Consider the following 109,835-nt stretch of genomic DNA (forward strand, 5'->3'; position numbering starts at 1 on the left):
CAAAACAAAATATCCCAATAGGCTGATAGTTTCCAAACATATTATCTCTAGTTCAGACCTTGTTGCTGAGCTCAAGATCAATGTACCCAATATGATATGTGGGGACTGGGAAAGCTTGGAAATTAGATTACCTTCTGAGAGCTAAACTATAAATCAGTACATAATGGACCAGAGCAGATATATGAAAAGTTAGCTTATATACACAGAATGGCTCTAAGACCACAGACTAAGTTGCAATATAAATGTTTTAACATATTTAAAGAAACAATATTTTCATCAGACAGAAGAGTTGTCAGGAATGAAAAAAGAGAAAATTCAGAAGGCAAAAACTGGAGGCAAGTAAAGCTCTACTGTGGAGGTTCTCATAGCTTATGTAGATCGAGGGGAAAGGATAAATTTGAAGGCTATTTGGGAGACAAGATAGATAGAACATAGTAATAATTTTTTAAAATGGATTTTTAGAGAGAGAGATAGAAACATCAATTGGCTGCCCCCTGTAAGCCCCCTACTAGGGATGGAGCCCACAACCTGGGCATGTGCCCTGACCAGGAATAAAACCAGAGACCACTTGGTGCATGGGTCATTGCTCAACCACTGACTCACACCAGCAAGGCAGAACACAGTAATAATTTGACTATAGAAATAATTTGGCTATAGAAGTATGAAGGACAGGAAGAATCAATACTACTTAGGTTTCAAATGTTCACAAATGGATGGTAGAGTTCTTAATTAAAAAAGAATCAGATTCACAAGAGATACATGCATTTGGTTTTAGGTATGTTGAGTTTGTGGTCCTTTTGCAATGACCAAGAAGAAATATCAAGGAGACAGATACATGAAAGCTTTAAGTGAAGCTGGATGGAGCTATATATTCAATAGTCATGGTTGGTGGTGAAAGCATGGGTATGGATGAAATCAGATTCAACTATGCAGTAAAAAAGCGACTAAGACTTAAACTACCCTACCCTTTGTCGGTTGGACATTACATGACGAGACCAAAAAAAGACAAGAAAGGAATAGCTTTTTGCTTGTTTTGTGAAATCATACTCATAAGTTCTCATTTTTAAAATTTTCATTTAAATCTGTAGCATAAGAATGTAGCAAGGCTTTCCAAATTAGACCAATTCTTTAAAATTATAAATCTGTTCAAGAATAGCTCACTTTCCACATCTATCTGGAAAATTCATAGTACCTGTCTCTTTGCAGCTTCAAGGTACAGCAATACACAAAAAAAGTATCCCTTCCAAAATATATGATTTGGCTTATTGCATTTTCTTGAAAACACCATCTCTCTTTCACTTCTGGGCCTCACCATATGCTGTTCTCTTTCCCTGGGATGAGGATTTCCCTGACTTTCCAAGACTAGGCTAAGTGATCTTTGTACCCATCACAATGATACCATATAGCACTGTAACTGTATGTTTAACCACCTGTGTCTCTTAGGTAGGGGCTGTGTCTTTTTCACTCTTTATTATTCAGGACCCAAAAAGACTTAATTTTTAAAAACACATCTATTCTGCAATGTGAAGAATTAAAATCTCATTTGGTTATTAGCCCATCAACACCTTTCTCACCACAACTTTTCCTAAAAGGAATTATTTTAACCCCCAGCGTATTAGTTCAGTTGATGAGAGCATTCTCCCGCCAAGGTTGTGGGTTGCATCCTGGGTCAGGGCACATACAAGAATCAGCCAGTGAATGCATAAATAAGTGGAACAACAAATCCACGTTTCTCTCTCTCTAAAATCAATCAATAAATAAAAATTTTAAATTTGAAGACTTTTATGGGTCTTTTTTCACACAGTATCTTTAAAGTCTGCAAAAATTCGTAACAAGGAATGCTGGGTATTCTTTGCCTTTTAGTCTCATACAAAATGGATCTGACAACTCGCTTTCAAAACTCTGCTTGGGAGGTCATTTGGCTGAGCAAATATAGCACAGAACACCCCTTTGCAATGTCAAAGGTGCAACTGCACAGGGATTCCCTAATCCACCCGCACAAGTCCACCCGAAAGCGGAAGCAGAGGCAGCAGCGCAGCGCACCCCTTCCTACAATATCCCTCTCGCCTCCGACCTCAGGTTCGCCGCCTTTCTTACATCCGCGCTTCCACGCGCCCTGGGGCTTGGGCACCCGGACTAGTCTTTTTCACGCAGGACAGCCCCAGTTAGCTTCGTCTCCAAAACCTCAGAGGAAATGGAGGGAGGAAAAATCCTGTCTAAAGGAAAGTGACAGCCAGCCTACAGATCTCTCACCGAACCCACGCGCTCAGTCAATTTCGGTGTGCGCTAACCGTTGACTCGCAGGCCGACACAGACAACGCTGCGGTGGCTCCTGGGCGTTGTAGTTTCTGTCGCAAACAGAACGCGCCAGCAGCATCAAAACTACATTTCCCAGAAGTCAATGTGATGACGCCCTACCTTAAATAAGGGTTTGGCGTAATAAAGAGACCGTCACTATTTTAGGCTAATTTTACAATTAGATTAAATTTGCTCCAGGAATGCACCTTTGCCCTCTTTGCTGTGCTTATCTTGTCTGTGAAAGTTACAGCCTTTCAACTCCTTACTTTACTTTCTCCTTCAGTCCACAGAATCCAAACATTGAAGTACGGAAAACGCCCCCTGGCGCAGACTAAGTGCCTTTTAAGGCGCATGCGCCCTGCTCGCTATCACGCATGCGTAGCATCGGACAGCCGTTGGCGGCACCGCGCGGGTTAGGGGTCTGGAGGTAGCCTGCGGAGGGCGGGGCTTTTTCCAATGGCTTTGCCTCCGCGGGTCGCGTCTGCCTGGGCGGGGAAGAGGGCGCTAGGGCAGGGACGGCTCCTGGGCTCCTGGTTTGTGCCGGGCGGAGAAAGGGGAGGGACTGGGGGTGAGGACCCCATCTCCCCTCCCTGCTCCCGCCCTCTGGGACGAGCCCCACTGATGGGGCTGGGCGTAGGGGCGGGCTCTGCGCCTCGGGCCCAGCAGCTCTGCCAGCTCCGTGGCCCAACTCCACACTCGGGGATTGCGGGGCGGCCGGGTGTTCGTCTGGTTTAGCGGGCGGTGGGCGAGGACGCAGACATCGGAGAAGAAACGGCATCTGCCCAAGGGTCTGGAACCGACGGAGTCGGAGACGCTTTCCTTCAACGTTGCTGCCGAGTCAGCGACTGCTGGAGGCTGCCACCCCACGGGAGTGCCTGGATCTTCGGCCGCGGCGGCGAGTGAACCAGGGCTCGGCGAGCCTTCCCAGCCCGCGTCCAGCCGGCCGCCGAGGCGCAGGGAGGAGCTGCGGAGGGCGGGGACTGGTGCCGGAGGAGGGGCGGGGTGGGAACGCTCTGGAGGACCCGGTGGCTGCCAGACAAAAACCCCGAATGGCTGGAGGGCGTTCAGCTGTTACCAGCCTTTTGGGGCAGAGCACGGATTTGACAGCTCCACAGCGTGAGGATATCCGCTGATCCTGCAAGACGGAGGCGAACTCTTCCCTGTCCAGCAAAGCCAGCACAGTAAGGTTTCAACTTTCCAACTTTGTGTTTTCAGTCTCTCATTAGAAGACGGTCCCTTCGTGTAGAAGAAGAGGGTGAGCTCTACCTTGTAGATCGCTTGGAAGTCATCAGTATAAAAGACAGTCTGGTTCCAGATGTCACCCAGACGTGTGTTTTCATGAAGATTCGATTTATCTGATTCTTAACATTTCTCGTTTTAAAAATACTAAGTGCTTTTGGGGACATGCTGAAAGGTAACTGAAGACTGCTAAGAAAAACCTCCATTTGTCATGGCTGAAGGAGAGAATGAAGTGAGGTGGGATGGACTGTGCAGTAGAGATTCAACTACTAGGGAGACAGCACTGGAAAACATTAGGCAAATCATTTTGAGAAAAACTGAGTATCTTCGTGCGGTGAAAGAGACACCTTATCGTCCATCGGATGGACTTTCAAATGCTGTTTCTTTGGATGGGTTGAATAAGCTTCTTGCTCATCTACTTATGCTTTCTAAGAGGTGTCCCTTTAAAGATGTAAGAGAGAAAAGTGAGTTTATTTTGAAGAGCGTCCAGGTAAGGAAGAGCATTGTAATTACAACTGTCTATAAAAGTATAGAGAAATTTTAGTTGCACTTAAATTCACTTTGTATTTAGTTCTAATAGGTTGTTGTATGAACTCTATGAATTTGCTCTACATCTTAAGTATAGAGTGTTCTGTAAAACATTGAATTTGGGGCCAAAATTGTACAAGAGGAACTAAAGTAAAAGTAATTTTCAAATATGAGTAAACACACGTTGTCTTTCTAGAGAGTTTTAGCAGATACTACATTCCTCCTGGAAAAATATGTGAAAGTCACAGTTAGTTGCTAGTAAAGACTTGCTTTAACTTACATTTATTTTTACATGTTGTTGGGAAGTGTAGCCAGTATGCTTTTCACATTGTTACAAACTGTTTTGTGTGGCAGGTTTCACATTTAAAAATGATAATGCCCATTAAATGTTTCCTTGTCAGCTTGTTCAAGATAAGTGGTGAAACAATTTTCTCTTGTTCTTAAAAACAAAGCAAAAAATCCAGGGTCTGTTCTCTAAATGCAACCTTTCTTTTTTTCAAAAAAAGAATTACATAAAATAATAAAAGCTTATGTCATAAAAGCTGAAAGCTTCAGATTTAAAATTTGGACTCAGGTGGAGTGTATGGTAGAAATACTTTTATGGTAAATTACTCAACTAGCTTTCTCTGTGTTTGCTTAAGTAGTTTCTTTTCATTTTCACATACTTATCTATTTAAATTGTGAGTGCAACAGGTTAAACATACAGTTTTCCTCCTGTTTTGTATATAATAAATGTATCCCATTTTATTAGAAGATTTATTGAAAAGGTTTTTTTTTTTTAAAAGAGAGGTTGTTTTTAGATATTAAGAATTCTCAGTAGCCCTCTATGCTTGTCAGTCTAAATCTATATGTGTTGTTCAAAGTCATAGTGTGAGAAGTTCTTAAAATTTATAATTTATTTGGGTATTGACTACAACAACCTTTTTTTTTTTGTAATGGGGTCATCATTTTGCACATCAAGTACTGTTGCATAGTTAAGGGTGGAGTGTGTAGGACTACATGATCCATGTTTTTTGAATTTTTGTGTTCAATTCTGTTTCTTGCTGTCGGTATACTTCACTTTGGTTTCTTCTTTAACCTTTCATTTTGCTGCTTATTTGTGTTAAAATGGTAAACCAGATAACCACTTTTGTTAAGAGTTATGGTGAAAACAAAAGTAATTAGGCTCTGGGGAGTACAGGGTCGAAGGACTGTAATATAGTGGTAAGTAAATGGATACTGAATCAGACAACAGACTGGGCTCACAGCATCTCTGTTATTAATATACTACATAACCTTGGACATGTAAGTCACTTGACTTGTTTTAGCTTGGATTTCCACATCTGTAAAATGGGAATAATAACATAGAGCTGTTGTGAGAATTAAATGTGGTGTAAAGTGCCCCAATACGTTGTGAATGATTCTCTCCTCTTTCATAACTGACATACATGGACTATGTGATATAGTACCTTTCGGGATTCATTCATTCATCCTGTAAAATGATTCAACGCCCTCCTTGACTGTAAAGATTTCCCATATATTTATACTCTCTTTTTTGTCTCTGCATCTATTGCACTTTATTCCTGTCACAATTTTAACAGGCACTTTACTTATATTGTGCTACAATCATGTTTATGTGTCTGTCTCCCCCAGGAGGGCTATAAGTTCTCAAGAGAATTGGCTGGGACCTGGAGGCTACTAAATAAATATCCAGTGGATGAACACATTTATATTTGGCTTCTTTTTGTTTCTTATCAGTCTGAATAGATGAAGTTACCAAATTAGGGAGTTTCCATCCCCACATCATTCAGTCATACCTTCATTCAACTAGTGTTATGGAACCCCAGCTGAATGCCATTCTGAGAACTGAGAACCAGTGGTGAACAATTTTGACATTCTGCTGAAGGGAAACAGACCATAAAGAAGTAAACAAATAATGTAATTTTAGATAGTAAGAGAAGACTTCCCTGAAGAGATGACATTTACGTAGAGATTTGATGAGTGAATAAATATTATCATGGCAAAAATGATATTTTTGAGTGGGACATTCCAGACATAGGGAACAATATGTGTGGAGAACTCATGGCAAGAAAGAGCACATGAGTTTTAGGAACTGACAGTAATGAAGTGTGATTGGCATACAGCTTGATGGGAGTGTGAAAGCTTAAGCACAAAATTACATAATCTCTCCTCGACTCAGTTTTCTCATCTGCAAAATGAGGGTAATGCTAATAGATCCTGCTTCACAACAAGAATAAAATGAATTAATACTTGCAAAGCATAGCACAGTGCTTAGCACATAAGTGCTCAGAAATGTTAGGAATTCTTACTGTTTTTAGGCAGCCAGATAACAGAGGATCTTGTAAGCTGTGTTAATATCTGTGTAATTTATCCTAAGAAGAAAGGGAAGCCCCTGAGGGGTTATGAACAAGATGGTGACAAGATCCATTGTGTATTAGAAGGATTGCTTTGGAAGCAATGAGGAGAATGGATTTCAGAGGTCAAGAGTGGATGTGCAACATTATTTTGGAAGTTGTCCACTAGTCCAAAGCAAAAATGATGGTGGAGTAGGATAGTGGAAAAAGTCAGAAAAAGTGAATGGGTTTGAGAGATAGCTAGGAGTTAGAAACCATAGGATATAATGTTTAATTGTATATAGGAGGTAAGGAAAATAACAAAAATCAAGGATGGCTTGAAAGTTTCTGGTTTTGACTACTTGGTGAATAGTTCAATAATTTCCTGAGACAAAAGAGTGGCAGAGGAATTTAGGGAGAAACTGAGTTTTGTTTCAGACGTGTTGAGATTTCATTGCCTATATTACATCTTATTCGAAATAGCTCACAAAGGGATTTCTGCCCCTGCTACCACTGTTCTAATTCTGCTATTATCTCTTACTTTTCCAGGCTTAATCCATCCTCCACCTTTATATCCTTCCTTCAGGTAACTACAGGTCTAAAAGAAAATCTGAGCCCTGTCCAGTTTGGCTCAGCGGTTAGAGTATCAGCCTTCAGATCGAAGGGTCTAGGGTTGATTCCTGTCAAGGGCACGTACTTGGGTTGCAGGTTTGATCCCTGACCCCAGTTGGGGTTGTTTGGGAGGCAACCGATTGATGTGTCTCTCTCACATCTCTCTCTCTCTCTCTCTCTCTCTCTCTCTTTCTCTCTCTCTTTCTCTTTCTTTCTCTACCCCTCTTTCCCTCCCTCCCTCCCTCTCTCCTCTTCTCCCTCCCTCTCTCCCTCCCTCCCTCCCTCCCTTCTCCCTCTTTCCCTCCCACTGGCTCTAAAAATCAATGGAAAAATATCCTTGGATGAGGATTAACAACAACAACAAGAGGAAATCTGACCATGTTACTCTCCTGCCAAAAATGCTTTAAATTAGGATAGAATCTAAACTTCTTAAGAATTCTTGCATCATCTGGCTCCCACTTACCACCCTAGCCTCGCTGCCCACCACTCCCAGGCTCACTGTTCACACTAGAATCAGCCTCACATGGAAAACCAAATAATTCAAATGTAGTGTGCCATAATGCTTTTTGTTATTCATTAGTAAAGCAACAGCAGATGAACGGCCTCTGCAATTCCTGCAGGTGTTCCCGAAGATCCTTAATTGCTGTAGGTCAGCTCAGAGGACTATATAGTTAGGAAGAGAGAGATGGGAGGGCATCTCTGTTTGCATTCCTGTTGTTAAATTTATTGATTTCATGTCAACATATTTAAATTTGTTCAACACAGTTTTGAGAACTATTCTGTGCCAGGCACTGTACTGGGGACTGGGAAATCAGTAATATTTGTTCCCTGCTTTTGAGGAAGGCCATCTATTCTCATAGGAGGCTTTATTTTATTTTTTACCAATTTAACCCCATTACCTTTTTTAAAAAATATGTTTTTATTGATGTTTTTTAGAGAGAGAGATAGAAACATCAATTGGCTGTCTCCTGCTTGCCCCCTACTGGGGATTGAGCCTGGAACCCGGGCATGTGCCCTGACTGGGAATAGAACTGGGACCTCTCAGTCCATGGGAGGCCGCTCAATAATTATGGGCCGGGCTTATAATACCTTTTTGATATGCCGAATTCCCGAAACCAGTGGTTCTCAACTGTCCTAATGCAGCGACCCTTTAATACAGCTCTTCATGTTGTGGTGACCCCCAACCATAAAATTATTTTCGTTGCTACTTCATAACTGTAATTTTGCTACTGTTATGTCTTAGGCAACCCCCGTGAAAGGGTCGTTCGACCCCCAAAGGGGTCGCAACCCACAGGTTGAGAACCGCTGCCCTAAACAAAGGAACAGTAGTAATACACTGGCTTAATATACTAATCAAGTCCACTGGTAAACTGTGGCTAATGATGCACGTAATTAGGGGGGAAATGTGAGTGTATGTATATACATAAAAAGATTATGAGTAATAGTCAAAATAGCCAAGTACATTTTCAAGAATGGACATTTGATCATTTTCAGTTCTGTCTGAAAATGTCTGAAGTAATTAGGCTTAAGATAGAAAATTTAGGCCAAGTAACAAGTATTTATCTTTAAGTGGGATGGACGAGGTATTCCTTTAGTGAAGTGATTGTTACACCCCAGCAAGAAATGAAACAAGCTGTTGGGTATGGTGCACATTTACAGTTGTTAGAATTCCAGTTGGAGTATTCAGTTGGTACCAATTGGGGAATATATGGTTTGTAAGCTTAACAATAAGAGGATGATTATTTTGCATAATAAGTCTGGAGGTTGGGCAGTTTCAAGCTTGATTGATTTATTAACTGAATTATATTGCCTTTCTGTTTCCATTTTTTTGTTCTCCTTTCTTCAACATAGCAAATGCTATCTACTCATGGTTGCAGGATTGCTACATCAGTTAAAGACATCTGCAGCTTAGAAGAATTTCTTCCCTTGTGTCTACCAGGGAAGAAAAGCTTTTCCCAGAACCCCTCCAGCATACTTCCTCTTATTTTCTATTGACTGGTATTGGGTCACATGCCCTTTTCTAAGCCAGTCATTGGCAAGGAAATTGGGCATTTCTACTTTTGGTTCAGACAAATCTGAATTCAGTCCCTAAGAGCCAGGAGAGCCCTATCACTTGAACAAAGAATTTCTGTTAGTGAGGAAGAAGGGGGACAGAAGGCAGTTAGGGTTAGTCACAGGCTGCTATTAAAACTGTTCTTACATCTAATTAGGTAATATATTGTTTTGGTCTAGTTATAATTTAGATTCTATTTGATTAGAAACAATTTATAATGATGCTATAAAATATAACAGATTAGGGACATTCTAGAAGCAGATTTGACCTTTTTAAATGCTTGTTTTGATTTCTTTTTTTTTTTTAAATCCTCACCCGAGGATATTTTTCCAAACATCTTCAGATAGAGTGGGAGAGGGAGAGAGAGAGAAAAAGAGAGAGAGAAACATCAGTGTGAGAGAGCTGCATCGATTGGCTGCCCCCAAACAGGGACGAACTGCAACTGAGGTACATGCCCTTGGCCCAAATTGAACCTGCGACTCTTTGCTCCATGGGGTGACACTGTAACCCCTGAGCCAAACTGGCCAGGGCTGTTTTGATTTCTTTTTTACTACCATGTCTCATCAAAGCCCAAACTTTAAGGTAGTGCATCTCAAATACTCACTGCTGACTCTTAGATCACAACAAATATGAGATTCCTCTTTCAGTATTTATACTAAGCTTCTTTCTTCCATATCCACTAACTTTTCTGGCCTTTTTTACACTGAGAACTCAGTCCCTTTCCCTCAGAAAGCCTCCAGGCTTACTTTTCTACTCAGTGCTACCTCTCGTTTCTCTTTGACCACTTTCTTTCCTTGCTTTTGAGCTCAGAGGAGAATACTATTTACTTTCAGGTTGTTTGGGCATCTTTGAATGGAAGATGTGAAGAAATTGAAGGTAAATCTTTTTTCCCAAATGGTTTGAAGACAAGTAAAGAGCCTGTTCTCCCCCCACCTCCCATATAAATACATCCCATCCTCTTCCTTTGCTCTGACTTCAGAAAGATTGAAACTAACAAGGATACTCTTTTTTAAAGTTTTCAGCTTTCTAAGTATTTTATTCATGTTACAGTGTCCCAGTGGTCTCTAGCATGAGGGAATAAAAGAAAAGAAAAAATAAACCAGAATGATTAATTTTAAAAATATTTTTCTAACATAGTTATTGTTTGGTTTATAAATGGGAAGTAGTGTTTTGCAGGGAAATGGGATGTTAAATACTTGCTTATTAGATTTTTATTTAAGGTCATGGGTTATTCATGCTATCATGGAGAACCCTCTGAACAGTTTAGCTTAATTACAATTTTCTCATCTTTAACAGCTGTGCCCTTAAAGTGCTTGCTATACAGATCATTCATGGAATAAAATATATATATTTTTTATTTTATTGGAATAAAATAAGTAGGTTCTCTTTGTTTCAGAGTTATATTTTTCTTTTGGCAAGCCATTAGAAATTTGTCAGATATCTTTTAAACTACTTGAATAGATAAATAATAACTCAAACAGGCAACTTAAGGATTTGCTGAAACTTTGACCTGAAAGATGAATGTAGCTGTGGAATCTTGGGTATAATAAAGGATTATTAATCACTTAAACTTTGACACAATGGGTCCCTAAATGGTGTTATGTCTTAATCATAAAGAATTTTCATATTTAAAAACAGAAAATGTTGCCCAGCCAGTATGGCTCACTGGTCAACTCATGCACCAAGAGGTTGCCGGTTCGATTCCTGTTCAGGGCACATGCCCTGGTTGTGGGCCAAATCCCCCCGGGGGACATGCCAATCAGTGTTCTCTCTCATAGATGTTTCTGTCTCCCTCTCCCTTCCTCTCTCTCTCTCTAAAAAGCAATAAAGAAATAAAACAACAACATAAAATGTTTGTTTGCTAGCAAATTAGCATGGACTGGAGGAACTGTAGACATCAGAAAACTTAGAATTTGTGGAAGGACAAGGGGAGATGCTGGGGGGCGGGGGCAATGCTTACAATACATAGAAGGATAAAAGTACTGCTGGAAGTACATCAGCACCCAGCAAGCCTGGCCACCAATTTCAATCTCTTCTTTATCACAATTTCTCAATCAATCGGTTTTTTCATACCATGGTAAAATATTTACTTTTTTAATGGAAGTCAATGGAAAATAGGATTTACTTTGACCCAGCTTTTCTAGATCACTTATTACATTGAGTAAGAAAGACCTCAGTTGACTTTGATGAAATTAGCTGCCACAGTATACTTAGGGGTATGTGAGGGTACTTCAGACTATTTGATGATGGTATTGCTATGGGCACTTGGCAGACAGGAAATTTAAGTATGAAAACCTCAGCTAGATAAGTCATAGTATGGGCACATTATTTCATGCTTTGTTTTTTTTCCTGTTGGTTACGACACCAAGTTAAACTAGTGTTGGTAAAGATAGATTTACGATGGCGTTTGTGCATAGAAAAAAGTGTTTAAAAGTATTCTTGTTTTTTTTTTTTTAATGTCTTTTTCACTGGAAATATTTAGGGAGTTTTTGTAGGGTAACAATTAGGACCATTAATTAGATTTTCCCGGTTGACATTTTTATTGTTAAAAGTCTGTGTATTACTAGTAGACTGTCACAACTTGTGACGTTTCAATTTATAAGAAAAAAACTTGTGAAATTTAGTAACCTAAGAATTATCTGTCTTCTTATGCTCTACTCTCTTTTATATAACTAATAGAAAATATCTGATTAGATTGCAGTGAAATATGGAATTACCTTAGAAAAATGAGATACTTTTAGTTTTATTTTATTTAAATCTTACCGTATTTCTTTAATTTAAAAAGGAAAAGGTCTTTCTAGATTTATAAATTATTTCTTATATTATGTAATTGTCTTAAAACAACTTCCTAAGCTTTTAAATCATACTAAAGGGAAATAAAATTTATGATGTGAGTTTTGTGAGTTATATTACCCAAATCAACTTTTATATATAAATATTCATTAAATGAATACTATTCACTTAGTCTTTTAACTTTATATATATACACATATATATACACACACACATATATATAGGATAACTTGTCATTTCTATGTGTAATAGTCAGTAAAGTCTAATTAGAATTTTAGTTTACTCCACTAACAGTGAGCATTTACTGTTTTGATACTTCAGTGTTTGACAAGCATTGCATACTCGTCTTTAAATTTTACATGATTTCATTTTCTAGCAAGTTGGCAGGTGTTAGCTGTCTATAATTATAACAGTAATTTTTCAAATGCTATTCATAGCCTAAACACAGCAAGAAATTCTTCTGATCATGTGATAAAGACCAAGCCTTGCAAAATAGTGGCAGAGTGGTGGTACTAAAGGACATATTTAGGAGAAGCCTTTCAAAAGTAAAAAGTGATAGCGAGACAGGTTTTCTCACAAAATAAGGTCTCTCAAAGTCGTTAATAGTGACTACACCTCACCAAATTAAGGTGTGCCTACTCGCTCAACTAACAAGTAATGTATACATTGGCAGACTTATTAAAACTAACTTAAATTTACTCAGTTTTGTTGATGACAGAGGTTATAAGTATAAGAAATAATTGAAATTTTATTGAACCAATGTAGATTTTACCATTGAACCTAGTGATTTATTTCTTCTTACTTCATTCATTAGGTGTGTGTTGTTGTGCCTACTGTATACCAAACATTATGCTTATCTATCTTTTGACATGTCAAAGGAAAGGCTGTAAGTTTCACTTAATTTTAATAATGATTCTACTTAAAAACAAAAACAAAAGAGGAATTTTGTATTTTCTTTTTTATCTACTTTGTGATATGATTATACAAATTCAAGGAGATTATATTGATAAAGCACTCTGTAAAGTTCAATATATTTTACAAATTTAATTATGAATTAACTCTTGGAACTTTTACTTATCTGTAAATGAGGATAATAATAACAATATCACAGGGTAGTTTTGAGAATAACATGAAAAGCATCTAGAAGTGGGTCTGATACATAGTAAATGCTCAACAAATATTGGTGATGATGATGAAAATGGTGAACTTGATCTAGGTCATTTAGCTAAAGAATTGAATTCCAAACCAGCATTACTTTTGGGTTTGATTTTTATACAGTGCACACTTTGTATCTATGTGTATTAACACCTCTAATTTCCTTTTGTACACTAAATTTTTATCTATTGGCTGATTAATAAAGATGTACAACTTTATCATAGGGTTTTTCTAACCAGCCACTACCTCATACTTGCTCTGAATTTTGCTCCAGGGCTGATAGCACATCTATGGCATCTCTCCTCTCCTTGGAGTCCAACACCACTCTGGTATGTCGGCATGGCACCAGCAGGGAGGGGTTGCAAGCAGGCAGCTGCATGCGTCATCCAAGTGGTCCTGTGCACTTGGAGAGGTCCATGGCCAAGGCTTGTGCTGCAGTATCTGGACACCATTGGAGGATAATAGGACCAAGGCTTTGTAGTCAGACCTGGCTTTAAATCCTGCTCTGCCAAACTCTGTGACATTGGGCAAGTTACATAGCCTTAAGTCTCAGTTCCCCCACAGAATTTGTGAAGATTAAATGAGGTAACGTCCAATGCTTACTGGGACCCAGTGAGCACTGAACAAACGTTAATTATTAGTATTATGTTCTGTCCACACAACGCATTGGCATAAAATGCTCTTTAGGGTACCCTAAGTCTCTGGGCAACTAGGAAAGTTATCACCTACTTTCCAGGTTCCCTGGCTCTAGGGAATAGCACTCTAGAGGATCTAGCACTTCTAGGAACCAAATTAAGGATTTTATAAATATTTGTTTTCCACAGCAACACCAAAAGAGTAGGTATTCCCATTTTATGTATCAGAAAAAAATCAAGGCCCAGACAGGCTCATAAGTTGCCCAAGGTATCATTGCTAGGAAGAGCAGGAGCCAGATTCAAACCCAGGCTGCGAGACGCCATAGTTTCAGTGTTATACTGCACTATCTGCTAAAACTTTAATATAAGTTATATATATATATTACTTTCTCTTCTAAATTATTTTTCATTCAGGATGAAATGTAAAACTTTGATGTTTCTAGGGGAAACCACATTCTCAGATGTTATTAAATTGCACGCCAAATTCTTATTTAAACCCTCACCCATCTTGAAATTGCGTTTAAACCCTGCCGAATCTTCACCTTTCACTGTGGCATGTTAATTTTCAGGGTGGTTCTGCACTGTGATCTTGTAAGTATGGTATACAAAAGGCTTATCTTTACATTAAGAGTTACCAAGCAAGATGATTTCTTTAGTGAACTGCCTAAAAGAAAATTTGGTGTATTTCCATGAGTAATAGAGTCAAGATTAGCTTTGAATGTTAAAAGAGCATTCTCCTTAGCTAGTTCATTGTTGCCATGACAGTGCTGGCAGGGTGAGTGTTGTAGTAACTCCTTGCAGTGATCTTATTTTAGACCCTAACGTTTGCAATGCTGAACATCCCCTTCCCTGCCCCACAAGTAACTCTAGTGGAAAAGTACTGGTTTTATAACTGGCTTCTGGCTTTGTAGCTGAAAGACTGCACTATTGTGGGCTTAAAAAAATAGTGTAGGAGTGTTGACTATTTTTCCTGTGGATTATGAATGTTTGAAATTTCCCAAAATATGGTATTGCATTACATGTCATACAGCAAGTTGTTTACAGCTAAAAAGGGGCCTCAATTGTCTTTTTACAAATCAACCCCAAATTGTATCATACATTGAGCTCATATAGAAATAATTTTTCCATTTATGGTGTTGGATTCTTTATTCAGTTATTATGGAATATTAACATTAGAACCATAAATGATGTGTTTATAAACAGTGTAGAAAAGTACTTTTTTCTTATTCTTTTCATAATTTGACATTTTTCTGATCAAATTTGAATATTTTAATCTTGATATCCTTAAATTGTGAATACCTTATATAATGATTTAAAGAAATCATCCAATATCATCCAATTTGAGCTATGTAGTTAAAATAACATAATTGTTGAGGTGTTTTAAAGTACTTTACTGCTTTTTACTCATTGGAAGTCCTGTTCTAACTATACTGTTAAGTACAAAATATTTTCAAACTCATACTAGTAAGTGCCATTTTATATACTTTTGTGTACCATTTGTTAGTTCAGAGTTTTGATATCTATGGCATGTACCTTAAAAATCTAGTATAGTATGATAAAACAAAATGATCTTGACAACAAACCTTGTCAAAGAAGATGGAAAATTTAATTTTATACTTCCTTCATTAGTGACAATTACTACAAATGATTACATTTACTTTTTTCCTAAATGCTGCATTGAAAGTTTTGTTCATCTTCCTTAATGCTTATGTAAGCAAATCTTGCACAGTTGGGTTTGTACTAAGTAATTGAGTAGGAATTTTAGGCAAGCCATTTTCTTTTTTTTTTCAGTTTAATGTATAAAAATAATTTTCTAAACAAACAATTGACCCCAAGCTAGAGTTGTATTTGACTTTTTCACCAAGTAATGGGTATTTTAATCTTTATTATTATTTTTTTATTCCTTTGAATGCATTTTATTATCTCAGTGGTAATTATTCAGACTAAGTGGTATCTAATTCCAATCTACACTTATCTTTGATGGCTCTTTCTTTGAATTTGGGAATAGGTGTGTGGTAAAATGCTAAGAGTCAAACCTTGAGATAAATATTTTGTCTTTTTTTTTTTTTTTTATACTCACCCGAGGATATTTTTCCATTTTTTGTACAGATAGAGTGGGAGGGAGAGAGAGGAAAGGAGAGAGAGAGAAACATCGACGTGAAGGGACACATCGAGTGGCTGCCACCCGCACGACCAACCAGGGCCAGGGACAAACTGCAACCGAAGTACGTGCCCTTAGCAGGAACCGAACCCGGTCTCTCCGGACCGCAGGCCGACGCTCTAACCGCTGAGCCAAACTGGCCAGGGCGATATTTTGTCATTTTGATACTTCATATTTATATTAAATGCTTTTTATTGGCTGTAATGAAACTTAGTTATGGTTAGTTCTTTTTCCTTTGTTAAAATATTTAATGACAGGGTTATTGTTTTTTTTTCTTTTCCTAACCCCAACAGCATCTTCAGCTGACCTCCCTCTACATTTAAGGCTGAAATGAGTATAGTTGTTTAAAGTAAGAATTCATTTTAAATCTTTCTTTGTACCTGACATTGTTCTGGCACTGAGAAGGATATAAAAAGAAGTAGAAGACAACCACTACCCTTAAGACTTTTTCAGTGACGTAGAGGAAAAAATTTAAGAACAAATAAACATTGACTAAAAATGTTAAGTTTTATGGTACTAAGTTGACAATAGTGTAACTGTTGGTGGGGGGAGTGTATACATAGTAATTCTACATTTAGGATATCATCTGAAAAAAGATTTATGTAAGATGATAATTACTATACTGCTATTTCTGATACAAATGTATAATCTATATGTATTTTTATATATAAGTGGGTAATAATCTAAATATCTAATTAAATATTGATTAAATTATGGCATATCTGTAGAAAGGACTATTATATAGTTATTTAAAATTGTTTTAGAATATATTTATAGGAAAAGAAAAAATTATATATGTAATGGAAAAGCAACTTTTAAAGCAGTATGCCAACTATATATATTTTTATAGAGAGGACAAAAAGTTGGGAAACCCATATGTACCAAAATATTAACCATAGCTCTCTTTCAGAGGTGGGATTATTGGAGATTTAAAATTTTCTTTTTATAACAATCATTACAAAATACTTAATTTTATTGAGTTCTTACTATATGCCAGGCATTATTATAAACATTTTACATATAACATTTGCAAAATTTGAGGTGGGTTACAGGTTTTGAAGAAGCTGTCTTCCCAAAACAAAACAAATATACAAGTATGAACGCACCCACTCACTGTAAGATTAGATTAAGTTTTTGGTTTATTTAGCCTAGGAAACTTCTCAAAAGCTAGGCTTTCTCATTGAGAAGAACTATTTGCAGCCAGCCTGGGTGCTACTTTTCCTTGGCCCTCAGGTCTCCTAAAGGGGGTGCAACTGCTGGTGACACTGTCTGGGTCACACCAGATCTGCATAACTCAATTCTTGGTATACTGTTAACCTTTTTGTATTTGGGGTTTATATCCACATTCTGGAAGAATTTATAAAAACTATGCATTTTCTTTGAAGGCTCATTTGCATTATATATATATAATTTTTTTTTTTTTTTTACCTACAACAATTCTGTGAGGTGAGTTTTATATTTCATAGATGTGAAAACAGATAAAGAAACAAGTAGTGAATGCTGGGAGTCAGGAGGCATGTCTGTCTCCTAATTAATTCTATGTTCTTAACCATTAACCTGTTTTGCTATAGTATCTCTTTTTTTTTGTAATGAACTTGTTTTTTCATTTTTGGAAATGACTTAAAATCAATGTGGAAAAATATAATATATGGAGTGTTATAGTAATTCAAAGCAAGGGAAGATCAGATGGATTAGGACATTGATGGCAGCTTAATGGAGCAAATAAATTTTAATAATTAATTTTCCTTTTTAGTTCATCTGTTTGTTTATACAAGTATACACTGTTTCTATCCCCAACATGCCCAAACCAAACCTCTGATGACTAGCTGGAAGTAATTAAATCTGTTGTACTTTCCTGCAGACTGAGTTTTGGCCTCATCTTTGTTTCCTTTTTGTGGCTCCCTTTTATTTTCCTTTCACCACCTCAGTGCATGTATGAACATGCAACTGTGACTTTTATCACAGCTCCTTCTCACTACAGTACTGGGCATTGTAAATGAAACAGTTCCAGCTTGGCATTTTCCATGTGACAATACCATCGTAATTGAAAGACTGAGATGGCTAAAGGAAGTAAAATTTATATTCCATTTTAAAGCTCATTGAAAGAAGTAGAACTTGGTAGGATCTTGAGTCTCTCTGATGAATTAACCTTAAAACATAAACTAGGGCTGATGTTCAGCCAGTATTCATTGGCACAGCAATATGTGTTAAATACTGAAATATTTTCTACCAGCTGGCAAATAGTAAATAGAAACTGCAAAAGCAATAAAATTGGTGATACATAGTCAAGATGGGTGGTTTATCTTAGAAACCACATAGGCACTTGGGTTCCAAGCTGGTCTGATCACTGAAGCATGGAGCTGGGAAGTTTGAACAAGTGCCCTGTTACTTATTTCAAATATTGAGGTACAGAAGCCCTTGGATGGGAAAGAGAGACCAGGCAGGTGAACCTAATCTGTAAACCCACAAAAGAAGTGCCCAGTTGTGCCAAGGGTCCAGGCCTTGGTGGTAACTGAGGAATCTGCCACAAGCCAGGGATAGTCTCTCAGGGTACAGTCTCTCAGGTAAGCTTGAACAACTTTTCTTCAAGAATTGAATTAGCGCCCTGGCTGGTTTGGCTCAGCGGTTAGAGAGTCGGCCTGCGGTCCAGAGAGACCCGGGTTCTGTGTCCGCTAAGGGCACGTACCTTGGTTGCAGTTTGTCCCCGGCCCTGGTTGGTCGTGTGGGTGGCAACCACTCGATGTGTCCCTTTCACGTCGATGTTTCTCTCTCTCTCTTCCTCTCTCTCCCTCCTACTCTGTCTGAACAAAAAAAATGGAAAAATGTCCTCAAGTGAGGATAAAAAATAAAAATAAATAAAAAAAGAATTGAATTATCTGTTGCTTCTTAACAAATTTAATGATTTAAAACAATACACATTTATTATCTCACAATTTCTGTGCATCAGGAATATGGCTAAAGCTTAGCTAGGGCCTCTGCTTCAGAGTCTCTCAAGGGCTGCAATTAAGGTAGCGGCCAGGATTGTGGTCTCATCTGACAGCTCAAATGGGGAAGGATTTGCTTCCAAACTCACATGGTTGTTGTTAGGGTGTCAAACTCACATGGTAGTTTCTTGAGGATTGCTGGATTGAGAGCCTTAATTCCCTGCTAGTAGTTGGCTGGAGGCTGCTCTTAATTTCTTGCCATGTGGGCCTCTATACTTGCTTATTCCGAGAAAGCACCCGAGAAGAGCCAAAGACTAAGTACCAGCAAAAGGGTGCCAGCATGACAAAAATCACAGTCTTATAATCTTGGGAGAGACATACCATCACTTTTGCCTTAGTCTGTAGAAGCAAATCACTGTGTCCAGCCCATACTCAAGAGAAGCAGAATACACATGGAATGAATACCATAAGGTAGGGATCATTGAGGACCATTTTAAAAGCAGCCTACCACAACAACATATCTCCTAAAGCTAGAGGTTGGGCAGAGTGGACCTCCTTCCTTACTGTGAAGAGAGATGTGATTTAGGTTATGTGTCCAGGAACCTAATTAATGTCTAGAAGAGAATGTGATCCAGCAAGTGATTATGACCTGGGGCTCTGTTCCTTCTCCACCCTTGCAACCAGTCTCCAGGTAAAGAAATCTCATTTAGCCTGGCCAATGGATGGCCTTCCCTAGGCCCTGCTCCCTCACTGATGGCCCACCACAGTTCAGTTGGAGAGGCCAGCCCGTCAGCCTCTAGCAGCTAGCTTCTTGATCCTTTCTCTTTCTTTTTTTCTACCTTCCCCCAGACTCTTCTGTTCCCCCATTATTCCTGTGAGATCTAAGGAAATGTCCTGCTTTCCTTTCTTTGTACTAAAAGTAAAATAGCTTTTGTCCAAAAGGTAGGAAGTGACCATTCATTATGTAATGATTATCTAATGAGCTGTGAATCAAATCTTAGCCATGTCTATAATTTGAGGGAAAATCATATTAAAAAGAAAGCCCAAAACTTTTAAGAGCATTCTCAAATGTGTAATGAATGAGGTTAAACATTATTGCAAATCCAAATTTTTATTTAAATCTCCCAAATTCAAGTTGGTATACTTTACTATCAATTTAGTGGTATCTGAAAGGGAACAGATGAGGTAATTTATATATTTTTATTTTATAAACCCCAGTCTTTATGGGTTTTGCCTATTATAGAATAAGACCAAAGTGATTACGTATCTGATAGAAATTTTTAAAAAAATTTACCCCACTGAATACAATGTTAAATTGAGGCTAGGAAAGTTCTTGATTTTAGTGTGTGTACACACATGCACACACACACACACTTTCTCATTTTTGTATTTTTTAAAAAAAATAATTTGACCAAGTATTTGATTAAAATTAAGTTATGTTTTCTATATATATTTTAAATCTGGGAACTCTCTCTCTCTCTATATATATAATCTTCAAATGCTAACTGTTTCTTTCTCTCTGGACCATGGTTAATGCATTTCTACATTTCTCTAAAATTTTCATAATGGCTACTTTTGTCTTTTCTAGTAAGACCAAAACATGTTATTAAAAAGAAAATAAACTCAGTATACCCCTTTCTATTCATGGCAGAATGACCTATGATAAGTAGAACTTCAGTATACTCTTTGAAATAAGTTGCTTTTAATACAGTATATACCAATTTTAATTTTTAATTTTATAATTTTTATTTTTAGAAAGAGAAACATTGATGTGAGAGAGAAACGTAATCAGTTGCCTCCCACATGCACCCCAACCAGGGATTGAACCCACAACCTAGGTGTGTGTCTTGATTGAGAATCGAACCTGTCACCCTTACCAACTGAGCCACATTGGCCAGGGCAATATATACAAATTAAAATATAATTTTTTTTTTTTTGGTTAATCCTCACCCGAGGATATTTTTCCATTGATTGTTTTAGATAGACTGGAAAGGAGGGGGTGGGGGGTAGGGGAGAGGCAGGGAGAGAAACAGAAACATCCAGAGAGACACATTGATTGGCTCCCTCCCATATGACCCCGGCCAGGGCCAGGGAATCCAACCTGCAACCCAGGTACCTTTCAGGGCAAGAAGAATAGCAGCTTTTAAAATTAGTATATATTATTACCCTAGCGGGTTTGGCTCAGTGGTCAGAGTGTTTGCCTGTGGACTGAAGGGTCATGGGTTTGATTCCCAGTCAAAGGTATACACCTGGGTTGCAGGTTTGATCCCTGGCCCTGGTCAGGGTTGTATAGGAGGCAACCAATAAATAAATACATAAATAAATGTGGCTATTTAATTTTTTTTAGAAATACATTTCTTTCAAGACTTTGGCTGTTGATAGAGTAGATTTTTTTTTCTAATGAACTTTTTATTTCTGGTTGGTTTTTTGATTTTTGTTTTTTTGTCTTCACAAAGGATGAAAATTTCCTCTGAATTCTCAGCTTGTTGCAGCTTTTATGAGCACTAGATGGCACTCTTGCTCAACTGAAATCTAGTTTTATCAATCATATTTTGGTGCCGTGGTCCTTAGAAGAATTGAGTGTGCAACTTAAAAATGCTTATGTTTCCATTTTGTTTTAAAGGAGGAAGTTTGGGGAGAAAGGGGAAGTTTCCAGGTTTAAATAGCAGAGCTTAACTGGTTCAATTTTTCCATCTATCTAGAAATCACCATATAATAATAATAATATCAGTCATTCATTCCACAAATATTTATTATGCACCTACTATCTTTAGACACTGTTCTTGGCACTATATACATCAGTAAGCAAAGAGATAAAAATCCCTACCCTCATAGAGCTTACCTTCCAGTGCTTGGATTTTTTTTTTTTTCCTGGTGCCATTCTACACTTGATCTTAGCCAAAAGGCCGAGAAGCGATTCCTGGTGCCATTCTAAGCTCATACTTGCATTTACCCATTAACTTACCCGTTTAATAAGAATAAGCTGAAGCACAGAGAGGTTCTCTAACTTGCCTCCATTCACCTGGCTAAAGTAGCTGGAAGAGCTGGGATTCAAATTCAGGCTTTTGGTCTCTGGAGTTCTAGTTATCTCAACACTCTACTGCCTCTCTAAAACTAAAGAGTATTTTATTATTTATTCTATTGAATGCAAATAATATAAATTCACTTGTTTCTTTATAATTGTTCCTAGGCCTGGTCAATTCAAATATTCCCATTTAAAAAATAAATAAATAAATAAAATGCTTATTATTATTATTTAATCCTCACCCGAGGACATTTTCCATTTTTTGTTCAGGTAGAGTGGGAGGGAGAGAGAGGAAGAGAGAGAGAGAGAGAAACAGCGACATGAAAGGGACACATCTAGTGGCTGCCACCCGCACAACCAACCAGGGCCGGGGACAAACTGCAACCAAGGTACGCGCCCCTAGCGGGAACCGAACCCGGGTCTCTCTGGACTGCAGGCTGACCCTTAACCACTGAGCCAAACTGGCCAGGGCAAAATGCTTATTTTTTAGTGATTCTGTTGTCAACTTTCATATTGCCTTAGCTCTTTTAAGATAATGTAGATCAAGTACAAACATAGCTGGCCTTGTTTATATATTTAAGCATCTTTATAGCACTGTATTAGCCATGTAGTAATTTGGATATGTTGTATTAATGAGAACGCTTCCAGATTGTGATTCAGTTGTTGTATAATGAAACATGGGACATCAAGTATCAAAAGTTACTCTTTTACTTGCCTGCTTGCTACACTGTGTCATTTTGTTTTAGTAGTACTGTACTCTTTATAAAAAATAGAGTTAGGTCAACAATACACTATGTAACTGAAAAATGACACAGATCCTTAAATAATTTCTTAGTAATCTAGGGATATGATTTAGGATCATTTACAATTATACTTGTATTTCTCAAGGATCAGAATTATATTCAACAACATACTTGTTCTAAGCCACTGAGTATAGAGGGAGAATCAGCCACTTTAGAATTAAAATATTGATGACATTCACACATTGGTAATCAATAAGTAAAACTTGCCTTCAGGGTAACTGAAATAAGTGGTTCTTCACAGCCGGCTAGGCTAGGTCCTTATTCTATTTTGCTACAGAACTGTTTTAGATAACAAAACTATGTTTTTACTATGTTAATAATTAGAGTTAACTGTCTTTTAATTAAAAGAAATAATTAGTAAAAGAGGATAACTCTGTTCACCAGGGAATAGAAGGAAATTTTCAGAGCAGAAATTTATTTTGGAAGATGCCACAATTTAAGATTTCTCAAATTGAGTATGGCTTTTCTAGGGGCTTGTGTGCCCCTAAATTGAATGCAAAATTGTGTAGACTTATGAGTGTTTTTCTTGGGAGAGAACCCAAATTTTATCAGATTTTAAAAGAGATTATAACCCCAAAAGATTAAGAACCACTGCTAAAACTAGAGTGACTAGCTGCATGGTAAACTTATTTTTCTTAAATTTTCAAAAGAAGTTTAAGTGATTGAAATTTAGGAGTTTTAAACCAACAGAGGGAAGATTTTGTTGATTTAACGTTAGCTTATCCTTCGTGGTCTGCTGATCCTCTTGTGGTGTGTCTGGTGATATTGGCCCTTGAATTACTTATGATGTTTATCATAAACTGTCAGTTTAGAGGTTAAAAGTTCAAGTCTTACTTCAAGAATGTAAGACACAGGGAGCTAAGCTGAGCACAGCAGAGCTCCAACCCTCATGTTAACATGAGCAATACATACCTGTGCGCCACGGAAATATAAGGGTTGTGTTTTTCCTCATCAAAAGCTAATTAATACAGAAATTGGTAATAGCCAGACTACCAGGGTCCATATCCTTCTTCTGTCTAGAAGTCTAACCTTGGGCAAGTTACTTAACTTCTCTAAGCTTCAGTTTTATCATCTGAAAAATAAGTCTATAGCACCACATATCAATGAGATAATAGTGAGTTGCTGTCTTTTAAGATTCTCACTACTGTGCCTGCCTTAGTACTTATGGCAAAAATCAGTCAGTCAATCAGTCAACCACCCACCCACCCACCTTAAATCTATCCTTGTGTATGCCTCAGTTGCCTAAAATAACATCTCTTCTTACCTTCTAGTTCCTTATCTTGATTTTTCTTCTTAGTTCCAAACACTGCCTGATACTGTTATTTACACATTTACTTTTGATTTTGTCTTCCCCATAAAGATGGAGATTTTTTTTCTTGTTCATTGCTGGGCTCTCTAGGCCAATGCTAGCACATACAAACAGATGTCCAATAAATATTTGTTAAATGAGTGAGTACATGTTAGCTATTATTATTACTTGGCAAATTCTGTTCACCAACACCCCTCCCCATCTGCCTAGACCAGCTGCTTCAGCTTTTTATTTAATTAAAAAAAATTTTTTTTCATTACTGATTTTTAGAGAGATAGGAAGGGAGAGGGAGAGAGAGATGGAAACATCGATGAGAGAGAACATTGATTAGCCGCCTCCTGCGTACCCCCCACTGGGGATCCGACCCACAACCTGGGCATGTGCCCTGAACAGGAATCGAACCAGCGACCTCTTGATGCATCATGGGTCAATGCTCAACTGCTGACCACACTGGCCAGGCTGCTTCACCTTTTTAAATGAGATGGGTAGGCCAAGAGGAAAGTCTCTTTCCCTAGCTGGAGTAGCTGAAATTATAGTTTCAAGTGGAATATTAATCTCTTATAGGCACTCTCTACTTAATCCAGCAGCATCTGTATCACAGACCAGCAGCATCTGTATCACATAGGAGGTTAGAAATGCAGAATCTCAGGCATCACCCTACTCCTGCGGAATCAAACTTAAATCCCCAGGTGACCAATGTACATTATAGTTTGAGAAGCACCACATTGACCATTTTAAGGATTTTGGATTTTATCCTAACAGTAATAGAGAGCAACTAAAATATTTTAGGTTAAGAGATTACATTATCAGATTTGTGATTTTTAAATAATCGTTCTTGTGTTAGACAGTGGTTGTCTCTGGGAAGGAAAGGCTTTTGGCTGGGGACAGAGATGGGACTGAGGCTTTTCACTATGTATGTTTTTCCAGGTCCACTCTGATATGGTGGGGGCCCTGTCCACCCTCTCCTCCCACCTCAGCCCTACTCTCAGATCTGTTCATGAAGGATGGACACCCTGCTGTCACTTCATGACTCAGTGCACACCACACATAGCTACTACCACTTGCCCATTTCCTGGGCCTAGGGATGTGTTGGTGGGCCCTGTATTTGGCCAAAGGGAGGACTACCCAAGTGCTGGCCCTAGACATGAGCTTAGTCCATTTGGGCAAGAGACTCCCAGGGTTCAAGTTCATGGTCTGGATGGGTACATGCCCTAGGCTTTGTGGACTCTTCACCTGTTGAAGAGATGCAGCTGGAAGAGGCCTACAGGAGGCCTGCAGGACCCCCACTGTCTGAGTCTCAGGGTTGTAATACCTTTTTGCACCTTCTATTTTCAAATCATTGAATGTATTTTGTTACTGTGAATATATTACCTATATAAAATAAATAAAACGGGACATTAAAGTAATTTAATCACATTGGCTCCTGTGGAAATGGATAGGAGGGTACAATAATGGAAACCCAGCCCTGGCTGGTTTGGCTCAGCAGTTAGAGCGTCAGCCCACGGACCTATGAGTCGTGGGTTCAATTCCTGTGAGGGGCATATACCTCAGTTGTGGTTCATCCACGGCCCTGGTTGAGTTGTGTGGGAGGCAACCAGTCGATGTATCTCTCTCACATTGATGCTTCTCTCTCTCCCTCTCCCTTTCCTTCCCTCCCTCCCACTCTATCTGATGATAAATGGAAAAATATCTTTGGGTAAGAATTAAAAAACAAAACAAAACAATGCAAACCCAGTTAAAAGGCTATTGCAGTATTTCAGCAGTAATTGATATAATACTTGGATTTGCATGATAATAACAAAGGTGTAGTTTCAACTCCTTTTTCATTTAAGTGTTTCACTGCTGTGTTGTTTAGATTGCATAAACTTGGTATTTTTTTTTTTTTCTCTAAAGAGGGTATGGAAATTAAGCCTTCTGGTTCTTGAATATTTTAAAGTATTTTTCTTTGCCCTCAGATTTCATTATAGTTCACTAGAATTCTAGGTTAAAATCATTTTCTCTTGGAACTGTGAAGACATTGTTACAATATTGTTAAATATTTGTTACAGTATTTTTAGCATCTAGTGTTTATAGTGAGAAGTCTTATGACAGACTGAATCTTATTCTTTTTTTATAAAATTTGTTTTTGTTTATTGATTTTATTTTACCTCTGGGAGCCTTGTGGGGTTGTTGTTCTTCAATTTTTTAAACCATTTGAACAGTTAAAAGAATAATACAGTATGTACCACATATTCTTCACCTAGATTCACATACTAACATTTTGCAATAATAGTTTTCTCTAATTTTTTTCTTTCTTTTTTATGAACCTCTTGAAAGTTACAAACACTTCACCCCTAAATACTTTATTATGTATTTCTTAAGAACAAGAACATTCTGGGAGTTTAAGATGTTTTTATATATCCTCAGAGTTTTGAATTTCATTAGCATATGTCAGTGTGTGTATCTCTCCCCATCTACCTTTTAATATTAATCCTTTTTATTTTTATTTTATTTTTATTTTTATTTTTTTTTATCCTCACTCGAGGACATTTTTCCATTTTTTGTTCAGGTAGAGTGGGAGGGAGAGAGAAAGAGAGAGAAATATCGACGTGAAAGGGACACATTGAGCGGCTGCCACCCGCACAACCGACCAGGGCCGGGGACAAACTGCAACCGAGGCACGCGCCCTTAGCGGGAACCGAACCCGGGTCTCTCCGGACCGCAGGCCGACGCTCTAACCGCTGAGCCAAACCGGCCAGGGCTTAATATTAATCCTTTACACCTGGGCTCTTTCATTGTAAAGATTTATCTCAACATGTTTTTCTATTACTTCTTTTCCTCCGTTATCACTGTCATATCTATCCTTTTTACCTATTGTTAGATAAGTGTTTAGACCTGCATCAACCTTTTCCCATGTCCTTTCATTTTTGTCTTTTTACTCTATGCCTTGAAGAATTTCCTGAATTGATCTTTCAAATTAAAAATTTGCTCTTCAGCCTGGTTCCATTATATAGTGTTTCTATTTACATGTTTATTCAGTAGTCGTGTTTTTAATTTTCAAGAATTGTTTTTTATTCTCTGATTGTTCCTTTCTCAGAACAACCAATTCTTTTATTATGAGTATTTTGTTCTCTGTAATACAAGGATGTCAATATAATTTCTAATTAGTTTTTTTCCTCGTCACTGCTGAATCAGCCATGATTTTGGCAGGAAATGGATGGTGCACTCAAGTGGGGTGCCTGAAGAGACTTAATAAAGGTGTGGGTGGAGGTAAGGGAAACCAACCAAGGATGAAAAGCATTTTAGACTAGTAACAGCTGTAAATCTCAAGGGGCAAGGTTTGGGCGTAGTTACTGGAACCACTGAAATTTATAGCTGTAGAAAAAGGCTGCCTGCCTAATAGGGACTGTGGCCTTCAGTAGAAGAATATACTCACCTCTAGCCTTCAGCCCGGCTGTGAAGGAAGCAGAGGAATAAGTTCCCTGACCTTCTTCCTCCTGTCCTTCAATCTGTTAGTGCCCGTTAGAAGAACCTAATTATCAGCCAGATGGTAGTGTTTATAGCGGTGAACATTTTGAAGCACAAAACAAGAGTAGGTCAGAGAGACCATTTGGAGAGGCAAGCAGAGAATATTTGGCATACCTACACTGTCTAGTTCATGCTGTTCGGGGGGACATCTTGATGGGGGGACTGGGGCTGTGCAAAGGGCACTTTGGGCTGATCTGGTAGAAGGCAGCAGCAAAAATCAATTGCTCTGGTGAAGGCGAGATGAGAGCAGTTGAAGGGGGAGAGTTTTTCAAGATTTGAGGACTTAGAAACAAGGGGAGAGAGGTGGAAGAGTCTAGAGAGAGGGAGAATAATAAGGTAGGGATAGAGTGATTGGAATGAGGATCTGCCAATGAAATGCATCACTTTGAAGTGTTTACATGTGTTCTTATTTTCTTTGAATTTGGAGGACAATCATTTCGTATTCAGTTTTAGGGTTTTTTCCCCTCCCCATATTGTAAACTCTATCTTTTACCTCCAAAATGTCCATAAAATACTTTTATGCTTGGCTGTATATTCGTGACGCTTTGGGAAATTGTGGTGGAGTAGGCACTGTGCAGGGAGACTGCCGTGGGGGCTCCGGGAATGTGTCAGGTGTGGAGGGACCAGCAGTGCCCAGCTGGACTGGGTCTGGGTGTGTGCCGGGGGTGCGGGGAGTCGTAACGAGTGGGGAGACTGGGGTTCAGGGTTTTTTGTTGAATAATATGGGCTTTAGGACAGGGGAACATCCAAAGTGTAGGCAGAAAAGCAACTAAGTTAAATGGTATTAGAATGAAGGATCAAAAGAATATATTTCAAATAAACCTACCTTAGGAAATGTAAATTATGTTGTTAATAATGCACCAGAATAACGATGTCTAAGGAGATTATGAGATGATAGCTGTTACATTTTTTTCCAGATCTGCATGTGTCTTGTGTTCTGGCATCTTTTTGCTACTTCAAACGTGATGTATATTTGCTGTACTGCAAGTCTTCATTGACACTTGACTCAGGCAAATCAGTTTTTCTCTGCATGGACTCTCTAAAACTTGTACATTTAACTGTCTTTCACTATTATAATATATTCCTTTTTGGGGCAGTGATTATTTTATATTTTAAAATAGTGTTCATTTACATCGCTTTGTTATTCAAGTGGTTTAGGAGTTTTCACCATTTTACACGTCTTCATGGACCCCTTGCAGCCTCTCTTCCGCTTTGGTGGTTTTAACACTTGTTTCTTAGACTTAAGTTAACCAATTTAGAGTTGTATGATGTTCTTAATTTTAATTTTTTATTTAATTTTATTTTTTGTTACTCCTCACCAAGGACATATTTTCCATTGATTCTTAGAGAGAGTGGAGAGGGGGGAGGGAGAGAGAGAGACAAAGAGACAGAGAGAGAGATGTGAGAGAGACACATCAGTTGGTTGCCTCCCACATACACCCCAACCAGGGCCAGGGATTGAAACCTGCAACCAGGTATGTGTTCTTGACAGGGTATCCAACCTGAGACCCTTCAGTGCGCAGGCCGACACTCTAACCATTGCGCACACCAGCCAAGGTGATGTTCTTAATTTTATCTTGTTAGGTTTTTGGTCTTTTTGGTGTTGTTGTAGATTCTGATGGTTTGGTTGTTCTGTGATAGATTTTCTAAGAATAATCATTTAACATATTCCATCATATTTCTAAAAATCCCTTTAGCTTTTCCCCCCTAAAATTAAAGAACTATTTGGTAAATTTGGGGGGTTTTCACTCTGCCATTAAGTTACTTAAGCATTTTGTCATTGTCTTTCATCAGTGGTTCCTTCATAGTCTCCTCCAGGATGAGCCTCTTTACTTCCTATCATGCATTCCTCAAAATAGGTTATCTAGTTGACTGCTTTGGTTTCATCTTTTATTACATTTAAACAACATCAGATAATATCAGTGCTATGACACATGTCCAGATCTTAGTCAAAATTTCCCAAGGGAAATAGACTAGATTCCTAAATCAGTCCTACCTACTTTCTTTTTATCGTATCCCAGAGGGGTTCACATGCCTCTCTTACCCTCACTATAGGAGAAAAAAGGGATAGTACCCCTCCCCCAACCCCCCCAAAAAACATCTTTGTGACTTTGATCTGTGCTTCCTAAACAGGCTTGTGCTTGCTTCTCCCTCTATTAGAAAACTACAGCAAAGGCTCTAGGGAGAGATACTGATAGAAATTACAGGTTTGTGTCTTTTTATTATTAGCCTATAAATATATTATGAAGCAAAAAATCAAGATACAGGATATAAGAAAGGATTGCCTGTCAATATGAATATTCATCTGAGAGAACTAATTTGAAGGCAAAACCAGTATTTCTAGAGTTTTATATTAGTTTAATAACTTTATTTTCCACGTTGTGTATAGTAGTAATTTTTTATCCATCCTAACTGTGCCCCTTTCAAAATTTAAGGGACAATTCTCATTCTTTGCTATTTCAGGCTCTTACCTTACATTAGACAAAAAGAAGTTCTAATCTCTGTAAAAAACCTTCAGTGTGTAAATTTTAGAGTTAATTATTGATAGAATTTTGTGTTATAATAGGTAAAAGATATTACTATATTTTAAAATTAAAATATATTTTATTTTTAAGTTTTATACTTTTCTGTCTTTAATAAATGGGCAGTATTTTGTGACACTGAGAATATTACTATCACTCTGTCCACAAATGTCTGAGAGACAAATGTGTGATCCAGAGCTTTTTCTGCACCTGAGTACACACGTATTTTATTTTTTGGCTTGCAGCCTTGTCCCTATGAGGCACAGTAATCTTGTTTTGTTTTGTTTTTTTGCTTTATTTTTTAATTCTCTAGTCATTTTGTTCCATCTTTGAAGCCACTTTAGAAAGAACTACAACTCTGCTTCAGAGTTTTCTCCCCATGTCTTCAAACAGATGGGAATAGTAATCAAACAGATGAGAATATGTGAGAGGCACAATTAAATGATTTTTAAAACTAAATTTGTATATTTTAGTTTTTTAAAAAGCACAGTGGATTATTATTTCTTTTCAAATTGAATATTAACAGGAAACAGATCCCCAAAGATTGAATGAGTAAACTTGGAAATAGGAAAAGGAGGAACTAAATAACAACATTTATTCTTATAAAGCTGAGAAGCATCATAATGATAACAACATTAGGGGAAAATAATATTTTCTACAAACTGGTAAGAATACCAATAATGATAATTCTCAGATATGCCTGTAGTTTGGGAAAATTTAACCTTATGAAAATTTAGGTAATAGATATGAAAATAAGAGTAGAATGATAAAGAGTTCATGGGGTATTAACTTTGGAGACTAAAGGAGAAAGATATTGAAAACAAGTGGTGTGAAATTTTAAGTTTGGCTGGTCAGGAGTTTGGTCCAGTACAGGAGAAAGGGTTGGAGTAAGTGTCAGGGTAAATAACTACCCCAGTTATTTCATGTGTCTTATTCAAATAACACAGTTTCTTTTTTTTTTTTTTTTTTATCCTCACCGAGGATATTTTTCCATTTTTTGTACAGATAGAGTGGGAGGGAGAGAGAGGAAGTGAGAGAGAGAGAGAGAAACATCGACGTGAAGGAACACATCGAGTGGCTGCCACCCGCACGACCAACCAGGGCCGGGGACAAACTGCAACCGAGGTACGCGCCCTCAGCGGGAACCGAACCCGGGTCTCTCCGGACCGCAGGCCGACGCTCTAACCGCTGAGCCAAACTGGCCAGGGCCAAATAACACAGTTTCTTATGTGAAATTAACCCATATGTTGCACTTGATGAAAGAACTAAGAGCACACAGTACATTGTTGGTAACTCTTTTTAAATTGTCACAATATATTCAGCAGTCTGAAGGTTTGTAAAACTGATAGATTTAGAAAGTGGAAAAGCAAGGGTTCTTTCCTCCTTACACATGTGGGGATCGCTGAAGTGTTACTTATTACCAGAGATGTGCCAACATTAAAGTGCATTATCAATAATGTAGACTTTACACTTGATATATTCTCTGTGGTTTTCTTTTTTCTTCGCTTTTCTTTCTAATATTTTATGTTCTCTGAGCTGGTTAAAAAAACTGATTATGACTCATGTTTTGATTTGGTGATTGATGATGACTGTGGCTTTCAGATCTTGGCTTTTGTTCTCAAGTACATACTGTCCTTAAATCATTTTCAGTGTTGTGGTCAATTAGTACATTGTGGTGTTGTCTAGTTAGCTGAATCCGTGATACTTTAGGGTCAAGTATCCAGTTATAGCCTGTTATGTGACCTGAATCACCTCTAGGTTTACTAACTCTGAACTAACTCTGTAGTCATCCATGAGCTCTTATATATTGTCATGACATATAATTCAAGAGTATAAGGGTATAGCTGTTATAGGATTTGGAATAGTCATCGCCTGTAGAAAAAAAGGTGGGGTGGCAGAACCCTAGAAATTATTAGCTAGTTTAATGACAAGGCTAAATATTAGTTCACTAAGATTCTAAGACTATTTCATGATGATTTTTACCATTTATTGTTGATTTCAATGTCAAATTTGAATTCTTTGGATTCAGAATTATACACATGGCTCAATTTTATTTCTATCTAATTTAGCATTGATAAGAGTAAAGTAAAAGGCTGAAAGTTGGGGTGAAATAGAAGACAACCTAAATTTTTTAGGTTATCAAGGGTTTTGTTTCTTTAAAAGTATAACTATTTTCAGATATTATTAGATACCAGATGACTTGTGAAGCCCCCCTCCTTTAAAATGCTTTATTAAATTCACAATATGTAATGAATATCTTTCTATGCAAATGGTAAAACTCCCCTGCTGAGGAATTTAAAAACTGGGTGGCAAAATAATCAGATTATAAGATGTAACACAAGACACATGTGATACAAAGTATCGTTAAAAGGTTAAATCAGCGAAGGTACATCAGAAAAATGCCAAGGGAAAACAGCAGTGGTCACAGTATTAATCTCAGAGGAGACCTCAGGATTCAAGGATTTAGAAAAATATCATGATAGTGAGTCCCTCGGCAGAAGTACCCTAAACTTCCTTTTGATTGCTCTCATCTCCTTCATGAACATTTTCACATCATCTTCATCTCTTCACTTCCATCATTGTCACTGAACTGGCCATTTGGTAAGGCCTATGGGGAATTTGGGGTAAACAGACTCTTTAAGCAGTTACTCCTGGGCCTGTCCTGGCAGCTTCCTTTTCCTCTTCTCAAACCAGAAGCCCTCCCAACCCCTGTAGGACTGGGAACTGGGACTCAAGCAGGGCAGTGACCAAGCACACAAGGGCTGCTTCATTCTGCAGAAAGGTTTTATTGCTCATTCATTTGATACAATTTCAGGCGTTCTCTGAGGCCAATATGAAGTGCATTTCAGACATTTCAGGTGAAGGGATCTCTATCAATTGTATATATATCTTCATGTTTAAATTTATGTTCTTATAGTGCTATTTTTTGGTCTCTGTCTCTCTCACATACACACACACAACTTTAAAATTTATATGTATAATTTCCCTTGGTGTTTTGGTCAAGGACAAAATTCTATACATGGCCTCACAAAATTTATCATTCACACTGGGACAGTATGAAAGGATGGATTATGCTCCATCAACAGGAGTAAACCAGGATGAATAGTCACCTTCCCTTAAGATCCTACATGTTCTGGCTCCTTCTTACCTTTGTAGGCTCGCCTTGCATTGTATTCTTTCCTGGTCTGTTTGGCCCAGATTCATGCCATCTGCAGTTCCTTTTTCAAGTGCGCTATGCCTGAGTGCTTAATCTTACTAGAAAACCTTTATACTTGCCTTCCCCTCTCCTGGGTCAGAGCTTTTCCTTTCTCTTTTCACCTAATAAACGCCTTCGCTTTCAGATCTCAGGTGTAACTTCTTCAGGTAAGCCTTCCCAGACTTTCTGGACTAGATTCATTCTTCTTATTCCTCAGAGCTCCATACTTGACCACATTTAGATCATTCTTGGATTAATGTCTCTCCTCCACTAGAGTGAGGTTTCATGTAGGTAGAGGCCATGCCAGATTTTCTCATCATTTATTTCCCCATCATCACTCAGTAGGGACATAGTAAAAACTAAATAAATATTTGCTAGATTAATTAATTTAAAAGATGAAGATAAAGATCAAGTTTACTGCATAATCCAAATATTTATGTGAAGTCAATTCGATATGTCCTATTTAATTTTTGTTTAGAATAAATGATACATTTATATTTATAATTGAAAGTGTTTAAAATCTTAGAAATTTTATTTTTACATTATATAATAAAAGGTTCTGAGGCAGTAAATTTATTGAAAAATTTTTTTTGTTGGTTGAGGTTGTTTTTTTCTTATGTAACATGTCTTTCAATTATTTAGGTTTAATCTGTGACTCACAAGTCTCTATATTAGCTAGTTCATAATCTTTCTTCCTAAGGAAACTTTAAATTAGAAAAAACTTGTTGTTTGTTTAATTTTAGATTATGCACATTTTAAACTCAGATACATCTGAGTTGTGAGTAATATGTGTAAGATATTTCCAAGAGTTGAATGCATTTTTTTTTTTTTTTTTTTTTATCCTCACCCGAGGATATTTTTCCATTTTTTGTACAGATAGAGTGGGAGGGAGAGAGAGGAAGGGAGAGAGAGAGAAACATCGACGTGAAAGGGACACATCGAGTGGCTGCCACCCGCACGACCAACCAGGGCCGGGGACAAACTGCAACCGAAGTACGTGCCCTTAGCGGGAACCGAACCCGGGTCTCTCCGGACCGCAGGCCGACGCTCTAACCGCTGAGCCAAACTGGCCAGGGCTTGAATGCATTTTTTAAAGAAAATGTTAACTTTCTGTTATTATAGCAATTTTAATCACAAATTAAATCAAGGCTTATATGCATTTATTGAATTAATCATTTAAATTCATTTGAGTTGAAGTCAGCCTATCCTAATAGAAAGATTGAGAGGGAAAGTTCGAAAAAGTCTCATCTACTTTCCCTCTTGAGATATTCAAAGGCATAAATTTAACAAAGACGAACACGTGATTATTTCTGATTTTCTTGGTCACTTGTCTTGGTGAGAAAATTACTACCTTCCAGTAATGAATTTTCTGAGGCTTACTAGTGGCTCTGTGACACAATAAGTTCTGATCGCATTTAGTCATCATTTAAATAAGGTTAAGTTATTCTATGTAGTTAAGAGTGGAGCATCCTACAGATGCTGTGCTAATTATAGTCATTAATGGCCTACTTTTTCTGACCTAAAAAGGTAAATGAAGAAGGGAATTGTCTTTGCCTTTGAGGGATTTTCCCTCTAAAACAGATTAGTTCACTATCACTGCTATTTATTTTCACATGATACTTTTCTAGAATCTTTATAAAACTCCATAATACTGAAGTAATCCATAGACTAGGCAGATTTGTCTTCTCCCATAGGAAAAGTCTTGGCAGGTCAAATCTCTCCCACTCCAAATAGAAATTGTCAAGTTTTATGAACAGGCTCTTTCAATAAAAGAGCTTAGACATAGATGGGATCTGTGGATCAAGAATGCACACCTGGCCCTGGCTGGTTTGGCTCAGTAGTAGGAGCATTAGCCTGCAGACCAAAGATTTTCAGGTTTGAGTCTCAATCAAGGGCATGTACCTGGGTTGCAGGTTTGATCCCTGCCCGGTAGGGGTCGTCCAGGAGGCAACCAGGCGATGTATCTCTCTCACATGGCTGTTTTTCTCTCTCTCTCTCTCACTCTCGCTCTCTCTTCCCTCCCACTCTCTCTAGAAATCAATGGAAAAATATCCTCGGGTGAGGACTAACAACAACAAAAAGAATACATACATGAAACATTAGTTTAAAAATGCTATTACAATGTTTCTTATAATAGTGTCTTAAAAGTATCCTTTTAAATGTTTTAGAATATATTTCAAGAAAAAAATTCTCAATAAATTATCCCTTGTTAATGTTTTACTTAGTGCTATGCCTTCTCTTTTATGGGGGTGGGAGCGGGGGGACATGCCCCTAGTGGGAACCGAACCCGGGACTCTCGTCCGCAGGCCGATACTCCAGCTGCTGAGCCAAACCGGCCAGGGCAGTGCTATGCTTTTTCTACAGGTTAGGTGATGTTTACTCTTTAATATAAATGTATATGCATGTTGTTATTATAGTTTATTAATGCACAGTGCTTAACCAAGGCCTAGCTTTAGTGCTTTCAGGCTGAGAACTAAAGGGATGATTTGACCAAAGTAGGTCAAAGAGTACCATGGTAGCAAAGGGGAAGTCCCTGAGCTTACTCACATTGTCTTGCCTCTGGTGGAGTTCACTTTCATTGTTATGGTCTAGGCCTGTCTTCCTGTGAATGGAAGAAATACTCAAATTGCAGAAAAAATCTCAGGAATATTATCATAAGTAACTTTTAAGAACAATAAGTCATTGTCTGTTATTGGGAGGGTTGGTAGGGCAGCAAAGGGGAAATTAAAAATCAGAACTGAATTTAATCCTAAATTCCACAGGATCCAAAGAAAAATATACATAAATATGATAGCTTCTCTAAATATAATGTAAGAAATGCTGTGTAGGTCTCTGTGAGATGGGAACTAGTGTTTCAAATTTTGCCTGCGTGTTCTGCTTTTTTATATGCAGAGCTGTTGTGGAAATGACCATGTTTTAGAATTAAGGTTTATCCATGTCATATTAGTTCTGAATATATGCAATTGATTAAACATTATAAGCAAATCTACCCATTGATATTGGCATAGCACCTGTGATATTTCTATGAAACACCATTTTGTGCCTGTTTGTGTGTGATTATGCTACTATTAGAATCTAGGCATATACTTCAGCTGGCTTCAAAGATCTTAGAATGCTTTATACAGCTCAAAGTTAAAATGAAATTTTCTTAAAATTAAATTTTAAGAAGTGGCTTCCTTGGGTTGGTTAAATGTGAAGGAGTTATTATCTGTCTATCTATCTATTGTTGCATACATTTTTTTTAAACTCTGTATTCTATTCAATTTGGTGTTTCCTCCAACATATTATTCTTGATATATATATATATATTTTTTTTTATCCTCACCTGAGGACATTTTTCTATTTTTTGTTCAGATAGAGTGGGAGGGAAAGAGAGGAAGAAAGAGAGAGAGAGAAACATCGACGTGAAAGGGACACACCGAGTGGCCGCTACCCACATGACCCAACCAGGGCTGGGGACAAACTGCAACCGAGGTACGTGCCCTTAGCGGGAACTGAACCCGGGTCTCTCTGGACCGCAGGCCGACGCTCTAACCACTGAGCAAAAGTGGCCAGTACTGGCTCCTGATATCTTTGATCATGCTATCTCTTAGAGCAGAAGGTTTATTTTTCTGGCTAAATGTCCTTTCACTTAGGTTCTCCCTACTCCTATCTCTCTTTTCTAAGGGCAAGAGACCCGTGAGAACACTAAGCCTTTAAAAGCTCAGAGTTGAAGTTATTTTCTGTTCTTATATTTGCCAGGAATTGCTGACAACTTAAAAGCTATCATATGAGTGAATACCAGTTGCCTAGATTGTTTGATGATTTTGGACAAGCGTGGATCAGGATTTCCTGTAATTTTTCTTCCTCATCTGGGGTGGTATTGCCTCTATCTCTGAGCAATTGTACTTGGAATGAAAAAACAAAGCAAGGTCACTGGGTCTAATTACTTCTGTGCCAAATGAAACTTTCCTTCTGTTATGTGTTACAGTTTTGGCATCTTTGGGCATCTGGAGAGAGATTTGAAGTTAGGAGGGGGAATGTGGGGTTTTCAGGAGAGGAGATTTTTCTGAGCCGAAGCCCTCCCTTTTCTGTACTTCAGTCAGGGTAGAGACAGCCAGCTCCTGCTCTTTGGCTGAATGTGGTCCTAGAATCCGTGTGATAAAGCAGAGTATCGTAAGAGAAACCTGTTTTCCTACGGATTATATAATCCAGCAGTTTAGAATCCATTCTTGAATTCTCTGTGTTTTTGGGTATAGCTGAGTGGATTTTTTAAAAGGATATGTCAGCCCTGGCCAGTTTGGCTTAGTGGTTAGAGTGTCACGGGTTCGATTCCAGTTAAGGGCATGTACCTTGGTTGCGGTTTGTCCCTGGGCCCGGTCGGGGTCATGTGGGAGGCAACTAGTCGATGTGTCCCTCTCATATTGATGTTTCTCTCTCTCTCTCTCTCCCTCTCCCTTTTCCCACTCTATCTGAAGATAAATGGAAAAATATCTTCAGGTGAGGATTAAAAATAGTAATAAAAGGGATATGTCAGAGGGAGACATATTTTGAGAAGCAGGGATTCCACTGAAGGAATTGTAATTGCTGGCTGAGTGAAGGGGATAATCCTAGCCATTGCCTTTAAACACCAGGACTGCCTGCAGGACTGCCTGGGTATTTTTTTCTGTTTCAGGAAATGAACAGCTAGGTTCCAGAAGATAAGAGAAGTATGAACTTCTGAGCAGAGGCAGATCTTTGAATAAAAGGAACCACTCTTTAGAAACTGTAATTGGGTTTGGGGAATTGTTATGTGTGTCAGTTAGAAGTGTCTTTGGTTGCAAATAACAAAACTTTACTATGTGGCTTGACTAGATGGAGGGCTCCCTCTGTAAGAAACCTTAATTTAGATAGTCCGGAACTGATACTGATGCTCAAGTATATTAATAATGACCCTTTACCGTCCTTAGAATGTGGTTCTCATCCTCATGGCTCATACCTTCAGGCATCACTGTATTTGCTATCTATTGCTGTAAACAAATTACCCCTAAAACATAGCTAAAAACATTCATTATCTCACATAGTTTCTGAGGGTTGAGAATTGAGAGTGGTGTAGCTGGAAGGTTCTGACTCAGAGTCTCTTGTGAGGTTCAGTCATGATTTCACTCGTATGTGGAATCTAATGAACAAAATGAACTAACAAGCAAAATAACAACAAACTCATAAAGAGCAAGCTGATACATATTAGGGGTGGGGACATAGGTGATGGGGTACAAAAATTGAGCCAAGAAGAAGAAAAAGCCCTAGTCAGTTTGGCTCAGCGGTTAGAGCGTTGGCCCGCAGACTGCAGGGCTACAGATTCTATTCCCAGTCAAAGGCACGTACCTGAGTTGCATGTTTGATTCCCGGTCCCAGTCAGGGTCGTGCAGAAGGCAATCAATTAATGTGTCTCACATCGATGTTTCTCTCTTACTCTCTCCCCCTCTTTTCCACTCTGTCTAAAAATTAACGGAAAAATATCTTTAGATGAGGATTAACCAAAAAAAAGAGAGAGAGAAACTCATGGACATAGACAATAATGTGGTGATTGCCAGGGGTATTTGACGGGGAGGTTTGTGAAGGAAGAGGGTATAGGGATAAATGGTGATGGATGGGACTTGACTTGGGGTGGTGAACACACAATAAAGTGTACAGATGATGTGTAGTAAAATTGTATAAATTTACTGAAACCTGTATAAATTTGTTAACCAGTGTCACCCCAATAAAGTCAATTAAAAAAATGATAATAGCTGGAGCTGTAGTCCAATAAAGGCTTGGCCGAGCTGGAGATCTGCTTCTAAACTAACTCACATGACTATTAGCAGGAGGCTTCAATTCCTTACCCCATGGGGATGCTCATGTCATGGCAGTGGGCTTTCCCTAGGCCAAATGGTCCAAGATGGGAAGCAGGGGTATAGGGTTTTTTAAAAATATGTTTCTATTGATTTTTATAGAAAGAGAGGAAGGGGGAGAGAGAGATAGAAACATCAATGTGAGAAAGAAACATCCATCAGCTGCCTCCTGCATGCCCCCTACTGGGGATTGAGCCCACAACCCAGCATGGGCCCTGACCGGGAATCAAACCAGGACCTCTCAGTCCATGGGATGATGCTCAATCCACTGAGCCACACCATCTGGGTGGTATAATCTTTTATAACCTAATCTTGGAAGTAGGATATCATCACTTCTGCCATATTATACCAGTCACACACCCTGATACAACATGGGAGGGACTACACAAAGGTGTGAATAACAGGAGGCAGGGATCACTGGCACCACCTTGGAGGCTGCCGACTGTGTGTCACATGTAAGTGACATACAATAAGAAGGAAATAAAGAGACAGTGCTAACAGACTTCTGTTTGTGTCTCATGGCCAGAACTGTGTAATGTGGTCTTTCAAAGGAGACTCAGAAATCAAGTATTTAACTTTTACAGCCTCTGTAATAGAGACAGGCATGGGAGAAGGGTATGGGAAATGGAGTTGTCTGTCGCATTGCCCATTGTCTTCTGCTACCAAGGTATTGGATGACTATAATTTTAATTTGCCTATATTGCCGATTCTTAGAGTAACAATTAGCTTTCTAAGAGGAGATTTAATCAATAAAAGTGTGAATAAGAGAGCCCTAAAATTAAAAAAAAATTGAAATAAATTGACATTCAACATTATATTAGTTTCTGGAATACAACACAGTGATTCAAAATTTGTATATATTGAAAAGTGATCACTACAATAAATCTACTTAACATCTATCACCATTTAGAGTTATAGAATTAAAAAATTTTTTAATGTAGTGATTGCCCTATTTGTTACAGAAATAAAGCTCTTACTAGTGGCTAGCTACCAGAAAATATCTGGTTTACTTAATTATGAATCACATTCAAAAAGTTCAAGAAAGCCAGTTTCATGTAAAACTAAGCAATATACAGTTATAATAAGAAAATAAAAGAGAATAAGAAGTTAAATAATATCTCTAGACAATTAAAGCATGCTTAAAAGATTACCCAAATACTGTAACCTACTATTTTGAAACAAGTTAAAAGACATTAAGACAATGATTTTAATAAATGAAAGAACAACAAAAATCAGAATTAGAAAAACTCAGAAGTGAGGTAACATAACTGCAAACCAGCTCTGAGAGGGCTGTAGGGCCTGTGATGATGTAGCACTGGGCGGGGCGGACAGGCTCCTCTGCAGAAGCAGGCCAGTGGCTGGCTGGGATGCAGTGTGTGCACTCTCGAAGCAGGCCAGTGGCTGGCTCTCGATTTGAGGTGCTGTGAGTGAGAGGGGATCGCTTGCCAAGCCCCAGGTATATTGCTCCCATCAGAGGAAGATTTCCATTTCTTATAGGAAATTAAGCTCCATTATAATCTTATGGGATCAGTATCATATATGTGGCCCATCATTGACTAAAACGTTGTTATGCAGCACATGACTGTATATGTTTTGCAAATATTTCCTCCCATTCTGCGACTTCTCTCATCATTCTCTTAAGTGTATCTTTTGCAAAACAGAAGATTTTAATCTTAAAGTACATCAGTTTTTTTCTTTATTAGGACTTAGGTTATATTCCTGTATACATAGAGCTGGTGATTACTACTTGGTGATTAGCTTCAGCAATCAGCTTGTGTGGCGGTGGTAGTGGTACTCAGCCCCTTCTGACTTAAGAAGTTATGCTAATTGAACAATTCTTACCATCATAACCTCCCACTTAAAATATTATTTCTATGGAAATGTATATTTTGAGGACCACACTTCCCCTATCAGACCAGTAGAAGTTGATTTTTTTCCTCCTTGCCTTCATTCTAGCCTGGGATCCAGAGAATGGAAAGTGGGTATGGAAAAGAAGGGAGGCTACTGGTGACTGCTGGCACCGGTATTTTATTAATTCTTCATGCTTACTAGAAGAAGATAGCTCTCTTGGAAAATTCCTCTTTCTCTGGTCAAAATTAGAAAACAGAGCATTTGCCCTTAGGCTTAGAAACCTTAGTTAAGGATCGTGTAAGACAGGTGTGATTTGAGAGATGAGAGGAAACTCCTGCTCGCCTGTTTGTGTAGACAGATTATTGGAACATGGGAGACTGCTTTGGCATTTGTTTGCCTCTCTTAGGAAGCTAATTTTATCAACCTTTTACACTATTCCAACAAACTTTATTCCTCTTGCAATAATTTTTGTCTATTTTTAATATTTAAAGACTTGCCATACTGTCTGTATCCTTAGCAAAATGGTAAATCTATGACTTACTATACACTGAAATGACTTTTTTAATGATAAAAAAATTCTGTGTCTTTCTAGGTTGGGAATGTGTTTACTGCTGCCTAATAGGTGCTGTTACAAACAGATGCCACCTCAGTTTATCACACAGTTGGTCAGTCCTTGAGCAGCTCCTAGAGAAAGAAAAGCAGTATAAACTGAGAAGCAAGCAGAGGGAGAGGAATAAAGATAAAAGCAAAATTCAATGAAATGGAAAACAGAATAACAATAGAGAAAAGTCATTGAAACTAAATGCTGGTTCTTTGAAAAGAAAAAAAAATATTAAAAAACCTCTGGCAAGACCGACAAAGAAAGAAATAAGGAAGACACAAATTACCAATATCAGGAATGAAAAAGACAAGGATTATTGTTAAATAATCTGCAGAGACCAGAAGATAATAAGGGAATACTATAAACACTCTATATTCATAGATTTAACAATTTAGATTAAATGAATGAATTCCGACCACAACTACTATTGTGAAGTAGACCACATGAATAGTCCTAAAACTATTAAGAAAATGTATTGTGATATTTTTTTAATTCCCAAAAAGACATTTCTAAGTCCAGATGCCTTCACTGGATAATTTCTACTAAACATTTAAAGAAAGCTAACAAGTCTGCCAGTGTCTTGACCTTAGACTTCCAGCCTCTAGTACTGTGAGAAATGAATGTCTGTTGTTTGTAAGCCACCCAGTCTGTAGTGTTCTCTTATAACAGCCTGAGCTGAGTAAGATAACATACATCCAACTGGCATTCAAAATATTCTCCATGTGTGATGACCATGAGGACTGGTCCTAGTGAGACCTACACTGTCTAAGTTTAATGCTCACCTCTTTGATCAACTCAGATCCTTATTTAACACTGACCTAAGCATGTGGCTGAAGGCACAAAGAAGCCTGAGACAAATTACTGTCCTCAAGAAATTTGTACTCAGAACGGGAGTCAAAATAGAGATGCACAAAACAGAAAACAATGCAGAACACTACACTCTCAATTATACAAGTGTGTGGTTACAACTCAAATGTATTGGAGTTTAGAGAGAAGAGAAAACCTCAGAAAAGAAAAAGGAGAGTGGATATTTATTATTTATGTCAATATATTACATATTAATATATATTGATATATAGCATATATTGAAGTCAGTAATACATTAACATATACATTTTAATAACATAGAACCTAAAGGAAGTTAACTTATCTAAAACTTAAAAAAAATTTTAACAAGAAAATTGTAGTATAGGAATTATATGTTAAAACAAAGATCAATACCCAGAGAAGAGAAAGTAAATAAAACTATATGTCTGACTTTGGTTTGAAACCTAGGTTACGGATTTAAAGGAAATTTTAAAATGAAGATTCATAAATGAAAGTGTTATAAAATATAACAAACAAAAACAAGTATAAAGAAAAGGTGGTAAGTATAGGAACAATCTCTGTATCTGAAATAAAATATCAGCCACTGTAGTGAAAAAGCCAAACTGGTTATCAAGCATCTGACTTAACTACTTTTTCAGTCTTCAGCAGGTTGCGTGGCATGTCACAACCTTGCTCTCAGCACTCGACAGAGACAGCCGTGAAGGGTGGAACTCCAACTCTAGACGTGTGCAAAGAGCAAGAGCCGCTCCTGGGAGCTGCTCGGGGCCTGCTTTCTGGTTCAGAGACCACATCTCACTGTGTCTTCACAGGTCGGAGGGCCCCACTCTCCTTTTGTGATACCAACGTTTCCAACCCTGATGGGCCAAGGTGTTTGCAAAATATTGAAGAGATTGTGATGATCTTGGAAGACAAAAGATTAAAGGATGTTCCCCACCCCCACCCCACCCCCTTCTTTTATTTTTACAATTTAAATATTTATTTATTTATTTATTTTAAAAAAGCTCATTTGCTGTCCTAGGAGCTTGCATTGTGAAATTACAAGCGGCACAGGTTTTTTTCCTTTTAAACATGACTGAACGGACAATGAAGAACATTAATTTTGTTTTGTTTTGAAATGGAACTATGGGTTTTATTTTTCCATCTTTTGCTTAAAGCTAGCTCACCCTGGCCGGTTTGCTCAGTGGTTAGAGTGTTGGCCTGTGGCCTAATGAGTCTCAGATTTGATTCTGATAAAGGGCAGGTACCTCGGTTGCGGCCTTGGTTGGGTCGTGGGAGAGGCAACCTGTCTGTGTGTCTCTGTCACATTGGTGTTTCTCTCTCCCTCCCACTCTACCTGATGGTAAATGGAAAAATATCCTCGGGTGAGGAGTAAAAAAAAAAACCACTATCTCAGGTTGCCCTGACCATTATGGCTCAGTTGGAGCGTCATCCCATGCAATGAAGGGTCTCAGGTTCAAATCCCACTAAGTCATGGTGTATAATGCTTTTAAAATATTGCTGGATTCTGTTTACTTATATTTTGTTAAGGATTTTTGCATCCCTATTCATGAGGATTGTAGTTTTATTATTTTGTATTGTCTTTGTCTGGTTTTGGTATTTAATACCTGCTGTATAAAATGAATTGGGAAGTGTTCCCTCCTCTTTTATTTTCTGGAAGAGACTGTGCAAAAGTGGGATTATTCCAGGAATGTAGTAAGGCTGAATGAATATCTGAAAATCAGTCAGTATGTCCACCATATTTACAGGCTAGAAAAGAAAAATCACATGATCATATCAATTGATGTAAAAAAGTATATGAGTAAATTCAAAGAACCAGTACTCAGCTTCAGTGACTTCTCTGTTATTCTGTTTTCACTTTCATTGAATTTTGCTTTTATCTTTATTCCTTTCCTTCTGATTGCTTCTCGGTTTATATTGCTTTTCTTTCTCTAGGTTCTTGAGGATAGGAACTTAAATTTTTTTTTTAATTTCCTCTTTCTTAATGTATGGGCTATGTTGAAAGTTCTGACCCTCTGTTGGCCTCCTCCAATGCCATCCAAGCAGGGAAGGAGAGATGCTTAATGCTTCTGGTGTGAGTGGATGTCCAGGTCATCGCCTCCACTTTATTGCCAGAGGTGGAGGGTGAGGAGCATTACTGCCGAAGGAAATGAAAATCCCAGCTCTCTACTCGACCTTCTCTGACACTCCCTTGGCTGGGAGTTTAGGGTACCTTGTTATAGCCTGGCAAGGGTGAAAGTCGTCTCCCCATTTGGCCTTTTCTAGTGTGAGTGGGAATAGGGCCACAGTTTGGTGGTGGTGGTGGGGGGCGTGTGATTGCAGTAGAGTGGCTATTGTTTAAAAATGTTCTGTCGTACTAGGCTGTCCCTTTCCTGGTCCTTTGACTAGGCACAGGCTTTTATGTTTCTCATCTGTAATAATTGATTTAAAACATTGTTAGGAAAAATATCCTTTCCAAATAGGTCTTAATTTAAGTACTTGCAAATATATAACCTGTGGGAGATTTTTAAAAATCTAATATGTATGTATGTTTAATAAATATATCTTATGCACCAGAATCTTCCCATTTTTTCAGTGATGCTTAAGCTGAAACTAGAAATAAAATTTGAGTACTGACCTATCTAAGCATTCATATATTCATCATTAATTTTCTGTATGGTTTGCATAAGCTCTTGAGCATAAGGACATTAACTGTTTGGAAAATCATTTATTAGATTGTCCTAATTTGATTAATTTATACCCTAGGTCTATTGCCTTTTGCTTACTGCTACTATTTAAAAGATAATTTCTCAATGCTATTTTGGAATTTTTTAAAATGAAATTTTAAAATATTTCAGGAATTATGACATGGTTTAAGAGAGGAGAGATCCCAGAATTTTTAGTTAAGCAATCAATTATAAATGGACCGCTACATTATTAAAATATTTTATATTATTCACATATTGATTATGGGCCCTATTATTTGTTGTCGCATGACATGAAGAATTTTTGTGATTGAACTTTGAACTACTACCACTTCTTTATTGCCCGCAGAATTTCCCCTTTGGCTCAATGGTCACTTGTTAGTGGCTCAAGTGTTTGTACAGGTGAATGCTGAACTCTTCTTGAAGAGAAGAAATGGTAAAATGTTGTCTATTTTTATATTTCAATTTAAAATGATGCACACTCTGCAAACTGAGGACATGTTATTAAAAATGTATACTGGTTTGTCATATACTTGGTTAACATTTCATTTGTTTTTAAGAAGTTAAAATAAACTCAAGGAAGTGATACTAAGAACTCCTGTTTTAATTTAATTATTGTAACAAAACACCTGATGTAGTTTGCTAGCTTTAACCCCGAGAGTCCTTGGACAAATATTTACAGAAAGAATGGAGTGGCATAACTGAAGTGATAAATTTACAACTTTCCCACATTTGACAACTAAGTTGACAGAGAAATTAAAAGCCTAAACATTAAATACAGCCCTTTCATTCGTAACTCCCACTGCTACCCTCTGAAAACTTCGATCTGATAATCGAAGAAGTATATTTAAATAGAATAAAAAGGGATATCACATAAAGGAGAGGAAACCTGACAAGCTAATTATTTTTTTCCTGAAAGAAGGAAGAGTTGCTCTGTTGTTGCTAAAATAAGTTTCGTTAGTGCTATAGCTGAGACCAGCGATTCAAATAATAATATCTAAACCCATTAGTGGGGTTTTCATGCTCAAGATAATATTTGGTTGGTATCAACTGTCCATGTGTTTCTAGTTCGTTGTTTTCCCAGTCATGATTATTAAGTGAGCTCAGCCGTTCTTATTCTCTCACAGTCCTTCTTGGTCTGAGGTACTTACACATTTGTGAAATCCCAGCCACAGCTGTGGTATACTTTGTGGCCATGAAATAATCCCCTCAACTGTGCTTTCTCCTCTCTCCCATCCCTGCTTCCTTTTTAGACTTGAAACCACAGTAATTCTCTTTACTAACCTATTTTCTGCATGAACAAGACTCTACTTAGGAAAAAAGAAATATCAACAAGAACTTGGAAAACTGAATTCATAGCCAAAAGAACTTAATAGATACTTAGTTTGTAAATTCATGAAAATATTTTTTCCCATTTCCTGCAACCTCGTTTTGCCATTTGGGTCATACCAGTTTAGAATCTGTAAATGTGAGTTGTCTTTATATAATTGGGCAATTTAGGAATTTTAATGCTAGTGATGGGACTGTGACCCCTCCACTTGAGATATTTTAGTGGTGCTTTTCAAGATTAAAGCAAAAAATAACCAGCACTTGTTGGCTATACGCAATAAGAAAAGGCACAGGACAGCTCTCTGATTTGCAAATGTGATGTTCTTGTGTCCAACTTACTTTATATTGGATCTCATCTTGAACTGAAAATAGAACAATATAAAGATGACACATGAACACTGATAGTTACTGTTTGCAAAAGTGAAGGGAAATTATAGTAAATTGTCAGTAATCTGTCAGGTTGAGAATGTAGGAGGTTATGGTTAATAAGCCATTATGACTTAAAGTTTTATGCAGCATATGCATATCTATATTCTAAACAAATTTGTGAAGTAGGCAAAACATATCTCTTTGGCCATGGTCTTTCCCCACCCCACCCCCATGGAATCCTTTCTTGCTCTCAGGCACAGAGCCTGTTCTTTTTGCTTCTGCTCTAAGATGCCATCACAACCTGCTGTTAAGGAAGGAACTCCCTATAATGGAATTGCATCATTTATACATTCAACGTATGCAAATGTAACTATTCTTGCTCATCAAACATTTCTAAATGTGAGGCAGAAACTATTTTTAATGTAAATAGCATAGGCAGTTCTGCCAGACATCTCAATCAAAGAACATATGCCCCTGAGTGCGCATGAAATGAAACAGGAATCTGCTCTGTTCTCCACTGGTCTGAATTCCTGTTTGGTTCTCAGAGTGAGCATCTCACCGTTCTGAGGGTATTTCGGGTGTTAAAGACGTGCTTTTTTAATTCAAGGCTCACAAACACAAGCCAATAGCCTCAACTAGTGCTGAACCAAATAAATAGTCATCTTTTCTGACTGGAAGATAAATGTCTGCTTTGCACTTACTAAAAAGTGCCTTCTCAGTCTCCAGTCTGGTACTTCCAAAGAGATTTTCAAGGACAATTTTATCAACATGATTTGTACTTTACCTGCCTATGTAAGGTTTGAATTCATTATGTAGTTCAATGAGTTTTCTCTTTTATAGGGTATTTGCATTTTAACATAAAATGATGGGATTAACTTGCTTATAGAATTATAGGCATAATTGAACTTCAGCTAAATATATAAAAGAAAGACAACTAGGTATTATTTTACCATCTTCATCTCTGAGGAAGAATTTGGGTGACAAGTTTTTATGTATGTGTTTTTTGAAATAATAGCATTTCTAAAATTATACGAAATAAACAACTACTTACTCTATCAAATCCTAAGGCCAGGTCTGATTTTACAAACAGATGTCTAAGTTTCTCAAAACTATAATATGATAAACGCATCAACATTAAAACTATGTATTTTCCACCCTGGCTGGTTTGGTTCTGTGGTTAGAGCGTCAGCCTGTGGTCTGGAAAGACCCAGGTTCGGTTCCCACTAAGGGCACGTACCTCGGTTGCAGTTTGTCCCCAGCCCTGGTTGGGTCATGTGGGTGGCAACCACTCGATGTGTCCCTTTCACATTGATGTTTCTCTCTCACCCTCCCACTCTATCTGAACAAAATATCGAAAAGTGTCCTCAGGTGAGGATTAAAAAAAACAAAACAAAACTATGTATTTTTCTTCTAGTTCTCAATTGCTTCTTTTTCTTCTATTTTTTGCATTAGAGAAGTTTAATTTATTTTTCTTTTTTATTGAGGTGACATTGGTTAATAAAATTATACAAGTTTCAGGTGTACAATTCTGTAATATATCATCTGTATATTGTATTGTGTTTTCACTGCCCCAGTTTCTAAATACCAGTGCTCTTAGACACTCTCCAAGTTCCTATTCAATTCCTATTCCAGTTCTACTTCGTTTATTTCCATAATATTTTAGCTCTGAATTTCCGTGGTTATTATATCAGATATGGACTAGATGCTGAATATAATTACATTATTTAATTAGAGGGGATTTAAACATCTTGCAACACTTCAAAGTTATCCCTATGCATTAAGGTTTTCATAGTTATTGCTATGCAAAGATACCAAATTAGTAGAGATTTATAGTTTCTAAGGACTAGTGATATTTACTATGTGAAATGAAAATTCTATTTTCTTTGTCCTAAATTCAGTTTGAAAGAATAAGAGGGGGAGGTGACCTAGATTTTCAGGACCTTGCTGAACAATATTTGGGCTATGATATTGATTGAAAGAATACATTTTTATAGAAAATGGAAACAGGCATGGCTACATGGAACAGACTGACCGCTGTGGGGGGAGGGGGACTGGATGAAAGAAGGTGAAGGGATTAGCCAAAGGACATCTATGCATAACCAGTACTCACAACAACAGTGAAACAATGTGGTGATGGGGCGGGACAACGGGGAGGTAGCAAATGGGGACATCTGTAATAGTGTCAACAATAAAAATAAAGTTTAAAAAAATAGAATGGCCTGGCCAGTGTAGCTCAGTGGATTGACCATTATCCCATGGACTGAGAAGTCCTGGTTCAATTCCTGGTTAGGGCACATGCCCGGGGTTGCAGGCTTGATCAAGGTAGCCAGTTGATGTTTCTCTCTCACACACTGTTTCAATCTCTCTCTCCATCTCCCTTCCTCTCTCTAAAATCAATAAAAACATTTAAACAATAAAAAAATGGAATGGTGGGCTGCTTGCATCATTTCAAAAAAAAAAGTAATATGTTTTATAAACTTTATTAAAATATAATTTACACATTAAAAAAAGAATAGTAATGCAATATTGTTGCATCATAGAATCTTAAATAGCATGGTTCATAAATGAGGTAACTTGTTTTTCTGGACTTATGGCCCATTGGTGAGGGTAAGATTATCTTTACCATTTAGATAGAATGTGTTTGTGCTCTTTTATGCTGTATCAGGAATATAACAAAAGTTACATTTTGGCTGCATGTTCTGGGCAGGGACCTTGTAGAAAAAGACAAGGGACCTTGATCAGTAAGAGTTTCCTGACTTCAGATGCTGAACAAAAGCCAAAGTTTTTCAGTATCCTTGTAAGCCTTGTTGCTAGTACTGATGGAGCAGTGTTCCTCTTTTCTCTGTCTCAGATTTATAATTGTCTTATTATTGTATAATTATTTTAAGAGCATTTTCTTAGTTACAAAGAGAACTGTAAGCGAACATATGATACTTTCCTGATATAGAGAAAAGCTGCAAGTAGTATTGCTCCACTGGAAATAAGAGCTAAAGTTGTGGTAGCACTTCCTCCAGGTATTTAGCTCAAACTTAAGCAGCGCTGTCTGAAAGTTAACAGGAAAAGAACTACTTGTGAAGTGTCAAAACCACAGTCTAAGAAAAAAAGCTTTTCATAATGTCATATTGTAAAGTTTTAAGGACTAAATGTCACAGTCAAACTGGTTTAGTAGTATTTAATAAATATACTTTCCCTCACCTAAGATAACAACAACAAAAAGCACCTGATCTCAACATCAGTAGCTGAGTTGTTGGGGTGGGTTTTTTCTGTATGTTTGTTTGTTTTCATTCTTTTGGGGCCATATGTTCAGCAATAGTAGTACCATCTTTATATTTTAGATAAAGCATGATCTTCAGGTTTTCTATGTCTCACAAAGGGTCTACAGTCCAGTTAAAATTTATATTAATTATTTGAAACTAGGAACTTATTTTCTCATTCTGGCAAATCCTGTAGACATCCCAGTTAATTTTAACTGCGTGAGATTGCTGAACTATTAAGTTAGTAGCACAAATAATGTTTACATTCTATTTTATCAGTATTTCTCTAAGAAAACTAAACCTAAATTTTTACTGGGGATTTCTACAACACTCCCTCCTTGTTGCTGAGTCATTCTTCTCCAGGAGACACTGGGAGAAGAAGGTTCCAATGAGAGGTGGGAAAGGATGGAGCTGTGAATTAGGGCTAAAATTGGGAAAGAATATTGGGGAGCCTTTTGAGGGTTTCTAAAGGTCTTTGCTTTTGTATTTAGCATTGCAAAGACAGATAAAATAATTAGGGCAGTGCTATGCTCTAGAAGTTTCAGAATTTTAACAATAAGCTTGTTTGTATTAATTATTAATACATGAAAGAGGTTATGAGGATATATGAAGCCCAGTAAAATTCAATGAATATGTGTTCCATTTCTTTCTCCCTCCTTCTTATGCTGTATAGTTTTATCTTTGCCTTTGTCCCTGAAAGCCCTCCACACTCCTTCCTTCCTCCTCCCTCTCCGTATGTCTGCCTTCTCCCCATCTTTCACATTCACGTATCTTTCAGTTGATCCAATAGGAAGATTTGAGACCACAGAGATATAGTGCACAAATAATAAAACACAGTTCAATCTACATTTTTTAATATTGCCTGACTTAGCTCTCTGAAGTCAGGGTCTGTTTTATTTGTTATCTAACCTTCCTAGCCACATGGTAGTCACCCAATAAAAATTTGTTGAGTGCGTAATGAACAAATGAATGCTGTTTTTGAGGACAATTCTTTTATGGAGTTGAAATTCTAGGGTGAAGGAAAAAATGGACCCTAGAGTGAGTAGAGGTAGACTAAAGGATAGGTTAGGAGTGTGATGTGAACTATATCAATGGTGGAACAGCTGAATGAACTTATCCCTTTTCTCTCCTTCACTTAATACCATAGAAATGAATCAAAGGTAATATCTGCAGGGCCCAGAAGTCTACAATGGGAATAAGAAGAAAGGAGGCATGAAAAGACCAGGCATGTATCAGTTCAAAACAAACTTATTAATGCCCTGGCTGATGTAGCTGAGTGGTTAGAGCATTGACCAGTGCACCAAAGTGTCTTGGGTTTGATCTCCAGTCAAGGGCACATAACTGGGTTGCAGGTTGGATCCCCGGCCCGCATCAGGAGTTTGGGAAGCAACCAATCAATGTCTCTCTCTCACATCGATGTCTCCCACCCCCCTTCCTTCCCTTCTACTCTAAATATCAATGGGAAAAATATTCTCAGGTGAAAACTAAACAAAAAACTTATTAACAGGTAAACTTAAAATTTGGCTTTTGCCTGTATTTTTAGGATTGGGTTAGATTAGATTAGATTAGATTAGATTAGGCTGCCAGTGACAGAAAACCCATTATGAGTTCTTAAACAGGAACTTTCCTCTGTCATATAAATGAAGGCAATGCAGGACTGGGGCTCCATGGTACCTGAATCCCTTGTTGTTTTTCCAGTAACCTCAAGTTGTGGCTTGCATCTCTAAGATAGATGTCCAGGAAGCTGAACGCATCCACATTCCAGACAGAGGAAGAATTTACTAGAATAATGAGCATACACATACTCACTCTAGTGAGATTTACTATGCACACGCCATTTCCTTTTATAATCACATTGGCAAAGCTTACTAACTTGGTCACACCCAGGTGCAAGGAAAACTGGATAATAGATCTTTATTCTGAGTGGCAATATGCCCAGCTAAAGATTTGGGGGTTTATTATCCACGGAAGAAGCAGAGAACAGATGCTAGGGACAACTAGCTATCTCAAACACATTGAACAATGGATTTTCTTGGGAAAATATCAATGATAAAAGGTAGTCGAATAATTTTTAAATTAGAAAAAATATTCAAATTGTATTTTTAAAATATAGATTCTATTGTAATATGTAACATTGAGGCTAGGTTATATTTAAATTATTTGCAGATACTTAGTAAATGTTGTAATTAGAAGAATTATAGCAGTATAAATACTAAATTTTAAAAAGTGCATCAATACCTAATAATTTTTATCCTACATACACACTGTTCAAGGCCAAAACACCAAAAAGAGAAATAAAATTTGAGTATTGCACAAATGCTATGCTAAAGAGTTGTTAAATTGATATGCCACGTGAAACAGGGTTGCAAGTTGAATGTATTATAGCTCTAATGTATCTCCCACTGCTAATATTTACTGACAACTTACTGTTTACTGACCAGTTACTCTTACAGTCACTGTGCATGATTTCATATAATTCCGTGATCCTCTAAGGTCACTCACTGTATTTTCATTCCCATTGTACAGGCGAGGACATCAAGGCCAAGAGAGACTAATTCATCCTTGGAACCCCGGGTTATTGGACCTAATGCCAATGCTTTTAGCCATTATACTTTACTGTTTCTTCTTTATAACTGTTTAATAGTATAGTCTATCTGATTGTCATCTTGTACCTACATAGAAATACAGCTAGAATCATTTGAGAGACAGTGCTAACTGAATGCTTTTTCTTATTTACCATGACTGTTTTCCCGTCCACATGGCAACCTGATAGGGTGAAAGTGCCAAAATGTTGGCACTGTCAACATAGTAATTTACTCGTTTCTAACAGTTTTCATATTATCACTTTTTGTTCTTACAACAATCCCATGAAGTAAGTAACTCTCATTTTACAAATGAAAAAAACTAAGGCATGAGGAGATAAAATAATGTGCTTGGGTTAGAATCCAGATCTTATTTTAAAAGTCATATTCTTTTCACATAATTATGCTGCTTTAAGCTCTAAAGATAATTGCAGAGGAACATTATGGAATAAAAACAGCTGGAGGCATCTGTCCACAAGTGAACAGTTACAAATGAAAGTAACCTCAGTATCCTATCTGTAAGCATCTCCATCAAAACTAATCTTTGATAACACCACTTTTGCCTTATATTTGTGTAGGTATGAAGTGGAAAGAAACAAAACGCTTTGGGAGGGCAGTAAAATTTCTTCTTATAATAATCAATTTTTAAGAGTTTTCCTTCTTAAATTATGGAATATGTCCCCTGCATTTCATTTATACCATCACCACTCTGGTTTATACTCCAGTTACCTCTTAACTAAACCATTACACTACCTTGAAGCTAAAGTCTAACTGCCTTTAGCTTCTCCCCACAAGTCACACCATCCTAGAGCTTTTTCCTAATCTAAAATCAAAGCTCAATCACCTCATTTTCCTGCTTAAAATGTTTTTAATGATCCCTTGACTATTTCCCCTCATCTGAATCCATAGTACTGTTTGTACTTTTAAAATAATTCCACCGTGTGTGGTTATTTATTGGATTATATGGCTCCTTAGGGTTTCACTTGTGTTTCTTTGATCTACGTATACTCTGAAATACCTTGTGTGGCTTTTTGCAAAGCACTGTGCTTTCTCTGGTTAGGTGTTAAATGAAAGTTGTTAAATTCTTTGCTCCCTTTAACGCCATAATGTGTGTTTAAAAACTAATAATAATAATCCTCAAGCAGTGGTTGTAAAAGTATCTTTTTTCTGCCTTTGCCATGGCCCTGATCCAACCCACCTCTTCGCTAAGGGTCTTGGGTAGATAGAAGAAAAGAAGGCTTGGAATAGCTCTTTCACTGAGATTACATTATTCCCTATTACATCCAAATAACATTATTCCCTATTTTAGCATGTCTGTGTATGTATCTATCCTTTTCCTGTTCATATAATCTTAGGGAAAGTAACCCCTACATCTATTTCCTGATCTTATACCCCTCTTTACTTTCTCTGATTCACCATTATTTGCCAAGCCATTTACTACTGGATAGGATGAGCCATTTCTTACCCTTGGAGCTTCTAGTTTAATTAAGGGAGCCTGGCGAGCCCACTAGGAATTACAGTGTAGAGACCTAAACAAAGGGGATATCTAGCCCAGGTGGGAAGGGGTCGGGAAGGTTTCTCCAAGGCAGTGACTTCTAACTTGAGGCTGAAGGTGAGCAGAGGGCCAGGATTAGAGGTACCGACTTACAGTCAGAGGGGAGAGCATGTGCGCCAGCTCAGGAGGGTGGACTGTGAGGTTCGGTAACGTTGTGAGGCTCAGAAAAGGAAGGGGAGCGGTGAGTCTCACTACCTCTTCCTTAATGTACACAGATTTCCTTTGTCTGCACTCATCTTGCACACTTGTGAAAGTCCCTTTCACCACTTTATGCTACTATTCAGAAATATTTTAGGGCTCCATTATTGCTTCCTGCTTGGTCCAGTCTCCTCTTTTACTGACGTTCTAGGCTCCCTAAACCTGATCCTAACCTAGTTCCCCCTGCTTACTAACTCACATGCCCCTCCCAGAGCCAAGGCAATCTCCTTACTGCCTGGAGTTCATCCAGCTTATTTTCCCCTCTGTTCCATTCACCTCTACCCATCTTTCAAGTCTTTACTGAGTCTCTGCCCCTGGATATTTGCATTTTATGACATTCAATTTAAGACAGAATTATACATTGCCTTGTGTTGTCCTTTGATTGTTTGAGTCTTTTATGATCAGCTGGGTTGTAAGCTTCCTGAGGGCTGGCTCTGAAGCTGCATTTTAAAGTGTTGAGGAAGGGAAAGGCAGTGGACCTGAAATCACACAGAACTGCATTTGACTGGTGGCTCTGCCACTTAGCAGTTGCATGACAAGTTTGTTCTTGGGTAATACAGGAATAATGAGATTCATCTCACAAGGCTGTGAGAAATTACACAAGTCGCTCTGTGAAATTTGTGGGCTGTATAGCTCTATATACATTTTACATCTTGTTTCATAGTTCCTATGTAGACCCATATTCGTTACATAATATGAGATTTTATAGTTCCTTCCAAGACCTTAGGATCTTGAGAATTTCAGACTTATATATATATATATTTTTAAGACATTTTTCTCTAATCCAGATCCTGGTTATTTTTATTCTTCCTCTGTTCACATTTTTCTACCCTATCCTCAAACTTACGGATGAAATCATTTTAGGCAGTGGAGAAAAGGATATTTTGAGGCATGAAAAAATTAACTTGCCTAATCTATTGATACACTGAAGAAATTTCCCATTATCTTTCCCCCACAATGTACTCTGAATGCATGAGAACATATTACTAGTAGTACATAAGTGCTCTTCATGCCTTTATGGGCATTCATAGTTCTAAGCAGATTTTCTGATACCCTTGCTTTTCCAGAACCCATTCTTTTTATTCTTGAGTTTCATACCTTTTCTTAGACCAGATTCTCAGGTCAGGGGTCCTAGCAATGACTTCTCATCAGGTACTAGAGCTCAGATTCTGAGGGTTCCAGATGTAGCATCTTGCTCACGCTGCTAATGCAGGACTGAAAACTGGAGAATCAGAGGAAGCAGGCACATGCCTGTAAGTCCCAAGGGTCAGGAAAAGCTGTGGCCAAGTTTAAAGGCCATTTTATTAATTTTTACCTCCTACTTGGACTGGGGGAGGAGAGAGCCCAACATTCCAAGGGTTGGTTACCTTAATGCCTAAAGCACTTATGTTATCAGTCAATCTTTGACTCAATTTAAGAACCTTACTGAGGAGTTGAAGAAACTCAGCACAGTAGGCTTTCATTGAATACAAATTTATATAAGAAAATAACAAACATATTTTTTCCTTGATAAGAAAACACAGACTAGATAAATCTACTTGTTTTGGGGGGAAAGGAGTAGATTGGGGGAAGGGAAGGTGTTAAAAAGGTGGCAACATTTTAAATTCAGTATTTGCAGCATCTTAGGAAATAATTCACACTCAAGGAAAAAGATTTAATAAAGCAGAATCATCCCTGCTACTCAAAAGAAGTGTTCTGAATGCTAAAATTGCTATGAATCAAGTACATTTATTCTGGAAACCACCTTTTTTGGTACAAATACTGTGTTTTAAACTATGGGTTCCGTTGTTCCTAATAGCATCTTTAGTCATCAGTGGCTAGGAAAAAATTCTTTCTAGGACACTGAGCTCTGTAATCCTTAACTAGTAGCTCTCTGAAATTCCTTGTAGAATTTAGCAGCTTTCTTGCTACTTTGGTTCTCCATATACTGCTGACATTATTGCAAATTTCTATAGTAAATAATTTTCTTAAGCAGAGATAATAGAAAAGTATCCTGAAATCATCTTCATACACTAAAGCTCTGTTTCAAAGTAGGCATGAGCCCTGGCCGGTTTGGCTCAGCGGTTAGAGCGTCCGCCTGCGGTCCAGAGAGACCCGGGTTCGGTTCCAGCTAAGGAAGGGCACGTACTTCGGTTGCAGTTTGTCCCCGGCCCTGGTTGGTCGTGCGGGTGGCAGCCACTCGATGTGTCCCTTTCACGTCGATGTTTCTCTCTCTGTCTCTTCCTCTCTCTCCCTCCCACTCTGTCTGTACAAAAAATGGAAAAATGTCCTCGGGTGAGGATAAAAAAAAAAAAAAAAGTTAAATCTAGACCTGTTATACGATCTATTCATTCCACTCCAAGCCAAGGGAAATGAAAGCATATCTTCACACAAACCTATTCAGTATCCTCAGGGCATAGACTGTTCTACGTAAGTGAAAATTTTAATCATGAAGTGAAAATCTTAAGTACAAAGAACTTTTTCTTTTTTGACTATGTAGCATTTTTCACACTTCCTTCTAGGATTATTGTTTTTTCCTTCGCTGACACTCCTTCAGTGAGGATCTGTTGGTAGATTCTTACTTTTTATCTTTTAAAATATGTTCCTTGCATTTACTGTCCTGAAAGATAGTTTTATGTATGATAAAATTTTAAAATAGGCATTTTCTTTCAGATACTAGTCCTTATCTTCTGGCTTGCATTGTTAAAAATTAGGCTGTTAGTTGTTTTTTCCTTTGTGGGTAATCTGGCTTTTCTCTTAAGATCTTAACCTTTAAGATCTTCCTTTTTTATTTGAATTTTTCCATTTTAATTTTTTGTCAAAGAATGGATTTCCTTGCAGTTCGTCTGCATAGGATTCATTGTGCTTCCTAAAAAGAAATGGGGATTGGTGTTTCTAATCATTTCTGGAAAATTTTCAACCAACAACTCTTAGAATATTGCGTTTCTCCTTCTGGACCCCCAGTTAGATATCTATTAGATCTTCTGTTTCATCTTCCATGTCTTTTATTTTTTTCTTTTATATTTTCTATCTCTTTATATTATGTGCTACATTCTGGGTTATTTTTTCAGATTTACTTTCTAGTTTACTAATTGTTTTCTGTTCAGTTATGCTGAATATGGCTATATTGAATTTGAAGTTAATCAATTATAAAGTCTGTATTTGACTCATTTTCAAATCTGTCTGGTTATTATTTTGGATAATTTCTTATTTCTTGCCTATACTTTTCATTTCCTTTTAAACTTTTTAAACTTTTAAAAATAGTCTGGCCAGTGTGGCTTAGTGGATTGAGCATTGTCCCATGCACCAAGAAGTAACTGGTTTGATTCCTGGTGAGGGCACATGCCCAGGTTGTGGGCTTGATCCCCAGTAGGGAGTGTGCACCAAGCAGCTTATTGATGTTTCTCTAATCAATGTTTCTCTTTCTCCATCTTCCTCTCTCTGAATCAAAAACATTAAAAATAAGAAAAATAAAAAATTTAAAAACATATTCAACTACTATTCTGTATCTATAATTCTAACACCTCAAGTCTTGGAGGTCTGAGTCGGGTGGTTTGTTTCTTCTGACCTGCAATAATGGTGTCTTTTTTCATGGTGTGTTTTATTATTGTAAGTTCATATTTATTGGAATTTTATCTTCTTTAGAGATAATATACATTTCTGACTGGAGCCTGGGGGACATAACCAACCCACTTCACTGACTCCTTGCCTTATTTTTGTTTTGTTTTAAGACAAGGCAGGTATTAAAGTAGCTCATGTGTAAGCTACTTTGTGTTTATGAATTTTCAGGGAAGATTTCACTCCCTACGCTTTTATTTCTGTATCTTTCTATAGATGGGTGTTTTTCCTAGTTCATACTTTTATTGATAGCTTAGCTTTTTGTGATTTGGCTTTATGAAGCGTCTCTGGTCTACCAGTTTCTCAAGTTCTAAGCTTTGTCTTCTGTTCCCTATGCTGCTGCTCTAGGTTACTGGGCATTTATAGCTGCCAGCCTCAGTAATCACTACCTCCTTGAATTTCTCCTATTGGTCATTTTTGACTTCTAAGGATTTCTGGTTACTTTGCCAGTTCACCCATACACTTTAAGTTATATTTCTTACAAAATAGTTTAAGGTGTTTTGTTTAATATAGGTAAGAATCACTATTATGGAGGTTAGAGAGTATTGCTAACAGAGTTTTTTAAGGCTTATAGGACTAAATACCCTTACAGTAAATTGCTCCTGCTACCGTGATGTTTAAGTTTTTATTTCTGCTTCTTAGAATTTTTCTTACTCTTGCCTTGTGATTAAATAGTTAACTATCATTTTTCTCCGCTGTCAGTTTAAACAGTAGTCCTCAATCCCTCCTAAATTACTGTGGATTTAGAAACTAGATAAACAAGCTTGCTATACTTTTGTACAAAGTAAAAGTAAATTGCTTTTAAAAGACGTAGGCAGCCAAAGATTTTCCTCTGAGTACAGTATATAAACTCTGTGGCATCTATTTTACATCTTTTTTTTTTCTTTCCATTTTTTGTTCAGATGGAGCGGGAGGGAGAAAGAGAGAGAGAGAGAGAGAGAGAAACATCTATGTGAAGGGACACATCGAGTAGCTGCCACCTGCACGACCAACCAGGGCCGGGGAAAAACTGCAACCGAAGTACGTGCCCTTAGCGGGAACCGAACCCGGGTCTCTCTGTACCGCAGGCTGACGCTCCAACCGCTGAGCCAAACCGGCCAGGGCTTTACATCTTTTTTTGCTTGCTTGTTCTAGATTATGTTTGTGAGATTGGCAAAAAAGGAAATTGAGGTATAATGAGGTATCAATATAGTCTGTATAATAACCAGCTATGTTGGCCAAAATTATTGATTTTCAAATGTGGGAGAAAACATTTCAAGGTGTGTGTGTGTGTGTGTGTGTGTGTTTGTGTATGTGTAAGTCATCATTGTATTTAATCCTACCAAATACATCACTTTGAATTCTGCCTCTCATTTAAAAAAATATGTTTTTATTGATTTTTAAAGAGGGAGAGGACCCTAAGAAGCCTGGAACACCAATCAGAAAGAACATATGTACCCCCATGTTCGTAGCAGCACTATTTACAGTAGCTAAGATCTGGAAACAGCCCAAATGTCCATCAGTAGATGAATAGATAAAATAGCTATGGTACATATACACAATGGAGTACTATGCAGCGGTAAGAAAGAAAGATCTCTTATCCTTTGAGACAACATGGAGGGACCTGGAAAGTATTATCCTAAGCGAAACAAGCCAAAAAGAGAAAGACAAGTATCATATGATCTCACTTATCTGTGGAATATAATGAACATAACAGTCTGAGGAATGGGGTAGTCCCAGAGACATGGAAGTGGGGTACAGACTGACAATCCCCAGAAGAGGGGGTGGTGGGGGAGAGAGAAACCACAAAACTTATATGCATGTGTGCATGAACAATGGACATGGACAATAAAGCTGGGAACAGCGGGGAGGGAGGAGGAGGGGGGAAAAGGAGAAACATCTATAACAAAAATAAATAAATAAATAAATAAATAAATAAATAAATAAATAAATAAATAAAAGTTAGGACACATCCCTGAAAAATAAATGAATGAATGAATGAATGAATAAATAAATAAATAAAATAGGGAGAGGAAGAGAGAAACATTGATGTGAGTGTGAACATCAGTTGCCTGGCTCCTGCATGTCCCCTACTGGAGATCAATTCTGCAACCCAGGCATGTGCCCTGACTGAGAATCAAACTGGTGACCTCTCAGTACGTGCAACAGCTCAACCAACAGCCGCACCGGTCTGGCTGCCTCTCATTTTTCAGTAGGCAATACCATATTTAGCCTCTAAGTAAATTAACAATATTTTTTTATGTTTTAAGTCTGTTAAAGTGACGTTAATGCTTGTATGCCAACTTGTCTTCAATTGTTTTTTTAGTTTACTTTTTTATTTTAAAATGTTACCTTTTATTTGTGCTAAAAGATTTTATTTTTTTTAATATGTTTTTATTGATTTTTTTTTTTTTTAGAGAGAGGAAGGGAGAGAGAGATAGAAACATCGATATGAGAGAGAAACATCGATTGACTGCCTCCTGCACACCCCCTACTGGGGATCGAGCCCACAACCCCGGGCATGTGCCCTGACCAGGAATCAAACTGGGACCTCTCAGTTCATGGGACGATGCTCAATCCACTGAGCAACACCACTGGCTAGGCTTATTTATTTATTTGTTAGACTCAAGCCTGTTGCTTTCTTTTTAGTGTTCTATGTGCAAAGCCTAAAATAGAATGAAAATGTATTTTTAAGCACTTGTGTGTGATGTGCCAGTAGTTATAATTTCAAAGCAAGATTAAGATATTTACACTCCCCAAATCCTTGCATCTGACACAGAATGTATTCTCCACATGGTCCAAAACGGATATATAAATACTCTGAGGTTGCATTTTATTTTTTTATTTATTTATCTTTTATCCTCACCCGAGGACATTTTTCCATTTTTTGTACAGATAGAGTGGGAGGGAGAGAGAGAGAGAGAAACATCGATGTGAAAGGGACACATCGAGTGGCTGCCACCCGCATGACCAACCAGGGCCGGGGACAAACTGCAACCGAAGTACATGCCCTCAGCGGGAACCAAACCCAGGTCTCTCCGGACCGCAGGCCGATGCTCTAACCACTGAGCCAGACCGGCCAGGGCTGAGGTTGCATTTTAAAACCATTAACACAACATAGACACATACACAAATAATGTTTATGACTTTGTCCAAAACATAATGGATGGTATTTTGGAGATTAAAAGACAGGATTAGCTTGGTAAACTGTCAAGTAATAGAAGATATTCCTTATGACAAAATTACAAAATTTTGTGCAGAAGATGGAATTTTAGAAGACCATTGAAAGAAGCTATGATAATATATCCTTAGTGAAACTGTGAGAGAAGAATGTTTTCAAGTGTCAAGGAGAAATGTATAAAGATCCAGAGGGCGACCACAAATAGTTAAATGGAATAAAGGAAATTGGAATAGGATTAACTTGTATTAACAGGAAGAAGGGCTATTGAGAGATGCTATGGAGCATTTTTATTTTGGCAGTTGGCTCAGTGGAGAGCCAGTTCAAATTTTCTGGAGAGGGATGGTGTTCTAATGATTTGGGTAGTCACAGAGGGTTGGGTGAGTAGTCAGTCATACAGAAGAAATTGCAGGGAAAATAATTCAGGGGGAGATACAGAAGGATAAAGGAACGAGCTAATAGTCCCTTGGCCTTCTTCCTGGTGGACACACAATCACTGGAATATTAACAGTAGAAAGGAAAGTAAAACAGCCCTGGCCAGTTTGGCTCAGTGGTTGGAATGTTGGCCTGCGGACCAGAGAATCCTGGGTTCGGGCCCCACTAGGGACACATACCAAAAAAAAAAAAAGAAAGAAAGGGAAGTAAAACATTAGGTGGGATAATATCCCACAACATCATGGTATAGTAAAAAGAACATGGCTTTGGAGTCAGACAAGCTTGAGTTCTGACCTTTCCTCAGGCCCCTGCTGGCTATGTGACCTGGGTTAGATCCTTAACCTTTCTGTCTGAGTTTCCCATTTCTAAAGTAGAGATAGTACCAACTTCCAAACGGTTATTATGAAGGTTAGGTTAATTAAAATATATGTAAAATGCTTTAGAAAGAGTGCCTGATACATACTAACCACAATATGTTAGCTATATCTATCTAAAGAATCAAATGTTAGACTAAAATCTGAGTTATTTATTTTAAAGCTTCCCATCAACCAGCACTCAATTACCGAACTGCTACAATAATGTTCAGATGTTCAGCATAACAGAATCCTGCTCTCCTAGTGCTTTTACCTCTTTGCCTTTGTAGTTTTAAGCCATTTCTCAGTTCAAGCACCCTTTCTGGAGCAAAATGGCTACAGTGGGTGGATCACTATAGGAAATTAGAAGAAGGAAGAGGGAGGAGGGTGGAGAAAGGAAGAAGATATGGATCTTGTTCTCAAAGAAGACAAACTAGGAAAAAAAACAAAATGACTGGCTCATACTAGATGCTTAATTAATATTGGTTGAACGAATAGATTCACTATATCCAGTACATATAGAGGTTCATGAATTTAACAGAACCATATATAACCAACCCATGGAACCCATGGTGTATAGATATATGTGCTAATTGATGAAACTTTCATTAAGAGTTGGATGGATACTGTTTTCAATTATTAAGGTTTTAGAGCCTAAGAAAAACATGAGTGTGACATAGTGTGTCTTTCCCAAACGATGTATTGAAACTACCTTTTTTCTTGATTCACCATAGTTTAGTTATCTGTGACAACTGAGGAGAGGAGAAGAATGAAATAAGGAGATCACCAATAAATAAAACCTAAAACTAGTCTCCAAACATTATTTATTTTCCCCCTACCTTCCTAGGGTATACAGAATACAATAAAATATTGAAAGGACGTATGCGTATATTTTACATCATCCTATGGTATTTGTAGCAAACCTATATTTTATAGTACATGATGAGTTCAGGAGATAATCGATGATATGACAAGTCAAGGTGATCTATATAAAATAATTATTTTTTAGGAAACTAAAACCAGCAAAGGGTTTAAACAGTACCTAAAGAAAAAAAACAAAAGATGGTTCTTGAAGATTTTTACAAAACTATTGGAAACTGCCTTAGAACACTTTATAAATTTGGCAAGCCAAAAACAAAATTAAGGAAATTGTTAACTATTGTTTTACAGTGTGTTTGTGTCTCTGTTCCAAGTAACACTTTGTCAATTTGAGCACATACTGAGAATTCCACTAAACAGTGTAGTAATGAAATCTGTAATTCTTTGAAAATCCCTTCTTCCCTCTTGGAAAACTTTCTTCTCTCAAAGAAGAGTATGTATTGAGTGATAGAAATAAAGAGGAAAAATTGCATAGAATGGCACTATGCAATTTGTTCAGTTTGCTTGCTTGTGTTGAATGTTGTATTTATATATGATTGTTTTTACTCATATTTTATATATTTGGGCTGTGGCATTATTTTTTGGATGGTTCCCCCTCCATGAATTTTAGAAATTAAGTATTAGTGAATTAAAAAATGAAGAGTCATTTATTATAGATATCCCCACCCTATCCTCTGTCCACAAACAAGAAAGAAAATTGCCCATAAAATTTTTATTACAAACACAGTAATATTTTTAACATAACTTTAATGTATTTAATATCTGACACAGTAAGGATGAAAAAAAAATCATCAGTATGTTACTAAAATCTGATATAGGGTCCAGCCAGTGTGGCTCAGTGGTTGAGTGTCCACCCATGCACCAGGGGGTTGCCGGTTTGATTCCCAGTCAGGACAAGTACCCAGGTTGTGGGCCCGATCCCCAGTGGGGGCATGGGGGCATGCAGGAGGCAGCTGGTTGATGTTCTCTCTCATCAATCTCTCTCTCTCTCTCTCTCTCTCTTTCTCATTTCCTCTCTATGTAAAACCAATAAAGAAAAAAAAAATTTTTTTTTAAACAAAACAAAAAAATCTGATATAGGGTTGGTGAAGAGATTTTATCTTTTTACTTCTAACCCAATACAGAACATTGTGTTTTATAACTTTTGCTCTGCTTTAACACTAGATAGTTGAAAAAGAAACCAAACAAAACATTGAATGAAGGTTGGACCTCACTGGTATCTGGAGTGGTTGAGTCCTTACCTGTTTGTCTGCTTTATGATTGGCTGAAAGCTGTTGCTAAGCTTGTTTTTTTTCTTCTTAGGGAAAGTTAAAAGTTAAATGTGACCTATTTGAACTACATCCTGCTGCCCTTGACTGCTTTGCTCTTTCTCTTAATCCATATACTTTTTTCTGTTATCTTTAAAGGTTAGATATTTTTTAATCCACCAATTTGTAAACTTTGCAATATTTTAAGGTTTTGATTGTATATTTCTAATGCACAAATTAAAGTACTATGGTTTAATTTTTTAAATCTTGTTGAATATTTGAAAATTGAATTTTCTGACATAAAGCAAGTTCTAATGGTAGAGAGCAAATACATTACTTTAAAACCTGCCTGTTAACAAAAGATTATTTAGATATCAGTAATATCCTTGTTGTTAATTAAAAAAAACAATTCCAAAGTACTTCACTGAAAAATTTATCTGATCAACTTTTTGTGACCCAGGATAAAAACTATTATTGATCATATTCGCATGTATGTCACTGAAGGATAAGATGGACTTTACTCATGTTTTCTGGAAAAGGGCTAGAAGTATTGATAATCCTTTCAGTCATAGACCAGATCCAGGACGGGCTAAATGAAAGTTCTACTGGAAGGCAAGTTTGGTTTGTAATTCAGTGTACCATCATGAAACGTGATTCCAAGAGCTTTTCCTCTTTAAGGTTCTGTTTGGCATTGATGGGAATCAGACTTTTAACTAGATTCCCCCAGCACTCTGCTTCTGGAAGCAGCAGACATGTTTAGAGCATTCCTGAACCTTGAAGACTGACCCAAGCCTTGGGTGAGTAATGTAGGGAGCTACAGACTAGCCTGGATCTTCCAAACCTACTGTGAGAGTGCTAGTGTGCAGGTCAAGAGATGTGGCGTACACATAAAACAGTGACATTCAAGTATGTGACTACATATTTTATTTTTGTCAGCATTGTCTTTAGTCAAACAATATTACCAAAATTCATTTTTCTGCATTTTATTTTATTTTATCTTTTTATTGATGAAAGTATTACAGATGTGTCCCCCCTTTTTCCCTATTTACCCCTCCCCCAAATTCTTATATAACAAATCTAAAACTGGCATATTAATAATATGCCTGCAAGTTCAAATAAATAAAGTTAAATTATTTATCAAGCCGATTAGTGAGAACAAGTAGGCTATTTTATGTTTTAAAAAAACTTGAAGTTAAGGTGCTATCGATTATAACTCAGTATTTCTGATTTTTTCTGGTATACATAATATCAAGGAAATCGGGATTCACATGCTGTAGCAGTCCACTCACTATAGTTTTACTCTAGCAAATGCAGACAAGCGTGCATTTTTTTTTTTTTATCCTCACCCAAGGACATTTTTCCATTGTTTGTTCAGATAGAGGGAGAGGAAAAGAGAGGAAGAGAGAGAGAGAAACATTGACATGAAAGGGACACATCGAGTGGCTGCCCCCTGCACAACTCAACCAGGGCCGGAGACAAACTGCAACCAAGGTACATGCCCTTAGCGGGAACCGAACCTGAGTCTCTCTGGACCTCAGGCCGATGCTCTAACCGCTGAGCCAAACCGGCCATTTTTAAAGGCTATAATACACTGACTGTGCCCTCCCTAATCACCTCAGCCAAATGACTCAGTTAGTAGGAGCATCATCCCATACACCAAAAAGGTTGTGGGTTCAATTCCCAGTCAGGGCACATACCTGGATTTTGGGTTTAATCCCTGGTCAGGCACGTTCAAGAGGCAGCCAATTGATGTTTCTCTGTCACGTGGATGTTTCACGCTCTCTCTCTCCCCCTCCTTCCCTCCCTCCCTTCCTCCTTCCCCCTCCCTTCCACTCTCAAATCAATAAACATATCCTTGGGTGAGGATAAAAAAAATGATATTTCTCCTTGTTCACAGGATTTAAGAAATTAAATGAATATGATTGGTATTCAGTCAAAATTAATGAGTAATTGAATGCTAAGTGGTTATATAATATTAAGATTTCTGTTAATTGGTAAAATAATAGCATTGGCATCCATACATAAACATGTGACAAATATTTTTAAAATTAGAGTTACGACAAATTAAGGAAGAATACTACCATCTCCAATTTGTAATATCTGAATAAATTCTTATTTTAATATTTCTCAGTTATTTGCCAAAAATTAGGAAAATCAGATTTTCTAGTACTACAAATGAACTGATTTTGAATTCTGTTCAAACTTAAGCTTGCTTAAAAAATATAAAATTTAAAGTGGCATTATCTCTTTTATTTTTTATTTTTTTATTTTTTTATTGTTGAATGTATTACAGATGTTCCTCATTTTCCCCCATGAACTCCCTCCTCCCCACTCCCACCCCCCTACCTTTTCCCACACTGTTGTCTATGTCCATTGGTTATGCATATAAGTTCTTTAGTTTATTTCTTCCCACCCTCCAACCCCCCTCCCTTTAAGGTTTGTCAGTCTAACAACCAATTTGTACTTCTTAATCCCTTCACCTTTTTCACCTATTCCCCCAACCTCCCTCCCATCTGGCAACCAACAAAATGTTCTCTGTATCTATGAGAATGTTTCTGTTCTGCTTGTTCATTTTGTTTGTAGATTCCATTGTCGATAGATATGTTATTCATTGCCATTTTGTTTGTTCATATTTTTTATCTTTTCCTTCAAGAAGACCCTTCAACATTTTATATAATAATGGTTTGGTAGTGATGAACTCCTTTAGCTTTTCCTTGTCTGGGAAACTATCTGTCCATCGATTCTAAATGACAGCTTTGCAGGATAGAATAATCTTGGTTGTAGGTTCTTGCTTCTCATCACTCTAAATATTTCTTGCCACTCCCTCTGGCCTGCAAAGTTTCTTTTGAGAAATCAGCTGATGGCCTTATGGGAACTCCCTTGTAGGTAACTAACTGCTTTTCTCTTGATGCTTTTAAGAGTCTCTCTTTGTCTTGAACCTTTTGCAACTTGATGATGATGTGTCTTGGTGTGGGCCTCTTGGGGTTCATCTTGTTTGGGACTCTCTGTGCTTCCTGGACTTGTATGTCTGTTTCCTTCACCAAGTTAGGAAAGTTTTCTGCCATTATTGTTTCAAACAGGTTTTCAATTTCTTGTTCTCTCTCTTCTCCTTCTGGCACCCCCAAGATGCGAATGTTGGCACACTTGAAGTTTTCCCAGAGGCTCCTTGCACTATCCTCATTTTTTTGGATTCTTTTTTCTTTTTGTTGTTCTGATTGGGTGTTTTTTGCTTCCTTATATTCCAAATTGATGGTTTGCTTCTTGGCTTTACCTACTCTACTATTGAATCTGTGTAAGTTATTCTTTATTTCAGTTAGTGCCTCCTTCATTTCTGACTGGTCCTTTTTTTATGCTCTTGAGGCCCTCCCTAAGTTCACTGAGGTTCTCACTAAGTTCATTGAGCATCCTTATAAGCAGTATTTTGAACTCAGCATCTGTTAGGTTGCTTATCTCCATTTCACTTAGTTCTTTTCCTGGGGTTTTGTTCTGTTCTTTCATTTGGGACCTGATTCTTTGTCTCCTCATTTTGGCTGCCTCCCTGTGTTTGTTTCTATGTATTACTTAACAAGAGGTATGGGGCTAGCTGAGACCAGATGCTACTTGTTTGAAAGAATTTAGGAAAACCTGAAGCAGGATCCAAGACAGGCCAATCCCGTGGGTAAGCAACTAGCAACAGCTTGGGTGGGCCTGAAAGTTGGGTGGGGCAGGGCAGGGCCTCAGGGAATCACCAGGCGGGGCTACAGTGTGAGCCAGGTTGCTGGAGTCCCAGACCTGGTGACTGTCCGCCGCTTCAGGGAAAGGCTCACCAAAGGAACAAAGGCCTCTGACAGCATGTTTTCCCGGAGAAAGCCCCCTCTCCAGCCCTCGCTCCAGTGCCAAACAGCTCAGTTCTTCCCTGTGTGTCTCTGGTGCCCCTCGAGCCACCTCCCCTCCGAGCTTAGAGGGAGAGAGTCTGATAAGTCCGTGCGCAGGCCCTTTAAGGAGCTGCCTGGGGCTCCAGCCGCCTCAGCCTCCCTGAGCCTCAGTTCCCGCTGGTTTTTCCAGCCAGAAGTTATGGGGATTCTCTTCCTGGCACTGGAACCCTGAGCGGGGCACCTGGTGTGGGACCAGGCCCCTCAGTCCTCAGAGAGGACCTTCCCAGCTGAGGTGTCCTCCTGATTTTTATCCGCCACACGTGGGTGTGGGACCAGCCTGTTGACCTCCGCCCCTCCTGCCATTCTGGATGTGGCTGCTGCGTTAATTCCGTAGTTGTAGGACTTCCATTCAGCTAGATTTTAGGCAGTTTGGAATGATGGTTGTTCTGTAGTTTAGTTGTAACTACAGTGTGGTTGTGGGAGGACGTGATACCGCATTTACCTACCCGCCATCTTGACCGGAAGTCCTGCATTATCTCTCTTTTTTTAGTACATTTAGCTAAACAAAAGGATAGTAGTGATGAGCAAAAATAAACATCTTTATTTGTTGAACTATAGTGCCCTTAATTTACCCACACCCTTTGGGCAAAGGGGAAAATGACCCACAGAGGTGTAGTGAGGATTTGAAAGGCAGAACACATATGAAAGTTCAGTGAATGGCATTTTATTTCTAAGATGCTTAATAATATGCAAGTAGTCTCTAGATGTGACCTTGTACTTTGTGACCAGGATGAAGATCTACAACTTAATACCCTGTAGGAAAGCAAGATCTCAGAAGGTGATTTAAAGGATTAAAGGACCTACAATTAAAGATTATCACAAAGGAACCTAGTGGGGTTCTTTGAGCTATGTAAGAAAAGCACATATTGTAGAACTCTGTTCGCTGCTTGGCATTGATAACTAGGGCTGGGACATGGATAGGGAGGTCAGGATAGCTGTTATAAATAAGAAATAACTTGATTAAAAGATTTTAGAATATTGTCATTAGGATTTTGATTTTTTTGAATCAAAATTACCTTTAGTATGAATAAAACATTCAAAATTCAGATATAATAAAGATAATGACTCATTAATATACATTTAGCCTAAACATTTAACCCCGGGTAAATTCAGTTTTATAAAGGAAATCGTACTTTAGTGTTAGGTTCCATTAAGTCTGTGGGCTTAGGCCCTAACCGGTTTGGCTCAGTGGTTGGAGCATCAGCCCGAGGACCAAAGAGTCTCCGTTTTGATTCTGGTCAAGGGCATGTACGTTGATTGCGTTTAGGTCCCCATCTCTGGCTGGGGTCCTGCAGGAGGCAACCAATCAATGTGTCTCTCTCATATCAATGTTTCTCTCTCTCCTCCTCACACTCTTTCTGAAGATAAATGGAAACATATCTCCAGTGAGGATTAAAAAAAAAAAAAGTCTGTGAACGCAGGATAAGTTGGGATATTAGGTTTGATTTCAACCTATTTGAAAGATAATTTTTTTATATTATGCCAGAGTAATATATTCCTTGCATTTAAAATGATAAGTTATAGCCCAGCTGGTGTGGCTCAGTGGTTGAGCATTGACCTATACATCAGGAGGTCGCTGGTTGGATTCCGGGTCAGGGCACATGCAGTTTCAGGCTCATTCCCCAGTAGGGGATGTGCAGGAGGCAGCTGATCGATGTTGATGTTTGTCTCTTATCAGTGTTTCTATCTCTTCTCTATCTCCCTTCCTCTCTCTCTAAAATCAATAAAAACATTTTGTAAAAAATTTAAAATTATAAGTTACATATTAAAAACAGTTCTTTCTTGTGCCCACTAACAGAAGAACTTCGAGAATTAAAAAAAATATTTTCAGCCCTGGCTGGTGTGGCTCAGTGGATAGAGAGAGCATCAGTCCATTCACTGAAGAGTTGCAGGGTCTAGTTTCTGGTCAAGGGCATGTACCTGGGTTGCAGGTTTGATCCCCAGCCCCTGTCAGGGTGCATGCAGGAGGCAATCAATCAATGTGTGTCTCTCACATCGATGTTTTTCTCCCCCCCTCCTCCCTCCCTCCCTACCTCCCTTCCACTCTCTCTGAAAATCAAAGGAAAAAAATGTCTTCAGGTGAGGACTAAGTGTATATATATATACTTTTTTTTTTTTATTTCACATTTTTTTAAGGTGTAGATGAAACTCAGACCCTCGATTACTATTTTAGCCTGGCTAGGTAGCTCAGTTGGTTCAAACATCATCCCAGTATGCCAAGGTTGCAGGTTCGATCTTGGGTCAGGGCACATATAAGAATCAACCAATGAATGCATAAATAAGTGGAACAACAAAACAATCTCTCTCTCTCTCTCTCTTTCTCTCTCTCAAATCAATAAATATTTTTTTTAAATTATACATTATACAATATAGTTATTATATATGAACAGTCTGAGAAATACCCTTTTTAAAAAGTTTGTATCATTTCCTTTTTCACCTCTATAAAACCTTCAGTAGCTCCTAAGAAAATGTGGGAACAAGTACTCTCAATTTCCTATTACATTCATCTTTTTCCTATACCTCATCCTATTCCAAATTAAACCTATTCCTTCTTATTTTACTCAACAATGACACCTAAAAGTAACCAGCCTCTAAAAGTTGTAACATTTCTGAATGAATTCTCCCATTTAATTTTGACATCTCAATAGACACTTTCCTGCCATTTCACCTTAGATAAACCAGAGGATGTTTAAAGCCAAACTTGGTTACAACATGTTTATGAATCTTGTCAAACAATGGCATGTATACAGGCAGTGTCTCGCCTATATAGCTGCTATCTTGATGTTGTGAAAAAGAAAAAAATCAAAGAAGCTTGGAAGTATCTGTGGGTTCCCAAGAAGATGAGAAGAAACATGAAAAATAGAAGCTGCTTAGCAGAATTGAACCCAAGCACAATCTGATTCTCATGCAGAACCTACCTGCTTATTAGTGGCCCCAAAGCCTTCAAAAATGTTCATCTAGATGAGCCACATCTTTTATAAACAGATTATTGGACTTGAAATTCATTATTAAGCTTTCAACTGAGTTAGGCTTCTTTTTTTCTTTTCCTTTTTTTTAAAAGGGCACCAAAATTTTTTGGTTGCCTCCTACATGAAGAAAATGAGAGAGAGAGAGAACATAGGCTTTTTTTTTTTTTTTTAATGGAAAGATCTCTGCAGAGTTTATTCATTCAGTACATACTTATTGAAGGTTTACTGCATGCTGGCATTCAGGCATTGGAAATATAGCAGTGAACAAAAAAGACAAACGTTCTGATTTAATGGAGCTTACATTCTATTGAGACAGACTGACTAAATACATTAGTATGAGATATCAGCCTTCATACAATAAACAATGTGAGTTATTTTAAAAACGCTGTTTTCTTTATAAACTCTACCAGTTATTCTAAGAGGAACAGGGATAATGAGAGGAGTGTTTAAGGGGTTGGGTAGGCTCAGGTGAGTTCCTTAGTAAAGGAGCTTTGGGTAGCATCAAGTCACCAAACCCCTGAGAAGAGTGACAGGGAAAGAGAATTAGAGAAGAGAAGCTCTCACAGACCAAGGTCACTCATTTTATGATTTGTCTTTTTTTTTTTAAACCTGATCTTACCCTGAGTATAAACAAGAGAGCTACATTTTTCTTTCTTCCTTTCCTCTTGATTGTCCTCACAATCAAGAACTTAGGCTAATGCATACTTACATTGAAATTTAAAAAATATTCATTAAAAGAGGTGGCCCAGCTTCTGCTGCTTTGGATTTAGATAGATCTGGCTTCTAATTTCAGTCTGCATTTTACCACTTTTATAATCTTGGACAAGTTATCCATATTTTATGAATTTGTTTTCTAAATATTTAAAGCAGAAATAATTATATCTGCCTTACAGGTATAAAGTGCTTAGTGTCTGATATGTAGAAGTTAATTACTGGTCTTATTATCAATGGCCTGGAAAACCTGACCTTGATTGAACATGCTTATTCTTTGATTTTCTAATTTATTTATTTTTTTAATCCTCACCCGAGGACATTTTTCCATTTTTTGTTCAGATGGAGCGGGAGGAAGAGAGAGAGAGAGAAACATCGATGTGAAGGGACACATCGAGGGGCTGCCACCCGCACAACCAACCAGGGCCGGGGACAAACTGCAACCGAGGTACGTGCCCTTAGCGGGAACCGAACCCGGGTCTCTCTGTACCGCAGGCCGACGCTCCAACCGCTGAGCCAAACCGGCCAGGGCTGATTTTCTAATTTAAAACCACCAACACTGTTTAGAGTACTGCTTATTTACAAATATGGGTGATGGGTGGCCTATGTTTCTGAAAACCTATGTGGAGATTTAAAACTGCATTTCTAAAAGAAGAAAACTGCCCTGGCCCGTTTGGCTCAGCGGTTGGAGTGTTGACCTGCGGACCAGAGAGTTCCGGGTTCGGTTCCCACTAGGGGCACATACCAAAAAATAATAATAATAAAAATAAATAAAAGAAGAAACCCTATGCTAAGAGAGTAATTCTTAAAAGTTCTCATCACAAGAAAAAAATTGTAACCATGTATGGTGACAGATGTTAACTAGACTTATTGCGATCATTTTGAAATATATACAAATATTGAATCATGTTGTACACCTGAAACTAACATAATGTGTGTTGTTGTCAGTTATACTTGAATTAAAAGTAAGCAAAAGAAGAAAGCCTAAAGGAGAGAAAGAGAGCAGAGATTTGTTAACATTCTTGCTCCTTTTATAAGTCTTATAATTCTAAAAACTAAATTGAAGAAGTGAAAAAAGTAGAGGACAAATAAGAACAATGTAGAATTAAAGTTCAGTGCTAAAAGGATCTCAGTGTACCCAAAACATGATGTTGAAAGGAAAAAAGTGCTTAGCAGACAAGCTATATATACAAAAACAGGAAGATACCAGCTAGAGGAGAAACATCTTGACAAAATTAGTAAGCAGAAGTAATCTTATTACTTCTTTAACCAGAATTACTTAAATCAGAATTAATTCTAAATGAAATGTTTTAAATGGCAATAGGACATTTTTAAAGAATGCTTAAACCACATAAATATACTGAATCCCACTTCCACTCTTAAAGTTCTTCGATTTATTGGCTAAAACCATTGCTATTTATGCTTTCTTATCAATTATTAAATATAATTTCTAATAAATAGATCTAAAAATCTATAGTACTTTAAGGTGCTTTAATATAATTTCTTAGGTTAATGAGAAAATTTAAGGTTTAGTATGTGGTCCATGAAAGCATGATTATGCTTTTTGGCCAGATTAGTAAGTATTCTTTTTACTAAAACATATCTATGCCCTGGCCGGATTGGCTGAGCGGTTAGAGTGTCAGCCTGCGGTCCAGAGAGACCCGGGTTGGGTTCCCGCTAAGGTCATGTACCTCGGTTGCAGTTTGTCCCCGGCCCTGGTTGGGTCGTGAAGGTGGCAACCACTAGATGTGTCCCTTTCACATCGATGATTCTCTCTCCCTCCCTCCCTCCCAGTCTGTCTGAACAAAATATGGAAAAATGTCCTCAGGTGAGGATAAAAAAAAAAATCTATTCTTTTTTATGAATTGGCTAAATTTTTTCAAATCAAATGACTAGGAAAAGCTACTTGATCAGGAGAGCAGATCATTTGAGATTTATCTCCTAAATTTCAAAAACAAAAGAATGAGGTGTGATTTCCTTTCTTAAGAAATTTATGTTGGAGAAACAAAATCCACCCCCATTCCTACCCTTTGCTCCATTCCCCCCACTTTTTTCAGACCACCCTTTTGCCTTGCCAAAATGGCCTCAAACCCTTCCTAACTCATTTTCCTGTCTCCAGTTTTGCCCTTTCCAGATATTTTGCTAAACCTTAGCTGAAATGTAAACTTTATGTCATTCTACCCTTTATCAAGTCCCCCTTTACTGTTTTCTTTTACCTAAACTCCATTCATTACTCTCCATAAACTCTGCTCCAGACCCAAAGAACTTCCTTTATTCCGCTTCCTTAATGGACCACTCTTACTTTCCCATCTGCCTCTGGGCCTTTGTACATGCTGGTTTTGTTGGTTTTAGAACCCTGTCTCTATCCCCCACCTCTACCCCACCCCTACACACACACACACACACACACACACACACACACACACACACACACAAATATTCCTACCAAGGCCTACATTATTCCAATTCCCTAAACCCCAGCTCAGATGTTTCTTCCTTAGGAAGCTTATCTTGACTTACCACTCCAAGTCGGGACTCTCTAATGCTTTATAGTTCTTTGCTCAAATTAAGTCATTTGACACCACTCTACTTTTATGTGTTGTATCAGCTTATTTTTGAGAAAATTGGAGTTGAGACCATTACTGCTAATGACAGATGCAGAAACCTCACTTTGATACAGCTAAGTTTATGAAAACATTTTAAAGGGAAGGAAATATTTCAGAATTAACATTACTTCTTGTATTAGATGTCAGAATTCTTAGAAGAAATACAATGTTAAAATAAAATGTTTAAATAGCAGACTTTAGCCCTGGCCGGTTTGGCTCAGCGGTTAGAGCGTCCGCCTGCGGTCCGGAGAGACCCGGGTTCGGTTCCCGCTAAGGGCATGTACCTCGGTTGCAGTTTGTCCCCGGCCCTGGTTGGTCATGCGGGTAGCAGCCACTCGATGTGTCCCTTTCACATCGATGTTTCCCTCTCTCTCTCTTCCTCTCTCTCCCTCCCACTCTGTCTGTACAAAAAATGGAAAAATGTCCTCGGATGAGGATTAAAAAATAAATAAATAAATAAATAAATAAATAAATAAATAGCAGACTTCATAAAATAGCTGCTGGCCTACATTGATAACCTGTGGTAAATATCTAAAGCATAGTTCTTTCCAATTGTTATTCTGTACTCAGGATGTACAACTTTTCAGCAGATGTTTCTTTCATGCCTGTCTTGTGCCTAGCACTGGGGCGTTCAGTAGAAGCACCCTCAGGGCATCCAGCCTACTCAAGAAGTTAAATCCTTGGAAAATACAAACTTTTTCTTGAATGAGTTAGAACAAAACATTTCCAGAAGTGAAGTCTACATAATGATTTCAGGTCAATACATTTGTTGGAATTCCTGGTTACTGTAGATTTACTTGGAGGCAGTCTTTTTTATTTTGGAGAATAGAGTGATGAATACATAGTACTGCTTTATCAACAAGAGCAGAAATTACCATTATTTTAAGAACTTAATTCAGTCTTTATAGAGACCATAAAGGAATCTTGACATTTAATGGCTAGAAGGCCTTCAGTAAATCACTAAATTAAAATATGTTTAAATTATTTTTTCTTTTTATTTAAGGCTACATTGAAATAAATAAGCTGAAACTTTCTTTAAAAAAGGAATCCTGCCCTGGCCAGTTTGGCTCAGCGGTTAGAGTGTGGGCCCTCAGACCAAAGAGTCTTGGGTTCGATTCGGGTACAGTATCATACGTCAATTGTGGTTTGGTCCCCAGCCCTGGTAGGGGTTGTGCAGGAGGCATCCAGTCAATGTGTCTCTCTCACATTGATGTTTCTCTCTCTCTCTCTCTCTCTCTCTCTCTCTCTCTCTCTCTCTCTCTCTCTCTCCTCCCTCCCTGCCTCCCTCCTGCACTGCCTGAAAATAAATGGAGAAATATCCTTGAGTGAGGATTTTTTTTAAAAGGGGGAGAATTCTGCCTGGCACTGTGGCTCAGTGGATTGAGTGTTGTTCCATGGACTGAGAGGTCCCTGTTTGAATCCCGGTCAGGGCATATGCCCAGGTTGTAGACTCAATCTCCAGTAGGAGGTGTGCAGGAGGCAGCCCATCGATGTTTCTCCCTCACATCAATGTTTCTATCTCTCCCTCCTCTCTCTCTAAAAAAAAAAAAAAAAAAAAAAAAATCAATAAAAAAAAGTATCTTTTTAAAAGGAATTCTAATTGGAACTTCCTATACAATTTTAGTATATTCTTCTTCAGTAAATATCAAGCACTAAGTATCAAACACAACTACATGTATACACTTTGCAATTCGCATTAAATTTTAGATCATTTTTGGGTTAGCTAAATGCATGCTTTCCCCTTTACCTCTCATTAAAAAATAGAAAGGTAAACATTCTCCATTTTGCAAATGACATAATTTTAATGTCACAAACAAGGTTATACCCTAGTAGATAACTATCCCTGCTATTTTATTCCTTCCAGAAAATAAAATCATAGCTCACATCCCCATACAAGAAATCCATTTGTGTTTCTGATATTCATCTATGATCAGTTTATATTGGAGGGTATGTGATATTGCTGCAAATTGGATCATTTGCTGGGTTTATTTTTGCCTGTTTGTGGCTGAGTGGGCATTTGATTATAATGTTTGTTTTTGTGGCTGTGCTCAGAGCTCCCTCTGAGCTTGGAAGACTCTATAGCCTTTTCTTCTGTGCTATTAGCCCAAAATTGCATTTCTTAACCAGTAAAAATATTTTGGATGCTTTAGCAACTTATAAAAGTAGTGTATGAGAACAAACATTTATCTTATTTATCTGGGAAGATAAATAAAAAGTAACCATTTTAAATTTGCTACTTCTAAAATATGACAGTTCGGGCAAAAAGAGTAACTTAGTCTTGTCTGAGACATTGTAATCTCACTCCTAACATTGAAACTTACTTTCTTTTCTAAGTTCTGGTTCTGTGCCTCTCAGGATTTATTGATGTTAAGCTCCATTTATTTCCTTGTCAGAATGTTCCAACTTTTTTTTTTTTTTTAACCTGAGCATGTAAACTTTTGAAAACATAAGGGCAAATATGCAAAAAGAGATCCAATTTAGTTTTTTTTTTTTAAGTTAATGGAGCCACTGTCAGTTATTTGTGCTCCTTTATTACCTATATTTTCTCAAGTTCCTCATCAGATTTCAGAGAGAAATCCTTTCTTTATAACCCATAGCAATTATGAGGGAACTGTAGACATTTTAAAGGCTTAGAATATACTTGAAAAGAAAAAAGAAAATCCAGAGATCTGCTACCAAACCTTATTTGTGTAGGAGAGTGATATTTATGGTCTCTATATAGCTTACCAAAAATAATTTTACATTGAATATAGGCAGGCCACGGTGACGTACTTGTTCCTGCATTCTGCCGCCCATTCTGCGTTGTTTAGGCATTATTGGAAAGGAAGAAGGGAAATTTCTACAGTTGATAAAATGTAAAACAAACTTGATTCCTCCTGGTGGTGAGGGTCATTCTAGAGACTGGTTGCTGTCTGGCTCTTGGTAAATTGACCCGAGCGGATGGAGGGAGGGCAGGCTTGCTCTCGGCTGCTTGTACAGTACTGGGGGGCTGGGGCACATTCCCCTTTCAATGAAGCCCCGAGGGCTCGCGCTGCACTGCGCGCTCACTTCCCAACCGACACACCGAGCCCGTTCTGGACCTGAGAATTAGCTGCTCTAGGGAGCTGGGACCCCTGGAGGTTGTTTTTCGCTGGGTTCGCGTCAGAACCGCCCTCCAACGCCCGCCCCTCCGCGCCCAGAGGGCGGGGCCCCGGGGCGCCGCGGGTTCGAATTGGCGCGCGTGGTCTCCGTCCGGCGGAGTGACAGCGGGGCTGGGCGGAGCGGCCTGTTAGTTCGCCCCGCCCCTCCCCGGCCGCTCTGCCCGGCTGTCGGCGCTGACTGAGGCGCTGCAGCCCCAAGCCCGGCCGGCCGCCCACCCAGCGCTCGCCTCCGCCGAGCAGCCCAGGCTACGCGTCGCGACCGCAGCCGTCTCCGCAGCCGTCTCCGCGCCGACATGCGCCTGGCCGCCGCGGCGAACGAAGCGTACACGGCCTCACTGGCCGTCTCGGAGCTGCTGGGCTGCAAGCAGTGCGGCGGGGGCCGCGGCCAGGACGAGGTACCCGGGCGAGCCGGGTGGGCGGGTGGGCGCGTGGGCAGGCGGGGACCCGGCCGCGCTGCCTGGGCTGCGGCGTGGTCGTGTTGCCTCCCGCTGTCTCACCCGAACTCTGGAGAACGCTCCCCTGGGAGGGCGCCCTGAAGCCACTGCCCGCTGGCCGCCCTGTGCGGCGGGGGCGTCCCGGGCTGGCCTGCGACCCCTCAGGTGAGGGGGCGGCCTGTGATGGGTGGGGACGTTCTCCACCGCGGTCCCCGGGCCGAACTGCTGCGCTGGGAGACAGCTGTCTCGGTCATTTAAATGGAAGTCTTCCACACGTAAATAACGTTGCCTTGTGTGCAAGTCTGCACAAGTCAGAGACCGAACAAAGCTCTAGTCTCACGGTAGAAGAGCCTGTGGATTTTTTCCGCCCTCAGCGTCCTGTCAACCCAGGTTACTCGGTGACCCTCACTCCCTTTGCCTCCCGCTTAAAAAGAGAAAGGGGTGGGGGTGGGGGGAGAACATTTGATTTCATTAAAAGATGATGTTGCCTAGAGTAGGTATGTTCTGCCAGCTCCATGACGTTATGCACAACGTTTACTCTTGTTTATTACCATCCCTTTTGTGTCTGAATTGGTCTTCAGAAAGAGCAAATTGTAACATTTTGGGTTTTTTTTCTAAGTGGTTACAAGTAGGCCACCGTTGGAGAGTTACTAATATAACTTTAACATTTGAACCTTTGAAAGGCTTTGATTGAGAAAAGTAACAAGGAACAAAGTAGAGAAGTAGTCATTAAAATTTGAATTGAAATCAGAATGCTGTATTGTCTTAGTTCAAGAAATCTAAATACAAAGTAATTTCTCTGCAGCTTTACCCACTAAAATGACTCAGTTTTAGTGTTCCTGGTATTTTAAATGGAATTTATATTATGGGAATACCTGTATATTCATGTAAACCTAAATGACACTTTCTCTTAAAGGTTGAATAACAACAGTAAATACTTTTTCTAGATTTTAACACTCATAGATATACAGTATGCTCCTTGTTTACAGCTAATACAACAATCTAAAAACAAACAACCTTTTATAACTTGCTTTGGAAACTTTTCCAAATAGAAAACATTGTGAAGGTGTTCAAATAGCATTTACAGTTTGTGTTTGCAGGCCATGTAGATCTTTTCTCATTTTGAGAAGTGGACCCCAATAATTGTGCTTGAATAGGTGTTATTTCTAGTTATATTTGTGTTTCAATCCTGGTTCTTGCCCAGATCTAGTCTCTCTAAGTATAGCCATGTAAACTGGAATATAAAGAGACACATTGATTACCCATGGGATTGTGCCCATGGGTTTACGTTCAGGAAACCAGGAAGCTTTGTATAGTTGTATTTCATTTTTAACAAATCTAACCTGTGAGAAGATAAGTTAGGAAGTAGTACTTTATAGGAAAATGATTTACTTTACAAAAGAACTAATAACAACTCAAATAGCAAACTTTCATAGTGCTTTTATATTAAACACTTTCCAGGAATGAAACTCCCGACTAAAGTATAGGGCACACATAAGACCTCTGTCAACCTTACAAATCTGGGACTTTGAAGTCAGTGAGTGTTTATTTTTCTAGAATATAGTTCACAAAAGACCAGATACTAGAAAATGAGGTACCTGAACTTTACATATTTCTAAATTCCCTAGTAGAGTTAATGACAATTAAAAAAAAAAAAACTAGTATATTTTGTTATAGTAGGAATATTTCTTTATAACACTTCTAGATTTTTTATTTCTATTTAAAAGTTTTGAATGTCAAAAGGTTAGCACCCAGCAGCTATAGGCAGTGATTCTCCTAAAGAAGGGGAAGTGGGATAGGAACTTGTACTTTTACACAATATATCTTTGCCTTGTTGAAATGCCTCAAAAAGCACATACTCCAATTAATATCAATGTTGTGGTTATCAATGTTTAAACATCTATACAGTTTTAAAATATACCAAATGCAGTGCAAAAAATATGATGATTCAAACGATCTGAGTATTTTTAAATTTTAACTAGTTGTGCAAGTAGATAGATGCCATAAGCCAACAAATGCTTTCATTTTGCATTTGTGGCAGATTATTCATTCTTTCACTTAGGAATATTTATATAGACTCATAAATGTATCTAACAAATTTTTTAAATCTCATTACAACAGTACTTTCTTACAGTGATACATTACACACATAGTCTTTCTGTGCTACTGTCAACATTTGCTAAGAGTGTTCATGCTGTGAAAGTTAGTTTGTTAGTATTAGACACTAATGATACTATGTCAGAGATTTGCAGCAATGTTGTGATAGTGGAGGCTGTTGCTGTCTCTTTCAAAGATGCTGATTAGGAGGATTGTTGAGGAGAGGACTGTTAGTTCCCATGTTAGTTTTTCCAGCCACACCTTCACCAAGAGCCAATGATGTTTATGCTGTGATTAGCATCTACATCTGTTTTTCAACAAGGCTACTTTGTGTTGGCAGTTTTGATTCCTAGAATCTGGATTAGCCAAAATTTTATGTCTATAATTCATTTTCTTACAGATACAGATGAAGTCATAATTGAAGTAACCTTTAGGAAGTTATGAAATGCACTTAGTTTGGCTTGTTACCCCATTGAAAACCTGCAGTGCCTTTTTACATATTTTTTAAATCAGCACTTGCTAGAAAATGGGGTCATAACTAATTTGTCATGTGTCTAGGAAAAGCAGTGTTTCAAAAGTGTTTTCCAGAAAACTGAAACTTTTAACCTTTTAGAAACCAAGGATATTATTGTATAATAATAGTGGTAACTGAAAGGACCTTTAAGGTATCAAAAACTCTGGCCCAGCCAGTGTGGCCCAGTGGTTGAGCATCGACCCATGCACCAAGAGGTTGCCAGTTCGATTCCCAGTCAGGGCACATGCCCAGGTTGTGGGCCAAACCCCAGTGTGGAGCATGCAGGAGGCGGCCAATCAGTGTTCTCTCTCATTGATGTTTCTATCTCTCTCTCCCTTTCCCTTCCTCTCTCTCTAAAAAACCAATAAAGAACAAAAAAAAAAATTATAAAAAAAAAAGGTATCAAAAACTCTTAAAGAGGCTCAAAAGGCACTACCTCTAGAACCATACTTCCTACTGTTTTCAGGGTAATTATCACCTGTTTACTGTTCCCAGAAGTTAGAACTCATTTTGTGTGCAGTGGGAGGCTAGATGGAATCAGTATCTGCTTCCCACCAGTATCTGGAGTAGGATAAATTGGGATGCAATCTCATGGCTCATCAGGAGCACCCCAGGTCAACCCTTTGTCTCTCTTGGGCATGAGATTAAGTAGAAAAGATCATATCATGTTCTTGTATCCTTCTCAGGTACCTACGCTATTAACTAAGAGAAACAACAAAGGACATCTTTTGAGTCCTGCCTCTAAATACAGGAGAAAAAGGTGATGTGAGATCTAGAACAGTAGTGACTATATTTCCCATTATATCAATCTTGATATTGACCCTTTCTGTTTGGGAAAGACTTAATTTTTAAAAATCTGACCATCTCCTCCCTCTCCCCCCTATCTTTTCTTTCACTTCCTCTCTTCCCCCCTACCATTTCCCTTTCTGTTTTTACAGAATGACACAAACATCTCACTTCTTCAGCTTAGTAGGAAATTGGGCCTAGTAGCCCCAGAGTGAGCTGGGTAAAATTCTGTTTTACTTAGAACCAGCCTTAGGTAAAACAATGAAATGGTCTTGGATGTCAGAGACTTTTTTAAATTCCTTTTCTTTTCTTCAGTTTTTTTCTGTTTTCTGTCCCTTTTTCCATTCTGTTCTTTTTTTATAGATTCATCTATGTTGTCAGACTGGTATCTCATGAAGGAATGAATGTGATCTTATATGAAGAGGTTGTTAGCATAATGGATTTTATAATCCATTCCCAAAAATATTTGGCTTTCTTAACATCCTATTTTAAAACATATAGTTTTTCACTTTAAAATAATGTATTTCTAAAGCAATGGGAAGGAGGGATTTGGCTGATAAAGACAGGGAAGAGGAGAGACAGTGATACCAATATGACCTCTAAATCCCTACAACTGTAGCGATGGCCTTAACAAAGATTTGAAAATTACATAGGACCATTGGGAAAGACCCTTGCCATACCTACTAGAAAAGACTCCATTTCTGAAACTTTGATAGTGACTTTCTTAGAATTGTAAAACTGTTGTTTTATAATATTTTTGTATATAAACTATACATTTGGTATAAAAACAAAACCTGCCCTGGCCAATTTGGCTCAGCAGTTAGAGCATCAGCCCTTGGACCAGAGTCTCCAGTTCTATTCTAGTCAAGGGCACATACCTCAGCTGTAGTTCGGTCCCCGGCCCCAGTCAGGGTCATGGAGGAGGCAACTAGTCAATGTGTCTCTCTCATATTGATGCTTCTCTCTTTCCCTTCTTCCCTCCCACTCTGTCTAAAAGTAAATGGAAAAACAAAAACAAAACTAAGTAATATAATTCAACTTCTTTATTTAAAGTCCATGTGCTCATTAAAAATCTGTTCTCATTAAAACAGATTCATATATCCCTGGCCAGTTTGGTTCAGAGATTTGAACATTGACCCATAGACCGAAGAGTCTCGGGTTCATTTCTGGTCAGGGGCACATACCTGGGTTGCAGGTTCGATCCCCAGCCCCAGGCAGGGTTGTGCTGGAGGCAGCCAGTCAGTGTGTCTCTCTCCCATTGAGGTTTCTCTCTCTCTCCTTCCCCTCTTTCCACTCTCTAAAAACCAGTGGAAAATATCCTCAGGTGAGGATTAACTAAAAAAACAAAAAATACAACTTTATATATTCCACCTGCATGCTGCTAATGTATTTGTAGAATAAAGTCCTAGAAATGGAATTGCTAAGTTTTTCCCCCTCTCCTTAACAAAGAGTAACATAATTATACATATTATACACTTTGCTTTTTTGCTCCTACATTATATACTTTGGAAATCTTTTAAAGCCAACCCATATGGAACCACCTCATTTTGTAAAGACTGCATGTTATTGTAGTCCAGGGATTTTCAGCCATTGTACTGCAAGAATTTTATAACATGCAATTCTTGACTGTAGCAATGTAGTCAGGATCACTGACCTGTTTTCCCTTAGGTTGTCAAATGAAAAAATGACAGCAGCCAAAACCAATACCCATCTGGTGTGAATGAATCAAAATTGTACCTTTTTTTTTTTTGATCAATCAGCAAAAAAAAAATGTTGGTGTGCTATTGAAACAGCCCTGTGTTGATGAGCACTTAGGTTGTTTTATATCTTGTACTCTTAGAACAATTTTACAGTACTTATCCTTTTACATATAACATTTCACATATGTAACCTATGTATGTTTATAGATTAATCTTTAGGATGGAATTGTTGATTCAAAGGGTATGTGACTTCTTCATTTTGATCATTATTGCACATTGTCCTCCCTAGAAGTTATAGTTATATGTATATTTCTTGATTTTTTCCCCCTCACACCTAAAAGCACTCCCATCAGAAATGTATAAGCAATGAATAATATTTCCCCCCTCCCCCCAGACTGTTATAATCAAACTTTTTGATTTTAAGCAATCTTTTAGGTGAAAAATGGTATCACCCTGGCCAGTTTGGCTCAGTTATTGGCGAGTCAGCCCACAGACTGAAGGATCGAGGGTCTGATTCCCAGTCAAGGGCATTTACCTGGGTGGCAGGTTTGATCCCTGGCTCCATTCGGGGTCATTCAGGAGGCAACCAATCGATGTGTCTCTTTCACATTGATGTTTCTCTCTCTCTCACATCGATGTTTCTCTCTCTCTCACATTGATGTCTTGCTCTGTTGCTCTCCCCCTCCCACCCTCCACTCTCCTTAAAAATCAGTGGGAAAATATCCGTGGGTGAGGATTAACAAAAAATAAAAAAATTAAATTGCAGTTGTTTTATTGTGAGGGATCATTGTTTTAGCCATTTGTATTTTCTTTTCTTTTAACTATCTATGTTCTTTGTTCATTTTTCTATCCGGTTATTGGAGTTTTTCTTATTGATTTATAGGAGTCTTTATGTATTAAAGAAATTTAGTCATTTGATATATGAATTGCAAATATATTTCCCAGTTTTCTGCTTGCTTTTGACTCTGTATGCTTATTTTTCCCATGTGAAAGAATTTTTGTCATCAGATTTATCAATCTTATATTTTATTACTTGAACTTTGTGTCATTCTTAATCCTACTCCATTTCATGTGTGTTTTGTTCTACTGCAGTGGTTTTTATTAATTTATTTTTTATATGTAACTCTGATTTATTTTGGAGTAAAGTGTGTTTAGAGCTCCAACTTCATTTTTTGTCTGAGTGGCTATCCAGGTGTCCCAAGATCATTTGTTGAATAATCTCCCCCATTTGATATGTCCCCTTTTTATATATGAAAGTCCCAAGGATAATGTCTCTTGTTATAAAATGAATAAACCCTTGAAATGCATATTTTCTTAAAATGCATTTTGTTTAAGATAGTAAAGAAATAAGGGGTTAATATTGATTTTAGCCTTAAAGTTTTGTCCAATATATTTTGTTTAAACTGTATGTAATTAGATTAGAAATTCAGTTAAAAAGGCTAATAGAGTCATCATTTTATTATAAATGCTGCAATTATACCCAGATGATGTATTGAATAGTGGGAATGTGATTTTTTCCCCTTTATTTATTATAGGATATTAAAATCAAGACACATACATGGTCAGACCAGTGAATTGAGTGCCTCTTCTAATGAAGTGTGGTGGTTAGAACATTACTGTCTTCAGTATAAGTGTGGAATAACCAGATTAAGACATCACTGACCTTCCATACAAGATTATTTGAATTATATGATGTATGTTATAGATTCATTTGGCAAATATAGCCTACTCTGAATCTGAATCCTGAGTTCTCCTAATAAGGATTCTCTTTAATTTTGTCCTGCCTGCTTAATTTTAAAACTCCATTCTGCTCAAAAGATTTTCATTCACTTGGACCAGATTTCTTGAATTGCTGCCACATGTCCTTCTTTACCCACCCCCTTTTTTCTTTAAAAGGAAAGCATCTGGTTTATATCATAAAGGACTTTTTGAAGCAGTATTGAAAGGATAGAAATACTATTTGTAATTTTGTATATAATGTAATTTGTATCTAAGCAATGGTTAATCTTTAGTTGTTAAAACACTAAGAAGTTTTTGATTGTTTGTTTGTTTAAAGACCAGTTTGATGAGACTCAAAAAAAAAAAAGTTGAGTTATTTTAATTTTGTTTCTATGAGCACACTATATTGGGAGGAAAATGGAAGCCTTAACAGTGGATTTTTGTTTTTTGTTAACCATACTACATTGTTACATAAGGTATAGAATTCTAGATTCCAGGTACAGGATTCTAGATTCACTATGTCAAAAAGCAGAAAACCATTTATTTCTCAATTGCTTGAGCTTCCCAAAAATATAAGCAAGGTTGATGGCATCCTATAAATAAAAACTTTATTTAATGCTCACAAAATTAATTTCTCTAAAATTGTTTTACTCAACCACAGAGAAAATATGGCCTGCAGTGCTTTTTCTTTTGTAGATTTAAATACCTACTTTTTAAATTTTTCATAATATTTCTGTTCTTACTGTGAACCATTACTATAGATGTAATAAAAATTATAGTTCTTTCAGTTTGGCATCTAGGTAGAGGTTACTGCTTTTTCATTTCCTAACAAGATGCACAGGAATTGATATTTTAGTTGGTTGTGTTTTGGATGTACAAACACATTGGTCTTATTTTGTATCACTGATGATCCACAGGGTTGGCTGCTATGTGCTGAACTTTCTGTTCTAGACATTTTGCCAAGTACTTTATGCAAAACTCTGGTTTAAGTGAAACAGGTTTCATTGTTTTTAGTCAGAGTCATATTGTAAGCTGTTGTCAGCTATGTGATACAAACAGAGGACTTGGTATATATATGGCCATGAAAACAAACCACCAAAACAAGCCTGTCTCTGTTCAAGTGGTTGTTTTCCCCTTCTTTCCTGTAGCCTCAGTTCATGTTGTTTAGTGCTGGAAGCCTGAGATGGTATAATTTTCTTTTCTAGGAACTTGGAATTAGAATTCCTCGACCACTAGAACACGGACCAAGCAGATTTATCCCAGAAAAAGAGGTATGTTGTTTGTAAAAGTACGTAGTGGACAGTGTGTTTTTAAGGAAAAACTTTCATGACCTGCATCTTGGCATCTGAACAACTGTTAGTCAACATGTTTTATGCAGAGTTGATCACAATTAATCATCATGCTTTGGCAGTGAATCTGTGGGATTAGAAAGCTGTTGTAGTCATGTTGATTTCTAGTATTTCTAACACCCACATTTAGTCAAGGAAAGGAAAGGCTTCTTTTGACCAATGATAATCTGATTATATTTAGATGTTATTTAGGTGTGCTCATAGCTGAATTACTTGGTCTTGACCATCTCCACAGGTTGGTATCAATGCTGGATTGGATCTTTAATTTTAAGTATGTAAATACTCCTATGCTTTGTTTATACATTATTTGCTGTTAGTCAATTTTGGTCAATTTAAATTGAGTGAAAAGGAAGGCATTGTTATAAGGAAAAGCATTAGTATCTGTTTGCAAACTCTGCAAGTATGATAATCTAAATCTGCTTCTTTATTTGGATTCTGGCCAAGTCTGCAAGCCGACTATCTAGATAGCCTTTAATGTTCAGACTTTGTTGTTTATTTCCTTCTATATAATATGTGACTGTTGATTCTTCTATCTGCTCCCAGTTGAGTTAAATTTGTAGAATTATAACCTCTCTCTTCTCTTAAGCCAAATTTAATCTGCTTCTAGGTGATACTTGGAATGCAATGCATGCATGTTTTCTTTCAAATCAATTTGTAATTTATGTAACCATGGTTTTCCTTTCTTTTATACAGATTCTTCAAGTGGGGAGTGAAGACGCACAAATGCATGCTTTATTTGCAGATTCTTTTGCTGCTTTGGGTCGTTTGGATAACATTACATTAGTGATGGTTTTTCACCCACAATATTTAGAAAGTTTCTTGAAAACTCAACACTATCTACTGCAAATGGATGGGCCATTACCCCTGCATTACCGGCACTACATTGGAATAATGGTTTGTGAACATTCAGTGGAAAATTCTGCCTGCTTGCTTTATTAATCTTTTTAAGAGATAGCTAATGCTTTAAACACAGAGATAAATACTTATATTGTGAATTCTAATTGGACTCCTGTTAGGTAGTGTCTGTTTTTCCTCTTTCTAAATAAGTATACTTTCAAGTATTACAGAAAAAGAAACATGTATTTATATGCTTTTGAGAATAATAGAAAATAATAAGAGTATAAAGTAGAACACAATAGCTATTTCACTATTATAAACAGTTCACATAGACATAACTGGTGCTATTCCTGTTAAATTTGTTAATATTCCATTATTTTATGGTTGGCACCTTAGTTAAAGTTTCTTCTTAATCTGAGTTTTTGAAAATTGTATGTATATAAAGTTTCTAATGTTCAATTACTTTTATCAGATATTTTGTTATTGGAATATTTCTGAGGTGCTTTCTATGATGTATGAATTTTTAAACTGTTTATATGAAAACCTTATTTCTGTAGTTCAGGAAAATTTGAAACATACTAATAAAAAACTTAATTAGCTGTTTTGAACATTGTAAAGAAAAAGGATTTGTAGTTCGATTTTATTATAGTTAGAATAGTCTTTTTGTTTTCTCTTAAGGCTGCAGCAAGACACCAATGCTCCTACTTAGTGAATCTTCATGTAAATGATTTCCTTCATGTTGGTGGGGATCCCAAGTGGCTTAATGGCTTAGAGAATGCTCCTCAGAAACTACAAAATTTAGGAGAACTTAACAAATTGTTAGCCCACAGACCTTGGCTTATTACCAAAGAACACATTGAGGTAAGTAGTAAAGTAATGTATCTAAGGGGATATTAAAATTAATTTTTATTTTTAAATTGAATTTATTGGGATGATATTGGTTAGTAAAATTATACAGGTTTCATGTATACAGTACATTCATCTGTATATTGTATTCTGTGTTTACCACCAAAAAATATTTTTTTTAATTTTTAATTTTTTTTATTAATTTATTTTTGTTACAGATATTTCTCCTTTTTTTCCCCATTGACAACCTCCTCCTTAACCCCCCCTCCCCCGTCCCCAGCATTGTTGTCTATGTCCATGGTTACACATACATGCGTACAAGTTCTGTGGTTTACCCCCCCCCCCGAAAAAAACTTGTACTAGATTATTTTTAGAGCAGTTTTTGGTTTACAGAAAAATGGCAGAGTTTTCATATTCTACCCCTTCAACCTCCTACCTCCCCCCAATGCACACACCCAAGTTCTTCTATTATTAACATCTAGCATTATTAGTATAGTACATTTTCTGTAACTGATGAATCAATATTGATATATTACTATTAACTAAAGTCTGTAGTTTACATTAGGGTTCATTCTTTGAGTTGTATAGTTTTATGGGTTTTGAAAAATGCATAATGTCATGCATCTTCCATTACTGTATCATACAGAACAGTTTCTCTGCTCTAAAAATCTCCTGTTCATCTCTCTCCCCTTCCCCCTAAACTTACAACTACTGATCTCTTTACTGTCTCTCTAGTTTTGCCTTTTCCAGAATATCATATAGTTTGAATCATACAGTATGTAGCCTTTTCACAGTAGCTTCTTTTACTTATCAGTATATATTTAAGGTTCCTACATGCTTTTAAATGGCTTGATAGCTCATTTAATTTATTTTATTTTTAAAGAATATGTTTTTATTGATTTTAGAGAGAGAGGAAGGGAGAGGAGGAGAGAGAGAGAAAAAAAAAACATTGATGATTGTCTGCCTCCTGCATGCTCCCTATTGTGGATTGAGCCCACAACCCAGGCATGTACCCTGACCAGGAACTGAACTGGTGACCTCCTCTTGGTGCATGGGATGATGCTCAACCAACTGAGCCACATTGGCCAGGGCACTCACTTATTTTTACTACTGAAAAACAGTCCAATGTGTGGATATATCACCATTTGTTTATCCATTTATCTATTAAAGATGACATCTTGGCTACTTCCAGTTTGGGGCAGTTACGAATAAAGCTGCTACAAATACTCATGTACAGGTTTTTTTGTAGGCATAAGTTTTAAACTCAGTTGGGTAAATAACTAGGAGTATGATTGCTGATTGTAAGCCTATGTTTAGTTTTGTAATAAACTGTTTTCCAAAGTGGTTGTACCAGTTTGCATTCCCACCAGCAGTTAATGAGCATTCTTGTTGATCTTCATCCTTGCCAGCATTTGGTGTTATCAGTATTTTGGATTTTAGCCATTCTGATAACTGTGAAGTGGTGTCTTGTTCTGTATCTTTTAAAAATAACATCTTAAACTACTTCCTTCTGGTTCTATTTATTAATAAAGATAATAGAATAAAAATAAATTGACATTCTCTAAAAGTATATACCATGCAATAGAAATTCTTGAAAATGTATCTTTTTGGACTTACCTGTTTTACAGAACATTTTAGATACTGTTACATATGTGAAACATCAAGAAGATATAAGATTTGAATATGATTAATACAATGTCTATTGGCTAGTGATGAAAAATTATACAAGATTATAAAATAGATAATGAAGCAGAAGGAATATAGATTGTAAGATTTTAAAGAATTATAGACTTTACCTTGATCATAATTTTTAAAATATAATTTCATTTAGGAATATTCAGAGTCAAGTTGGTCAAACCCCACTATCTTAGTCCTTGAGGAGGCCTGATAATAGTTCAAAAACAAACAAACAAACAAACAAAAACCCCAAACAGAGGCATATTTATAAAGTGGCTCCCCGCCCTTTGAACACAAATTATATTTGGTTTGAAACTTTGAACAACATAGTTAATCCATTCATAGTCTAGTGTCTGAAACATGGCAACTGCTTTTAATATGCTTTTACTACAAAATGCATTGTATTTTTAAATCAGGATTTCAGAAAATCGAAATGATAATGTGTCATTATCAGATTGTATTAAAGTCTAATGGTGAATACATGTTCATAAAAATTAGCAAATTCTGTGTTTTACATGTCTCAAATTGTCATTTTACACAAGGTATATATAATTACTGTTTTCAATAGATTAAATACCAAGATGAACTATATACTTCCACCAACACCATACCCCCATCTAAAAATATGCTCTCATTTTTTTCCCTAAGCGACTGTTAAAAGCTGAAGAGCACAGCTGGTCTCTTGCAGAACTGGTACATGCAGTAGTTCTACTCACACACTATCATTCTCTTGCCTCGTTCACATTTGGCTGTGGAATCAGTCCAGAAATTCATTGTGATGGTGGCCACACATTCAGACCTCCTTCTGTTAGTAATTACTGCATCTGTGACATTACAAATGGCAATCACAGTGTGGAAGAGAATCAGGTCAACTCAGCAGGAAATGTTTCGGTAAGTATCTTATTTGTTACAGGATTGTCATAAGACTAATTGTAATAATTGCTGTTATATTATTTTTTCATTTGGCCCCTGTATCTGTTCATTCAGCAAGTATTTATTGACTGTCTCCAAATTCCCAACACCAGTCTAGTACTAAGGGATATACTTGAATAGTTTTAGGATTGGTAGCTACCAGCATGTGCCCCATCAGAGCCAGCGAGTATTGAATAGCTACTGAAGTGAGCAGAGGGGAGGCTGAGAGTAGTGCTATTGCTGGTAGTGACTTCCTAATGCCGAGCACATCCTTTTCTTCCCTTTTGCACAACAGAGGGAAGCTACCTTCTTAATTGTTTATCTTTTAGATTTAATTATACTTGACCTGGAAATTTCTCCTTTTAAAATTCTTTTTCATGTTTAACTTTATAAAAATAAATATAAAAGCAAATGTAATTTTATTAAAATGCTTTCACCTCTATTTCTTCTTTTCTCTGGCTTTTATACTTTCCCAGTCGTTATTCCTTTGAAACAGAGCAGAACGAGTTGAATTTTCTATAATTTTAATTCCTGTATACTATGAATCAAAATTCCGTCTGCATTCTTTTGTATAGTGAAAGTGCAGGGGTTTATTTTATGTTTCCAAAGATAAATCAGAGAAACAGCATCACAAGCCTTCTGAATACTTTGCACAGATTTTCTCAGTTGTATCCTTCCTTTGAAACAGATTTGGACAGGTTAAATAGCCTTTAACTTAAATATTTGACTGTAGACAAGTTACCTAACCTCTGTTTTTTCATGTCTAAATAAAGATTAAACACAAGGTTATTGTGAGGTTATTGTGAGGTTTAAATGAAATGTCTCTGAAGAGGTAAAAGGCCTAGTACAGCACTTGGTCTTTATCAAGTGCTAAATAGACTATGGTGAGATCAGCACACGAAGGAAAATCATTTTCCCAAGGTTGATCAACATGCTGTGCTGACAAGGCCCAAGACCAGTATTGTATTTTCATCCTCTTTTGAGCCAGTTGGGTTCACATTATAGGTCTCCATATGGCCCCTGATTATTTATCAAAGCTCAGAGGTTATGAGATGGTCTAAGGAAGAATATATCAGTTGCTAGGATGCTTGGAATTATATTGTCCTTCCCCACTTTTGATATAGTACAAGACTAAAGAAAAAGACTTGATTGTTTTTAGTAATCCTTCTATTAAATAATAGTGAAACAATAGAAATTTTTTCTCTAGTTGATAAGCTCCCTATTTTCGGGTGTTGAGTTGGCTACTTTTAGGAGGTTTATAGCCCACACTGATAGGACTTGACATAATCTGATATAGCTTATTCTTAAGGTACAAATCAGATATCTGGCTCAGTTCTTCAGATACAAATGGCAAAAAATAAATAAAAAGTAACTTTCTTGTATAATGTTAACATTTTAATATTAAAATGCTTTAACTTTTTTTTATACTACTAACAACTTCAATAGATTGTTCAAAGAGCAAATACACACACACACACACACACACACACACACATTGTTTTCTTTCCCTCTTATTTCTGTCAAGAATTCTCTCACCTAAGAATACTTAAATTTTGGACATTTTATTTTAGAGGAAAATGGGTAAACAAAATAGATACGTTAACACAATGAGGGATAATGTGAGTTGACAGAAACCTTGATTTAAAACACACACACACAAATACCTTGGCTGATTTCCTTAAGCAATACATAATCCTTTCAGCCTTTTAAATATTTGTTTGGCTGTTTACCCTGTATCAGGAATAGTTATGGAGAGATATGCATCAGAATAATCATCAATACATCATAGAAACACTCCATCATGAAATTATGAGAAAATCCTTAATACAGGAAGGGCACTTTGGTGTAACTGTTAGGATCATATGAAAATATAAAGTACAAATAGTATACAGTTTTTTCCTTTTAATATAGGATTAACCTGACGATTATTCTGCAACAAATATTTCTTAAATGTCTACTATGTGCCAGGCACTCTGCTGGGTTCTGAATATATACTAATAAATTACACAGACAGGTCCCCTGTCCTTATAAAGGTTTGGTCTTAGGGAAGCAGATATTAAACCAGATTCATGCAATAACAATCACAAACTGTGGTTGTTTTCGGAAGGAAAAGCAGAGTGTTATTTGAGAATAATTAGGGTGGCTGGGTTGGGGGTGGGGACTCAGGAGAAGCATGTAACCCGACACCTGAAGGATCAATGGGAGTAAGCCAGGAAGAGCATGGCCAAGTAAGGGGAAGAACATTCCTAGCAAAAGAAGTGTATAAAAGGGAAAACACTGGTTTTGTATTTGAACACTGAGATTTGAAATTTTAAGGTTTCTTACTATATTTTATAAAATATAAATTCTACAGATTTGATCCAGCTTTCATTGTAAAGATATAGCAGGGTAGAAGAAGTACAAATTGTTTGGCTAGTTCAAGACCTCTTGTGTCAGACCTGTCACTACAAATGTGTCACTGCTGTAGTCATCCCAGCAAGTGACAGCTGCCAGTCCCATCTGCAGAAGTCAGGTGGACAAGTCTAGCCCTACAGAGACATGTTTCATAATTGGTAAACTGGAAAGATAGAGCTGATTGCTATAATGTAAAGATGATAGACATATGTTGACTATGCCTAATGTATATAGTTGATGCAAAACCACTATACTTTGTGTCTCTTGCTTGAATAAACTGAGTAAGTTCTGTCTTTAAATCGACAAGTAATACTAAATTTAATTTTTAAAATTTAGGATTAACAATATTGACATTATTACTAATTTTCTAAGGTAAAACATTAGAAAGTGTTGTTTTTTTAAACTTTATTGTTGAATGTATTACAGATGTTCCTCATTTTTCTCCTATTGTCCCCCCTCCCTACTCCGCCCCCTCCTGCCTTTCCCCACACTGTTGTCTATGTCCATTGGTTATGCATATATACATATAAGTTTTTTAGTTTATTTCTCCCCACATCCCCAACCCCCCTCCCTTTAAGGTTTGTCAGTCTAACAACCAATTTGTACTTCTTAATCCCTTCATCCTTTTCACCTATTCCCCCAACCTCCCTCCCATCTGGCAACCAACAAAATGTTCTCTGTATCTATGAGAATGTTTCTGTTCTGCTTGTTCATTTTGTTTGTAGATTCCATTGTCGATAGATATGTTATTCATTGCCATTTTGTTTGTTCATATTTTTTATCTTTTCCTTCAAGAAGACCCTTCAACATTTTATATAATACTGGTTTGGTAGTGATGAACTCCTTTAGCTTTCCTTGTCTGGGAAACTGTCTGTCCATCGATTCTAAATGACAGCTTTGCAGGATAGAATAATCTTGGTTGTAGGTTCTTGCTTCTCATCACTCTGAATATTTCTTGCCACTCCCTCTGGCCTGCAAAGTTTCTTTTGAGAAATCAGCTGACGGTCTTATGGGAACTCCCTTGTAGGTAACTAACTGCTTTTCTCTTGATGCTTTTAAGATTCTCTCTTTGTCTTGAACTTTTGCATTTTGATGATGATGTGTCTTAGTGTGGGCCTCTTGGGGTTCATCTTGTGTGGGCCTCTTGGGGTTCATCTTGTTTGGGACTCTCTGCTTCCTGGACTTGTATGTCTGTTTCCTTCACCAAGTTAGGAAAGTTTTCTGCCATTATTGTTTCAAATAGGTTTTCAATTTCTTGTTCTCTCTCTTCTTCTCCTGGCACCCCCAAGATGCGAATGTTGGCATGCTTGAAGTTGTCCCAGAGGCTCCTTGCACTATCCTCATTTTTTGGATTCTTTTTTCTTTTTGTTGTTCTGATTGGGTGTTTTTTGCTTCCTTATATTCCAAATTGATGGTTTGCTTCTTGGCTTAATCTACTCTACTATTGAATCTGTGTAAATTATTCTTTATTTCAGTTAGTGCCTCCTTCATTTCTGACTGTGCATCCATCATTTCTGACTGGTCCTTTTTTATGCTCTTGAGGCCCTCACTAAGTTCGCTGAGGTTCTCACTAAGTTCATTGAGCATCCTTATAAGCAGTGTTTTGAACTCTGCATATGTTAGGTTGCTTATCTCCATTTTGCTTAGTTCTTTTCCTGGGGTTTTGTTCTGTTTTTTCATTTGGGACCTGTTTTGGCTGCCTCCCTATGTTTGTTTCTATGTATTACTTAACGAGAAGTATGGGGATATCTGAGACCAGATGCTGCTTGTTTGAAAGAATTTAAGAAAACATGAAGCAGGATCCAAGACAGGCCAATACTATGGTGAAGCAACTGGCAACAGCTTGGGTGGGCCTGAAAATTAGGTGGGGCGGGGCCTTAGGGAATCACAAGGGCGGGGCTACCAGTGTGAGCCAGGTTGCTAGAGTCCCAGATATGGCAGCTGTCTGCTGCCCCAGGGAAGGGCTCACCAAAGGAACAAAGGCCTCTGACAGCATGTTTGTCATGGAGAAAGCTGCCTCTCCAGCCCTCGCTCCAGTGCCAAACAACTCAGTTCTTCCCTGTATGTCTCTGATGCCTTTCAAGTTGCCTCCCCCACGCTGGAGCCTGAAGGAAGGGAGTCTGATAAGTTCCTGCAGACCATTTTAGAGGAACTGCTGGGGCTTCTGCAGCCTCAGCCTCCCGCAGCCTCAATTTCCGCTGGTTTTTCCAGCCAGAAATTTTGGGGACTTCTCTTCCTGGCACTGTAACCCTAAGCTGAGTGCTTGATGTGGTACAGGGACCCCCTCACTCCTCTGGGAGGACCTTCCCAGCCCAGGTGTCCCTCCTGATTTTTATCTACCACAGGTGGATGCGGGACCAGCCCATCCGCCTCCGCCCCTCCTACCAGTCTCGATGTGGCTGCTTCTTTAATTCCGTACTTGTAGGACTTCCATTCAGCTTGATTTTAGGTGGTTTAGAATGATGGTTTTTCTGTAGTTTAGTTGTAACTACAGTGTGGTTGTGGGAGGACCCGATACCGTTTACTTACGCTGCCATCCTGACCGGAAGTCAGAATGTGTTCTTTTTTTTTTTCTATTAATTAATTTTTGTTACAGATGTTTCTCCTTTTTCCCCCACTGATTCCCCCCTCCCCCTCCCTCCCTGCCCTTTCCCCAGTTTGTTGTCCATGTCCACTGTTCATACATACATGCATATAAGTTCTGTGGTTTATCTCTCCCCCACCACCCTCTCTTCTGGGGATTGTCAGTCTGTACCCCACTTCCATGTCTCTGGGACTACCCCATTCCTCAGACGGTTATGTTCATTATATTCCACAATAAGTGAGATCATATGAAACTTGTCTTTCTCTGTTTGGCTTGTTTCACTTAGGATGATACTTTCCAGGTCCCTCCATGTAGTCTCAAAGGATAAGAGATCTTTCTTACCGCTGCATAGTACTCCATTGTGTATATGTACCACTGCTTTTTTATCCATTTGTCTACTGATGGACACTTGGGCTGTTTCCAGATCTTAGCTATTGTAAATAGTGCTGCTACAAACATGGGGGTACATATATTCTTTCTGAGTGGTGTTTCAGGCTTCTTAGGGTATATTCCTAGAAGTGGGATCACTGGGTCAAATGGAAGTTCAATTTTTAATTTTTTGAGGTAACACCATATTGTTTTCCATAGCGGCTGCACCAGTCTGCATTCCCACCAGCAGTGTACTAGAGTCCCCTTTTCTCCACACCCTCGCCAACACTTGTTGTTTGATGATTTGTTGATGGCGGCCATCAGAATGTGTTCTTAAAATAATTTTTTCTTATACTTTAAGATATGCATACCTTTGTGCGTAATAGGCCAAAACCAGTTTTTGGCTTATTCATGTATATTAAAAATTATAAGATTTTTCCTATATTCTGTTAAAATTCAAATTTTTATGAGGCAGCCTTAAAAAAAAATTCAGAAGTTTCCTCCTCTGACCTAACATAAGTAACATTAATTGTACTTTCTCTTCAGGTAAGTGATTCCTTCTTTGAGGTTGAAGCCCTCATGGAAAAGATGAGGCAATTACAGGAATGTCGAGATGAAGAAGAGGCCAGTCAAGAAGAGATGGCTTCACGTTTTGAAATAGAAAAAAGAGAGAGCATGTTCGTCTTCTCTTCAGGTAAAAACAACTGTTACATACTGATAATGTTTCGATAGCTCACAAAAAAGAGCCCAGTGTTTTTTTAAAGTTGTTAAACATCAATCCAAATATGTCTTTCCTTTTAGAGAGACTATTGGCATAGATATTCCTACTTCTAAATAAAGCAGGCAATCTAGAAAAGGAAGTTATAGTGAAAATAGCACTAGACTAGGAGGAAGAACATTTGAAAACATCTACTTTGTATACAGGCATACCTCTGAGATACTGTGGGGTTCAGTTCCAGGCTACCACAATACAGCAAGTATTGCAGTAATGTGAATCACAGTACTTTTGCTAGTGGAGGGTCTTTCTCTCAATTTATAAAAAACACACCATCTGTGAAGTGCAGTACAATGAGGTATGCCTGTGAATGGAGGTTGGATGTGAGCTTGCTTTTCCTTAAGGAAAAGTTTTTGTTTCTATTTACTTGAAACTAGAATCTCATCATCTCCTAAAGATAGTTCAGAAAGGCTTAGAACATTGCAGGAACATTGTAAAAAATGATGGTGCGCACACACCTCTTCCTTCATTCACCATTCTAAAACCTTTGAGCTGTTAGAGAAATATTATTATTGTAGGGCATTAATATTAAGAAAACAGTCCATGTGCCAAAGTTTAGAGCATAGCTGATTTTTTACCACCATAAAGATGATCTAAAAGGGCGGTCATACTTTGAGTACATACTTTTACGTAGAACCTGATATCTATAAATTGGAGTAGAGACAGAGGGAGAATGAGTCTGGATGAAAAGCATAAAAAATTCAATCAGGAGTATTTTTTTATAACAGAGAATCTACTTTCGTTTTATTCCATTTACTGACAAGTAAGCTATTTCTGTTTATAATTTTAAGACTATTTTAGATGATTGTGGTTACTCAGGGTCAAAGAAAGGATTATCCTATTTTCACTAGTTACTGGTGAATTGAATTTTAACTAGCATCCTTTTTGAAAAATTTTCAGTAAATTTTTAAATTATTTCAGATGATGAAGAAGTTACACCAGCAAGAGATATATCTCGTCACTTTGAGGATACTAGTTATGGCTATAAGGATTTCTCTAGACACGGGATGCATGTTCCAACGTTTCGTGTCCAGGTAAAATTGCAACGTGTTGTGTGCACATGATTGATTTGAAATAACTTAATGTGACTTAAAATAAGAAAGAGCCACATGGATTTCAGAACTATAAAATGTTGCAAAAAGAAGTAACTTTCTATGTACAGGCAATTCCCTTAGGTATATTTATTGTATTGTTAAAGGTGTACCTATTGTATTGTTAAAGTTCATAAATCAGTTGCTTAGAATTCAAAACAAATTCACCCATAAAACAAAATTACAGTGGTAGTTAGGTTCCCAGATGATGCATAAAAACTCAAAGTTCTAATATAACTAAACAATAAATAGTTGTATTTGAATGTAGCTAGCATTTATAGCATTGGTTTTTCTCCTTCTGAGCCCCAGTGTTACAGCGAGACAGTTTCTGCCCTGACATGCACCAGCCTGAGTGACAAGAGAAGTGTCCTCAGCACATCGAGCATTATGTGTAGGTGGAGGGAAGGGGATGAGAAAATTAGAGGTGCAAGATGTGTTTAAATATAGATACCACAGAAAATAAAGCATGACAATTAAAGTATCTCAATTCCTTTTAAAATATGAACTGTTATTTGAAGCAAAGAGAATTTTTGAGGGTTTTAAATTTAAACCTTGAGAGGATTCACATAAATATTATTCTAAAATTACTTAACTAAAGGTAGAGACGTAAGGAATAGAATTATTGTTGGTAGGCCTAGTTTCATTAGCTCCCAAATAATTAACTTTGAAATACACAGTAAATTTCCCCAGTACACTTCTGTATATATCAAGTGTCCATGGAAACTTAGGGACCTAGTGGTCCTCCAGGATACCAGGCTCCTTCTCTGTTTTTGTTCTGAAGAAGACACTGTGCTAAGTGCTTTCCAAGCGTGTCTCAGAAGCAACAGTAGCTGTATTTCCTAGTACCAGAATAAAAGTTGACAGTCATCAGTTAATTAGCAAATATTTTCCTGTTCTGTGCTCTAGTTTTGTAAGACTGCTTCCAATCCATCAGTAGAAATATAGTAGTTTATTATTATTATTATATTATTCTTCTTATTATTATTTTATCCTCACCTGAGGATATTTTTGCATTTATGTTCAGATAGAGCAGGAGGGAGAGAGGGAAGAAGAGAGAGAGAGAAACATCGATGTGAGAGAGACACATCAACCGGTTGCCACTCACACAACCCCAACCAGGGCCAAGGACAAACTGCAACCAAGGTACATGCCCTTAGCAGGAACTGAACCCAGGTCTCTCTGGTCCACGGGCCAACGCTCACACCACTGAGCTGAACCAGCCAGGGCTGGTGTAGTTTAAAGGTATTTTATTTTATCTTATTTATTTATTTTCCAATCCTCACCCGAGGACATTTTTTAATTTATCTTCAGATAGAGTGGGAGGGGGAGAAAGAACCATCAACCTGAGAGAGACATGTCAACTGGTTGCCTCCTGCACAAACCCAACTGGGGCTGGGGACGAACTGTGACCTAGGTACGTCCTCTTGGCCAGAATCGAACCCGTGCTTCACTGGCCCGTGGGCTGATGCTCTAACCACTGAGCAAAACCGGCCAGGGCCGTTTAAACATATTTTAAAATAATCTATTTAAGTATTTAACTTAGGTAAATATTTAATTCAAATGAGTTGATATTCCCAGCTTTTCCAGTTATTGTAAGGGCCTGTGTTAAGTAATAACTATTTTACCAGAATTATGGAAATATTTGAGAACTATACGATATTATTTCTTTTCTCAAGGATCTAAGATTATTTAAGGGGGCAAAAATAGACACAAGGAAGAGTTATGAAATATTTTTACTTGGTTGTGAAATATAGTAGATTAGAATTGAAGAAATCATGAGGACTGGAAATTTATGGAGCGAGATTATGTATTGAGATAGTTGAATGGTCCAAAAGCAGGGGCATTGTAAGCAGGACAATAACTGAACAATACACGAGCTTAGGTTAGGAATATAGTGAGGGAGGAAGTCAAAGGCTTGGCTGCGGAGAGTTATAAGCAAAGGGTTCCCTACTTCTGACTAGTGGGAAATTAGTTTAAAATTGGCCAGGTTTGTAGGTTTTAACCAGAGTAATTACATAATATCAAAAAGGTGTTTTAGGAAAATAAATATGGGAGCAGTAAAGAAGCAGGGGCTTACTAGGCTTTGTTTGAGGTGGAAAGGAAGCAGGGAGATTTAATGTGGGAAATCTAGGGGATTCAGTTAGCCGGACTGAGAGAAGAGGTAGTGGGATGAAAGGGGATGCGCAATGGATATGTTGAAACAAAACTTGAGTGGGTGCAGTGATGGGAAAGGAGAGAGGGCTCTGAGAGGGTCTCCTCTGAATGCTGAGAAGACAGAGCTGAAGACATTGGCGTAAGGGGAAGAGAGTCCATTGTTTTTTAAACTCACTGAGTTATAAAACAACCTTTTGTATGTTGTAGTATAGAAATTGAAAACATCAGACTGGAGTGCAGATGAAGCTGGGAGCTAGGGATATACTAAAACGCCAGTGGATCCCAACCGACAGTGGTCTCCCCACACTGCAGAGCGGTAGACATGGAACAATACTTGGTCACATTTTAATTATTCACATTTATTCTGTTCTCTGTATTTAGGACTATTGCTGGGAAGACCATGGTTATTCTTTGGTAAATCGCCTTTATCCAGATGTGGGACAGTTGATTGATGAAAAATTTCACATTGCGTACAATCTTACTTATAATACAATGGCAATGCACAAAGATGTTGATACCTCAATGCTCAGACGGGCTATTTGGAACTATATTCACTGCATGTTTGGAATAAGGTAAGTCTGTTTTCTTATGTTTATCAAGAGGTATTTTCCATTGGACAAAATCTATTCAGGTACTTGGAACACATACACACCCCCCCCCCCCAAAATGATCACCTCTCCAGTAGCTTATGCTTCATAGAACCAATTTATTACAGCTTGGTTTGTTTACTCTTTCTTAAGTAGACAAGAGGGAGAGTTAGGGACATTGACAAGATGCTTCCAGGGGAGGGGGGTGGTTGGCGGGGCAAGCAAACTGGTCCTAGAACATAGAGGAAAAGAGGTAAAGTTTGTCAGTGAACATCTTTGGTATCTTTTCTCTTTGTGTCATCTATTTCCTGACACTTATTTTTCTACCTTCTGGAACTAGTATCCTTAAAGTACCCCTCTGGCTATTCTCAAGCTCCTTCTGAAGCTACTCCCTACTCCCATGATACTTCATCAAAATGAAAAACTTTCGTGTCCTGACTGTTAGATGTTCAGCTACATTATTATGTAAAAAACTATTATGTATGTGCAGCCATTATAACCACCTTCTAGCGTATGCACACCAACTCCATGCCACAGTACTTTCTTTTTTTTTTTTTTATGAATTTTTATTTATTTTTTTGTTACAGATATTTTACCTTTTTACCCCATTGGCACCCCCCACCCCACCCCCCCTCCACCCTGTCCCCGGCTTAGTTGTCCATGTCCATTGGTCATGCATACATGCATATAAGTTCTGTGGTTTATCTCTTCCCACCCCCCCCCACCCCCCATCCCCTCTTCTGAGGGATGTCAGTCGCCACAGTACTTTCTGATTATTTTAGATGTGAAATCAGGCTTGCTCTTGTTATTTATCAGTAGCCAAGCTATTGACTTTAGCCTCCTGAATGGTTAGAACCAGCTTTGCAAAAACTTACTCTTTTCCATTGAAAACCAAATAGGAGATTTCAGTCCTTGGGTGTTCTGGAAATCATCACCCAGGGGGTAGAGCAGACACTAATGTCTTTGACCATCTTGGCTTAAGGCAGAACAGTGCCTCCAAAGTGTAGACACTGTGAAGCCATCTATAGACCATCCTTTCCTCTGAGACACACACCCCCCCTTTTTTTTTTTTACTCATATGACCCCAAAAACTTTGAGAAACATGAGAAAAATAATTCTGATTATTTTTTATTTACACAGTGGATTATAAGTTATATATTATGTAATAGTACCAGTGATAAAGATTATTGTCTGATTAATTTCTTAATTTCAGCAATATTTATAAACATTGTTTCCAGAATTTTTCCTCAGTGTGGTTGCTTGGGCACTAGCAAATTTTTTGTTCCTCTCCCTAACTTTTGTTTCTTATCCCATTATATTCACTAATCACTCCCATTTAAACATTGAAAAATTGTTATTTGGGGGAACAGATGCCTACGCAAAGAGGGGAAAAGAATATAGCATTTACTAGTGGTATCTGTATTTTTGTAAGAAGAAAATAGCTCATACATTGAAAATATAATTCTCACTTTGTCTTTTAACAGATATGATGACTATGACTATGGTGAAATTAACCAGCTATTGGATCGTAGCTTTAAAGTTTATATCAAAACTATTGTTTGCACTCCCGAAAAGGTTACCAAAAGAATGTATGATAGCTTCTGGAGACAGTTCAAGCACTCCGAGAAGGTATGCACCTATTGTGGCTTGTTTACTCTGTAACTTAGCAGTGATCCTTATTCTCCTTCACCTAATCTAAAGCATCTCAAACCTTTCCATCACCTCTACAAACCCAGAGAACATTCCAGCACAGCTGCCTCAGATGCCCCTTGGGAGAGAACTTCATTGTGGTGCTAGAATAAAGACAGGGAGGGCAGGTGGTCTGGCCCATCTCTAAAGTGTTGGCATGGTTGTCACTGTTTAGGAGAAGACTGTTTAACAGAGCTCTTTAAAAATAGAAATGTCTGGTCTTTGATTCATCTTTATAGAAATTATTGAATGATGATTTGGCAGGGGAAATTGGTCTTCTAATAAAGCACTGTTTAGATTTTCTGAAATAACAAATCTCCAAGAAGAGATGTCATCAAACATAAATATAAGCACAAAACATCAATTCAAAAATATTATCAGATAGCTTTTGAGAAATTGATATTCTGTTCAATAAACCCAAGTTATTCAGTGGCACACAGAAAATGTACTTGATTTTTGGTGTTTATTAGATGCACTGAAAAACTGATTGTGAATGATTATAACCCTCTCTTAAATTATATTGTGTTTTATATGCAGGTCCACGTTAATCTGCTTCTTATAGAAGCTAGGATGCAAGCCGAACTCCTTTACGCTCTGAGAGCCATTACCCGCTATATGACCTGATGCCTTTCCTCCATTAAAGATGATGGAATAATCAGCAGATACAGTCTACGAGGGGAAGGTTCTAAGCCCCAGGACCAATGGTAGATAAAAGAATTCAGAAATACATTGTGCCATGATTCCTTTAGTTTCTGCTATTTTACTGTGGAAATGCCACTGTTGGCACAAGCAGTGGATGCTTGGCAGCTTCAAGTTTAGAGCTGTGAAGAAGGGTTGCCGTTCACAGTGTTTTGCTTTTTGAAGTACAAGATGCTGTATAATTGTTCTAATACAGCAAATAGTAACTCTCCAAATCCTGTTGCTTTTATGTTAAATAAGATAACAAGAATTGGAGCATGCAAAGAATGGAACTTGGATAATGACATAAGCTTTTTTACATAAAGAATTTTAGATCTTGGTGCTGCTGTTCCTGCTGGTGGAATGAATAGAGTGGCTGTTCCGGTTAAGCTATTAGTAATAAAAGTGAACACTGCTACTATCTGAGCCTACATACATAATTTGTGTGGTTTCAAATTAAACTCGCATATGTGTTAATTTTGTTGCATCTAAAAAAGGCATAGAATTCTTACTCATAGCTCAGCAAAGACTGTTTAGATGGTAACAGTTCAATTATTTCATTATAGTTTTCTTTTTTAAATTCAGAGTTATTGGATGACATTGAATTAGTGTCATTCTTAAAGATTTTCTTCAAAAAGCAGTCTTAAATGAAAATGTGTAAATTACAATAAAAGCTGGATATCTTGATACGCTGTTTCCCAAGATTCTCTGACACTGGAGGGCAGCTATCTTGTGCAGTGTTTTTGTTTCACACAGAAGTGGTGGGAGATGTTGCTGCAGACGGTCCTAGGTGCATTCTGTTCCTGCCTGCTTCACTGACCCTACTTCAAAGGTTGTGCACTCCTTAAATAATAAAGCTGGAAAATATTTTTAGTCAGGTTATCAAATTTGATTTACAAAAATGCCAACTTTGTTTGAAATGCAAACAGGTTTGAAAAAATGTATTGAGGACTTTGTATTCTGGAAGCCTGAATTGCTTTTGAAGTCTGTCAGTATTACTGGTATTTTTCAATAAAGAATAACTTTTCTTCAATTTCATTTGCTGTCTCAATCTCTTTAAAAACTTCACAATTAGTAACAGTTCTAATTTTGCATTTACTTTGATTAGCCAGGTCAATTCACACTTAAATAATGCTGTATCAGATGAGAGAATACTATTAAATGGCAAACTTGAAGCTATTTTAAAGGATACAAAGAAAAGTGGACCTTGAGGATCTTAGGTAAGACTTTATCTTGGAAATGACTGGCGTGGTCCCTGTCTCTTTTGAACTGATGTTTTAGAGTTCAAATAGAATTATTAAAAATTATTAGAAACAAGGATTCATTAGGGAATGTCTCTATAACAAAAAATGACAACTAGAAATAGCTCTAAATTTAATCAAAGCTGTTGTAATAACTCTGTCGCTCATTAAAACATTGATGAGCTCAACCTATTGCCTACAAATTGATAATATATGGATAGGGGGTGGGGGTAGGAGTGGAGAGGCACAATTTTGAATAGAGGTGATACCTACCTTCAAGGATACATACCCTAATAAGAAGATAAGACTATCACTAATTAAATAGCAACTGATTATTCATATATTTAAAGAAATGTATAAGTCCATTTCTAGTTGGTTTACATGGTTAATATACATGGTCCTACCCACTGAATTTGCGTCATGCCTTTGCCCTTTCTGTCCGCTGCTGATCATCTCATTGTAGCACTGCAGGTGAACCCAAGTACGGCTGCACTGGATACAGTTAGATTTGTACACATTCTGCTTTGTCTTGAAAATACAGAATTTGCAAGAGAGATTGTGATCACAAAACAAGATCAACTGAATGCATGATCTTAGTCCACTGAAGTTTATAATCACTTAGAAATCACAAACCAGAATGAAAATTTTAATGCGTGAAAGAGTGTGCTTATACTTAAAGTAATAAAGGCATGCATGTGATACAAAGTTGATGTTTCAGTGTCTCCCATTTAACAGGTGCTTCCTGTTACTGGGAATGTTTTCTCAAAACTACACACACTGGATTTCTAATGTTACTATAATCTTTGAAACTAATCGTTTCCAAAATAATTAGGGAAAGGTGAAATAGAATACTCTGTGGGCTATCAAAACCCTCACCCCACAAGAGGAACATTTTTTCTTAAATAATCATGAGAACATTTCTGGCTGAGGTTTCCTGAGTGGCATTTTTTTAAATCTGAGGTTTTTTTGCAGGATTTCATTTTTTAAATCTGAGGTTTGGGGGTAAATTTTGGGGAACATTTTTATTAGACAAAACTTAATATCTCTCACTATAAGAATGAGATTAAATTTCAAACACCTCTGTATTTACCACCATTTAAGTTTAACTGCATATAAACAGTGGCATTTTAAACTTAAAATTCATTTAAAAGCTAAAAGATTTTTATTCTTCTAATGGTTTAGCTATTTCAAATAAATTTTGATAACACACCATTGGTAGATAAGTAGATAAATAAAACTTGTTAGATAAGCATGTTTTCCAAGCCATTTTCTTCTTCTTAAGATACTTTAAAAGTTGTATTAGCATGTTTGTAACCAGTGTCTGTCATAGGCCGGTGGTTGGGGAGTCACATCACCAGTGAAGCTCCAGGTCCTCATGCCCTATGGAGGCACTAAGTTAACAATATAAGGACCAAACTCTGGAAACAGGTTGGGAAGCTATAACACCCAGGTGCACACAAAGCCAGGAGGAGACTGCACAGCAAACTTTGTGGCATTTTGCTCATCATGGTCCCTCCCCCTACTCAGCAGAGTGACACAATTGAGAGGAACCGAGTCCCAGCCCTTCCCTTAGCACAGAAAGAACTTGTGTGTCTAACATTCTGGGTTGTGTGAGGGCTGCTTGAGGGCCTAGATTCTCCACTGACTTGAGAGCTAGTGGGAGTGGCGGCAGCGTTCGGACGCTGGCTGGAGGCCACCGAAAACAGAAAGGAGCACAGGTGCATTAGAGGAACAAGGAGTTTCCAGCTCTTTGGGAAGGGGGTACAAAAGAGTACAGACAGGAATACAATAGATTCCTGAAAAGAAACAGGCAAGTCTCTTAGGGAAATTAAGACAGCTAAAAGTTGATGTGTATCCTGGAATAAAAGCACACACACAAGGTCAGAGGAGATACATTCCCAGAAAAATTTTGGGAGGTCCCAGAACTTCTAGCCAGGCTGACTGACAGAGGTGTAAAGGCATGAAGAGGTGCCTATTTTTCAAATGCCCAAATCTCAACAAAGTTCACAAGGCATATTAACAGGTGAACATGGATGGCTCCAATCTAAGAAAGAAAATAAATCTCCAGAAACCAACTATAAAGAAATGCAGAATGTAAACTGTAATTTAAAATAATAATAAAATTTTAATTAAAAAATAGGCAGAACTCTGAATTACCACTTTTAGTTTTTGTATAGAATTTGAAAGACAAAAGCATAAAAATAACTATCAATATGTTGATGGGTACAAAATAAAGTATAATTTGTGACATCAATAACAAAGTGGGGTAGGCAGAGCTATAAAAGAGTGGAATTTATGCAATTCAAGGTGATATGAATTTAAAATAGATTGTCATGACTTAAAGATTTTTAAACATAATTCACATGGTAACCAAAGAAAATATCTTTAGATTTTACACAAAAGGAAATCAGAAAATGTCACTACAAAAACAATGAAACACAAAGGAGAGGCAGTAAGCAAGAAAATGAGGGGGGAAAAGCTACAAAACATACAGAAAACAATGAACAGAATGTCAATAGTACTTCCCAATCAGTAATTACATTAAATAATAAGAGCACTGAATTACACAATCAAAAGATATAGATTGGCTAAATGGATAAAACATTTTAAAAGGATCCAACTATATGTTGTTTACAAGAGATTAACTTAAAAAAAAATGTTTCTATTGATTTTTTAGAGAGAGTAAGAGAGAAATAGAAACATCAAGGTGAGAAACACCTATTGTCTGCCTCCTGCACGCCCCCTACTGGGGATCAAGCCCACAACCCCGGACATGTGCCCTGACCGGGAATCGAACCGGGACCTCTTAGTCCATGGGACAATGCTCAATCCACTGAGCCACACTGGCCAGGCTACAAGAGACTAACTTTAGATCTAAGGACACATATAGGCTGAAAATAAAAGGATTAAAAAAGTTATTACTATGCAAATAGTAGCCAAAAGAGAGTAGAGGCAGCTAGGCTAATATCAGACAAAAGTGTCAATTCACCAGGAAGATATGACAATTATAAGTATATATGTACAAAATATCAAAGCTAAATATATAAAGCAAACATTAACAGAATTAAAGAGTGAAACAGATAGCAATGCAATGATAGATTTACTGCCCCACTTTCAATAATGTATAAAACAAGCAGAAGAAATAAGGAAACAGAGAACTTGAACAACACTATAGACTAGTTGAACTGATCAGACATAACAGACACTTCATCCAACAACAGCAGAATACACATTCTTCTCAAGTGCACATGGAACGTTCTCCAGGATTGATCACATGTTCAGCAATAAAACAAGTCTTAACAAATTTTAAAAGATTGAACTAATACAAAGTACCTTTTTCATTCATAATGCAATGAAACTAGAATTCGACGGCAGAAAGAAAAACTGGACAATTTATAAGTACGTGGTAGTTAAACAACACCTTCTCAAACAAGCAAAGAAGAAATCACAAGGGAATTGGAAAATGTCTTGAGACAAAACGAAAACACAACATACCAACACTTATGGGATGTGGTGAAAGCAGTGATAAGAAGGAAGTTTACAGCTATCAATCCTTACATTAAAATATATATATATGTCAAGTTAACAACTTAACTTCACTCCTCAAAGAACTAGAGAAAGAAGAACATTCTAAAACCAAAGCCAGCAGAAGGAAATAGAACAGAGATAAATGAAATAGACAACAGAAAAACAACAGAAAAAAATTGTTTGAACTGATCAACAAAATTGACACACCCATCACTAGATTAAAGGAAAAAAAAAGGAAGAATGACTTCCAATCGACATGACAGAGTAGGTAAAACTCTGTGCTCACCTCCTCCCATGACCACATTAGAATTACAACTAAATTATAGAACAACCATCATTGAGAGCTACCTGAAGACTAGCTGAATAGAATTTCCATAACTAAGGCTATAAAGAAGCAGCCACACTGAGTAGGAGCAGGGGAGGAGTGGAATGGGCAGGTCCCACACCCACAGTGTGGCAATTAAGATTCAATTAAGATTTGGGAGGTGTTTCTCGGCTGCAGAGGTCCTGCCTAAGAATCTAAGGGCCCCAGTCCCATACCAGCCCACACCCATGCTCCAACATGGGGCATTAGTACCAGGAAGAGTCGTCCCCATAACATCTGACTGTGAAAACCAGGGGGAATTGTATCTGAGAAGCACATGAGGCTGCACAGAGTTTTACCTACTCTGCCATCTTGGCCAGAAATAGACATACAAGTCCAGGAAGTGCATGAAGTCCCAAATAAGATGAACCCAAAGAGGCCTACACCAAGACACACCATATTTAAGCTGCCAAAGGGTAAAGGCAAAGTGAGAATCTTAAAAGCAGCAAGAGAAAAGCAGTTAGATACCTTCTAGGGAGCTCCCATAAGACTGTCAGCTGATTTCTCAACAGAAACTTTGCAGGCCAGAGGGATTGGCATGAAATATTCAAAGTGATGAAAAGCAAGAACCTACAAACAGTCCTGGCTGGTTTGGCTCAGTGGTTAGAGTGTGGGCCTGCAGAGTGAAGGGTCGGAGGTTCAATTCTAGTCAAGGGCACATACCTGGATTGCAGATTTAATTCTCAGCCCCAGTTGGGGCCGTTTGGGAGTCAACCAATCAATGTGTCTCTCACATTGATGTTTCCCTCTCTCTCTCTCTTCCCCTCCCTTCCACTCTCTCTAAAAATCAATGGAAAAATATCCTCAGGTGAGGATTAACCAAAAAAGAAGGAGGAGGAAAAGGAGGTAGAAGAAGAAGGAAGAAGAAGGAAGGAGGAGGAGGAGGAGGAGAAGAAGAAACTCAGTTTTGTGTACTCACAACTGTAAACCTACTTTTGCCTACCCTGTACTGATGGACATAAAGGGAAAGATCCACAGTATTACAGCAATAGCAGGAGACTTTAACACCCCATTGACATCAATGGATAAGTCATCCAGACAGAAAACCAACAAGGAAATAGTGGCCATAAGTGACACCTTAGACCACACGGAGTTAATATTTTTAGAGGATTTCACCCATAAGCAGCAGAATGTACATTATTTTGAAGTGCACATGGAACATTTTTCAGTATAGACTACATTTTATACCAAACAAGTCTCAGTAAATTTAAGAAAGCTAATCATATGAAGCAACTTCTCTCATCACAATAATATGAAACTAGAATCCAATTATAAGAAGAAAACTGAAAAACACACAAACACGAAAAGGCTAAATAACATGCTACTAAACAATGAATAGATTACCAATGAGATCAAGGAAGAAATCGATAGCTACCTAAGACAAATGAAAATGAGCACTGAACCCAGAATCAATGGGACACAGCCAAAGCAGTTCTAAGCAATTCAGGCCTACCTCAATAAACAAGAAAAATCTCAAAACAATCTAAACTTACACCTAAAAGAACCAGAAAAAGAACAAAGTAGGCCTAAAGTGAGTAGAAAGAAGGCTATAAATTAAGATTTAAAGGGAAATAAAATACTCTAAAAAAATAAAATAAAAAAGATCAATGAAACAAGAGCTGGTTCTTTGAAAACATAAAATTGATAAACCCTTAGCCTAGGGGCCTTTTTTCTGCCAAAGGCCATTTGGATATTTATAATATCATTCATGGGCCATACAAAATTATCAGCTTAAAAATTAGCCTGCTATATTTGGTCAGGCTAACTTGATGAGGTGTGTGATGTTAGCTGGTACTGATTTCACAGGCCTTATGGGACCCATAGGCTGGATGTTCCCCACCCGTGCTTTAGCCAGAATCATCAAGAAAAAAAAAGGACAGAGGGTCTGAAGAAATGTAAGAAAACACTATGAACAACTATGTGCAAACAAATTGAACAATTTGGAAGAAATTTAACAATTCCAAAAAATATACAGTTTTCTCAAACTGAATCAGGAAGAAAAAGAAAAGCTGAACAGAACGGTAAGTACTAATGAGATTGAATCAGTAATCAAAAGACTCCCAAAGCCCTGGCTAGTGTGGCTCAGTGGGTTGAGCATTGTCCCATGCACCAAGAGGTTACCAGTTCAATTTCTAGTCAGGGCACATGCCTGGGGTGCAGGTTCAATCTCCAGGGGGGGGGATATGCAGGAGACAGCCGATTGATGTTTCTCTCTCATCAATGTTCCTCTCTCCAACTCACCTTCCTCTCTTTCTAATATCAATAAACACATTAAAAAAAAAAAAAAAAAACTCCCAACAAAGAAAAGTCCT

General features: G+C 37.7%; 1 protein-coding gene across 4 annotated transcripts; it reads left to right on the top strand.

Moving 5' to 3' along the window:
• The first annotated feature begins 3,332 nt into the window (after positions 1–3,332).
• On the top strand, positions 3,333–103,517 carry SESN1 (sestrin 1). 4 transcript variants are annotated; one of them, XR_004957594.1, is made up of 11 exons: positions 3,333–4,027; positions 85,654–85,719; positions 86,491–86,691; positions 87,313–87,495; positions 89,806–90,048; positions 95,963–96,110; positions 97,113–97,225; positions 99,818–100,008; positions 101,508–101,652; positions 102,250–102,416; positions 103,499–103,517. XR_004957594.1 is itself a non-coding variant. In XM_036248058.1 (10 exons), the coding sequence occupies exons 1-10, from the start codon at positions 3,749–3,751 to the stop codon at positions 102,334–102,336; spliced, it is 1,656 nt and encodes a 551-aa protein (XP_036103951.1). In that variant the 5' UTR covers positions 3,333–3,748; the 3' UTR covers positions 102,337–103,419. The 4 variants fall into 4 exon arrangements, 3 of the variants coding, with proteins under 3 accessions (XP_036103951.1, XP_036103952.1, XP_036103953.1); XM_036248058.1 differs by lacking the exon at positions 103,499–103,517 and having other exon boundaries at positions 102,250–103,419; XM_036248059.1 differs by lacking the exons at positions 3,333–4,027; positions 103,499–103,517 and adding an exon at positions 77,463–77,593 and having other exon boundaries at positions 102,250–103,419.
• The last annotated feature ends 6,318 nt before the right edge of the window (positions 103,518–109,835 follow it).

Source organism: Molossus molossus, unplaced genomic scaffold (assembly GCF_014108415.1).
Source record: "Molossus molossus isolate mMolMol1 unplaced genomic scaffold, mMolMol1.p scaffold_m16_p_8, whole genome shotgun sequence".
In the NCBI taxonomy this organism is placed as follows: domain Eukaryota; kingdom Metazoa; phylum Chordata; class Mammalia; order Chiroptera; family Molossidae; genus Molossus; species Molossus molossus.

What these genes read in the sequence shown, in the direction of transcription:
- SESN1 (XM_036248058.1), top strand. Translation starts at nt 3,749, where the DNA reads ATGGCTGAAGGAGAGAATGAAGTGAGGTGGGATGGACTGTGCAGTAGA. An exon ending in GATTTATCCCAGAAAAAGAG is followed by an intron (nt 85,720 to 86,490) that starts GTATGTTGTTTG and finishes TCTTTTATACAG; the next exon opens with ATTCTTCAAGTGGGGAGTGA. An exon ending in AGTTCAAGCACTCCGAGAAG is followed by an intron (nt 101,653 to 102,249) that starts GTATGCACCTAT and finishes TTTTATATGCAG; the next exon opens with GTCCACGTTAATCTGCTTCT.